The sequence below is a fragment of the Tiliqua scincoides genome, chromosome 5, assembly GCF_035046505.1.
Source record: "Tiliqua scincoides isolate rTilSci1 chromosome 5, rTilSci1.hap2, whole genome shotgun sequence".
In the NCBI taxonomy this organism is placed as follows: Eukaryota; Metazoa; Chordata; class Lepidosauria; order Squamata; family Scincidae; genus Tiliqua; species Tiliqua scincoides.
The window spans coordinates 108518749-108662927 of NC_089825.1; the positions used below are offsets into that span (position 1 = coordinate 108518749).

The 144179-nt window shown below is 44.4% G+C and overlaps 1 protein-coding gene across 1 annotated transcript; it reads left to right on the forward strand.

Moving 5' to 3' along the window:
- Positions 1-41107: 41107 nt before the first annotated feature.
- Positions 41108-115292, forward strand: LOC136653058 (vomeronasal type-2 receptor 26-like). The gene is made up of 2 exons (XM_066629982.1): positions 41108-41330; positions 114382-115292. The coding sequence occupies exons 1-2, from the start codon at positions 41108-41110 to the stop codon at positions 115290-115292; spliced, it is 1134 nt and encodes a 377-aa protein (XP_066486079.1).
- Positions 115293-144179: the final 28887 nt, after the last annotated feature.

Below are 144179 nucleotides of genomic sequence, written 5' to 3' on the forward strand. Positions count from 1 at the left end.
TTTTCAGTAGCCTTTGGTGAGGGACCGTGTCAAATGCCTTCTGAAAGTCCAGATATATAATGTCCACGGGTTCTCCCACATCCACATGCCTGTTGACCTTTTCAAAGAATTCTATAAGGTTTGTGAGGCAAGACTTACCCTTACAGAAGCCATGCTGACTCTCCCTCATAATTACTGTCATAATCTCCCCATAATTACTGTCATTGAGTAGAGAATGCTCCCTAGATAAGGAGAGAACATGGCTAGGCTCACCAGAGCACATCCACAAATACTCCATTCAGATCAATATGGGCCATTTAGGCTGGAGAGTTTTGCTGAAGACAGGCAGAGCTCTGCCTCGCAGGAATTCTAGAACGGCTTCCATGTATTTCTTAGGTTTTTAACACTTGCAAGATTGGAGGTTAATTTTTTATCTCCATTCAAAAATGTTGGTTGTGGTCATGGTACTGGCGAGTGTGTGCCTTACAGTGAAGGTGCCCCAGTGTGCCTGGAGCCAAGACTTTCTTGTCCTCAGACTGATTCCATCGCTGCTGCTCACTTTGCTGCTTCAGCTGCCTCTTGGGGTCGGCAAGAGCTGCACCCCCCAGTGGGGTTTGCGGTCATGTGCTGCGCATCCTGAAATGAGCTCTGCAGATGGGCTTCTCCTGGGCAAATTTGTCTCTCTCCACTACTTAGAGCTGAACGACTTTCCCTTTAATGAAATACCAAATTGGTCATTCAGAAATTTGTAAGTAGTTCTTTCAGCCACCATTTCCCTGATAATATCTTAATGTAAACAGTTTTCTATCATTATAATAATGTGTGTTGTATTTGTGACTTCTATGTGTTTGAAGGTGTGTGTCAGTGTGTGCACATATTTGCACTTTAGCTACAATCTCTTACCTTGCCTTTGTCACATTTCTCACATTGGTGGGAGTGAGAGACTAGATGGCCCAAAGGAATTCAGCTCCTGAACAAACTCAGCATCTTCCCAAGTTACCTCAGTGGCTGTATTATCTACTGTCTTATGGCCCCATCCTATGCTATCCAGGTGCTGGCATGACATGTGTTGTGGCAGCAGAGGCTGCTTTATGGTAAAGAAGTCTCTGCCAAAGGACACTGCTTGGCCACTGGCAGGGAGGCTGGAGAGACCTCCTGTGTGTTGGTGGATGACTGTAGAAATGTCAGAAGGTGAGGGGAAACGAGTGGAAGAGGGCAAGGGGAGGGTGAAATGAGGAGGGAGTGAGTGAAATGAGGACGGTGGAATGATCAGGCCTGGGAGGGGTCAGTTTCAGAAGTGGTGGCACATTCCAAATTCTGACATCTTTGCAGGCCTGATCCATCTTACTTAGTCAAGGTGGACTTGCACAAAAAATTGAGCCTGCACATGTCCTTGTTGGCCCATAGTGTCTGTTGGAGGTTGCCCTGGGGCAAGGGAAACCTTATCCTGAGGTGACCTCCAGTGGCCAAAAATCTCCTGCAGGATATAGCAGAAGGATGTTTTGTTTTTGTTTTTGTTTAGGATTGGGATGCTATTCCATGCGTACTTGGGTTGTACTACATCATACTGCAGGTTCTGAAGTCATAACTTCAGGGAAGGTTTCTGCAGAATTTGCATCCAGCAACACTACCTGTTTAACCAGGTGGTAGACAACGGTTTTTAAAGTTTTCGATTTACCATTCACGCAAAAGAAGTCTTCAAAAATTTCAGACATGTTGAACAAGTTAATCTCAGCTTGCAAAGAAATCAGGATGCCATTAAAAATCTTAATACATTTGGAAAACAGGATAATGCTAGCTGTCATCATTTTTAGAGAACAAATTGTATAATGATAGATATTTTAAGGGTTAACCTAACTTCTCTCAGATAAGGAAAACACCCAAAATTAGGAGCCAAGGTTTTGACTAGTTTTCTGTTAAAACCAGGATAGGAAAAGTCATTATGTTAAGATGACCTGCAGAGAAAAAAAAAATGTGCGTCATAACTTTCCTAAAAGGAACATTCCAGGGTCTTTTGTAATCAAAGTTGCAGGCCAGAACTTCTCCGTACATGGCTAACAGACTTCCCAGTTAGGGCTGGAACTATGCACCAGTATGCCAAATAAGGAGAGGGAAGTGACGTGCAATATCACATGGGTAAACTTTTTTGTGACAGAGTACAAGTAAAGGAATTTTGGGTGTGGTTCGAAGAGAAATCAACGATCCACTATGAGGTAACTTCGAACCTGTATCCATCCTAATCTATTCCTAATCTGTAAATAGCATGTAAATAAACTTTCTATATGCTTGTAAATGAGTCTGTGTCTGCTTAGCATTTGACCCAGAGACCAAGTCCCAGAAATCTCTCTATCAGTTGGCGACCCAGATGGGACTCTGTTGTTCTCTGCTAAGCAGTTAAAAAGAAAAAACAAAACAAAAATCAAGCAACTTAAATTGGAAAAGACGTGGGATACAGGTTCTGATGATTTCTCTCCTGATTGCACATGATGTCTACTGGTGTGAGTGGTGCAAGCAGGTAAGTAGTTGTCTAAGTGTCTAGTGTCTGTCTGGTCGACCAGAAGTTGCTGCCGTAGAGTTGCTGCAGTGGAGTTGCTGCATGAGAGTGTGGACCTCAAAGTAAGTACAGGGTACAGTAATACAAGGTACAGTAGTACAGTACTGTACAGGGTACAGTACAACAAAGTAAATACAGAGTACAGTAGAAGCAAGAGACTAGAAAACCTGCTAATCTAGTACCTTAGGTAAACCTTGTTAAATAAATAAGGGCCCTTGAAGACAATTGTGTGTATCCGCCGTGATTTTACTGTCTAAGTAAGGCAGGTTCCAGTTCTGGGTGGCCAGAACTGCGGTAAAACAAGTAAAAATATTGTCTAGACCCTTGTGTGTAGTAAACATACCTGTAGAGAAGTTAGTAAGTGAACTTGATAGTGCTCACTGTTTTTAAAGACAAAGAAAAAATAAAAAAGCTTCTAAATTTGTAAATTTCAAAAGCAAGTGATTCAATTAAAGCAAAAAAAACTTGCTGCTTTGTTACTCAAGTAGTTTCTGTAATGAAAAGTTCGCTCCTAAAAATAGTCAGTGAATCTGTTTCCTGTCTAAAGCTGTGTTGTTTAAGCCAGAGTGATTTAATAGTTATAACAGAGCTGTGTGCTTTTGTGTGCTAGCTAAAAAAAAATATAAAGCAAAGTAAGAATTTAAAAAAAGCAAATACGCAAAAAGTTAAGTTAAAAAAGACAATGTGCTTATTGTTAATCCAACAATGAGATCTAACAGAAGTTAGTACCTGAAGTAATAATGCTGTCGTGGCATCTGAAGAGAAAAAAAGTAAGATTGTATTGTGAGTGTGCTTGCAGTGTTAAAAACCTCAGAATAGAAAGAAGTCTAAAGTAAGTATAAAATGTTTAATTCTTTTGCATGTACATTAGAGCTGTAAATTATAAGCATGTGTAATGTAAAATATGCTATTTATAAATATAAATGTGTATAAAGTAAGTAATGTGTTTAGAGTGTTTAAAGTCCATAGACATGTCTGTGAAGTGTAAAAATAAGAGTAATAAAGTTAAAATAATACATGCTATAGTATTATAAAGTGCTCTCTGTCAAAGTTCTTCCCTCACAGAAATTGCTAATTGCTATGCAAACGTTAATAAGCAATGAACTTATTATTTTATGCTGCCTGTTTGTCGTTGTTCTAAATTGTCTATCTCATGTGCCTTCTAAATAAGTTATGTAAACTTCTCTAATTCCTCTTGTTGCAATTAGTGTTTCTAGTTAAATAGTAAAGTCAGCTAAGTTAACGGCAGTGAGTTTTTTTAAAACAGTGAGTAGAGTCACTCCAGTTTTCAGCCTGGCCAAGCGAGAGAAATCTGAGTTAATTTCCCTAGTTTATAAATTTATGTTTTTAAGACTTTAAAAAGTCCTAAGGTTTTTTTCAGTTTAATGTTAAAAAAGTTTTTCTTGCATGTGTTCTAAGCAAAAGTTAAGCTGAAACTGTCTGTCTAGGTGTTCACCAGTTGTTTAGCAATTTCCCAGACTGGTTGCATAGGCTCCCTGATGCAGCTATTTTAATAGGCTCCTATTTTGCAGCTATGATCTGCTCAGTTCGAGTAAAAATTTTTCCGTTCTGCGCAGTCATGTGTCTATGACTTACTCAGTGTTTAATCTTAAATGTGTGCCAGTGTGTGTATCATAAATAATTAATGCTGTCCAGCCATAACTTTGTACTGAAAAGAAAAGAAAAATTAAAAATTTTTTACTTGCAAATAAAATAATGCTTGAAATAATTTTTTAAAAGCTGCACCACTGTCCTAAGTCTTGTATGCTTAAAAGGTTATATTTGTGCTATATAGCACATATATAAGGTCAGCTTCTTTTGCAGATACTTCACAGACTACTAAGATAAGGCGACTCTGTACTCATTTTAAACTGTCCAATCAAAAACCCTTGAGGACAGAGTCTTCCCTCAGTGAAGCTAAAAGCAATTTGCAAGGCTATCCCCTTAGTTTCCCCTTCCCATTAGAAGTCTGCAGTTGCATTCCGCTCTAGTAAGTTCCTAGCAGTCTATGGAAGTGCCACCTTGTCACCTTCCGTGAGTTGTAAGTTCCTTGTAGCTAGGAATGCAGGCCCCTCTGTGTTGCTGAGTTACTTTGGTTCAGGCTTTGCAATGCTACTAAGTCTAAACCATACATATTCATGACACCCTCCTCTGCTGACTGAACCTGAATGAATCTCATAGTTGTTTGCAGTGCTGCAGTAAGATCTGTCTTGTCTTTACCCTGGAACACAGACTGTTGTAGCCCCTGCCTGCCTTGCAGGTAGCTGCATCTCTTCTGGCTTTCCTACAACCATAATCTTAAGTAGGAAGTGTCAGTGTTGATTAGCCATGTTGCTAAGTGAGTGATGGCACTAGTTTTCTCTCTTCCTGTGCTAGATGCAACTTTGTACCTAACCTATTTACTAATAAAATTTAGGGCCTGCAGTGCATGCCAGTGAGTCTGTGTTCTAGGAGAGCCTGATGTGCAATTGCACACCGCTCTGCAGTAAAAGGAAAAAAAAAAACGCTAGTCCCCTAAAGTTAGTTGGCTTAGCTAGCTCAGCTAATGTTCCTCAGTCCCAAACTCTGCCCTGTTATTTCTGTGCCTCGAGTCCCAAAACTGTCCCCTTACACCCCAATCCTCAAACCCAGACTTTTCTACAGTGTCACTGTCCTGGGCGCAGCAGCAGCCAGAGCTGTAGTAGCAAATTGCTAGTAAGTTCTTGTAGATAGCTTTGCTGTAAGAGATGAGACAGTAGCCCAGCTAGAGATGGCGAATCTAATGCAACATTGTGCAAGTAGGCTGTGCAATAGTATGCCTAAGTGTGCAGAAACTTGAAATAACATAAAAATCCAAATCCCAACAGGATCCCTCCAAAAAGCAGGATGGCTCCAAAAGTATCCCCCACCAAAAGAAAGTTAAAGAGTCCCACCAGTAAATTCTGGACTGTGACCAGCACCGCACACGCCTAGCAGTCCAGAGACCCTCGTAGCTCCAAAGCCCTTTCCTAACATAGAGAGGAAGTTAGGAAGTTAGCCATGCTGTGTAGCCTGCCTCCAAGTAGACCGCTTGGAGGCCAGGGTTTCTCAGTTGTTAAGGTCTGTTCCTAAGGCTTTCAGATTCCTCTTGCAATTTCTATCAAAAGTGACCTTTGTGTTGAAAGTGTACAACAGTATAAATATGTGTTATAACAGTCAGTGTCTGTGTAAGCTAACTAAAAGAAATTTTTTTTAAAGCACATTCAAATTGTAATATAAATTAGGAATGAATAAGCTTGATCAACTTATTCATTCTCAGTAAAGAAATTAAAATAATAATTAGAAAAGTAATGTTCTCTTAAAAAAAAAATCCCTTGCTATGCTATTTTATTGTCATCTTAGTTAAAGTTCACATAATAACCCTTTCCAGTTCCCTTCCAGTTCTCTTCTAGTACCTAAGTATCCTATTCTATTAGTGTGCCACTGTGCTGTTATGTTGTTTATAATGCTGCCATCAGAAAGACGCTTCTGCTGGCAGTATAAATTTAATTAAGTATTAAATAAAGTAATTAATTTTGTTGTGTTTTGCCATTTAACATATGTGTGTTTTCGTTTGTATTTTCTTTTATTTTCTACCAGTGTGTCAAAATAACATGTATTATCAGGTATATGCAAAAGAAAGTTAAGAAAAATCTGCAAATGCAGAAACAAAGTAATTTAAGTAAATAATTCTTAAAATAATAAAATAAAAAAGAACCTCAACGTTCCAATGTCAAACAAGCAGCATTATACACTCACAAAGTACAAAAGAAATAAGTGTAAGTTTGTTTTAATCTGTATGTTCAAATTTTTACTATTTCTTATAAGTTCATTTATATACTCGCAATAACAAAAGCTTGTATGTAAAACAAAGTTCAAATTCTAGCTGTGAATTGATTGCTAACACCTTGCAGCTATGACTTTAGCTAAACCAGGTGTAGATAAATATTAAATAAGTGACCAAAAAAAAGCACCAAAGAAGTAAGTTAGTGACATGCTTATCTTGTATTGTAACCCATCAGTTTCCACCCAAAAAAATTTGTAGCTTAAAAATTCATCAATGTGTGCTAATAATACAGCCAGCAAAGTTTTTATAATCTAAGTTCTGTGCTAAAGTTCTAAAAAATAAGCCAAAAGTTTCTAGAAAGTTAGCCAAGATCGCTCAGAGAAAAGAAAAAAAAAAAAAAGTTCCTTGCGTAAAATGAAGCCTGCAAGGCTATACTAAAAAAAAAATAAATAGTTTTCTGTCTTTTAATACCTTGTGAATTTGTATAAAGCTTATTATTTTCCAAGTATACCAAGTGCTTATATTTAAAGAAATAATCATAAAGCGTAAGAGCTATCAATTTAAAATAAACTACTACCTGCACACAGTAAAAATAAAATAAACTTTGTGACTTTGTGACTTTGTTTAAAGAAAAGAATTACTAAAACAGTTAATGTCCTATGGAGCATTACTTTAAACTTTTCCAACGAACTATTTTAAAACATAAACTTTTCCAAATAGTTTTTCAATAGACTCTTTCTTAATTGCAAATCTTTAATAATTACAACTGTGTTTGTATTTTGTTGTGATATAATATAATGTTCTGCGCTGTGTTTTCCACTGTTCTAACATTTTCACGTCTCATATTTCATAATTGTTCATTATGTTGATTTGTATTATGTTTGCAATATTGTTGTTTTCTTATTAATAAATAAATGTGTAAGAGTTAAGCTGTATATAGAATGCCTGAAGTATAACCAAATTGTTATTGTTTAATTCTAATCAATCAAAAGAGCAATAAAAAATAAGCTAAAAAACATAGACATAGTTAAGCTATTGCACCTAGTTAAAAGAAGTAATGCAATCCAAAGACACTGCAAGTGTAAGTAAATATAAGTAAAAAAGAAAGCTCTTAAGAAGTATTTCCCTATTTCCCCAAAAAAAGTGTTTTGCAAAACATTCCTTATTAGTTGAGTATAAGTAACTTCAATAGTTGTCTGATCCATCATACTTGTGCTACCTTACACAGCAGCTTCCTGTGTTTCACAGCATCCCACCAAGTGTCTCAAAAAGCATACTAAGTGGCAAGAGACCTCTCTTGAAGTAATTAAGGTCTAACCATAGTAAAACATAAATAGTATAAACTAGGTTTTAAAAAGTCAACCTATACAAAAGTATCAGTTTCTTTTCATAAAGTCCTATAAAGTTTTTTTCTAAGGTTAGCAAACACTTCTAAAGTATCTCTACATAAGAAAGCATTTTCATATAGCTTTAGTTGTGTACACTATTCACAACTATAAAGTAGTCTGTCCTTAGTATTATTTAAGGTTAAAAAAATAAATTTACAAAGTCTAAAGTACTTCTTTTACAGAATATTACTCTTTTAAAGAGTAATTATAGTGTGCATTTGAGCATTGTGTCGGCCATAAAATGAGCTAGCTTTTAACTAAAGCACTAATCTAAAAACAACTTATGTCTAAAGAGACTTAAGTTAGCTTAAATAACAAAGCCTTTAAAGTATAAGCAGCCATAGATGCACAGCATCAAGTGACACAGATGCTCGTTGCATAAGCAAAATCTGCATAGTGTAACAAATATAGAAGTACTAATAAATCAAGTAGTGAAATCAATACATATTGATTCATTAAAAATATTGCACTTTATGCAAGAAAACATATGTTTAAACATATTTCTCAGCTACTGCTAACAATAGCAGCTTTACATGTTACAAAGAGACTTCCTAAAATTGCATTGTATCCCTTAAGCTACATTATTAATATAGCAACTCTCTTTCTTGCTGTAGTTTCTGTCATCATGACAGGTTCTCTTTCATAGTTAATCTTCCAAGTACCAAAACTGTATCCTTCTAAGTTCCAAAAGCAAGACACTAGAGTTAGTAAAACTTCAATACTAAACTGCTAAAGTGCACTTAAAAAAGTGTAGTTAAACTGATTATTTTAGATAAATCTATACATACAGTTGCATAACATAAAGAAACAAATGCACCAACATAACAAAAGCCTAGCAAAAAAGTTCAAACAAACATGTATGTCCCCAAATCAGTAGCATAAAGGTGTGACCAAGATAAACACCAAGATGTTTATTTTGGTCAAGAAAAAAAAACAAAGGATTGATAGATATTTTAAGGGTTAACCTAACTTCTCTCAGATAAGGAAAACACCCAAAATTAGGAGCCAAGGTTTTGACTAGTTTTCTGTTAAAACCAGGATAGGAAAAGTCATTATGTCAAGATGACCTGCAGAGAAAAAAAACATGTGCGTCATAGCTTTCCCAAAAGGAACATTCCAGGGTCTTGTGTAATCAAAGTTGCAGGCCAGAACTTCTCCATACATGGCTAACAGACTTCCCAGTTAGGGCTGGAACCATGCACCAGTATGCCAAATAAGGAGAGGGAAGTGACATGCAATATCACATGGGTCACTTGTTTGTGACAGAGTACAAGTAAAGGAGTTTTGGGTGTGGTTCGGAGAGAAATCAATGATCCACTATGAGGTAACTTTGAACCTGTATCCATCCTAATCTATTCCTAATCTGTAAATAGCATGTAAATAAACTTTCTATATGCTTGTAAATGAGTCTGTGTCTGCTTAGCATTTGACCCAGAGACCAAGTCCCAGAAATCTCTCTATCAATAATGAAGATTAGAGCTTTGCTTTTACACATGAATGTCTCAACTTGAAATGGCAAAAGTAGCATCACTTAAATCATAATCAAGTTACACTATCATTGCAGCTTTTTGACTAGAAACTATCACCAGGTCCTTGCTTGTGAGTTTGCCATGAATGAGATCAGCAAGAAAGTACACCTTTTACCCCACAAGAAACTAGAATTCAAGATCTATGGAGACAGATTCAATACAGCAGGAATATGATATGGCACTATGAATCTCCTTTTCAGAAGCTGTCCCCTTAATTATCACTGTGGCCAGAAGAAGAAGCTAATGGCCATCATTGGAGGGCTCATCCCCCAAAACACAATCCATATGCCCAACATTCTATACGCCTACAAGATCCCACAGGTATGTTTGTTCATTCAATTTCAAATGCACAATGTACATTCACTAACAAAAGCAAAGGGAGTAGTCCAAGTGGTGTATGCACTTGTGTGTTTTCTCCCAAAATCAATTGAGTTAAATGACTCGGCGCTTCCCACCTGGCTCAGCCAGGTCCTTTTGAGGTATTACCTGGTACGTAAACCTGCATGTGTTAGAGAAGAGACACATTTTTTGTTAGAGAGTCTGCTATGAATGGAGAAATGATGTGTGTGTGCATGTTTGTGTGCACATATGAGAGTCTCTCTGTCTGGTTAACTCCTGAGAGGCGCTTTATCTCTTGCTAAACATTGGGAGGAAGTAACTGAGATTGAGAAAAAGAGGGAGATTTTTTGGTCAGATCTAAAAACATATCTGTCCTTTCTCCTTAGCTCAATTACAACTCTTTTGATCCTGCCTTGAATGACAAAACACAGTTCCCTTTGCTGTACCAGATGGTGCCACCTGTAAGCACTCAGCATGATGGGATTGTGCATCTTCTTAAGCACTTTGGATGGAAATGGGTTGGTGTCATTGTTTCAGATGATGACAGTGGTGAAACATTTCTGCGAATTTTTACATCTAAGCTTCTGGGGAACAACATCTGTGTTGAGTTTACAGAGAATATTCCAACTCTAAAGACATGCTGGAGACCAACAGAGCTCTTAGCTCATACAACAGAAAAAATACATTCTACTCTGTCATGGGCCAAAAGCAACGTGATTCTTGTCAACGGGGATCAACGAGCGATGGAGGCTTTAAGAAGAGTTCTAATGTACAATGAATATTCCCTAAAGAAACCAACAGTAAAGGTTTGGGTTATAACAGCTCAGTGGGATTTTGCAGCTGTAGTAGATCTGCATGCATTCACACCCAGATCCTTCAATGGCACCTTGTCCTTCACACTACACACAACCAATGTGCCTGGATATGCAGATTTCCTGGAGACAATTAATCCTCACCAATCATTGATTTACGAAATTCAGTCATTTTGGTCTACTGCATTTGAATGTTCATTCCCCCCATACTTGATTTCCAAGCAAAGTAGACAAAACTGCACTGGGAAGGAGAAGCTGGAGAGCCTCCCTGGATATATCTTTGAAATACAAATGTCTGGCCAGAGTTACGGTATCTACAATGCTGTGTATTCTGTTGCACATGCTCTCCATGCCATGTTTTCTTCCAAATTCAGGCGAAAAGCCCTGAGAGAAGGATCCACATCTAGCATTCTGAATATTCGGCCTTGGCAGGTAAAATGGATTTCTCCATCTGTTTCAGTCTCTAGTACAATATTAACATAAATGCATTCCCTTGGATTGCTGTGGGCTCATTGTTCCAGCTTAGCAGGAATTTGGATATATTTGGAGTCATAAATGAATTTCTGCTTTCGCTGGCCATAACCAAACAGTGCAATCCTAAGCATATTTACTCAGAAGTAAGTTTCACAGAATTCAGTGAAGCTTACTCCCAGGTAAGGGTTTGTAACTGTGCAGTCCAAATCTCTTGGCTTCCTGGTTGTTTCTGAGATTTCCTCACATCCAATTCCAATGAAATTAGATGGTATATCAAGCACATGATTGGTCACCCTGAGTGGCTTATTGATTGCGCTTACCCGGTAATCTACATGCTGTCCAGAACCCTTCTACCTTAAGCTGGTGATTTTCAACCTTTTTTTCATTTCACACCACACAGACGAAGTGCTAATATTGTTAAGACACACCATCAGGTTTTTTTTTTAAGTTTTTTTTTTTACAAGGCACACTGTACTGCTGGCACGAGGCTCTCATCTTCCAATGGCCCTACTAATATTTGATCCCACAAAACACCCACATCACATCTGTGGAGAATCCACAGCACACCAAGGCACCACAGCAGGGTGGTTGAAAATCGCTGCTCTAAATAGTGTGGAATAAAAAATCACAAGCTAAAATGTCAATTCATTCATTCTTTACATCACATCCTGAAAGATTCAACCAGCATAGAATGTGTACAATGAATATATGATTGTTCATGTTCCATTCAACTCATATACAGCAGTAGATGCAATCTGCATATCTTTGAGGGGTACATTCGTGCAATTCGTCTGGCTAGCCCTACTGTGTTGTCTATGACATTGTCGTCAAAAGAGAGGAACTTTGTGCTGCTTCCTTGGGATTCAACATTTCAGAATGGGACTTCTGGATTAGTAAACATTTACAGAGGATCTTGACAAAGAGGAAATGATGGAATAAAAGATGGGCTGACTCCAACCAAATGCACCTCCACTATTTTAGGATCAAGTGGAAAGACTTTCCTAATGGTTAAGCATTAGGAAAACCAGGTGAGTGGCATTGGCATGTATCTGGCTGATGGTTTCACCACAGACAGTTGTCAGTCACACTGAAACTGCAATATATATTTTAGGTTAATGCTTTCCCTGGTATGTGCAGGTCACAGAGCTCATAATGGCAAAGTGGAACACATGGCCTGAACCAGTGCTTTTTTTGTAAAAAAAATAAAATAAAAATAAGGTGCTGGAAATCACAACTTGTTAATCTTTGATTTATTTATTTATTTATTTATTCATTTATTTATTCATTTATTTATTTTTAAACCATTTTTTATTGGAGAAATAAGTAATAAGATACAACTAGACGTAGTCAATAACTACACACACAGAGAGAGACACAGACACACACACACAAACACACACACACACACATCCATCCCATGTGAGCTCCCTGATAGCAAAAGCACTCCTGCCACAGCTGGAGTGAAACACCCCATTTTTTTTAGGTGGGGATGTGCTCCATTGGGCTATAGGAAAGCCTATAGTTAAAGTGTTCAGAACTAATATATAAGGTCTTGAGCCCAGCTGGTGGCCATCAGCACCTCAATTATTAGTTCCAAACACTTTGAGCCTAAGAGCTCTTATGGCTCAATTGCTAAAGTGCTCATCTGTGGAGCCAGAGGCTAGGGGTTCAAATCCCTATGAGGAATATATATATTTTTTTTAGGTGGGGAGGTGCTCCATGGCTGCAAGATATAAAGGTTGGTTGCCAGTTGCGAAAAGGGGGGCCAGTTGAGGCTGCAAAACTCCTCAAAGTTCAGTCCCAGGTTGGGACTAGGGGTTCAAATCCCTATGAGGAATATATATATATTTCACCCTCAACTGCCCCCCCAGTTAAATAAATAATTATCCCCCCAGTACTTAAATAAAGTACTTATTTAAGTACTTTTGGGATTTCACAGAAGAACTGATTGACAACGTTAGAGCAGAAAGCAGTTGCAAAGGTGCCACTGGTATGCATAGAAGAGACCAGCAGACCACACACTAACAAGCATCTGAGTGCAGGCTCTTCTGTTCAAGATCCTTCCATATTTTAATGGATTACAAATAGCAACATAGCGATCATAGGCCATGACTGTGAGGAGGGAGGAGTCAGAGCCTACAAAAAAAGAAAGAAGAAAATTTGAGCAACGCATCCGGAATAGGAGATGTGCCTGCTATTGAAGAGGGAATTAGCCTTGCTTTTGGGCATAATGACTGAAATTGTCCCAAGGTCCTGCAGGGCTAAATTCTTCAAGAAGAACATGGGGGTGTGCAGGCGATGGTCAAAAGTTACCACAGAAATGATGAGAAGATTCCCTGTTACAGCTGCCAAGTACAATACCAAGAAAGCCAAGAACTGTACAATTTGCAGCTCCCGGAGCTTCGAGAATTCCTAGAGAAGGAATTCAGACACAGCTGTTTGATTCTCCATTGTTATTCATGGCCAAGTCGAATGATGCCTCTAGAAGGAAAGGCTGAGATTTTTAGTTCAACCAAGGCATAACTGCAACCCACATTACCACCTGTAACAGAAAATTCAGGCTCTAGACTTGACTAAGCTTAGAAAATACATACTGCCTGTAAAATATGGATGTGCAGTGGGGGGGGGGGCAGCAGGTGAGACAGAACTGCCCTACTGTAGCCCTAAGAAAAAAGCCACAGTCTCCTCTGTGACGGTGCACATGCTCCATCTGCCTCCTGGGTCAAGGCCTCTGAAGGGGGGTCCAGGGGATACCTCATACCAGGGTCCAGTGTCAAACACGGGGCCCAGAAGCCAAAGAAAAGTAAAAAGGCAGCCCGGGAATCAAATTCATGTCTGAAGGGAGAAGGGGAAGAGTCCATATGAAACTTTATACTACCTGATAATATTCCTCTTGGAGGCTCTGCACTGAGTTACCTGCCACCCCCCACAGCGCATGATCCTGCTATAAATGGCAACAAAGTTAATACTTTATTTGGGCAAATTATGCATGGAAAGGTACCTAGGAAAGGACTGATAAAGACCTATTGGCATTGGGAAGACAAGCAAGATTGTAACGGGAAATGTACTAACACCCACTGAGGTTTTGGGGAGGTTGCTATGAAACAGCCACATAAATTCTGTATCCTGCATTCTGTATTTGAATCCTCTTATATTACAGGAAAGACAAGCTACATATTTCAATATTATTGAAATAAATAAATATATATGTATGAGGGTCGCCCAGAGAGTAATGCACCACATTTTTTTTCTTTAACAATTATTTATTGAACACAATGAAACTTACACACAAGAAAGAATGATGTTTCTTCTACACTCCCTATTTTTCCATGTAATCTCCATCCAGTTCTATGGCCTTCCTCCAGCGAGACACAAGGGTATATATGCCCTGTGGGTACCACTCCTTGTTCTGGTCACGAAGCCATTTCTGCACTGTGCGAATCACCTCTTCGTCATCCTCCAAATGTCTTCCGCGAATGGCATCCTTTAATGGCCCAAACAAGTGGAAGTCTGAGGGAACTAGGTCAGGGCTGTAGGGTGGATGGGGTAACACAGTCCAACCCTGTTTAGTGATGTGTTCCGAAGTCCTCAAACTTGTGTGAGGCCGAGCATTATTATGTTGAATCAAACATTCACCTGGGTTGTTATGGCGCCGAAGTCGCTGGAAGCGCTTCTTGAGTTTGGTGAATGTCTTCACATAAGCTTCAGAATTAATAGTGCTGCCTCTTGGCATCACATCAATGAGTATGACGCCCTCACAGTCCCAAAACACAGTGATCATGACCTTACCTGCGGAAGCAGTTGCTTTGAATTTTTTCTTCTGTGGAGATTGAGGATGACGCCATTCCATCGACTGTCGTTTTGTTTCGGGCTCAAAATGGTGAACCCAGGTTTCATTACCTGTCACAATCCTGGAAAAGAACGCTTCCCCCTCATCTTCAAAACGTTTCAGCAACTCAGAAGAAATGTTTTTTCTGAGAGATTTGTGGTCCACTGTAAGACAGCGCAGAACCCATCGTGCACACACTTTTGAGTAATCAAGAGCACAAATGATTGCATCCACACTTCCTTTGCTGATTGACAGCTTCAGCGCCAACTGCCTAGTTGTTATGCGTTGGTCCTCGCGAATGAGCATATCAGCAAGCTGCGTCTTGTCAGGTGTGACAGCCGTGGATGGCCGCCCTGAACGCTGCAAATCTTGGAGCTCTGCCAAACCGCCTTCTAATGGCCTCACCCTCTGTGCCCAGCAACTAACCGTACTTCTGTCAACTGCAGATTCTCCATAAACTGTACACAAATGTTTGTGAATGTTCCCAACAGTTTCTTTCTCCGCAGTGAGAAATTCAATGACGACATGCTGCTTGTAACGTACATCACTTACAGACGCCATTTCGAAACACTGCTGCAGCTACGCTATCTGTCTGAAGAAATCAAAAATTTGTGTGCGCACTCCTGAGAATTCAAATAACGTATATCTAAAGTTTTGCATTCGTACCATTACTGTAGGCTGAGAAAAAAATGTGGTGTATGTATATACACCACATATATATACACTTATATATATATATGTGTACATATATAAACACTTTGTATATATATAATTTTAGTAATATAGGCCATCTGATATTCTGAAATTTTCTCTTCTTTCAGTTAGCTTCATTGAACGGACATAAGCAAAGATGACAAGAATTTTTTTGCAACGCCCATTGCTCAACAGAGCATATTTAAGCTTGGATTTAGTGTTATTCATATGGTCTTTTATTTTTTAATTGACTTGCATTTGCAATGCAGGGTTAAGGGACTTTAAGACTGCAATCTTACACACCCTTTCCTGGGAGTAAGCCCCACTGAACACAATGGGACTTACTTCTGAGTAGAGATGCATAGGTATGTGCTGTAAGTGAACAATGCATGATATTGTTTGGTTTTTAATTTGTTCCATTGGATACAAAAGTCATGCACTGGATATAAATATTCCCTTTCTCTTATGGGAGGAACTTCTGATGGAAGATGTCTGCCTCCAATGGAAAGAGCCTTTCTCCATTAGAGCAAAATGTTCTCAGGTGGAGAAAGTGTCTTTCATTACTAGAAGAGATCCTTTGGATCCAACCCAGTAAGGTGCACCCAGATATTTGTGACTGTCTATTTCAGCCATTTTCAACCACTGTGCCATGGCACACTGGTGTGCTGCGAGTGATCCACAGGTGTGCCACAGGTATTTGAGAGAAGGTCATTTATTAGTAGGGCCAATAGGGATATGAGTCTCCCACTGGCAGCATGGTGTGCCTTGTCAATGTTCAAAAACCTGATGCCTTGACAATTTTCGTGCCTTATCAGTGTGCCGTGAGATGAAAAAGTTGGAAAATCGCTGGTCTATTGGTTGCATCCAAGGAATTTGAAATCTGCCTGAACTTGATGGTGAAATTGATGGAACACTCATTTGTCATGATTAACCTTTATTTCAGCAGTGCTCAAGCAAGATTTGGTTTTTACTTGCATGTAGCATTGTAGGTGGAGAGACAAATTAATTAACATTCCATTATACTTTAGTAACCACAAAACCATATTCAAGAACAAAGCAAAGCTGCAGACATTTTTGGATTACAAATAATGGACATAATGGATTACAAATATTAGTGCAGCGATCATAGGCCATGACTGTGAGGAGGGAGAAGTCAGAGCCTACGAAGAAAAGAAAGAAGAAAATTTGAGCAATGCATCCGGAATAGGAGCTGTGCCTGGTATTGAAGAGGGAATTAGCCATGAATTTAGGGCATAAAGACGGAAACCGTCCCAATACGAGGTGTATGATTTATGGAAATAGGCTGCGAAGGGGTACAAAAAAAATGGGAACCACTGTTTCAGCATGGGAAGAAGAATCCCCTACCCTGCAATTTCCATAATTACTGTCATTGAGTAGAGAATGCTCCCTAGATAAGGAGAGAGCATGGCTGGGCTCACAACAGCACATCTACAAATACTCCATTCAGATCAATATGGGCCATTTAGGCTGGAGAGTTTTGCTGAAGACAGGCAGAGCTCTGCCTCGCAGGAATTCTAGAATGGCTTCCACGTATTTGTTAGGCTTTTAACACTTGCAAGATTGGAGGTTAATTTTTTAGCTCCTTTGAAAAAAGTTGGTTGTGGTCATGGCACTGGCGAGTGTGTGCCTCACAGTGAAGGTGCCCCAGTGTGCCTGGAGCCAAGGCTTTCTCATCCTCAGACTGATTCCATCGCTGCTGCTCACTTTGCTGCTGCAGCTGCCTCTTGGGGTCAGCAAGAGCTGCACCCCCCAGTGGGGTTTGCGGTCATGTGCTGCGCATCCTGAAATGAGCTCTGCAGATGGGCTTCTCCTGGGCGAATTTGTCTCTCTCCACTACTTAGAGCTGAACGACTTTCCCTTTAATGACAAACCAAATTGGTCATTCATTTCTTAGTAAGTAGTTCTTTCAGCCACTATTTCCTTGATAATATCTTCATGTAAACATAGTTCTTTCTCATTATACTTACGAGTGTTGTATTTGTGACTTTTATGTGTTTGAAGGTGTGTGTCAGTGTGTGCACATATTTGCAATTCAGCTACAATCTCTTACCTTGCCTTTGTCACATATCACACATTGGTGGGAGTGAGAGGCTAGATGGCCCAAAGGAATTCAGCTCCTGAACAAACTCAGCATCTTCCCAAGTTACCTCAGTGGCTGTAGTATCTACTGTATTATGGCCCTATCCTATGCTATCCAGGTGCCTGCATGCCATGTGTTGTGGCAGCAGAGGCTGCTTTATGGTAGTCGCAAAGAAGTCTCTGCCAATGGACACTGCTGGGCCACCGGCGGGGAGGCTGGAGAGACCTCCTGTGTGTTGGGGGATGACTGTAGAAATGTCAGAGGGTGAAAGGAAACAAGTGGGAGAGGGCAAGGGGAGGGTGAAATGAGGAGGGGGTGAGTGAAATGAGGAGGGTGGAATGGTCAGGCCTGGGAGGGGTCAGGTTCAGAAGTGGTGGTACATTCCAAATTCTGACTTCTTTGCAGGTCTGATCCATCATACTAAGTCAATGTGGACTTGCACAAAAAATTGAACCTGTGCATGTCCTTTTTGGCCCATAGTGGCTGCTGGGGGTTGCTCTGGGGCAAGGGAACCCTTATCCTGAGGTGACCTCCAAGGACCAAAAATCTCCAGCAGGATACAGTGAAAGGGATTTTTGTTTGTTTAGGATTAGGCTGTTATTCCATGTGTATTTGGGTTGTACCACATCATAATGTAGGTTCTGAAGTCATAACTTCAGGGAAGGTTCCTGCAGAACTCACATTCAGACACACTACCTATTTAACCAAGTGATAGACAATGGTTTTTAAAGTGTTCAACTTACTATTTACACAAAAAAGGTTTTGAAATATTTCAGACACATTGGACAAGTTAATCCCAGCTTCAGGATCCCAGAAATCAGGATGCCATTAAACATCTTAATACATTTGTAAACAGAATAAAGCTAGCTGTCATCATCTTTTAGAGAACAAAATTGTATAATGAAGGTTAGAGCTTTGCTTTTACACATGAATGTCTCAACTTGAAATGGCAAAAGAAGCAACACTTACGTCAAAATCAAGTGACACTATCATTGCAGCTTTTTGACTAGAAACTATCACCAGGTCCTTGCTTGTGAGTTTGCCATGAATGAGATCAACAAGCAAGTAAACCTTTTACCCAACAAGACACTAGAATTCAAGATCTATGGAGACAGATTCAATACAGCAGGAATATCATATGGCACTATGAATCTCCTTTTCAGAGGGTGTCCCCTTAATTATCACTGTGGCCAGAAGAAGAAGCTCATGGCCATCATTGGAGGGCTCATCCCCCAAAACACAATCCATATGCCCAACATTCTATACGCCTACAAGATCCCACAGGTATGTTTGTTCATTCAAAAGCAAATGCAGAATGTACATCCACTAACAAAAGCAAAGGGAGTAGTCCAAGTGGTGTATGCACCTGTGTGTTTTCTCCCAAAATCAATTGAGTTAAATGACTCGGCGCTTCCCACCTGGCTCAGCCAGGTCCTTTTGAGGTATTACCTGATACGTAAACCTGCATGTGTTAGAGAAGAGACACATATTTTTTGTTTACAGAATCTGCTATGAATGGAGAAATGATGTGTGTGTGCATGTTTGTGTGCACATGTGAGAGTCTCTCTGTGGATGCCTGTCTAGTTAACTCTTGAGACGCGCTTTATCTCTTGCTAAACATTGGGAGGAAGTAACTGAGATTGAGCAAAAGAGGGAGATTTTTTGGTCAGATCGAAAAACATATCTGTTCTTTGTCCTTAGCTCAATTACAACTCTTTTGATCCTGTCTTGAATGACAAAACACAGTTCCCTTTGGTCTACCAGATGGTGCCACCTGAAAGCACTCAGCATGATGGGATTGTGCATCTTCTTAAGCACTTTGGATGGTCATGGGTTGGTGTCATTGTTTCAGATGATGATGTTGGAGAAACATTTCTGCGAATTTTTACATCTAAACTCCTGGAGAACAATATCTGTGTTGAGTTTACAGAAATCATTCCAACTCTAAAGACATGCTGGAGACCAACAGAGCGCTTACTTCATACAATGAAAAGTATACATTCTGCTCTGTCACTGACCCAAAGCAATGTGATTCTTGTTAATGGGGATCAACGAGCGATGGAGGCTTTACGAAGAGTTCTAATCACCAATGAATATTTCCTAAAGAAACCAACAGAAAAGGTTTGGGTTATAACAACTCGGTGGGATTTTGCAACTGTGGTAGATCTGGATCCCTTCACACCCAAATCCTTCAATGGCACCTTATCCTTCACACTCCACACAAACAGTTTGCCTGGATATGCAGATTTCCTGGAGACAATCAATCCTTACCAATCACTGCTTTATGAACTGCAGTGGTTTTGGTCACGTGCATTTCAATGTCCAATTCCCCATGTGAATAGAAAGGGTTCAGCATACTGCAGTGGGAAGGAGAAGCTGGGGAGGCTCCCTGGATGTATCTTTGAAATGGAAATGACTGGCCAGAGCTACAGTATCTACAATGCTGTGTATTCTGTCGCACATGCTCTCCATGCCATGTTTTCTTCCAAATTCAGGCGAAAAGCCCTGAGAGAAGGATCCACATCTAGCATTCTGAATATTCAGCCTTGGCAGGTAAAATGGATTTCTCCATCTCTTACAATCTCTAGTACAATATTAACATAAACACATTCCCTTGGATTGCGGTGGGCTCATTGTTCCAGTGTAGCAGGAATTTGGATATATTTGGAGTCATAAATGAATTTCTGCTTTCGCTGGCCATAACCAAACAGTGGAATCCTAAGCAAATTTACTCAGAAGTAATTTTCACAGAATTCAGTGAGGCTTACTCCCAGGTAAGGGTGTGTAACTGTGCAGTCCAAATCTCTTGGCTTCCTGGTTGTTTCTGAGATATCCTCACATCCACTTCCAATGAAATTGGACGGTATATCAAACACATGATTGGTCACCCTGAGTGGCTTATGGATTGTGTTTACCTAGTAATCTACATGCTGTCCAGAACCCTTCTGCCTCTAAGTCAGTGATTTTCAACCTTTTTCATTTCACACCACACTGACAAGGTATTAAAAGCGTTAAGACACACCATCGGTTTTTTTTTTGACAAGTGACAAGGCACACTGTACTGCTAGCAGGGGGTTCACATCTCCCAATGGCCCTACCAATATTTGATCCCCCAAAACACCCACAACACATTTGTGGACCATCTGCAGCACACCAAGGTACTACAGCAGGGTGGTTGAAAATTGCTGCACTGAAAAGTGTGGAATAAAAGATCATAAGCTCAAATATCAATTAATTCCTGCTTTACACCACATCCTGAAAGATTCAAACTGCATAGAATGTGTACAATGAATACATGATTGTTCATGTTCCATTCAAATCATATACAGAAGTAGATGCAATTTGCATATCTTTGAGGGGTACATGCGTGCAATACAATGTCTGGATAGCCCTACTGTGTTGTCTATGACAATGTGATCATAAGAGAGGAACTTTGTGCTACTTCTCTGGGATTCAACATTTGAGAATGGGACTTCTAGATTAGTAAACATTTACAGAGGATCTTGACAAAGAGGAAATGATGGAACAAAAGATGGGCTGACTCCAACCAAATGCACCTCCACTATTTTAGGAACAAGTGGAAAGACTTTCCTAATGGTTAAACATTAGGAAAACCATGTGAGTGGCAATGGCATGCATCTGGCCGATGGTTTCACCACAGACAGATATCGGTCACACTGAAACTTCAATATGTATTTTAGGTTAAGGCTTTCCCTGGTATGTGAGCCAGGGGTCACAGAGCTCATAATGGCAAAGTGGAACACATGGCCTGAGCCATTTAGAATGGAGGTGTGAGTTGAATTCACCTCTTTCCTCCAGTTGTACCCATTTGTAAAAAGTCTGTCTGTCTGTCTGTCTGTCTGGGTTTGTTTTCAACCTAGATTCACTCTTTCCTGAGAAGTGTCTATTTCAACAATAGTGCTGGGGAAGAAGTTTTTTGGAGCAGCAATGGGAAACTGGCAGGTGGATATGATCTCATCAACACAGTCACATTCCCCAATTTGTCCTTCAGGAGGATCCATGTTGGAAGGATGGACCCCCAGGCTCCTGCAGGCCAAGAATTCACCTTGAATGGAAGTGCCATTGTGTGGAATCACAGGTTCAATCAGGTAGGGATGATGACAATGTTTTCTGAATGACCAGTTCCACAATTGCAAAAGAACAGGGAAGGGCTGTTGTCTTGGTACTTGCCAATCAATCCCTGAGATACTGCAGGGGAGGTTAGATCTTGCACCACTTCATCAAGTCCATTCCAGGTGGAACAGAGATCTTGATAAGTAGAGTTACCAGACATAATGCATTTCAAGTATCACTCAGGGTGACCAGATACAATCAGGGTGACCAGATATCATAACCAGAAAAGAGGACAAGGCACCCCAAAATTTAGGACACTCAAGAAAAATGTAGAATATGACAAAATAAAAGCTAAAAAAGCTTGTGAATTGATTTCATGTGGTTAATTTAAACACTGTATTATTTATTATTAAATTTAAAACTATATTGCATATAATTAATTTAATGTAGTTTACACGCAGGCTCTGCACTGCCTGCTCACCAAGAAAAGGAGGACATTGAAGTTATTTTTCAGTGCATGAAGCTAAAAAAAAAGGACATGTCCTGGAAACAGAGGACATTTGGTTACCCTGGATACAATGGAGGACACAGTACCTATATCTTTAACCATTGTGTAGAAGAGAGAATTTGGGCAGGTGCAGCTTTTGTTGAGCTGCCCAAATTCCCTCTTCTAACATTGGTTAAAGGTACAGACACTCTGTCCTCCATTGTATCTGGTCACCCTGATATCACTTCATCTAAAAGTTTCATAGTTGACCTAAACGTGACTACTGCCTCTGATAATATCAGCATGCCTTATGAGATGCTATTAAGATTTGCTGATGTTAATGATTTGTAATGCTTTGAATATTTTACAGGGTGCATATAGAAAGTGTTTCCAATCTCTTTTTGATTTGTTTTATTTCACACTGGCTCTTGGACTTCACTGGTCCTTTCACTGCATGTCCCACAGTTCCAGGCACAAGGAGTTTTGGGATTGACAATTTCTATGGCAAGTGATGTCCATGCTGGGTACTCTGGCAACTGGAGAAACTCCATGTCCAATAGTCCCTTATATCTAACTCCTTTCTTCTGTGGGAATACTGGAAGGGATGGAATGCTTGCAGGAGACCGGCTCTCACTTCAGTTCTCTCTTCAGCTGTTGACATATAATTTTGGGAAGATTTATTGTGTGGATATCCAGGCACAGAACAAATGCAACTATGGAAATCCTTCCATCACCACCACAGTGGTCTTAATAAGGGGGAAAAGAATGAAGGAGTAAACTGATGAGAACTTGACAGAAGGAATGAGAAGTGGAGAGTGGAAAGGGTGGGGTGAGAGAGAGAGAGAGAGAGAGAGAGAGAGAGAGAGAGAGAGAGAGAGAGAGAGAGAGAGAGAGAGTGACCAAATGTTAAAGGCTGACATTCAGGCACAGCCAGAGAAAGATGATGGAGAAGAAAAATATCAGTAAGACCAGACTATTTCCCCAGCACCCCCCAATAAAGACACAGGCAAGGGCATATGGTACAAAGGGACACTTTATTAACTATTTAAATACACTTAAGATTGCAACAGGGCCTAACAAATAAGCCATACGAGTTCTACATGGGATAAACGGTGCTGCCCGTCTACTTCCTGTAGCATTTTAGTGCTACTTGAGGAGCAGCCTGAGATGCTTCGTTGGTGTGGCAGAAAAGCCATGGCAAGAATTAGACAACAGACACAGGTTTCAGAGAGGTTGAAAGTGCTGGAAGCAGGAGCAAGAATGAAATCAAGGGAGAAGTCAAGTGCTCTGTCCCAGCTCCTGACCCAGCTTTTTATTAAGTCTTAAAACACATGATATAAGGTTACATAGTTGGGAAATTTACACAAGGATGCTACCTTTCATACCGGCTGCTTACTAGCTAGTTCTAGCTTCACCGCAAACACATTCCTAGATAAGATTCTCCTTCCTAGCATTCTGCTGCTCACAGGCACAGAGTTCAATGACCCAACATATTTTCAAGGGCAGTTGAGTGTGCCCAAACTGCGCAGGTGTGCCTGACTTGTCCGGGGTAGGCGAAAAAACCACCAAGCAGCGTGCCAATTAGGCTGATGGCAAAAATTTCCTACTCGGCCCCAGATGGCGACCAGCTAGTCTCAGACTGCCAAAGGGTGGGGGGTTGGGGGATCGCTGCCTAGTCCCGACTCAGCGGGCTCCCCTGTGCAGCCTGAACGTGGCCCCAATCCAATTAGCCCCCAGCCAATAGGCTGCAGGGCTGGCCCTTTTGTGCCTCATGCGGGGGTAGGGCAAACGCCAGTGGCGCATTAATTCACGTGGCACTGGAATGATACAGTCAATAGATCAAAGATTGATATACTCAGAGATCAAAGACTGGAGTGAAGCACATAAAGACATCTTCAGTGTTTCAGTCATTGTGCTGGCTCCCAAAATCAACTGAGAATGAGGAAAGGCTCCAACTGTATATATTCTAGCAAGAGTCCTGAGAATAACTCTCACTGGTCTTATCACTTTTAATGAGGGCAATGTGAATACGACAAGGAAAAGGTCTGAAAGAGGTGGTTACTTTGAGGGAACCTGGACACAGAGGACAAGTTCTACAAGTAAATGGACACACTTGAACATTAGAGCAATGGATAGAAATCAGTTGATCCCTGTCCTCATGCCCATTCCCTGTGATTATTCCTAGATGGTGCCCCAGTCCAGATGTGTTGAGCGTTGCCACCCTGGACAGAGCAGGCAAGTTCGTCAAGGGGAGCAGATTTGTTGCTATGATTGTGCTCCATGCTATGAAGACCTGATTTCAAACCAGATGGGTAAGTGAAAGTGTGCAAAGCTACATTGTTTTTAGATTGAATTTTGGCCAGAGTTCAGAATTATTTTGTCAAATATTGTGTGATTGATGCATCACCATCATCATCACCACCACCATCATCATCATCAATGTGTTTATGATCACATGGGGAAAGTATTCAAGATATTTGCACAAATGATCAGATTTGGAGAGGCAAGTGTTGTTCTTCCCTTGATCGCTGCAATATCAAGTATTGACTCTCATCTGTGAATGGGCCAGTGATGACCCAAAATTCTCCCACACATAAATTGGTCAATATTTTCACAGAAAGCAAAAATGAAGAGCAAGAACTTTCAAGTGGTTTTGGGGAACCATGTGGGTTTTGGGGAAACCATGTGGGTGCAGGGGTTTTCTTGGAGTGCTTCCATATTGCCTTGTCAACTGGAAGCACAGTTGCCAACATGGCCAAGGTTCATGGCAGTCGGTTCCTGCCAGCCTAAGGTATTCACAGCCCAATCCTAACCTGCACTGCACTGTATCCAACGCAGGTTAGGTGGCAGCTAGAGGTCTCCTTCAGTAAGGGGATATATTTCCCCTTACCCTGAGTAAAGCCCAAGCCTGCTCTTTGGGGCTTCTCATATCTGCACCAGCAATATAGCTGGCTCAAATCCAAGAAGCCTGGTGTAACACCAGGAGGGACAGAGTTAGGATATGACAGAGGAGGCTTCTGCCAAACCCACCCCCCTCCCAGACCTGATCCAACCCCTTTCCTCCCTTTCCACCCCTTTCCTCCTGCCCAGAATCATCCTCTCCCTGTCTCCTCACCACCCTCCCCACATCCTTGTGCCACCCAGCACAAGCGTACCTACACCGCCTGGTGCTGCTCCTGTTCCCAATTGGACCTCCCACCATAGCATGTAGCGCAGCCCATTTTGGCATGCAAAATATATAGGGATGGGATCTTAGTCCCTTAATTTATAGATGCATTCATTCATTCATTCATTCATTCATTCATTCATTCATTCATTTATATTTATACAGGTATTAATATTCCACCTTTCTTTGGTCAGGTGATTTCTCCTCAGACTTTAATCCAAGGCGGTTTACATAGGCAGGCTGTTCTAAACCCCTGTAGGGATTTTTACAATTGAATAGTTCTAGTCTTTCATAGAACTCCTCGTTCCAGCTGGATTCCTTCCCGGTCTGGCCTCTCTCTGGCCCTTCGCCTCCCACGCTCTACTTGACCACAACTCCTCTCTGCCACTGAGGGTCAGCTCATCAGTATATCAGCGTGTCGTCAGTTCTCGGGTACTTCCGGTTGTTTCAAACTGGCAGCCTCAGATCTTCAGGCATACAAGGTGGCAGCTCTACCAACTGAGCCAGACCTCCTGCCCATTCATTCTAAGATTCATTCATTCATTCATTTATTCATTTATTCATTCATTCTAAGATACACCCCACCAGTGCTTTTTTGTAAAAAAAAAAAAAAAAAAAAAGAAGGTGCAGGAACTCACAACTTTTTAATCTTTAATTCTATTTATTTATTTATTTATAAACCATTTTTTTATTGAAGAAATAAAATATTTTTATGTGCTTCCCCCCTAAAGATGAACTTACTTCTGAGTAGACATGCATAGGATTGGGCTGTCAATCTCCACATCCCCTTCCCCCTAGCTACTTTTTCTACACATGGGGAAAAATACTGTACAGGTGCACTTGTAGCATGTAGTATGTAGTGTGGCAATACTTCGAGGAGTGGAAGCAGTGAATGGATTCCAAAAAATGGCTTACATGAGTTCCATGTAGTAAAATTACTCTAAGTAACTGGGAGTAAGAACAAAAAAGGAATTTTTACATGAAAGGGGTCCTTAGGTGCACAAAGAAACAGCTACGTTTGCAAACAAGCGATTAAATATGGTTTAATTCAGGTATCAGAATACTCTGTGTCTTTGGGAAGGTGCTTGGCATGCAATTGTATGTTCTCTGCAGCCCTGAGCAGCTGCTGTGCATTGCTGGAGAGGAGCTGAAAACGCTGGCTGGCGGAGGGCATGCTTGTGGGGGAAGGATGAGGAGGATCTCTGGCAAGGCTGGACAGCATGTTGTACACACATAGAATCCCTTTTCACCTGCCCTTAGCATGTGAAAACGGGTGCAGATATTATCCTCTGCCAGGATTAAGAGCCCAATCCTTGGTATGTCTACTCTGAAGTAAGTCTTGTTCTAGTCAATGGAACTTACTCCCAGGAAAGTGCCTAGGATTGCAGCCTAAGAGCCCAATCCTATGCATGTCTACTCAGAAGTAAGTTCCATTATAGTGAATGGGGCTTACTGTGGATAGGATGGCAGCCTCAGGGCCCAATCCTGTGCCTGTCTACTCAGAAGTCTGTCCCATTAGAGTCAATGGTGCTTCCTCCCAGGAAAGTGTGGAGAGGAGTGCAGCCTCAGAGCCCTTCCTCTGCCTGTCTACTCAGGCTGCAAGGCTATGACACTTTCCAGGGAGTAAGCCCCATTGAACACAATGGAACTTACTTCTGAGTAGACATACATAGGCTTGGGCTCTCAGGCTGCAAGGCAATGCACCCTTTCCCAAGAGCAAGCCCCACTGATCACAATGAGACTTACTTCTGAGTAGACACATCTAGGCTTGTGCTGCAAATTGGCATGGGGGCTGCACCAGCCAGCTTCCTTCCACTCCTCCACTGCCAAGCCAGTACCTGGGCGTTCCGTGGGTGCCAAAGCCCATCTCCCTGGCTGGCTCGCTGGCTGGCTGTCCGTCCTCCTCCTTGGCATCAGCGCATATCCCCCACACCCTCCACTGGCTTGGAAGCTGCGCGGGGGGGGGGGGAGGTGAGGTGAGGTGAGGGAGGTGAGGTGGAAGAACGCGGGGGGGGAGGTGAGGTGGGCTAGAACTTGGGGATGGGGGCAGGAGGGGGTCATTGTGTGATCAGGAAGGGGCTAGGTGCCCGCCCACCCTTCACCCCCCAGCACCCACCCAGTGAATGCCTCTGTTTTGCTTCCCCCCCTCCTGGAATGCCTCTGAAGGGGAGGGGCCCCTGCAAAAAGGTGCCGGAACTCCGTCCCCCTGCATTCCAATAGAAAAATAGCCCTGCACCCCACTCAATTAAGGTGGTTTTCATGTTAATAGGATCACCTAAGATAACAATATTATTGCCATCAGTGAAGATCCAATTAAAATATTTTAAGCACTGAAATAAAGAAAGAAAACATACTGTCATGTTTTCTGACATTACAGCATTCTTGCTCAATCTGTGTTTCCTATATTGTTGACTAATTTCAATTATGGGCATCCTAATCCTACCTAAATCCCCCATTTCGGCCTATGCAGCCACACCATTGGAGTGTGTACTGCATCCTGAGGGGCAGGCAGTCCCAGAGCTTTCTGTTCCCTTCCCTGGCGGTGAGCCCTTGTTGCCCCACTGGATCTATTGGGACATTCACCAGTCATTTTTGGGAAGGCAGATTGATGGTGGGGATAGGATATCAGTGGCACTGCTGCTGCCAATATTGCCCCCTTCCTGGCCTCAATTGATCTTCCTCCCAGCCCTGATCCCTGGCCCATTCCTCCCTCTTCTTGCTCCATTTTTTCCACCCCTACTTCCCTCCTGCCCCAGGCACTGATTTACCAGTGCTGGGGGTCATGGGCAAACCACTGGTGTACTGCCACAGGCACTCAACTGCATGTGGTCAGTAGGTCCATAAAGGAATTTGTGCTGCTGGATGCTAGTTCTGGCAGTGCAAGCCCCCCATAGGATTGGGGCCAGAATGGCCTAAACAAGGCAAGAGGCCAGACTCAGCAGTGGCAGACCTCCCACTCATTCTATGGAGCCTCGCGCACTTTTAGGACCCATGGAAGCCTCTCTGAGGCTCCCGACGGGGTTGGAAACTGTGCTTCCGGTTTTCCAGAAGCACTGTTCAAAGCTTTGGGGAAGCCTCAAGAACCTTCCATGACGCAGCCTGGGGTCGCGTGAGGCTCCATAAGCTTCAGGTAAGTGGGGGGGGCAGATTTTCCTGCAGGGGGTAGCGTCATCCCACGGGAGGCACCATCATGAACCTTTCCGAGGACGCAGGGTTGGGGAGGTCTGCCACTGAGACTCAGACAGTCAATAAATTTTTCAGGCAAATAAGAAGAATGTGTGTGTTCCTGCCCACCAACACAAGGTGGAACCCCACTCTGAAGAAAACCTTAGTGGGTCAGACACATCTCATGAGCTGATATTGCTGACCATATTTTAAAACAACAGCAAATCAGAGTGAGGTGTACTGCTCTAGAAAACATGGAGATATTTCCATATGATATATTTTGATGATACTTCAGTGGAAGTTACTGATCTTTGCAAATTATTGAAACAGAAACTTCATGAATTTAGTTCAATGACTTTGTACTTCAAGTGCAAACATAACACTGTCCATTGAGAGATCTTCCTGGAATTGTCTTCAGTATGCAGAATTATGAGATGTTGTCACATCAGGTTAAAAGGTCTAATACACTCTAGAACTATTGAGAGTTTGCTTATTTCTTCCAGACGCTGAACACTGTGACCAGTGCCCAGATCATCAGTATCCCAACAGTAACAAGGATCTGTGCATCCCCAAATATTTAGTCTTTCTATCTTATGAAGAACCCATGGGAATCATTTTATCTGCCTTTGCTTTTTTCTTTGCCCTGCTGACAGTTCTGGTGATGTGGAGCTTTATTCAACACCGAAATACTCCTATAGTCAAGGCCAACAACTGGGGCATCACCTGTACTCATCTCTCTTCTCTGCTGCTTTGCTTTCTGTGTTCCTTCCTATTCCTTGGTCGGCCTGGGAAGGTGACCTGCCTTCTCCGCCAGACAGTATTTGGCATTGTCTTCTCTGTTGCTGTGTCTTGTGTGTTGGCCAAAACCATCACCGTTGTTTTGGCCTTCATGGCCACCAAGCCAGGAAACAGCATGAGGAAATGGGTGGGAAAGCGACTGGCAGTCTCAGTCATTGTTCTGTGTTCTCTCATTCAAGCTACCATCTGTGCAGTGTGGCTGGCAACCTCTCCCCCCTTCCCAGATTTTGACATGCAATCCCAGATTGACCAAATCATTGTGCAGTGCAATGAAGATTCAATCCTCATGTTCTATATTGTTCTGGGTTACATGGGATTTCAGGCCATTATCAGCTTCACTTTGGCTTTCTTAGCCAGGAAGCTACCAGATTCTTTTAATGAAGCCAAACTGATCACCTTCAGCATGTTGGTGTTCTGTAGTGTTTGGGTGTCCTTCATCCCAACCTACCTGAGCACCAAAGGGAAATACATGGTGGCCGTGGAGATCTTCTGCATCTTGACCTCCAGTGGTGGATTGTTGAGTTTCATCTTTCTTCCCAAATTCTATATTATTATTTTGAGACCTGAGTTGAACACTAGAGCCCAACTCGTACGGAAAAAGGCTAGTTGTCCATGACTGTTAGAATTAGTCTTCTCATACTTCCCCTCTCATCCACTTATGCTGGAACAGAGGCTTTCCGGCTTAGGGATGTAGAGCAATCCAGCTCCCTAACTGGTCCATATCACTTCTGTTTTATAGAAAAAATGGCTGTCCAGCCCACACTTGCACAGGGGCTCCAGTTTTGCTTGGGGAGGGTAGTGGGGAAAACCATTTTAATGGAAAAGAGAGTGGGAGTTACTGAACCTGAGTGCTGGCTTGACAAAGGATTCCTTTGACTCTTGACTTGAATGGTGTTGGTTTAACCTCACATCAGTATGGTTCAAATGCACAAATGAAGCTGCAAGGCAGGTAGACTAATGAGGGATGAAGACATGAATATCTAATGACACATTTTTTTCCCTATCTTTTTCTCCCAGAAGGCTCAGGGGGGCTTTTTATGGGGTGGACTTATCAAGGAACCATCTTCTCTGATTTCATGATCCTTGATAGCTTATCCACAGTTCTAAATGGGTCCTTCCAAAGGTTTCCCCCCCCCACCTTGCTGATGTGCAGTAGCTCAGGATACCAGTGGCTTCATTAGCATGGCTCCTTGATAATTTAGCCATGGAGTTGGTGAGGACAGCTAAAGCTGAGGGCCCTTCCTTTGTCTTGTTTCAACTTATTTTTTTCCATATCAGGAAGCTCCTGGGAGGTGGCTTGTGTTTCCAGACTCAGATGTGATGTGCAAGCAATGTGTTCTTCCCCATGCAATTTACCAGGAAGCAGACAAGGCTTTTTCCACACCAGCCACATTAATGGTCAATGGGATCATTGTGACGGTGCTGGCAATCAAAAGCGTGGCGTCCCTCTTGGTCTGTGGTTATGAGAACTCTTGGCTCAGCCCTGCTTCTGAAGTTACATTACAGGTCTGGGTTATGTCTCTTGGCAGACACTCAATGTCATGAACATGTATATATACCCATGTCTGCCTGCACTCACTAAAATAAAAGAAATCAAAGGCTTGTAAACAATACATTTTACTCTGAGTTCAAATGGATTAGGATTTCCCCACTGGCATCACTAGGGGGGTGCGGGGGTAGCAGGCCGCACTGGGTTACGCGCCAAGGGGGAGTGACGTTCCCTGGGGGGAGGATGCGCTAATTTCGCAGCTTCAGGAGCTACCCCATCATGCCATACAACGTTGGATGCAGAAAGTCCAGTGGAATGCAATGCAAAAAACAGAATTGAAATAACTCCTTCCCTTCAAAAGTGATGGTGAAAAAACCAGAAGGAAAAATGCAAGGAGCCCTGTGGAAAGTGAACGTGAGCCATATTGCACATTTACTCATGAATAGGCATACTTGCCATAGTCCATCAGAAAGGGCAAGCTGAGAGGAATCCAACAACACCAGAGTGGTCCGGATCCAATGAATGCAACCACCAAAAACACAAAAGGGAGAAGGTCCCTGCCTCCTTCCCAGCTGGGTCTATTGAGCCAGAAATGAAGCCACGTGGCTGTGTTTACTCATGAGTAGGCATACTTGCCATAGTCTGTTGGAAAGGGCAGGCAGAGAGGACTCCAACAACGTCAGAATGGTCCTGATCCAATGAATGCAACCCCCAAAACACCTGAGAAGGAAGTTGCTCCCGCCCTCCTGCAGTCAATTGAGCTCTATAGAAAGCAAACTCAGGCACATGGTTGTGTTTACTCATGAGTAGGGAGACGTGCCTTGCCTTTTGGTCAGGCCAGGCAAAGGGGAATGTGAGGCCACCAGAAGGCTCCTGATCCAATAGAGCTGGAGTTAGGGTTGCTCCAAATGCTCCAGAAGGCAGCCTCTTCCCCCCACTAAGAAGGACAAAGAAAAGAGGCTTCAACTGGTATGGGGAAAGTTTTCTATTTTGCACTTGCAAAGCCAGGTGGGTCTTTATCTTGATGTGCTTGAAATAGAAGAACTTTAAACTGGGCACTGGCTTTGGAGGGCTGGAAATCTCACTGATTCTTTTTGGGGGGGATTATTGCAGGCAGGCTACAGAGTAAGCTCCATTGACCACTATGGGACTTACTTCTGAGTAGACATGCATCGGATTGGGCTCACAGGCTGCAAGTCTACCCACACTTTCCTGAGAGTAAGCCCCATTTACCACTATGGGGCTTACTTCTGAGTAGACACACACTGGAGCGGGCTCACAGGCTGCAATTCTATCCACACTTTCCTGAGAGTAAGCCCCATTGACCACAGTAGGACTTATTTCAGAGTAGATTCACTTGTTGGAACAGGACTCACTCCCCCCTATTTAATTATTTCTTTTATTTTAATTTAATTATTTATAATTTATTTTTTAATTTGCTTGATTATGTCACTTCTGGCTATGACATCACTCCAGTGGGTCCTGGACAGATTGTCATTCTAAAACGTGGGTCCCAGTGCTAAAAGTTTGAGAACTGCTGCAATAAGGTGTTAGTAAGTTGACATGGGTGCGTGTGTGTGACTCTACAAATTGTCAAAATCATTAAAATCAAAGTTTGGAGGAATAAGACCATCATGTTATATATCAATCAATGCGTAATTTCATGCAGAATGCAATGAAACAAACCACATTGAAATATCTGTGTGCCATCAAAAGGTACAGCTAAAAAACCAGTGGGGGCGGGATGATGGTACATCACCATGCCCACCACCCAGGGTGTTGCCCCGCCCATTGCATGGGGTGACACGCAGGCCTCCCACACTGGGTGACGTGAATCCTAGTGATGCCACTGGATGTCCCCTTCTGCCAGTGTTCGTATTCTTCAAGAAACTAAATTTGAGCTGTATTTAAATACAGATGAAGCCTGTGAATCTTCACTTGTTAAATGTCTATATAGTTCTAGGCTTCACTTAACTTTGTTCCCTTAGAAAACCCTTCATTGTGTTGTTGTTTTAAACAGAAACAAATACCTGCAACTTTGAAACATCATGATATTCAGATATTGTTCATGAGCATTGGGGAATCAATGGGAACATGCTTCTTTGAAATGGATACATAACATAGCAGCAGCACCTGGTTGCAACTTCCTTTGCTTCCTTCTTTAACACTAAACATAGCTGATCACCTCAAAATGTCACAGGCCTTGGTGGGAGATGCAACAACACCATAAGAACATAAGAACAGCCCCACTGGATCAGGCCATAGGCCCATCTAGTCCAGCTTCCTGTATCTCACAGCGGCCCACCAAATGCCCCAGGGAGCACACCAGATAACAAGAGACCTCATCCTGGTGCCCTCCTTTGCATCTGGCATTCTGACATAACCCATTTCTAAAATCAGGAGGTTGCGCATACACATCATGGCTTGTACCCCATAATGAATTTTTCCTCCAGAAACTTGTCTAATCCCCTTTTAAAGGCGTCTAGGCTAGACGCCATCACCACATCCTGTGGCAAGGAGTTCCACAGACCGACCACACGCTGAGTAAAGAAATATTTTCTTTTGTCTGTCCTAACCCGCCCAACACTCAATTTGAGTGGATGTCCCCTGGTTCTGGTATTATGTGAGAGTGTAAAGAGCATCTCCCTATCCACTCTGTCCATCCCCTGCATAATTTTGTATGTCTCAATTATGTCCCCCCTCAGGCGTCTCTTTTCTAGGCTGAAGAGGCCCAAACGCCGTAGCCTTTCCTCATAAGGAAGGTGCCCCAGCCCCGTAATCATCTTAGTCGCTCTCTTTTGCACCTTTTCCATTTCCACTATGTCTTTTTTGAGATGCGGCAACCAGAACTGGACACAATACTCCAGGTGTGGCCTTACCATAGATTTGTACAACGGCATTATAATACTAGCCGTTTTGTTCTCAATACCCTTCCTAATGATCCCAAGCATAGAATTGGCCTTCTTCACTGCCGCCGCACATTGGGTCGACACTTTCATCGACCTGTCCACCACCACCCCAAGATCTCTCTCCTGATCTGTCACAGACAGCTCAGAACCCATCAGCCTATATCTAAAGTTTTGATTTTTTGCCCCAATGTGCATGACTTTACACTTACTGACATTGAAGCGCATCTGCCATTTTGCTGCCCATTCTGCCAGTCTGGAGAGATCCTTCTGGAGCTCCTCACAATCACTTCTGGTCTTCACCACTCGGAAAAGTTTGGTGTCGTCTGCAAACTTAGCCACTTCACTGCTCAACCCTGTCTCCAGGTCATTTATGAAGAGGTTGAAAAGCACCGGTCCCAGGAAAGATCCTTGGGGCACAACGCTTTTCACCTCTCTCCATTGTGAAAATTGCCCATTGACACCCACTCTCTGCTTCCTGGCCTCCAACCAGTTCTCAATCCACGAGAGGACCTGTCCTCTAATTCCCTGACTGTGGAGTTTTTTCAGTAGCCTTTGGTGAGGGACCGTGTCAAACGCCTTCTGAAAGTCCAGATATATAATGTCCATGGGTTCTCCCGCATCCACATGCCTGTTGACCTTTTCAAAGAATTCTATAAGTTTCGTGAGGCAAGACTTACCCTTACAGAAGCCATGCTGACTCTCCCTCAGCAAGGCCTGTTCGTCTATGTGTTTTGAGATCCTATCTTTGATGAGGCATTCCACCATCTTACCCGGTATGGATGTTAGGCTGACCGGCCTATAGTTTCCTGGGTCCCCCCTCTTTCCCTTTTTAAAAATAGGCGTGACATTTGCTATCCTCCAATCTTCTGGCACCATGGCCATTTTGAGGGACAAGTTGCATACCTTAGTCAAGAGGTCTGCAACTTCATTCTTCAATTCCTTAATAACTCTTGGGTGGATGCCATCAGGGCCCGGTGACTTATTGATCTTTAATTTATCAATGAGGTCTGAAACATCTTCTCTTTTAACCTCTATCTGACTTAACTCCTCGGTCAGGAGGGGCCGTTCGGGCAGCGGTATCTGCCCGAGGTCTTCTGCCGTGAAGACAGATGCAAAGAACTCATTTAATTTCTCTGCCATCTCTAAGTCTCCTTTTATCTCCCCTTTCCCTCCCTCACCATCCAGAGGGCCAACCGCTTCTCTGGCGGGTTTCCTGCTTCTAACATATTTGAAGAAGCTTTTATTATTCCCCTTAATGTTGCTGGCCATGCGTTCCTCATAGTCTCGCTTGGCCTCCAGTTATCACCTTCTTACATTTCTTTTGCCACAGTTTATGTTCCTTTTTATTCTCCTCATTAGGGCAAGACTTCCATTTACGGAAGGAAGCTTCCTTGCCCTCACAGCCTCTCTAACTTGGCTGGTTAGCCATGCGGGCACCCTCCTGGATTTAGTGGAACCCTTCTTTCTTTGCAGTATACACCTCTGCTGGGCCTCTATTACTGTTGTTTTAAGCAGCCTCCATGCACTCTGGAGAGATTGGACTCTTTTTACCCTCCCTTTCAACCTCCTTCTAACCAACCTCCTCATTTGAGGGAAGTCCGCCCTTCGGAAGTCAAGGGTTTTTGTTAGAGATTTGCCTGGTATTCTTCCCCCAATGTGCACGTCAAAACGGATCGCAGCATGATCACTGTTCCCCAATGGCTCAGTAACATTTACATCTCTAACCAGGTCCTGCGTACTGCACAATATTAAATCCAGAGTCACCTGTCCTCTGGTGGGCTCCGTGACTAGCTGATCTAAGCCACAGTCATTTAGCACGTCAAGAAATCCGGTTTCCTTATCGTGACCAGAACACAAATTGACCCAGTCAATATGAGGATAATTGAAGTCCCCCATTATTACAACCCTGTCCCTCCTTGTCACCTCCCTGATCTGTTTCCTCATTTCAAGGTCCCCATCCGATTTCTGGTCTGGAGGACGATAGCACGCCCCCAGTATTACATCGCTGCACAAGCCTGGTAATTTAACCCACAGAGATTCTACGGTGGAGTCGGACCCACCTTCAATCTCTGCTTTGCTGGATTCTATCCCTTCCTTAACATAAACGGCCACCCCACCTCCAACACGCCCCTACCTGTCCCTCCTGTAGAGTTTATAGCCTGGGATTGCGGTATCCCACTGATTCTCCGCATTCCACTAGGTTTCCGTTATGCCCACTATGTCAATATTTTCCCTTGTCATCAGACATTCCAGTTCTCCCACCTTTGCTCGTAGACTTCGGGCATTCGCGTAAAAGCATTTGTACATGGAATGCCCCAGGATGCGCTGCATCAGAGGGCTAATCAGAGGGCTAACCAGAGGGCTAACAGGCAGGTCGCATGGGACAAGAAGCTCTAGCTCTAGGGTTGCAACCCAATTCCTCCTCTTTCTGGAGCCAGTGAACAATATCGATTTGCAGTCTCTTTCCAGAAGGTCCAGATTTTTCACTCACAAAGAAGACCTCTCGACTGCCTTGGTAGGGGAACAGAAGATGTATATCTTCCACACAGAAAATGAAATTCCATTCATTGATTACGTTACTGATTACATTTTGTCCCATTCTTTCTAAAACTGCCCAAGATAGCCTGTCTTTTCTCCGATGTAAACGAATTTCTTCACAACAACCCTGTGAGATAGGATAACCTGAAATATGATGTATTGGCCCAAGGTATCCAACCTGATGGAGCTGGAATGTGAACCTGGTTCTCTTCAGTGTGCCATTGTAACCATTACATCACTCAGCCCTTCTTTTATCACACAAAGGGAAAACCAATCTGCACACCATTGCATTTGTATAGATATTTGGTGGGATATTTTCTTGAGTCTCCTTCCAGATTTTCTTAACCAGAGTATTTGCCTGTGCACCGCCCCCCACCCCCACAACAACCACACGAGACAGTTGCATATGGATGAAAGAGCCACTTTATTACAGCAAGACACTGAGGAGGGAAAGCCGGAGACCAATAGCAGTTAAGCTAAGGCAGGCAAAGGTGCAGAGGCACTGTCTGAAGGGGCATCAGAGAACAAACCAACTCCAGGTGGGTGAAACACGCTGACTCATGGCCACACCCCTTGATCAGGAGTGCAACCTCTCATGTCAACTCCCGCAGGGGTGGAGGCAGCGAACCCTGCAGGCTCACCCTAACCGGTTTAGCATTTGAGGCAGGCCAAGGACTGAGGCCAGGGGACTTCCCGCCAACCCCATGTGCTGGAGGGGCAACTGAGGATCAGTTGATGGGTAATGCCCTGCCTTAGATGACCTCCAAACGCACACTGAAAGCCCAGCTTCAAGCCTTTGTGCCCGCACCAGTCTGCAATACAAAGTGACCAAGTTAGCAGAAAATGACAAAACCCAACTGCAGTCTGGGGTAGGCAAAAAAAACTGCCCAGCAAGAACCAATCAGGCAGACAGAAAAATTCCTGCCCCAGCTCCAAAATGGCAACCAGCGAGGCCCACTGCAGAAGTGGGAGGGCGGGTATGAATCAGCATCCCACAGGGTTGGAGTCGGTAAAGGGAATGACCACTGGAGGAGGAGTCATCAGAGAGTAGCATTTTGATCAGCATGCATGATCAGTAGTCATCAGAGATGCATTTTGGTACTTTGGAGTGCTTCAGATGCTATTGAGTCCACTGGTCATTCTTTCAATTTCATGGGGGTCTTCCACAAAATCATTTGAAGGCAGTAATTCATCTGAATTGCCTCTCTGCACTCACAGCTGATAGTATTCAGAGCAGTACACACATCACCTGGTGGTTTAGATGATATGTGCCGCCCCATGTGATTAACCCATTTCTGCCCAGTGCACAGGTGTACACATTTGATCCCTGTTGTGTATATGCAATGTTGGGCAGAAATGGATTAACTGGAGAAAGTCCCAACGTTCTGTAGAAACTACATTTACCAGAGTTTCCAGATGGGAGGAGGAATGAGAGACAGGAACGGAAGGTGAGAGAGCAATACCTCATTGGTGTACTGCAAGTTAGTGTTTTTTCTTACCTTCCTGCCAAACTGTTGTCTTCTTTCCTGGGATTCAAGTAACATTGAGTTAACAGCAGAGGCTTCACAGCACTCATAAACTGCATCAAATGGCCGCTCCTATGGTTGTAGTGGCCAGGCAGTCACTGACTGAGTGTGGGCTTCGCTGAGCCAGAGCCGGACCGGCGGTGAGTATTGCGGGTGTGACTTATAGCAAATTTGCGTCACTCAGTGCTGGTACTCAGCCAGCATGGGCCAGATTGAATTGGGCCCTTAAAATCCCCATGCATCTGAAAACTCGGCAGAATATTGCTTAGATAGAAAGTACTTCGCTAATTTCTATTTTTCTTACCTTGTAAAATGCAGATTGCTAGGCATTATCTTAAGATATAAGAGTACAATAATGCCCATTTTGAGTATGTAATTGAGACACAACTCCAAAAGTAGTAACTGTCTGTATACTCACACAACTCAGCTAAAAAGCATTTAGAAGGGATGTGTGATTTGGTTCGAGCTTCAGTAGTCCCAGATCTTAAAATGTGACTGGATGTGTCTGTTGTGTCTTCATTCTCTTTCCTGAGAAGTGTCTATTTCAACAATAGTGCTGGGGACAAAATATTTTTTGATAGTAATGGGGAGATGGCAGGTGAATACAATCTTATCAACACAGTCACATTCCCCAATTCATCCTTCAGGAGGATCCGTGTTGGAAGGATGGATCCCCAGGCTCCTGCAGGCAAAGAATTCACCTTGAATGGAAGTGCCATTGTGTGGAATCACAGGTTCAAGCAGGTGGGAATGCTGATGCTGAAACTGTCAGCTCCACAATTTCAAAAGAATAGGGAAATCCTGTGTCTAGGTTTTTGCAAAGCAGTCACTGAGATACTCCAGGGGAAGTTTGATCTTGCACCACTTCATCAAATCCATTCCGAATAAAATAGTGAACTTGATGAGCAGTGTTGCCAAAGTCAAGTGTAGCTTCATTTAAAAACATCTTTGGGCATAATCCTAACTTGCTCTGGAAACAGGCAAGCCAGCAGTCCTGTGCTGTATCCAGCGCAAGTTTGGGGCTGTCTGAGGCTTGGCCCGAGGCAAGGGGAAACTTTTCCTCTTACCCCTGGGAGAGCCACAGCAACCCCAATGGGGCTACTCAGATCTGTGCCACCTGATGAGGTGGCACAAATCTGAGCAGCTCAGAACTGCCCCGGGCTGCATAACTGCTGGATCCTGGTCCCACTTACTGCCTTCTCATGGTCCCGTCCACCACCCACCCTCGCACTGCCCTGAAACACCTCCCTCCCACCTCCTCCCTGCCCTCCCCACATCCCCCCAGACCTCTGCACTGGCTGAGCTCAGCAAAACTCACCTTTCCCTGGGGCCATGTCAGCACAGGGATGCAGGTGTCCCCTTATGTCAGCACAAAAGTACTTTATGGCGTTTTCACAACAATGATGGACCTGCACAAGGGACTTGCTTCGGCCAAGCTACCACTCAGAATTGCGCCCTTATTATATTCATAAATGGCTATCGACTTTGATGATATCTATAGGCTTCTAGAATGTTTTCAGATTTACTGATAATGAATTTTTATGTGGTGGATATAGGAGAATGGATTCAGCTGTTTGAATCTTGCTGTATGACTTCCAAATGTTAGGAAATTACAGTCAAACACATGACCTTTAAATCTTGGTCTCCCTGGTGTCTGACACCCTGGTCAAAGACTCCCTGGTCTTTGATTTACTTTCATGCCTCCAAAGTGAAAGATGTCCAATTGTCCTAACTGTACAATGCACGAATTCTAAAAAATAGGATGCTTATGTTTACAGAACTCCAAAACTATGTCCAAAAAAGCCTTGATGTGTAAGAAAAATGGAGGAATGGGTTCTGTGATCTGTTTGTGTGATTTAAAAAAATGACTGTGGTGGGCTTAAGGAGAAAAGGACAGACTGAGGAGACAGATGAAAATGTAATTGAAGGAGAAGAAGGAAAAGAGAGAGGGGAAAGAGGGAGGGAGAAAGGGTTGGAGAGAGAGGGAAAGATGGAGCAGATGGGAGAGGATTGCATCAATGCATAGCTAGAGGATGATAGTGGAAAAGAAAAAGATTGGTATAGATCAGACTATGAGAATGACGATGGGATGGAAGAGCAGAAAGATTGTGTTATTGTTTCAACCATTGCACTGGCTCCCAAAATCAATTTAGAATGAAGAAAGGCTTCCATTACAATAGTGCTAGTGAGAGTCCTGAGACAAACTCTGTCTAATCATAACATCACTTCATATGATGTGATTTGTAAGTAGGTCTGAAAGAAGCTGGTCACTTTGAGGCAACATGGCTAGAAACAGAGAACTAGTTTTATCAGGAAGTGGACAGCTGTAAACACGACAGCAAATAATAGAAATTGGTTGATCCCACCATAACATCCATTCCTTGTGCTTATTCTTAGATGCTGCCTCAGTCCAGATGTGTTTTAAGCTATCATCCTGGACAGAGCAGACTAGTTCATCCAGGGGAGCAGATTTGTTCCTATGATTGTGTTCCATGCTCCATGCTCTGAAGACCTCATTTCAAACCAGGTGGGTAAGTGAATGGCCAAGCTGCATTCTTTGTAGACTGACATCTGCTCAGGGTTCAGAATCAGTTTGAAAACTATTGTGTGATACTTGTATTATTAGTATTAAGTAGTATAATTTTTCTCATTACATGGGGAAAGTATTCAAGATGTTTGTACAAATGATCAGACCTGGAGAGGCAAGTGTTGTTCTTCCCTTGATGATTATGACATCAAGCAATGATGTTCACTTGTGAAAGTGTTGAACCAAAATTTCCCTTACATATATTTGCTAATAGTTTGGTATGAAACAAAAAATGCAGAGTAGACACTTTCAAAATTGGTACTAATATACATTCTAAAAACATTGAGACTGCTTATTTCTTTCAGATGCAGAACAGTGTGGCAAATGCCCAGAACATCAGTACCCAAACAGCCGGAAGGATCAGTGCATCCCCAAAGATTTCATCTTTCTATCCTATGAAGAGATCTTGGGAATCATTTTGTCTTCCTTTGCCCTTTTCCTTGCCCTGCTGATAGTTGTGATGATGTGGAGCTTGATTCAACACCAGAATACTCCAACTGTCAGAGCCAACAACTGGGGCATCACCTGCACTCTTCTCTCTTCTCTGCTGCTCTGCTTTCTGTGTTCCTTCCTATTCCTTGGTCGGCCTGGGAAGGTGACCTGCCTTCTCCACCAGACAGTATTTGGCATCATCTTCTCTGTTGCTGTGTCTTGTGTGTTGGCCAAAACCATCACCGTAGTTTTGGCTTTCACGGCCACTAAGCCAGGAAACAACTTGAGAAAGTGGATGGGGAAGCGAATGGCAATTTCAGTCATCATTCTGCGTTCTCTTATTCAAACTGGCACCTGTGCAGTGTGGCTGGCAACTTCTCCCTCCTTCCCAGAGTTTGACGTGCATTCCCACATTGACCAAATCATTATGCAATGCAATGAAGGTTCAGTCCTCATGTTCTACATTGTCCTGGGCTACATGGGATTTCTGGCCATGATCAGCTTCACTGTGGTTTTCTTGACCAGACACCTGCCTGATACTTTTAATGAAGCCAAACTGATCACCTTCAGCATGTTGGTGTTCTGCAGTATTTGGTTATCCTTCATCCCAACCTACCTGAGCATCAAGGGGAAATACATGGTGGCCATGGAGATCTTCTGCATCTTGACCTCCAGTGGTGGGTTGTTGAGTTGCATCTTTCTTCCCAAACTGTACATTCTTTTATTGAGGCCTGAGCTCAACACTAGAGCATGGTTTGTATGGAAAAAGGCAATTAGTACATGACTGTTGGAATTGATCTCCTCATGCTTTCCCTTCTCTGTTTTATTGTAGAGGTGTATACACACACAGCCTGATGAACTCTGCATCCCTAAAACTAATGTTGATTTAATGTACTAACTGAGGACTTTGTGGCCAATATTGTCTTCAGGTGAGAAATGCACTTGTGGGTTCCTAGGCCACAATTTTTTAAAAAAAGAAAAATATGAATAATTACTGACTTTTTGCCCTGATTATGTGTGGTTTCTCAAGAATGATTTAACTACGCTATTCTAGAACTCAAAGCATAGTACTCTAATGCACGTAGCGCATTCTAATGCACATAGAGAAGTACCTGACCAGCTTAACAGTCTCAAAGATTACAGTTCTTGCCAATGTGTTATTCCAGGGCTACCGTCAATCTCAGTTCCAAAAGAGTACTTTGAAATATTAGAGTAATGATTATTAGTGCCTCAGCTGTTTGTTTCTTTGTTTCTTTATTTATTTAATTTGTAACCCACCATTCTCCTTGAAGGGCACGCAAGGTGACTAGCAACATTTAAAAATATATACAAGAGAAAATACATAAAAACTATAAAATACAAATAAAACTATAAAATAGGCAATAAAAGCCAAGCAACGACAATAAAAACCATCAATTAATTACTAAAATGATTAAAATTCCTAAAAACAAACAAACAGCCATCATACCCACTTACAGGGCACCAAAGCCTTTCCAGAATAAAAATGTCTCCAGGCCTCACCAGAAGTTTAGCAATGAAGGACCTCAGCTCAAAAGGGAGGGAATTCCACAGTACAGGCGCCACCACCAAGAAGGCCGTATTTATGGCCGCCATCCCCCTGATGGCAAACAGCCACACCAGCTGCCACACTCTGCAATAGCTGCAACTTCCAAACCATTTTCAAGGGCATCCCCACGTAGAGTTTGTTACAATTATCTAATCTTGATGTCACCATGACATGGACCACCGTGGCCAGTACTGACTGAGGCAAGTATGGCTGTAACTGGCATACCTGTGGAAGCTGGGCAAAGGCATTCCTGACCATAGCCAACAACACCTGAGCATCCAGGAGCAGCTGTGAGTAGCCCACAAGCTGCGAACAGGCTCTTTCAGGGAGAGTGCAGCCCCATTTAGAGCAGGACAATAGTTCAGAACTCTCATTGTGGATTTCTGAACCAGGAGCACTTCTGTCTTGTCTGGATTTAATTTCAGCTTGTTAGCCTTCACTCAGATTCCAGCTGCTCCAAGCAATGCTCCAGGACCACAGCAGCCACCCTGGTATCTGGAGGGAATAGAGACGAGTGTCATCAGCGTACTGATGGCACCACACTCCAAGTCTCTGGATGACCACTCTCAGCAGTTTAATATCGATGAGGGACTCTGTAGACATGAGGGACTCTGTAGAACCTTGTGGCACCCCACAGGGCCAAGATGCCAAGCACAAATTCCGAGTGGGATTCCTATTTCCCATTTCCTGTTTTGGGGTGAAAACTGGAAGTGATGTTTAAAGGCTCTCCAGAGGACTTGGAGGGTGTTTAGAGGGTCAGAGCTGTTGTGTGCAACCAATCTGACCCTCCCAAGGCCTTCTAAGGCCTCTAAACAGCACTTCCAGTCTTCAGGCGAAATCTGAAAGTGACATTTTGGGCCCCTAGACGGCCTTTGGAGGATTGGGGAGGCCCTGCCCTGACCTCCAAAGACTTTCTAAGGGCCAAAAACATCACTTCCAGTTTCCCACCTGACAACTGGAAGTGTTGTTTAGAGGCCTTCTGGAGGCCTTGGTAAGCCTGTGGAGGGCTGCAGAGGCTGCGCACAGCCTCCCAGACCCTCCGCACTGGGCCAAAGCAGTGTGTAGGGGCAGTCTGCTGGGTGGGTGGCGCCACCACTCTGCCCCCTCTAGCATGCCAGCTGGGGCATTTGCATTCCCTGCGCTCCCCAAATACGCCCCTGTACTTGGAGTTCCCCTGTACTGGCCCCATACTCCAACTGGGACCGATTGGCCATGTGTTGCAGTACATGAACTGAATCTGCCATTTGCTCGAGAACGAAAGCCATTTGAAAAGACGTTTAAGGACCCAATCCTATCCCACTTTCCAGCACTTGCACAGCTACAGTGTAGTTCCAAGGCAAGGGAACAAACGTTCCCTTACCTTGTGGAGTCCTCCATAACTAGCCTCCCACTGCAGAATGCAGCACATGCTCCATTGGTACAGCTACACCAGGTTGGAAAGTTGGATAGGATTTGGCCCTAAGTCTGATAATTAAAGGTAGAATACAAATGTAATCCCATCCACACTTCATTTACTTCAATGATTAACAGAATGCTAGGGAAATAATTCCACTGTATGAGGACAGGTAAAGTCAGAGGGAGAGACACAGAGAGAGACCTTGTGATCCAAGAACAGTGTTCACACTTACAAAAACACTCTACATAATCATGTCCACTTGATTGCTGCTCTGTCCTTTGCTTCGGCTTATTGAACCTGAAGTAGGAAGACTCTTGAATTTGGTAACTGCAGTTATCTTAACTCCCTATGTTGGTGTTTTTGCTTACGGCAGGACAACGAACAGGTCCCCTGAGACACAGCTAATAGATCAATTGAAATCAGGGAAAGCTGCCGGACCGGATCTAATACCTCCTGAACTTTTAAAATGTGACCCTGAGTGGTGGGCTCACTTGCTTGCACCCCTCTTCACAACGATCGATAGGACTGGCTTAGTTCCCAAAGATTGGGTCTCGGCAACAATCATCCCAGTTTTTAAAAAGAGTGACCCTAATCTCCCTGCGAATTACCGGCCTATCAGCTTGCTCTCTGTAATAGGCAAAATTTATGCAAAATACCTAAATAATAAGCTTTTTACCTGGACCAACTCTAAGGATATCCTAGGTCCTGAGCAATCAGGATTTTGTCGGGGCAAATCAACAATGGATAACTGTTTAATTTTATCTCACCTAGTCTATAAACAGATTAAGAAAGCCAAGGCAAGACTCTATGTGGCTTTCCTTGATCTAAGAGCTGCGTTTGATTCCATTGAGAGAGATCTTCTTTGGTCTAAATTAGCCAGCATGGGGATTGATAAAAGACTATTGATGTTAATTAAGATCTTATATTCTAACACATCATGTAAAGTTAGATATACCAGGAGTGGTAGCCTCACACACCCCATTGCTATAAACAAAGGGGTTAAGCAGGGATGCATTTTGGCTCCCATGCTATTTAACCTGTTCCTGAATGATTTAGCCCCAGCCCTGAAGACAGTGGATAGTCACTGCCCGATACTTGGGTCCCATCCAGTGCCGCTATTACTGTATGCGGATGATGCGGCTCTTATTTCTCGAACAAGAATTGGCTTAAAACGTCTACTTAATCAATCTATAGAGTATTTTACATCCAACAAGTTACAGATTAACTACTCTAAATCTAAAATCATGGTGTTTGCCAACAATTGGAAACCATTTAAATGGTCATTTATGGGCAACAAAATGGAACAGGTAAAGACATTCAGATATTTAGGCATTAATTTCCACTATAAGCATTCGTGGGTTTCTCACCGTAATGCAGTCCTAAATGCATCAAAAATCTCATCCCTTGCAATTTCCCGGTTTTTTTTAGCCAAGGTAACAGATATGTCCCGGCTGCTTTAGAGGTATTCAAGGCTAAGGTACTTTCGCAAGTTCTTTATGGCTGTCCAATCTGGCATAAGGCCTTGAATCATTCAACTGAGAGCATACAGGCATCCTTCCTGCGGAGGATCTTGGGTTTTCCCAGATGTGTCCCATACTCTGCTATGTGTCTTGAAGTGGGTCTTATTAGACTTAAAACATTGGCTTGGTTGAGATCAGTAAAATTTTGGCTTGCAATCCTCTTCAGTGCTGCCCCATATGGGCTAATGTACCAGCTTCTGGCTGATCCAGTACTGCCTGTGGAGGTTGCGGATTTACTCACCAAGCTTAAATCGATAGGACTAGACACAGCAAGCCTGGGTATGATTGGTTTAAGCGAAGCCTACAGGACTATCAAGGAAAGATTGCTCGATACTGAGCGTCAAGAGCTACTCTGTGCAGCTAACACCATTTGCTCCCCTCTCCATCTGCACATCCCAGTCAGCTTTGGGAAGCCAGCTTCTTTCCTTTATCATCTGCAGTGCCCACAGGCTCGCAGAGCATTCTCCCTTGCGAGATGCAATGCCTTTCCATCAGCTCTGCTAGCGGGCAGGTTTAGTGGCATTCCCTACTCAGAAAAAGGATGTACCTGTGACAGGAATTGTGTGGAGACATTACATCATATATTTTTTTACTGCCCACTCCATGATACCCTTCGTAAGATCTATCTGGCTCCACTGCTGAACAAAATGCAGGGCTGGGAGGATTCATTTAAATTACAAACTCTTTTTTCCATAGAGGAAACTGACTCTCTTGACAAGGTTGCCAACTTTGTTTCTGGGATTCTGGCAGGACGGAATTCTGGGTCTTCCGCTATATTATGGTGAATGGGGGGAGGGGGTATTGGATGATTATGAGTGCTTTATTTTATTGTGTGTTCTGAATGTTTAATGTTTGGTGGTTGTTTCGTATTTCCATTATCTATGCCAATAAAGGTCTTATGTATGTATGTATGTATGTACTCCAGGGGAAGTTTGATCTTGCACCACTTCATCAAATCCATTCCGAATAAAATAGGGGGATTTTAGCTTGGGGGGGGATTCATGACGACTTTGGTGACCCAGATGGGATTTGGTCCAGGTTGCTGGGATTATTCCCAGTCTTCTTGACCTACTATGTTAAGTGCCGGGAAGTTTGAGTGGGAAGAGGAATTGATTATGGAAGGTCAGGAGTAAGAGGTGGATCTCAGTGGCAGCAATGCACACTATGTGTCTCTCTCCCTTTCCCAGCCTGGACATGTCCCTGAGGCTTCTTATGCCAGTGTTCTAATGCCAGTGTTGATCTGAGGAAACTCATTGGTGCCCAGGTGGCTAATGGAGAGGTAAGAAAAAAATGACGTAAAAGTGAGTAAGTTGAAGGAAAAAATATATGTAAATTATATCTACCTCTCCTGAGCCATCTAGTAACCCCACGCACCATAAGATGCAGTGCACCCTCCATCACATAGGCAGGTGGGAGATAGGATAAGGCTGCAAGTTAATTCCCTGGTGCACAGAAGTTTTCAACCATGGATCACTCAAACAAGTTTTCTTTAGCACGAGAGATATTTCAGTCCTCTCAGAAAAACAATTCTCCACCCTGCAATTATCACAAATTGCTGCCATTAAGTTGTGAAAACTCCATGGATCAGCAGAGGCCCCTGGCCAAGTTCACAACACGCACACACCACGTGTGTTAAATGAAAAGAGCTGGTGAAACACATCCTGCTCTCAAAGTACTCCACTCCAAACAACACTGGGCAGTGCTCCTTGTAGCATCTCATTTCAGACGGGCAGATCTCTCTCAAAAAGATGCTTTATCGCGTGGGTAGAGATCTGTATACTAGGAAAAGTGTTTTAACTGTTGAAAGATTTGAGGGTAATTTTTACCTCCTTTCACAAATATTGGCTTTGGGAGGAAATGTGACTGACATGGTGAAGGTGCCCCAGTGTGTCAGGGGCCAAGGCTTCCTCGCTCTGAGGCTGGTTCTATTTCTGCTCACTTTCCTGCTGCAGCTGCCTTCTACTGTGAACGTGATTTGCAAACCCCCAAAGAATTTGTGGTTGTGTGCTGATGACCCCGAAATTAGCTCTGCAAATGGTCTCCTCCTGGGTGGATTTGTCTCTCTGCAGCACATAATATTGAATGAGCTTCCCTTCAATGAGACACCAAATTTGCCACTTGTCGCCTAGTAAGTAATTCTTTGAGTTCTCATTTGCTTGATAATAATATCTTGGGGGAAAAATTAGTTCTCTCTCATTATAGTTACTAAAGTGTATTTGATAGATTTCTGAGTTTAAAGCTCTCTCTCTCTCTCTCTCTCTCTCTCTCTGTGTGTGTGTGTGTGTGTGTGTGAGAGAGAGAGAGAGAGAGAGAGAGAGAATTCACTTTAGCTGTAATTATTATCTTGTCTTTGGAATAAAGTTTTTACTGAAGATTACACCAAAGAAAGCTTGGCTCAAGTGATGATTTGGGGTAAGCATTCTTTTTGGTAAGTAGATACAGGCTTCAATATTCTAGATCTTTTTCTGAGTCAAAATCTGCAAAAAAAAAAAAAAAAAAAGGCAAACATTCAATAACTCGTCAAGCTACATAATTTTGTTCAGCAACATTTCTGTCATTTCCCTTTTACCAATGTTTTTAAATGGGATTGCGACAGCACAAACCACAGTATTCTGAGATTATTCCTATGCAAGTGAAAAAAATGCACACATTGTACTTATATGTTCAATTGAATGCATGCAGTTTCAGAAAGTGTCTTGAATCCCCACTTCTTGGCTCTGTAGATGTTTCTCAGGCTGACACGTGAGCATCATCACTTATGGTGGATGTGAAGCTGAACCTCCCATGTCTCATCCTAATACCAAATCTCTACAGTACTCTGGTTTTCCATCACACTTCTCACATTTTATCAGGGCCTCTGAGAGGAATTTTATCTGGGGATACAATGCTTCTTTAGGGCCTCTTTTGGGGTACAAAGTTTCTTTTGGCCCCCTTCCCAACACCATTTCATATGATCATTAGACATAATTTCTACAAGTTATCATATATAAAACTATGCAGGCTCACACAGGATATGAATGCAACACAATGCATGCAAACATTTATTGAGAACCCAGGAAATTTACAACTCCCTTCCTCTGCTTTCAGGGCATGCTTTTGGACACCAAGCCCTGGTCTGATCTACTCCCTGCACCCCCCCTTTCCAGGATCATGGTGAGACTGGAAAATGAAAGATCCATTGTTTGGAGTTTTCGTTATTTGATATTTTATTCGATTTTGAAATTTGCAATACATTATTTGCACAAGTCACATTGCAGCAATTTCAAATAAATGTGACCAGTTAATCCCAGCCCTCAAAGTAAGGAGGAAGAAAAAGCAGACATACATTTGTAAAGCCAGTTTTCTGATCCTTATTCTCATTAATAACATAATCTTTAGAGGATAAAGTTTTCTAATGAAATTGCAATTGTTGTAGTTACACAGAATGTTGTAGTTCTGTGTAGTTACACAGAATGTATAACTATGTTGTATATGTAGTTATCTACATTGTATATGTAGAATGTATAACTGTACACAGAATGTGCACCTTTTAATGGCCAAATAAGCCATCACATGCATCATAATCAAGTGAAACTGTCATTGCAGCACATTCCCTAGAAACTACCATCCGGTCCTTGCTTTGGTGTTTGCCATGAAGGAGATTAACAAAAATGCCTACATGTTACCAAACAAGACACTGGGATTCCAGATTTTTGAAGAGAGTGCGAATGCAGCAGGGTCGTCTTATGGAACTTTGCAACTCCTTTCCAGAAGGTGTCCCTATAATTTTCACTGTGGCCAGAAGAAGAAGCTCATGGCCATCATTGGAGGGCTCATCCCCCTAAACACCATCCACATGCCCAACATCTTACATGCCTACAAGATTCCACAGGTATGTTTGTTCATTCAAATGCAGGTGTACATCCACTAACACAAGCCAATGGAGGAGCCCAACTGGTACTCTTACCTGTATGTCTTCTTCCGAAATCAGCTGAGCTACCTGGTACTTGAACTTACACTCATTTTTTTGTTTGTTTGCTTAGAAAAGCTGCAATGAATAGAGAAGTGTGTCTGTATGTAGGTTGAGGGAATTCTCTTCCTGTAGCTCCTACAGAAGCTTCTACATCCAATCCAAATTCCTTCCTACCAAATTCCCTTTTTACAGGCAATGTTTTTAAGGCCACTTCTCCATGCTTTGTACTTAGCCCTTCAATGATCCTGCCAAGAGCACAGCACCAGATAACAATCAGCTTCCACAATATTTGGTGGTGTATCAGAAACCACGAGGGGCACATTCTGTCCTGCTAAAGATTGAGAGAAGGAAACTGAAATTCAGAAAGAGAGGGAGATTTTTGTTGACTCTAAAAATATCTTGCCTTTCCTCCTTAGCTGAATTACAAGTCCTTTGAAAGTGTATTGAGGGACAAAATGCAGTTTCCTCTGCTCTACCAGATGGTTCCAAATGAAGTCGCTCAGCACGCTGGGGTTGTTCATCTCCTTAAGCACTTTGGATGGACATGGGTTGGTGTCATTGTTTCAGATGATAACAGTGGAGAAGTCTTCCTGCGAACCATTCCATCTAGGCTCCTGGAGAACAATATTTGTATTGAGTTTACAGAAGTTGTTCCAAAACTAAGATCATTCAGGAGTGGAACAAAGTTCCTTAGTTATACAACAGAAAAAATACATTCTATTCTGTCAAGGACCGAAAGCAATGTGATTCTTGTTAGTGGGGATCAAAGATCAATGGAAGCTTTAAGAATAGTTTTAGTCACCAATGAAAATATCAGAAAACCAATAGAAAAGGTTTGGATAGTAACAGCTCGGTGGGATTTTGCAACTGTATTTCATCAGTCTTTCTTCAAACCCAAATCCTTCAATGGCACCTTGTCCTTCACACTCCACACAAAAACGTTGCCTGGATATGCAGATTTCCTGGAGACAATCAATCCTCACCAATCAAGGATTCACAAAATTCACTCATTTTGGTCTACTGCATTTGAATGTTCATTCCCCCCATATTTGGTTTCTGAGCAAAGTAGACAAAACTGCACTGGGAAGGAGAAGCTGGGGAGTCTCCCTGGATATATGTTTGAAATGCAAATGTCTGGCCAGGGCTACAGTATGTACAATGCTGTGTATTCTGTTGCACATGCTCTACATGCCATGTTTTCATCCGGATTCAAGCAAAAAGCCCTCAGAGTAGGAGCCACATTGAATGTCCACACCTGGCAGGTAGAATCTCCATCTCTTTCTTGCTCTTTCTTAATCTTTAATAGAACATTGACACAGCCCTTCAGGGATGGACAAGTCAGGCATGGATTGACTCAAGTTGAATCACTAGTCTCCGTCCCATGCCTCAAAAACGAGTCAATCTGAGGGCACTTTCTGAGACATCTGGTGCTTTTTTTGCGACTCAAAAAGACTCGAGTCACGAGTCTTTTTGCTACACGTGTTAGATGCAAAAAATAAGTGTAGCTTCAGCCGGACTGTGTGTGCATGTGAATTCTCTTCAAACACTCCCCTGCTGTCCCCATCCCATCTGTAAGTAGAGTGGGAAGTGGTGGGATGGACTGTGTGAGAGTGGGGGCAGAAACAGCAGGAGGGTGTAGGGTCATGCTCAGTAGCTGTGAGGCTTACCAAGATGACCCAATCCTTTGCAGCTGTACTCAGAAGTAATCACATTTGCACCAGTTGTTCCATGAGAGCTCCCAAGTAACAACAGAGTTCACAGGAGCCATGAGTTTTGAAAGAATGATTGCTATGATCCACGCCCCACCTTCCCCCCTCCTTTTTCCCTGGGCTTCTCCAGCCAAGTCTATGGCAAGAACCCTTTTGGGCTCCTACTGCTGCCCTCCCACATCCAAAAAAACAAATCAGATTGCCAATCCTTTATCCAATCATCCTCAATTTCTTCACAGATGGGCAAGAGACCCGCTCCTGTCGTCTTCCTCTCCCCCTTGCAAAAGCAAAACATTAACCTTTCCATGCCTCCTGGCTAGAACTTCCCTGCTGCTTTCCCCATCTGAATTATGGCCCCACCAGTTCTTTCATGCCACAGAAAAAGTAAGCAAGTACACCCAGACACAGATAAACTTGTGTCTTCATGCATGGAAACCGAGTGCTGAGTCAGTGACCTCAGACTCGTGTCAATTCCCAATTCATCAGTGCAGCTGGCTCAGATCTCCAGAAGTCAGCAAAAACTCATAATTTCACAACTTGGCCTTGAGTCACCTGACTCAAATTCCCATCCCTCCAAACCTCTTCTGCTGGCTGGTTTCACAGTCCAATCCTATCCACCCTCCCTGCTGCCGAATAAGCATTGCAGTAGCGGGCTGTGCTTTTGGGTCATTGCAAACAGCATTCCAAAAAGTGCACTGAACTAAGTGCTTCCAAAATGCTGGTGGCAAGTAGCCCCACCTGCGTCAGCTGCATGGAGTCCCACTGTCAAAGGTAGGATCAAGCAGAGGCCAGAGGGAGACAGGGAGGGCATGTGACGGGAAGGCAACTGGGGTGGGAAGGAAGTGTCTGAGAAGGTGGCACGAGTGACATCAGTGGTGCCTGGGAAATTCTCACTCTCTTACCAGACCTGATCCAGCTTCATAATCCCTGTAAACTAGTTCCAGCGATATCACTTGCAGAGGTCCAAGATGACCCATTGGGGTAGTGGAGGCTTACCCCCGTGGGAGGGAACAAATTTTCCTTTTCCCTGAGGAGGCTACTGGAGGCCAAAACTCCCATGCAAGATGCAGCAGATGCCACATTGGCACAGCTGCATTACCACACAGAGATTAAGGAAAGTTTAGAATTGGGCAGACCAATCATAAACTACCCTTGTGCCCAGAGGAGCCATGGCATCGAAATGGCCACTGTGGTATCCCATGGTTGCCTGAGCAGCTGCAGGTGTCTCCTCAGAGTAAGGGAACATGTTATCTTATCCCAAGTAATCTGGTTGCAGCCGCAATGGGTTTTCTCAGAGCTGCGCCAACTCTTTAGCTGGCACAGAACTGAGAAGGCCCATGTCGCGCTTCCCAGCCTCGGAGAGGGCACAGGATAGGATGTCAGGTTTTGCTGTCTCCACCCCCTTTTGGGTCCAATCCTCACCTCCCCCAACCCTGTTCTGTTCTCCTTGTGCCCCAAAAAGCCTTGCCGCCAACCACAGGCTATATTTACCAACCAACACTCCTCCAACACGTCTTCTGGCACTGAGACCCAGAGCAAGGGCTATGGGTGTAGCACTGACACACTTATGGCACTTTTGTGACCATCGGTCTGTGTGGTAAGGATGTGCTGCTGATGCCAGAGCCCAAAACGCCTGGGCCTTCAGTCACCTATTCCAGTGCAGAAGGCATTTAGACTTTTTGGAGCTATAAAACGAGGTCTGCATTAGCTGGCCATAAACAAACACCGCAATCCTAAGCACATTTTCTCAGAAGAACTTTTCATTGTCTTCAGTGGCGCTTACACCCTTGTAAATGTATTTAGGCTTGCAGGCTAAATCACTTGGTTTGCTGTTTGCATTTGAGCCATTCCCAAAACAAAATAGAAGGATTGGTCGGTCACCATAAATGGCTCATGGCTCATGTTGACCATTATGTATTAAAAGATGTCCAGAACTCTTCTCCATCTAGACAGTTTGGCATCACTTGATCTCGGGCAAAACAACAATTCATGCTTCTCGTGGTGAGTTTCAGATTATACTTAGTTCACTGTTCACTCTTCCACTTTGTGGAGGGTTTCCCACAAAATCACTTGAAGGTGGTAATTCATCGGAATGTCCCCTCTACAAGCATGCTGACAGTATTAACAGCAGCACATACAGAGCAGTGCTTCAGATGATATGCACCCCCCACCCCGGTGTAATTATCTAGTAAAACCCCAACTTGAGGTGGAAACTGCATTAGCCAGAGTTGAGAGAGCAAGACCTTGGTGGTGCAATGCAAAGTGTTATGTCCTGATAAACTGTTGCCTTCTTTCCTGGGATTCATGTTTGCTGAATGGGACTTAGGGTTAGTAAACCAGAGGATCTTGACCATTGGGATCTGAGATGATGAGCAAATGAGTTCTTTAGGGCCTTATAACCCAAACCTCTTTTCATTCCACTTCCTTTTTTGTGCCCTTACCTCACAGAGATCCAGTGGCGATCCTCCCCGACCACGCACCCCAGGCAAATGTCTGCGATGGTGCCCCCTCCCGCAGGATGTTGCCACCCACCCATGTACAAATCCACCACCCCCCTCCCACTTATCTGAAGGTTACAGAGCCTCGTGTGACCCCAGGCAGTGTCAAGGAAGCTTCCTGAGGCTTCCTCGATGCTTTAAACCGAAAGCAGAGTTTCTGACTACGTCAAGAGACTCAGAGAGTTTTCTGCGTGATCCTAAAGGCATACAAAGCTCTGCACCTGGGGCATTTGTCCCATTCTGATGATGGGAGGTCTGCCATTGGGGAGATCTCCAACAGTCTCTCATCCTACAGTGGAGGCCAATCTGGTATTACTCCACTTGAGAATGTTACGATTGGGCAGTAAATTGACCCTAAGAATGAGGCACTGAAGCAAATTTAAGATTCTGTTGGTCATACCTGGAATCCAGAGTCCTGAGACAATGTCACAGTTCACCTTGTAGCTGTTGGAGAAAAGGACCTGCTAACCAGTGGCATACCTAGATGGAGTCTACGGGGTCAAGTGACCCTGGGCAGCACATCTGGGGAGTGCCGCTGCCCCCAGTCATGCCACCCCAAATGCCCATGCCCACTGCTGATGAATGCCTCATCAAAGATAGGATCTCAAAACACATAGACGAACAGGCCTTGCTGAGGGAGAGTCAGCATGGCTTCTGTAAGGGTAAGTCTTGCCTCACAAACCTTATAGAATTCTTTGAAAAGGTCAACAGGCATGTGGATGCTGGAGAACCCGTGGACATTATATATCTGGACTTTCAGAAGGCGTTTGACACGGTCCCTCACCAAAGGCTACTGAAAAAACTCCACAGTCAGGGAATTAGAGGACAGGTCCTCTCGTGGATTGAGAACTGGTTGGAGGCCAGGAAGCAGAGAGTGGGTGTCAATGGGCAATTTTCACAATGGAGAGAGGTGAAAAGCGGTGTGCCCCAAGGATCTGTCCTGGGACCGGTGCTTTTCAACCTCTTCATAAATGACCTGGAGACAGGGTTGAGCAGTGAAGTGGCAAAGTTTGCAGACGACACCAAACTTTTCCGAGTGGTAAAGACCAGAAGTGATTGTGAGGAGCTCCAGAAGGATCTCTCCAGACTGACAGAATGGGCAGCAAAATGGCAGATGCGCTTCAATGTCAGTAAGTGTAAAGTCATGCACATTGGGGCAAAAAATCAAAACTTCACATATAGGCTGATGGGTTCTGAGCTGTCTGTGACAGATCAGGAGAGAGATCTTGGGGTGGTGGTGGACAGGTCGATGAAAGTGTCGACCCAATGTGCGGCGGCAGTGAAGAAGGCCAATTCTATGCTTGGGATCATTAGGAAGGGTATTGAGAACAAAACGGTTAGTATTATAATGCCGTTGTACAAATCGATGGTAAGGCAACACCTGGAGTATTGTGTCCAGTTCTGGTCGCCGCATCTCAAAAAAGACATAGTGGAAATGGAAAAGGTGTAAAAGAGAGCGACTAAGATGATTACGGGGCTGGGGCACCTTCCTTATGAGGAAAGGCTACGGCGTTTGGGCCTCTTCAGCCTAGAAAAGAGACGCTTGAGGGGGGACATGATTGAGACATACAAAATTATGCAGGGGATGGACAGAGTGGATAGGGAGATGCTCTTTACACTCTCACATAATACCAGAACCAGGGGACATCCACTCAAATTGAGTGTTGGGCGGGTTAGGACAGACAAAAGAAAATATTTCTTTACTCAGCGCGTGGTCGGTCTGTGGAACTCCTTGCCACAGGATGTGGTGCTGGCGTCTAGCCTAGACGCCTTTAAAAGGGGATTGGACGAGTTTCTGGAGGAAAAATCCATTATGGGGTACAAGCCATGATGTGTATGCGCAACCTCCTGATTTTAGGAATGGGTTAAGTCAGAATGCCAGATGTAGGGGAGAGCACCAGGATGAGGTCTCTTGTTATCTGGTGTGCTCCCTGGGGCATTTGGTGGGCCGCTGTGAGATACAGGAAGCTGGACTAGATGGGCCTATGGCCTGATCCAGTGGGGCTGTTCTTATGTTCTTATGTTCTTATGCTGCCCTCGCCAGAGGCTTTCTGAGGGCTGAAGAGACTGAGCATGAACAGGTAAGATAGTGAGAGGAATGGGGAGAGGGCAAAACTGGGTAATCCTCTGGTTCCTGGAAGAAAGAACCTGCTGACTCCAACCAACGGCACATCAGCTAATTCAAGATCAGGGGGACAGATTTGACCAATGGGAAGGCATAAGGAAACTCAGTGAGTGGCAGTGCTTTTTGAGGGAGGAGGGTTACCAGGTCAGAAGCTGCATTGGGTGGGCAGGCCACCCAACTGACTGGAATGCCTCTTGTCTAGTTCTGCATTAAAATCCAATAAATCTGAAAACTCCTCAGTGTAGCTCAGATAGAAAGTGCTTCACTAATTTCTATTTTCCTTCTATTATAGAATGCAGACCGTAGAGCATCATTTCAGGATCTAGGAGGAAAATAGTGCCCATTCTGAGTTTGTATTTGAGTAGGTATCTCCAAAAATGGAAGCTGTATATCAACTCACACAAGCCAGCTGAAAAGCAATTTGAAGGGCTGTGCGACTTGGTCTCACCTGTTTTCTTCCACCTGTTGTCTCAGTTCTTACAAAGAGTCTGTGTGTCTGTTTTGTCTTCATCCCAGCTTCACTCTTTCCTGAGAAATGTCCATTTCAACAATAGTGCTGGAGAAGAAATATTTTTTGACAACAACGGGGAGCTGACAGGTGGATACGATCTCATCAACACAGTCACTTTTCCGAATTCCTCCTTCAAGAGAATCCGTGTTGGGTGGATGGACCCCCAGGCTCCTGCTGGCCAAGAATTCACCTTGAATGGAAGTGCCATTGTGTGGAATCCCAGGTTCAAGCAGGTGGGAATGCTGATGCTGTTTCCAGAACTGTTGGCTCCACATTTACAAAAGAACAAGGAAATGCTGTTGTCTAAAGGCCCAATCTTATACAGTGCGTGCCGGCACTGCCCCAGTGGCAAATGTGCCATAAGACAGGTTTGCAGGGCTTAGTGCAGCTGAGCAACAGCTCTTTGGAGAAAGAGTGAATGGAAATAATATAACTTAAAAGTGATGTCAGCTGCATATAACCCCAGTTGGCCAAATTTCTTTCACTTGTAAATCTGGCCTGACCTCAGTGGGATTAACAGCCCAATCCTAAGGGGCAGCCGAATCCTGTGCTGCCAGGGCACCTTGGGAGTAGGGGATGTTCATCCCTTTCCCCCGTGTAAGGGAGACAGCCCCGTAATGGGGCTACTCCCTTTAGCGGAGCCCTTTGGGCCCCGCTAAAGTAAAGGCGCTCGTGTAAGGCACGTGGCCTTTACGAGCGCCTAGGAACCTTTGGAATGGAGCTCCACGGATTCTCCTCCTTTCCTCCCGTGGGCATGTCTCTGGCACCCCCCTCCCCGTGTCATGCCGGCCTTCCCGCCCCCTCCCCGCATCACACTAGCCTCCTCCTTTCCCGGAATGCCTCCATCCCCACCCCATTCCCCGTTCTGCAGCCCAGCAGTCGCAGGCACCGCTGAGCCACAGAACACGGTTGCCAGCCGGGTGGTGAGCCCGGAGGCGTGGTGTGGATGGGGATGTGGTGTGGACCACAGGATTGGGCTCTAAGGGCTTTGTGAATTGTAGTATTCTGTTACAGGGTGTTTCTGCACCAGCCTTCCTTATTACAGTTAATTTTTGCACCTCATTTCATAATGCCACCAGTATTAGTCTTCCTTATTACAGCCTTCCTTATTACAGATAATGTTTGCACCTCATTTCATAAAGCCATCAGTATTAGTCTTCCTATATTTTCCTATATTAGCACCTAAATTTTCTTTATTTTTAATTTCCAAAAAGAAATATAAACAAACACACATAACAAATAACACAGAAAACATAACAGACTTCACTACACACAAAAAATGGGTGCAGGATATCATATATCATTATCATATATCACTAAAACTAAGAAATCATTACATAGCTTAATCAATTTCCTCTTCTAAATTTACCTCTTAATATCATTTTTCATTCATCCTTCGTTTATTATATCATATCATATTATATATGTAATACAATCATCTAAATGCCCTATCAAATATTTCTGAAACTTCATTTTCAACCAAGCATCAAATGGTTCCCATTACTCAATTTATGTCGGTTTTTGTTGTTGATCCAAATTTTCTGAAAACCTGTCCATTTCCACCACATTCATTATTTTCTCTATTAATTCATCTTTCATTGGTATTTTAAAATCCTTCCAATATCTAACATATAAAATCCTCGCTACAATTAAAATCATAATAACTATATATACATCATTTCTTTATGTATAACATCTAAAATAATATTAAACAAAATAATTCAAGTTTCAACGGTATAATCAATTAAAAAATCTCTTGTATTAGATTTCTTACCATTCTCCAATAAATTTGCATTTTTAAAAAAATATCCACCACATATAATAAAATGTTCCTTCCACACATTTTATTATTATTATTATTATTATTATTATTATTATTATTATTATTATTATTATTATTATTATTATTATTATTAACAGTAAATTATTATTTACCCTTCCAACAACTATTTGATATATTCTGTTTCATTTTTGCCAGTTTTTTTGGTATCATATACCATCTATACAATATTTTATATACATTTTCTTTAAAATTTGTTCTCTAATAAGTTTTATATTATGCTTTCAGATCTGTTCCCATTGATCTATTATGATATTATGGCCTATATTTTGTGCCCATTTTATCATACATTGTTTTACTGTTTCTTCTTACATCTCAAAATCCAATAAAAACATATATTTTTGAAGTATATTTTTCTTTTGTTTTCTAGCAATCGTCTATCAAACGGTGTCTGTTCCATATAGAAACCTTCTTATTTGTCTCTCCCAAATCTTGAATCTACTTATAGATGCATCAACCAGCCCATCTCTACATCGTGCCTTGACAAATCTTTTTTCTCTTCTTCCTCACTCTGCATGGAACATGTCTTAAAATTCTAGTTCTATTATCATCCACTGTCCATTTCTTTTCCTGTGGAGCCTTCAGTAATTTATCTCTGTAAAAGATTCTGATGGATTTCACATGACTTTCTCTTGGTAATTTGTGTTTTCTCAAATAAAAAGTGCTCACTCTTCTCACTGAATCCAATTCTTTAGGTATCTTCTCCATCGGTGTATCAATCCATTCTGATATTTATCTGAGAGTCTGTTGTGACGTATCTTCTCCTTTCTCTTCTGGTATATTTTGTATCCTCACCAGTCAGGCTGCACTATCCATCTGGATTTCCATTAACGTTGTCTCTGCGTCTTGCTGATTTTCTTCTATCTCCAATATTTTAACTTGGCCTTATCTTATCTTTTTTCTTAATCTGTCAATCTCTTGTTAGCCTTCTTCTGATGTAATTTTCACATTCATCAAGTGTCCACTGAGTTCATCTAATCGTTTAGTTAAATCATCCACGCTGTGTTGGGTCTGTGCAGATTGCTTTATTTGTTGCTGTACCATTGCCAACAGTTTTTCCATGTTGTCTTGCATAGTCTGTTTCCAGTCTTTCCCTTTTGCTTCCTTTTGTACAATTTTCCTTCCTTCTTTTCTTACTTCCTTCATCCTTTCCTTGCTTCTTCCTTCCTTTCCTTCCTTCAGTCTTTCCTTCCTTCGCTTAATTTTCAAAATCCAGTCTCCAACGCTGGTAAATTTCAGACTTTCTTGCCCTAAAAAAAAGTTGGTTACTTTGAGGGATCTTGACTTGAAACAGAGGACGAGTATTACCGGCACATGGACTGACCTGGACATTAGAGTAACCCCCACATCCCTTCCGTGTGATTAATTTCAGCTGCTGCCCCAGTCCAGATGTGTTGCAAGTTGCCACCCAGGACAGAGCAGGCGAGTTCGTCCAAGGGAGCAGATCTGTTGTTACGATTGTGTTCCATGCTCTGAGGACCTGATGTCAATCCAGATGGGTAAGTGAATGAGTGCAAAGCGACATTCTTTCCAGAATGAAATCTGGCCAGAATTGCAAATCGGTTTGTGAACTATTTTGTGATAGTTAATTAGTATTAGTAGTAGAATTTTGAACATTACCAGGGGAAGGTATTCAATATGCTTGTACAAATGATCAGAGCTGGAGAGGCAAGTTTTGTTCTTCCCTTAATGATTACAACATTACACAATAACTCTCACAGGTGAAAGGTCAAGTGATGACCCAAAACGTACAATGCATAAATTTTTCAATATCTTCTTAGAATGAAGTGGACAAGGAACTTTCAAAGTAGAGACTACACCAGTGGTTCTCAAACTTTTCCAGCTCGCGCCTCCCCTGATCCTTGTGGCCATTGGCCATGGCTCCCCATTACAGCACCTCACCTCAGTTACCCCCAAAATGGGGATGAAGGTGTTATAATTATACCCTAGAAACAAGGCTGCCAGCACTCTGAGGCTGCAATCCTAACCAGACTTACCTGAAAGTAAGCCCCATTTTACAAAATAGGAATTACTTCTGCGTAGACATGGTTAGCATTGTGCCCTGAGATTTTTTAGCAGCACACCTGGAGGGTTTTGGAAAGGGAGGGGGGAAGAAGTGATGAATTTGCTGGGGGAGGGGAAGACTGCAATTAGCAAATGCACACAAAACAAACTGATGTAAACTGAGACCTACAGACTATTTGGCTGGAATCCTAACCCCACTTTCCTGGGATTAAGGCCCACTGAACACAATAGGACTTACTTCTGAGTAGACCCAGCTAGGATTGTGCCTTTTGTCTTACAATACCAGCTGACAGAATACGCCCCCCCCCCAAAAAAAAGGAGGCAGGAGGAAAAAGGGGAATGGCTAAAAGGAATGGGGATTTTTATTTTTAATCAATTTTTGGAGACAAAGCCATCAAGAGTGTCTTTTTTTTCTTTTTTGAAGGGGGAGGAAAAAGAGAAAGGTGAGGATCCTGGGTTAAGCTGACACAGAGCCCAAGCCTATGTAGGTCTACTCAGAAGTAAGTCCCATTTAAGTCAATGGGGCTTACTCCCAGGAAAGTGTGGATAGGATTACAGCCACATACAGCAAGATTACAATCACCCCAAAGTAGATGAGGGCTGCTCACACACACACACCCAGCATGCAGATGCCAGCCCTGTTCCCCCCAGGCAAGGAGCAGGCTGGCTCCTTCCTTTCCAAGCAGCCTTGACCAATGCCAGGATGTCCAGGGTGAGGGGCACACTGGGAAATGTAGTCCTTGGGGCAAGGTTGCACATGGAGAGAGTTCCATGATGTGATGCAGCACCTCTGCCTGCCTGCCTGCCCAGCCAGCCTTCTCTCCCACCTCTCCCACCATGTTTCACATGCCCTCCCAGCCTCAAGCTGCCTCACCCACCTCGTTCACAGCTGCAGAAAAGCAGCAAGTCAGCAGGCAGCACGTGCAGCAGAGCAGAGCAGCCCAGCCCCTCTCCCCGAGATGCCTGTCGATGCCCCTGGAGGCTAGGGAGGCGGGACGCACGGATTGAGTACCTCAGGACTAGACTCATATCCACTCTAGAAACATTGAGACTTCTTATTTCTTTCAGATGCAGAACAATGTGACAAATGCCCAGAAAATCAGTACCCAAACAGTCGCAAGGATCGGTGCATCTTCAAAGTTTTAATCTTTCTATCCTACAAAGAGAACTTAGGAATCCTTTTCTCTTCCTTAGCTCTTCTCCTTGACCTGCTGACAGTTGTGGTGATGTGGAGCTTCATTCAACACCGGAATACTCCCATTGTCAAGGCCAACAGCTGGGGCATCACCTGTACTCTTCTCTTCTCTCTGCTGCTCTGCTTTCTGTGTTCCTTCCTATTCCTTGGTCGGCCTGGGAAGGTGACCTGCCTTCTCCGCCAGGCAGTATTTGGCATCGTCTTCTCTGTTGCTGTGTCTTGTGTGTTGGCCAAAACCATCACTGTAGTTTTGGCCTTCATGGCCACCAAGCCAGGAAATAGGATGAGGAAGTGGGTGGGGAAGAGGCTGGCAGTCTCAGTCATCATTCTGTGTTCTGTCATTCAAGCTGCTATCTGTGCAGTGTGGCTGGCAACATCTCCCCCCTTCCCAGAGTTTGACATGCACTCCCAGATTGACCAAATCATTGTACAATGTAATGAAGGTTCAGTCCTCATGTTCTACATTGTCCTGGGCTACATGGGATTTCTGGCCACAGTCAGTTTCACTGTGGCTTTCTTGGCCAGGAAGTTGCCTGATACTTTTAATGAAGCCAAACTGATCACTTTCAGCATGTTGGTGTTCTGCAGTGTTTGGGTGTCCTTTATCCCCAGCTATCTGAGCACCAGGGGGAAATACATGGTGGCCGTGGAGATCTTCTCCATCTTGTCCTCTAGTGCAGGGTTGCTGAGTTGCATCTTTCTTCCCAAATTGTACATTCTTTTATTGAGGCCTGAGCTCAACACTAGAGCCCAGCTCGTACGGAAAAAGGTAATTAGCACATGACTGATCTCATATTTTCCTTTCCCTTCCCTTTCCTATTGTGCACGCATGCACCCAAAATAGAAACACACACACACACACACACACACACACACACACACACACACACACACACACACAGGATGAGAACCTCCACCCAGCAGGGTCCTTTGGGGGGGGGGGGTTGGCAGCCCTTTGTCTTTATTTTGAGGAACAAAAAGGTGGGAAACACGGCCAGTTGCTCAGAGCGTGCTTTAATCCAGACGTACCCTGGAAGTAACCTGCAATTTCTTCCGGGTCAGGGATGGGGAGTGACATTGCAATTCATGTTCCTTGGGGATCAGAGGGCCCAGCTGTGCCAGTGAGCTACAGAGAACGCAGACTTGGCTGTGGTCTCGCATCTTAACTGGAATCCTTGTCCATTCCTGCTTCTTCTCACTCTTTCCCTGAACTTTCACTTCTCCCTTTCTTTTCCTGCTACGAAACAAGCCCCTGTACTTTAGCCTCTATTCCCCTGTACAATCTCCCTGATGTCTCTGTGATTAGAGGTGTTTGTTTCTGGTGAGTATGATAGGATTACAGTCTCCCAGCCCAGTCCTGAACAACTTTCCAGCTCAGGCGCAGCCGTGCCAATGGGGCATTCACTGCATTCTGTGGTGGTGGGGCAATCACAGAGGCCTCCTCAAGGTAAGGGACCATTCCTTCCCCTACCTTGGGGCTGAACTGCAGCTGCATCAACACTGAAAGGTTGGTTCGGATTGGGGTCTCAGTCTTACTGAACAAAATGGGTTTACTTCTGAGTAAAATAAGTAACACCATGTTCCAGTGGTTCTCGAATTCCAATGGAGTTCAAGTCCTGCAGTAAATCCTTGTCGGGGCCAGGGGCAGCAGCAACCAATCCCCAGGATTGCATTGCTAAGGGGGCTGCAGGGGCTTTGCTGGACTTAGCAGAGCCTTCTGCAGCTGCCTGGGGGTGCAGGGAACCCTGCATGAGCATCTGCAGGGCTCACCAGGAGCACGATTGCTGCGCTTTCACTTTTGAAGATAAGGGCAGCTCTGCAGATATTCATGCAGGTCTCGTGCAGGAGGCTGCAGAGGCTCTGGTAAGTCCAGCCTAGGCCCTTCAGCCCCCTTAGCAAAGCGATCCTGGGGATCATGTCACTGCCCCCCACCTCCTCGCTATCCCCGCCCCTTAAGGGGGCAGAAGCCAGGGCCCTCAGGCTGGGGTGTCGTGATGCCTCAGTTTGAAAGGCCCTCCCATATTCCAAACTATGATGGTTAAATATCCTGTTCCTATTCCTTTCTCCTGTCCTCCATTTTTTGTAATGAAACTGCCCTTTTGCGGCTCAGATTTCCCCTTCTCTTGGTCAGGGTTTTCTCCTTGTCTTTGCTCCTGCCTACAAACTGCTGATGCTGAGGGCCTGGCTGTGTGAGGGATTCCTTCTGTACGTTGCATTATATGCTTGATTACCTTTCACCATTACTGTCGTCGTATTCCTACAATAAAAGTTGGACCCTGGCTATCCAAGTGATGGACCTCTGAGTTATGAATATCAGGCAGTATTGGCACTTTCATGCAGGCACAGTCCATCCTTTGTAGTCCTTTTGCACAATTGTGATAGTGCTGGTCAGCAAGAGCTGGCTATTCAAAGTTCTGTACATTTCAATATGCAGACAAACTTTTGGAGTGGAACCGGTATGTAACTTGGGGCCTTAGTACAGATTGTTTCATCTAACCTCCTGCCTTCCTTCTCATTTACTGCTATTCCATTGAGTTTTTCCATGAGCCAATACTCTTGATCCATGCACTTACTGCAGACCTCCCCCACACCATCCTGGCCCATATATCACGAAACCACATCCTATGGGTTGCCAGTGCCGAAATGGCATTGCGGTATCTTTTGGTGCCACAGCAGCTGCTGGAATCTCCGTGGTTTAAAGGAACATCAGTTCCCTTACCCCTGCAGAACTCTGCTGGTCCCAATGAGTCTCCTTGGATCTGGGCTCATTGAGCTGGCACAGAACTGAGGAGGCCAGTGTAGTGTTCCATGGCTTGGAGGAAGGGAGGGGGACATAGGATTCACCAGCAGCCTCTGCTGCTGTCCCTGCCCCCATCCCAGACAAAACAAACAAAAACCCAGCAGGGCATCTCAGAAGGCTCTGGCAGGTCCTCTGAGGCATGAGAAGGCCATGCGTGGTCTCCACATGCTTCAGAATACCTCCAGATGTGACTGGAAGGCACTTCTGGTAATGTCTGGCCCCGGCTTGTCAGCCCCAACCTCTGGTGCAGGGCCTAGGAGAGGGGGTAAAGGGGGTGATTTGTATGCAGGCCCACGGTCAAAAGGGAGGCCCATGAGCCAAAGGAGGGGACCCAGAAATTTCATGGAATCTGACATTTTCCTGTTTACTCAGATCTGTTGCCTGAATGGGATGCATACTGGAGTCCAACAGAGCTGTCAGTTCATACAGTAGCAAGCATACATTATATTCTGTCCAGGTCTAAAAGCAACATGATTCTTGTTAATGGGGATCAACAACTGATGGAGGCTTTACGAATAGTACTAATCCGCAATGAGCAAAAGGTTTGGATTATAACAGCTTGGTGGGATTTTGCAAACGTAATTAATCGGATTCAAATCACACCAAAAACTTACAATGGCACCTTGTCCTTCACACTCCACACAAATGATTTGCCAGGATATGAAGATTTCCTCGAGACAATCAATCCTCACCAATCATGGATTTACGAAATTCAGTCATTTTGGTCTACTGTAATTGGATGTTCATTCCCCCTATACTGGATTTCCAAGCAAAGTAGACAAAACTGCACTGGGAAGGAGAAGCTGGAGAGCCTCCCTGGATATAGCCTTGAAATGCAAATGTCTGGCCAGAGCTACAGTATCTACAATGCTGTACATTCTGTCGCACATGCTCTACATGCCATGGTTCTGTCTAGACTCAAGCGAAAAGCCCTCAGAGATGAATCCACATTTAACACTCTGAATATTCAATCTTGGCAGGTAGAATTGTCCAATCCATCCCTCTTTTCATCTGTAAAATAATATTGACACCAACCCATTTCACTGGCTGGATTTAATCTCCTTGTTCTGATGCAGCAGGCACTTGTATTTTCTTGGGGCTATATATTAATGTTTGCGTTATATGATCATGAACCAGCAGTGCAATCCTAAACATATTTATCTGAGCTCATTTTCACCACATTCAATGTGGCTTAATACCAGTTAAGTGATTTACTGCACATTCCTGTGGAGTGTGCATATTGGAGCAGCATATGCTGACATAGCTTTCCTCATGAAAACCTCCAACAGCTGAAATTCCCCCACAGGATTCAGTGTGGCCCATGCCAGAGGCACTGCACCACTGTGCTGGAATTTGTGCTGGACTGGACAGTTGGCAGTTACACTTGCAGTCTAAATCGCTTGGCTATCTGCTTGCATCCCCACACCCACTTCCATTCAAAACAGAAGGTCTGTAAAGCCCATGACTGGTCCCCATGAATGGCTAATGCATCATGTTGAGCTTAACGTTTTACAGGAGGTCAAGAACTCTTACATCTAAACAATGTGGCCTCACATGATCTCAGGCTAAAATTCATGCTTTAGCCCAGGGGTGTCCAAAGTTTTTGGCAGGAGGGCCATATCTTCTCTCTGACAGTGTGTCGGGGGCCAGGGGAAAAATAATTAATTTACATTTAAAATTTGAATAAATTTACATAAGTTTACATGAACGAGTATGTTAAAGATGAACTTATATGAATGAATGAAGGTCTTGCAATAGCTCAAGGCCTATAAAAGGCCTTGCACAAAGCAAGGCTGACCTTTCATTTGCTGCTGCTGCTGCATCACAGACGTGAAACAACAAGTAGTGGAGGGAGCCCTCATCCCACAGCTCACGCAAGAGGTCAAACAGTCGCCCTCACACTGAGAGCAGTTGCGTCGGGCCAGTGTGGACTCCAACAAATTTCTGGAGGGCCAGAGGCTCATTGGAGACTGGGGGCTCCCTGAGGGCCACATTGAGAGGCCTTGAGGGCTGCAAGTGGCCCCAGGGCCAAGGTTTGGGCACCCCTGCTTTAGCCCAAATCCTGAACACATCTTCCATGCATCTTAGATACAGCAGTGGATGTGATTTGTCCTTCTTTGAGGGCTACATGCATGCAATGAAATGTATTGATAGCCCTACTGTGATGTTTGTGACAATCGTGTCATCAGAAAGGCACTTCAGTGTGATCAGATGATACCTTGTCCACTGGTCTGTCTTCCAGTTTGTTGGGGGTTTCCCACAAATTTACTTGAAGGTGGCAATTCATCTAAATCGCCCCTCTACACACACAGCTGATAGTATTAATTGCAGCACATACAGAGAGGCGGTTCAGAAGATATCCCCCCCCCCATGCGATTAACTGGAAAAAGCCCCAACATGTTGTGGAAGCTTCATTTATCAGAGTTCCCAGCAGGGATGAAGAATGAGAGACAGGAATGGGAAGAGACAGCGAGAGAGTGAGACCTCAGGGACGTGGTTCAAGAAAGTGTTATTTATTCTTCCTTCTCAACTGTTGTCTTCTTTCCTGGAGTCAGGTTTGCTGAATGGAACTTAGGGCTTAGTAAACCAGAGGATCTTGCCCATAGGAAAGGGAGACGATGGATCGTAAAATGAGTTCTTTAGTGCCTCATAACCCAACCTTCTTTTCATTGCACTTCCTTTTAGTTATAGGAAAGCAATGCCTCGGATAAAGTCAGTGACCATGATATGGAAACAACCTGGTTATTCTAAGATCTAGTGGCAACTGTTTCCAATTCTCCTAAGAAATATTTTAAGACGAACATCAATTTTACACAGAAAATTGTAGGAATAGTAGCCTGGGTGGGCTGTATACGAACGAACCCAAGGGATAGTCTGTAATTGCAAAGTAAAACTGAATGTATTTATAGCAGAGTCTGCATGGCATTCAAAGTAAAATGCAAGAAATGGCCCACTCCTTTGGATTCTCATGTTACGGCAGCACAGCTTACTTTAATGGCACATGCAAAAGTCAACCCACCATTCCGTGCAGTTGGGCCTCCACTACAAGTGGCAAGCAGCCACAGCCATGTACCCATCTATCAGTTCACCGTTGTGCACAGCCACAGCTATGTGCCAACAGCCTGCAAAGAAGTCCCAGCACTGATAAGTTGGAACAAGGGCAGGTGGTGTGTGGTGGATGGGCAGAATGGGGCAGAGACCAGGGGAGGAAGGGGGTATCTCAAAGCTGGGAAGGGGGGTATCTGCTGCCAATATCCGATCCCTTTTCCTGGTCTCAATGCACCTTCCTGGATTCACTCAGACTTGCTCCAGCAAAATCACTGGCGCAGGTTCAAGTACACCCATCAAGGCTGCAGAGGCTTACCTCCAGGCAAGGAAACAAGTGTCTTCTTATCTGGAATAGGCCTCTGAAACCGCCCCCACCCCCAATGCTGCAGCTGACTGCATCTGGTGCAGCAGCTTCATCAGCGGGTGGGGAGTATAGGATTAGGGTGCCCAGTATTAAAAAAATATGGTTAACAGGGAAGGAGGACCAGACACATCCACTATGCACCAATCATTCTCAAACGAGTGTTGCGAACCACCAGCTTCTGTAAAACTTCCCCCATTCCTTTAAGGGGTGAAGGAAGGGGGGAGGCAGCAATGTGATCCCCAGGATCGTGTCATTCAGGGCAGTGAACGGGGGTGCTTTTACTCACGGTTTCCAGGATGTGCTTTTCAATCACTCCGTTGGAATGTTCTAAGCATCAGGGAACCTGATAGAGGGCTGTGTGGGGCTCCCCGCACCTCCTGGACCTTATGCTGGCCATCTTTCAGTAAAAGCAAGCCCCCATCATCGCCCTTAGTGATCCTGGGGATCACATCTCTGCCCTCGCCCCTCCCGCCACAGACTTACTTAGGGAGTAAATCTTCCTAAAGGTTTGAGAATTACTGCCATACACCAAACCTCCCCAAAACACTCTTACAACAGTCCAATCCTATGGGCTCTGCCTGGAAGTGAAATGCATGCTTGGCTGCCAGAGACTGCTGATCAGTAGTCATGAAGTGCCTCCTGCAGCAAACGGAGTAGCAGGCTGCCAGGACACTGGCAGGAAGGCTGGAGCCCTCTTGCCCATTTTGTCAGCTCTCCTGTCACACGCTGGCATAGGAAAGACATCAGAAAAAGTGAGCAGACAGAGGAGAGGGCAAAACCAGGTAGGGAGGTGGGCATGGTGGAGGTGGAGAGACTGCAGGAAGGGGTGGCAGTAAGTGCCAGATCCTCTCCCCAATTTTCACTGCCTCCCCACCACACACCTGCCTTCTCATCCCCTGAATTGTGGCTACACCATGAAGTTGGATATGATTGGGCCGCAATCTGACCCTGAGTATGAGGCACTGAAGCAGGTTTGAGATTCTCTTGTTCATATCAGAGGCTTGAGACAGCTTCACAGATCAGCCTGTAGCTTATGGGCATAAAGGACTTGCTGATTCCAACCAACAGCACCTCAACTAATTCATGAGCAGATGGGCAGACTTGGCCAAAGGACAGGCACAAGGAAGCTCCCTGGATAGCAGTGACAGAGCTTTCTTGTTAGCGTGCCGAAGCAGCGGAGCAGAAGCAGGCATCCAGGTAAGACTGCACAACTGACTGGAATACCTCTTGTCTAGTTCTGTTTTAAAGTCCCCGTAGATCTGGACACTTCTTGAAATATTGCTTAGATAGAAAGTGCCTCACTAATTTCAGTTCTTCTTACCTTGTAAAATGCAATTGCTAGGCATTATCTCAAAGGTGTAGGAGAATAATAATGCCCTTTACGTGTATGTATTTGAGACACAACTCCAAAAATGGTGGTTGCATGCGCACGCACACAACCCAGCTGAAAATCGTTTAGAAGGGACGTATGATTTGGTTCTCCCCTGGGGGATGGGGGATAAGAATAGGCCCTCAGTTTGGCTGTACTTGTCGTAAGAGGCGACTAAACAGCCACCGGGTAGATGGGACTCGTTAGCCTGGGAAGGCAGCTCATCTGAGAGAAGGAAAACTCTGATCCCAAACCTCCACTGCCTTGTGGCTACATCCAGTTATGGAAAAGGCTTCAGGAGTCAACCTCGAGGCAAAATCTGGAGCCGGAATCCCCGAGGCATGTGTTCATGGCTGAACACAGTCACGTTCTGGCAACTCCTGCGACGCTGCTGGAACCAACCGTATTGGCTTCTGCCTTTCCATTGGACCATTTCAGCGACGTGAAGAGGGGGGATTTGCTGCATGGGAAACAGTCTATCCTCCATATCTACTTTACCCAGGCTTCACGCACTGGAGAGGACACTCTGTTCCAGAACCACTATTCAGAGCGCAATACCATAGTCTTCCAAGACTGAAGGATGCCAACATGGATGATTTGGTTCCACCTGTTTTCCTCCAGTTGTCCCATTCCATACAATGTGCATTGGTGTGTCTGTTTTGTCTTTAACCTAGACTCACTCTTTCCTGAGAAATGTCTATTTCAACAATAGTGCCGGGGAAGAAATTTTTTTTGATCACAACAGGAAACTGGCAGGTGGATATGATATCATCAACACAGTCACATTCCCCAATTCCTCCTTCAGGAGGATCCGTGTTGGAAGGATGGATCCCCAGGCTCGAGCCGTCAAAGAATTCACCTTGAATGGAAGTGACATCGTGTGGAATCACAGGTTCAAGCAGGTGAGGATGGTGATAATGTCTCCTGAACTGTCAGTTCCACAGTTTTGAATGAACAAGGAAATACTGTTGCCTAGGTTCTTGCAAATCAGTCACAGAAATACTCCAGGGGAGGTTAGATCCTGCACCACTTCATCAAATCCATTCCAAATGAAACAGTGAACAGCATCTCTCTCGCAATTGGGATATTCTGAGCCTCTGGGGAAAAAAGCCTCTGAAGGCAAGGGGAGCAAAGCTTCGGAGGCTTGGGGGGTTGCAACCTCCTGACCAGCAGTGGCCATCGCATATGTAATCAGTTGCTGACTGGAAGGTTGTTAAGGGGTGCACAAATGTTCTCCAGAGTGGCAGGTGGCCAATTGTCCTAATTGTGCAGTGCAGGAATTCGAAAAATCAGATACTTGGGTTTCTAGAACTCCAAAATTATGTCCAGAAAAGTCTCAGAGTGTAAGGAAAATGGAAGGTGGGGTTCTGTATTTTGTTGCTTGGTTGGTTTCACACTGCCTCTTTGACTTCATTGGCCCATTGATTACATGCTCCACAGTTTCAGGCACAAGGAGCACAGAGACATGTAATTTTGGGGTTAGCTGCCCTAGCCCCTCCACCGCAAGAACGTACAGAGGGAGTAATGCTCCCTCCAAGTTTGAGAAACCCTGCTTCTCCCCCACACAAAGGTGATCTGAATATATGTCTCACAGGAGAAAGATCTGAAAAAAGCTGGTCATGTTGAGGGAACATGGCTAGAAACAGAGAACTAGTTTTACCAGTAAGTGGACAGACTTGAAGAGAAGCGAAATTGGTTGATCCCACCCTCACATCCATTCCTTGTGATTATTCTTAGATACTGCCCCAATCCAGATGTGTTCCGAGTTGCCACCCTGGAGAGAGCAGGCTAGTTCATCAGGGAGAACAGATGTGTTGCTACAATTGCTCTCCATGCTCTGAAGACCTGATTTCAGCCCAGATGGGTACGTGAGACAGTGCAAAGCTATATTCTTTTCAGACTGGAATCTGGCCTGAACTGAGAATTAGATTGTCAACTATTGTGTGATAGTTGCATTATTAGTATGAGTTGTAGAATTTTTATCAGTGCATGGGGAAGTTTTCCAGATGTTTCCACAAAACATCAGAGATGGAGCAGTACATGTTGTTCTTCCCTTGATGATTATGACATCAAACAATGAATGCTACTTATAAGAGTGAGGAACAAAAATTTCCCTTTACATAAATGTGTCAATGTTTTTATAGGAAAAAAAAATGCAGAGTTGGCACTTTCAAAACGGGGACTAATATACAGTCTAAAGAAATTGAGACTGCTTATTTCTTTCAGGTGCAGAACAGTGTGACAAATGCCCAGAACATCAGTGCCCAAACAGTCACAAGGATTGGTGCATCTCCAAAGATTTCATCTTTCTATCCTATGAAGGGATCATGGGAATCATTTTGTCTTCCTTTGCTCTTTTCCTTGCCCTGCTGACAGTTGTGGTGATGTGGAGCTTCATTCAACACTGGAATACTCCAATTGTCAAGGTCAACAACTGGGGCATCACCTGTACTCTTCACTCTTCTCTGCTGCTCTGCTTTCTCTGTTCCTTCCTATACCTTGGTCTGCCTGGGAAGGTGACCTGCCTTCTCCGCCAGACAGTATTTGGCATTGCCTTCTCTGTTGCTGTGTCTTGTGTGTTGGCCAAAACCATCACCGTTGTTTTGGCCTTCATGGCCACCAAGCCAGGAAACAGAATGAGGAAATGGGTGGGAAAGCGGCTGGCAGTCTCAGTCATTGTTCTGTGTTCTCTCATTCAAGCTACCATCTGTGCAGTGTGGCTGGCAACCACCCCCCCTTCCCAGATTTTGACATGCAATCCCAGATTGACCAAATCATTGTGCAGTGCAATGAAGGTTCAATCCTCATGTTCTATATTGTCCTGGGTTACATGGGATTTCAGGACATTATCAACTTCACTGTGGCTTTCTTAGCCAGGAAGCTACCAGGTACTTTTAATGAAACCAAATTGATCACCTTCAGCATGTTGGTGTTCTGCAGTGTTTGGATGTCCTTTATCCCAAGCTACTTAAGCACCAAGGGGAAATACATGGTGGCCGCGGAGATCTTCTGCATCTTGACCTCCAGTGGTGGGTTGTTGAGTTGCATCTTTCTTCCCAAATTCTACATTATTATTCTGAGGCCTGAGTTGAACACTAGAGCCCAGCTTATACGGAAAAAGGCTAGTTGTCCATGACTGTTGGAATTGATCTTCTCATACTTCCCCTCTTATCCTTTTATGCTGGAACAGATACTTTCTGGGTTAGGGATGTAGAGCAATCCAGCTCCCTAGCCAGTCCATATCACTTCTGTTTGATAGAAAGAATGGCTGTCCAGCCCACACTGGCACAGGGGCTCCAGTTTTGCTTGGGGAGGGTAGTGGGGAAAACCATTTTAATGGAAAAGAGAGTGGGAGTTGCTGAACCTGAGGGCGGGCTTGACAGAGGAGTCCTTTGACTCCTGAATTGAATGGTGTTGGTTTAAACTTGTATCAGTATGGTTCAAATGCACAAATGAAGCTGCAAGGCAGGTAGACTAATGAGGGGTGAAAGACATGAATATCTACTAACACAGACATTTTCTTTCTTTTTCTCCTAGAAGTCTCAGAGGGGATTTTTATGGGGTGAACTCAAGGAACCATCTTCTCTGACTTCATGATCCTTGATAGCTTATCCTCACTCCCAAATGGGTCCTTCCAAAGGTTTTTTTTTTTTTTTTCCCCTCCACCTTGCTGAGGTGCAGTAGCTCAAGATACCAGTGGCTTCATTAGCATGACTCCTTGATAATTTAGCCATGGAGTTGTTGAGGACAGCTAGAGCTGAGGATCCTTCCTTTGTTTTGTTACAACTTATTTTTTCCCTGGTATATATTTTTTTAAATCAGGAAGCTCTTCGGGGGTGGCTTTTATTCCCAGACTCAAATGTGCAGTGCAAACAATGTGTGTTTCCCAATGGATTTTTCCAGGAAGCAGGCAAGGCTTTTTCCACACCAGTGACATCAATTGGGGTGGGGGGAGGGAAGTGTGACAGCGCTGGCCATCAAATGTGTGGCCTCCCTTTTGGTTTGTGGATATGAGGACTCTTGGCTCAGTCCTGCTTCTGAAGATACGTTGCTGGCCTGGGTTATGTTCGCTTGACTGACACTCAGTCTCATGAACATGTATATAGATCCATGTCTGCCTGCACACATTAAAATAAAACAAATAAAAGACTTGTAAACAATAAATTATACTCTGAGGTCAAGTGTGAGGTTCTGAGCTGTCTGTGACAGATCAGGAGAGATATCTTGGGATGGTGGTGGACAAGTCGATGAAAGTGTCGACCCAATGTGCGGTGGCAGTAAAGAAGGCCAATTCTATGCTTGGGATCATTAGAAAAGGTATTGAGAACAAAACAGTTAATATTATAATGCCGTTGTACAAATCGATGGTAAGGCCACACCTGGGGTATTGTGTCCAGTTCTGGTCACCGCATCTCAAAAAGGATATAGTGGAAATGGAAAAGGTGCAAAAGAGGGCAACTAAGATGATTGCTGAGCTGGGGCACCTTACTTATGAGGAAAGGCTACGGCATTTAGGCCTCTTCAGCCTAGAAAGGAGATGCCTGAGGGGGACATGATTGAGACAAACAAAATTATGCAGTGGATAGAGAGATGCTCTTTACACTCTCACATAACATCAGAACTAGGGGACAACCACTAAAATTGAGTGTTGGGAGAGGTAGGACATGCAAAAGAAAATATTTCTTTACTCAGCGTGTGGCTGTTTTGTGGAACTCCTTGCCACAGGGTGTGGTGACAGCATCTGGCCTGGATGCTTTAAAAGGGAATTGGAGAAGTTTCTGTAGGAAAAATCCATTACAGGTTACAAGCCATGATACGTATGTGCAAACTCCTGATTTTAGAAGTGGACGATGTCAGATGCAAGGGAGGGCACCAGGATGCAAGTCTCTTGTTATCAGGTGTGCTCCCTGGGGCATTTAGTGGGCCACTGTGAGATACAGGAAGCTGGACTAGATGGGCCTATGGCCTGATCCAGTGGGGCTGTTCTTATGTTCTTATGATTGTGAGCCCAGTTCTCTTCAGTGCACCACTGTGACCATTACATCACACTGCCCTTCCTTTATCAAAGACCACAAAGGGAAAACCAAGGTACACACCACTGCATTTGTAAGACAGTCGGTGGAATGTGCCTAGCTTCTCCCCCACCTTGTTCACCATTCACAATAATGACATGCTAGGGGAACAGAAGATATATATGGCTTCCACCTAGAAAATGAAATTCCATTAAGTTACTGGTTACATTTTTTCACATTTGTTGTACAAAGTGCCCAAGATAGCATTCCTTTCCCCTCTCCCGTAAACAAATATCCTCACAACAAACCTGTGAGGTAGTTTACCCTGAAATATGGTGACTGGCCCATGGTAACCAACCTGATGGAGCTGGATGGAGCTGGAGCAACCTGAAGAGCCGGTGCTCTTCAACCACTTCATAAATGACCTGGAGACAGGGTTGAGCATTGAGGTGGCTAAGTTTGCAGATGACACCAGACTTTTCCGAGTGGTGAAGACCAGAAGTGATTGTGAGGAGCTCCAGAAGGATCTCTCCAAACTGGCAGAATGGGCAGCAAAATGGCAGATGCGTTTCAATGTCAGTAAGTGTAAAGTCATGCACATTGGAGCAAAAATTCAAAACTTCACATATAGGCTAATGGGTTCTGCACTGTCTGTGACAGATCAGGAGAGAGATCTTGGGGTGGTGGTGCACAAGTCGATGAAAGTGTCGATCCAGTGTGCGGCGGCAGTAAAGAAGGCCAATTCTATGCATGGGAAAATTAGAAAAGAATTGAGAACAAAACAGCTCATATTATAATGCCGTTGTACAAATCTATAGTAAGGCCACACCTGGAGTATCGTGTCCAGTTCTGGTCGCCGCATCTCAAAAAGGATATAGTGGAAATGGAAAATGTGCAAAAGAGGGCAACTAAGATGATTGCTGGGCTCGGGCACCTTCCTTATGAGGAAAGGCTATGGCATTTGGGCCTCTTCAGCCTAGAAATGTGACACCTGAGGGGGGACATGATTGAGACATACAAAATTATGCATGGGAAGGATAAAGTGGATAGAGAGATGCTCTTTACACTCTCACGTAACACCAGAACCAGGGGACATCCACTAAAATTGATTGTTGGGAGAGTTAGGAAAGACAAAAGAAAATATTTATTTTCCTCAGCGTGTGGTTGGTCCATGGAACTCCTTGCCACAGGATGTGGTGATGGCATCTGGTCTGGATGCCTTTAAAAGGGGATTGGACAAGTTTCTGGAGGAAAAATCCATTATGGGTTACAAGCCAAGATGTGTTTGTGCAACCTCTTGATTTTAGAAATGGACTATGTCAGATGAAAGGGAGGGCACCAGGATGCAGGTCTCTTGTTATCAGGTGTGCTCCCTGGGGCATTTGTTGGGGCTGCTGTGAGATACAGGAAGCTGGACTAGATGGACCTATGGCCCGATCCAGTGGGGCTGTTCTTATGTTCTTATGATTGTGAGCCCAGTTCTCTTCAGTGCACCACTGTGACCATTACATCACACTGCCCTTCCTTTATCAAAGACCACAAAGGGAAAACCAAGGTACACACCACTGCATTTGTAAGACAGTCGGTGGAATGTGCCTAGCTTCTCCCCCCCCCCACCTTGTTCACCAATCACAATAATGATTTCAGAATAGGGCTATAGAAAAATCTGGAAATGTCTAGTTTGTGTTGAGTTATTCTGCTTAGCTTAATATTCTCTCGAGTCTCCTTCCAGATTTTCTTAACCAGAGCATTTGCCTGTGAACCCACCAACAACCACACAAGATGGTTGCATATAGGTGAAAGGACCACATTATTACAGCAAGACACAGAGGTGGGACCAGCAGCAGTTAAGGATGCAGAGCACTAACTGAAGGGGCATTAGACAACAGAGCAACCCAGCCTGGTAAAACACTCTCACTCAAGCACACACACCCTGTCCAATCCCCTCTTAATGGCATCTAGGCAAGTTGTCATCACTACTTCTTGTGGCAAATAGTTCCACAGACTAACTACATGCTGGGTAAAGAAATATTGGCAGGGAGGGGTGGCTGCAAGACCTTGCCACTGCTCATTTCCTCAAACAAGAAAATTTTTTTTTTTAAAAAGCCCCATCCACAGAAGTGGGTTCTAAGGCTGCAATCCCAGCCGCTCTCTCTTAGGAGTAAGCCTCATTGACTCTAATGGGGCTTACTTCTGAGTAGACACACACGGGAGCGGCCCCAAGGCTGCAATCCCAGTCACTCTTTCCTGGGAGTAAGCCTCATTGACTCTAATGGTGTTTACTTCAGAGTAGACATGCACAGGAGTGTGTTCTAAGGCTGCAATCCCAGCCACTCCTGGGAGTAAGTCTCATCAACTCTAATGGGGCTTACTTCTGAGTTGACACGCAGGTCTCAACCTCTGCTGTGGAGGAAAACCTCTCCTGGCGCTCAATGGGGAGCTGTTCTCAGGAAAGGCGGGCTGCAAATGCTCTGAGGTTTTTTCTCAAAATGGTTGAGGAGGCGAGGCTGCAGGAGAGCACTTTCAATTGGCTGGTGGTCAGCCAGTGAACTGCCCTGAGCCTCTGGTCAAGTTTGTCTACTGCCTCACATGGCAAGAGGGGTCAGCCAGATACGAACCCTTCACTAGGTGCAGAGGTTCAGCAACATCAGTACAAAAGAAACAGTTCCATTTCCATATGTAGATGGGTTTTAAATTGTGCTCAAATGCATACTAATTCCTGTTCATGGAGACATAGTGAAGACTGCAGCTCCCTGTCTTTCTCCATGAAGTGGTAGGCAAGTAAGTTTACACTGATACAGCAATTAGTGAAGAAAAGCAGGGTATGCATTCTTACAAAGCAACCTCAGAAAAAACAGTTTTGACAGGGCAGTTTTGAGTTCCTTGTTTCTCATGTTATAGATGTCTTGCCACAACTCCTCCCCACTGGGTATCGTGTCCACTTAAGGCTGGTTAGTTTCCTTGTTTAACTCACCAGTGCAGAAAGCAAAAGTCAGAGTCCAGTTCCAGTCTATAGATTCCAAATAAGCCAGTCAAATCAGTCAGAGTATCCAAGTCAAAGTCCAAAGTCAGTATGCCGGGTCACAGTCCAGGGTCAGATTCCAGGTAAGCCAGTTAGTCAATCAGTTAGTCTCATCTCGTCTCCTTCAAACATTCACTCCTCCTACAACCCACACTCTTTCCTGCCTCAGATGCTAATTGCCTCTAGTGGCTGCAGCTGTGCAGCACACCCTTTACTGAAAGCCCAGGCCTTGACTCTTAAAGGGGCCACTGCAAACACCACATTCTACCTCCTCGCCAGATCTTCTGCAATTCCAATACACTCCACCCCTTGGTGTCACAGTGGTCCCCTTGATCGATTGTCTGCTGTTTCCTTTTTTTTGGTAGGGTATAGGAGTCCTTATTCCCTACGCTTAAGCTTTCCTATATCTAAACAGACAGGGGAGTCTGCTCCTGCTATTAGCACCCAATATGTGGCCCCTGGCCCTGGCTGATAATTTCCCCAGTCCTGTTTGGCTGGTGGGGATATATGATCCAGACCTTTTGCCCATCACACAACTCCTGGTCTGTGGAGCCAAATCCCTTGTCTCCTCTGACTGTGGGCTTCCCTGGTCCATCCACCCCTCGGATGGCGGGCATGCTGCATTTTTCGCAGATTAACTGTGCGATCCACTGTCCGGCCTGACAGGTGAAGTCATGCTTCCCTCCATTATGGAGGATAACTTTTAATTCCCCCTGGTAGTACAGCCACCCCTCCTAGCACCTGTACTCCTTTAAGTGCCAGTCCTGATTGGGGGGCAATCCTCCCATAGGTTCTGATGGGCACGGCGATCCCAACCCCTAAGGGGATAGTAACCTCCAGCAGGTACCACTACCTCCCCGGGTGTAGCTAGGTCCACCCCAACGCTATCAGGGGTGGCACGTATGGGTAGAATGCCACCAGTGCTTGTCTTCCAAATCTTCAAACTTTGTATGGGGGTGGGAACCACCAAACCCACCATGCGCTGCAGGGGTGTTTGCCCTCCTACGATGGGCCTGCTATTTAGCTCAAACTCTGCTTGGTCCAAGACTGTACTCCACTTTTTCATAGTATGGTCGGGTGTCAACTGTCTGATCTTTTGTTTGAGCAACCCATTCATCCTTTCTATGAGGCCAGCCACCTGGGGATGGTGAGGATGTGGAAAACCCATTGGATTTCCCATTCGTTCGTCCAGTCCTGCATGGCAGCCCCTGCAAAGGGGCTGCCATTATCACTCTGCACCTGCGCCAGCACCCCTTATCGCCTTATTAGTGATTCCATCCCTCTAATTGTCATCTGTTGAGTAGCTCTAGCCCCTGGGTGTACTAATAGGTACCCCGAATATGTGTAAACCATGGTCAGCAGGTACTGCCATCTCCCTGACTGGGACAGCGGGCCTATGTAGTCCACCTGCCAGACTTGCCCTGGTCCCTTTCCTCAGTGAAGGTGGCCTCTGGGAATTTTAGTGAGAGGGATGTCCTTAATTCTTGCACATATATCACATGCTGCTGCCACTGTGTGGGCAGCGTCAGCTGAGCAGGGAATACCCCGCTGCAGTGCCCATTCTCTAGTGCCCTTTGCCCCCAGGTGTCCTGACATTTCATGGGCCCATCGAGCTATGACTAGTAGCTCATCATCCTGATTTTGGGCCGGTGTGGTAGTTCGAACACGGGTCAGCCAATCAACTGCTTGATTGTACTCTGCCTCTTTAGTCCCAGTAGAGTGCCCATCTACATGTCGAGCACGTACAAACAAATGCTGTAGACACTGATCAATTCGTAACCACAATTCCTGCCCCCACAATGGGCGCCGATAGAGAGTGAAGTCATCCCTTTTCCACCTGGGGAACCACACTGTCAGACCTTTATATACAGCCCAGGAGTCTGTATATATGTATGCTGTTACATCCCGTTGCTCTATAGCATGCTCCATCTCCATTAGGACTGCCAATAGCTCGGCATACTGGCTGTACTTTCCTGTCCCAGCCTGTGTTAGTGTGGTCTGTTGCCTGGGATTGAGTGCTGCAGCCTGCCAAACTCGATTCCCCCCACTATATCTTGCCGAGTAATCTGTGGACCATGTGGTATCCTGCTCCACCTGGTCATAAGGTGAGGCCTCTTTTACAGGGGACTCCCCCAGTGGCTCTGCCTTCACCATCTCTACCTCCTCTCCCACTGGGGTCAGGGCCAACACCTGCTCCTGGAGGGTGCCCGCCCCCTGGGGGCCTGTACGTGCCCTTTCTGAGATGTACCATTTCCATTTGACTTTGGATGATTGTTGGGCTCTGCCTACTTGTGAGCTAGCTGAGTCATCCATAATCCAGTGCATAATAGGGATGCTGGGCCGCATCACCACTGGGTCTCCTCCTGTAAGTCTCTCCGTCTCGACTAGAGCCCAATAACATGCCAACAGTTGGCGCTCAAACAGGGAGTAGTTCTCGGCTGCCCCGGGTAATTTTCTAGACCAGAAGCCCAGTGACACCTTTTTCCCCTCCTGCCCCTTTTGCCATAGGCTCCACATAGCTACCTCCTGGTTGGCGGAAACCTGTAGCTCGAATGGGACCCCTTTCATAAATGGGCCCAATGGCATAGTGGCTGCCACAGCAGCCTTAGCTGCAGCCAGGGCGGCCCACTGCTGTTCCCCCCACTCAAATTGTACCTTTTTCTGGGTAACCTGGTAAATTGGCCTCAATATTTGGGCTAGATGGGGAATATGCTGCCTCCAAAACCCCATTAGCCCTATTATTCTCTGGGCCTCTTCCTTTGAGGAAGGGGGAGGCAAGGCTGCTATTACATTCAGCACTCTTTCAGGGATATGCTTTACAGGCCCAGACCATACCACCCCTAGGAACTGGACCTATTGTGCTGGACCCAGTATCTTGGCTGGGTTTACTTCCCACTCCCGAGCCTTCATGTGGGTAACTAGGGCCACCAGTCCCTCCTGTACATCCTGTTCTGTGGGGTCTGAAATCATGATATCATCTATGAAGTGGGCCAGGAATAAGGCAGGACTTAAAGTTAACCGCCCCAGGTCCCGTGCCACCAGTTCATGGCACAGAGTGGGGCTGTGTAGGTACCCTTGGGGCAGGACCTGAAAGGTATACTGTGTCCCCTCCCAGCTGAATGTGAATTGGTCCTGCGACTCCTCGCTAATTGGGATGCTGAAAAATGCATTGGCAAGATCAATTACTGCATGCCAAGCTCCTGCATTTTTTTCTATGCTCTCCAGTAATGTTACCATGTCAGGCATAGCTGCTGCCAGCAGTGGTGCTTGCTTGTTTAGTTGGTGGTAATCAACCGTCATCCGCCAACTTCCATCTGGTTTCCTGACTGGCCATACTGGGGAGTTAAAGGGTGAGACTGCCAGTCTAATTACCCCTACTTCCAATAACCCCTTTACTGTCTCCGTTATCTCTTCATGACCGCCGAGCAGGTGGTACTGCCTTACATACACTGGTCTGTCTGGCGGAGGGATATGTAAAGGAGTCCACTTAGCTTTCCCCACCAGCACTGCCCGGAGTCCAAAGGCATACTGCCCTTGGGGGAGGTTGGAACTCTTTGCCCTGCAATAGATCTATACCTATAATATACTCGGAGACCTGCGAAATGAGGACCGTAGCCATAAAGGGTGCAGACTTTACTATGGCTAAATGCAACTGCGTTTCAATGGTCCTCTCTTCTCCATCGCCATATACATTAACGTATCTGATGGTGCCTGCATGTTTTTGTTGGTCCCCATGTAATAAGGTCGCTTCAGATCCTGTGTCCATTAAAGCCAGGACCATTTGAATGTTTCCTTTTGCCCAATAAATCATTAAAGGGATGTGAGGATGTGGATCTCCAGGGATGGCCGTCTTCATTGGTCTCACCACTGGAGCCCTGCCTCCCCCCTATTCCTGTGGCTGGGACACACCTCATCCCAATTTGATAAGGTCCTCCTCAGATATAGCAGGGGATATTCTACTTGCTTCAGGTGGTTCTGCTGAGGAACCGGTAGCTATTGTCTGTCTCACTTTGGTTGGGGTTCCTTGAGCGGCCTGTTCCTTCTCCCAGAGTTTATATAGTTCGGATGTGGGCAGGCCATCTATTTTGTCCTTAGGGACCACCCGGGTCAGTAAGTCAGGCCACATCTTCCATCGGGGAACCTCCAATTTATCCTGGGGTGAGGCTTTCCCTTTTTGATATTTCCCTGTGGGAATCCTCCATTTGGATTTGGGAGGGGTCGGTTCCTCGGACACCTGCTGGGTTTTAGGCCTGGGGGCACCCTCATCAGGCATGTCTGTAGCTGTTCTAATAGGAGCACAACCTCCCCCACGTCATGACCTTGCGCTGGCCCTTGTAGGGCCACTATGGCACCTTTTAGGTGTGGCGGGGCCCCCCTTACTAGTCGGGCCCTCATCCCAGGTGAGAAGGGCAGAGAATCAGGCCCTGCAAAGCCAGGCACATACAGGCCTATTTGCATGGCCATTGTACGCAGCTGCCCCATTGCCTCTTCTATAGTGCGCCAACCTGGCAGGTTCTCCTCCCAATCCAAGGGTGAGGGATATCTCGCCTGTATTGCCAACCCTACCCAGGCGATCAAAGAGGTAGGTGGACCAAGAGCCCCGTGTAGATTTCCATTAATCATAATATCCCGTGAAAGGGCCCCTAATGTTTTTAATTCTTCTGGGCTTACGTGAATAGTACCCACTCCTTGGTCATATAAGCGGAGTAACCAGCTACTCAGCTGCTCAGTGGGGCGTTGCCTCATATCCCAAGCTATCTCCACTAGTTCTTGTGAAGTATAATCCCGTACGGTCCTTATGGTTTGTGCAGGAGCGCCTACAGGACCCTTTGCCTTGTCGGTAACTAAGGGGCGTGCCTGTAGCATAGGTTGTGCTACTCTCCTAGGTTCCTCCATACCCAGGCCTACTGAGGACCTGGGCATCTCTCTCTCTGAGGAGGGAACCACAGGGCCCTCACTGCCTTCCCATTCTTTCGCCCCTGGCTGTGGTTTAGCACTTAGTGCAAGCAAGCATTTGGTTAATACTTCCTCAAGGCTTTCTGCTACCTTAGCAGCTTGGTGGGCTTGAGCTAAGGCCTCTCCATAGGCTGAATTCTTTTCTCTCTCCATTAGGATCATCTTTTTCAATCTGCTATTTTCTGCTCTTAGGGAGCGTATCTCCGCATTTTCAGTAGATGATAAGCTCAATCTCCTTACAGCAAGAATGCCACGTTTGACTGCTCCTCCCATATACCAAACCATCTTGACTAGAGTCCATCCTATACTGAAGACCATCCATGCCTTTCAGAAGGCATCAGGGACACTCATTTCTATCACCATAAGGTCCATTGTATTCCACACCCACCAGGTATCCATGCTGCCTGTTTCCCTGGTTTTACACTACGCGTGCTGCAGGAAACTATGTGCCATGGGTTTGAACTCCACTCCTGGTACCAATTTGTCTTGCCACAACTCCTCCCCACTGGGTATCGTGCCTGCTTAAGGCTGGTTAGTTTCCCTGTTTAACTCACCAGTGCAGGAAGCAAAAGTCAGAGTCCAGTTCCAGTCTACAGATTCCAAATAAGTCAGTCAAATCAGTCAGAGTAACCAAGTCAAAGTCCAAAATCAGTATGCCTGGTCACAGTCCAGGGTCAGATTCCAGGTAAGCCAGTTAGTCAATGCAAGGTGTCAAATCAGAGTCCAGAAACAATAAGCCAGGTCACAGTTCAAGGTCAGATTCCAGGTAAGCCAGTTAGTCTCGTCTCGTCTCGTCTCGTCTCGTCTCGTCTCGTCTCTTTCAAACATTCACTCCTCCTACAACCCACACTCTTTCCTGCCTCAGATGCTTCATATATCCCTTGGTACCTAATTGCTTCTAGTGGCTGCAGCTGCGCAGCACACCCTTTACTGAAAGCCCAGGCCTTGACTCTTAAAGGGGCCACTGCAGATACCACATTCTACCTCCTCGCCAGATCTTCCGCAATTCCAATACAATAGATGACTGGATTAAGCATGGATGGAAGAAGGGAATATACAATAGTAAATGTCAAATCCAGGTGTAATGGTGTGCTGGAGGAGGGCCTGAGATATGCAAAGCAGATGGTAAATAAGAATGTGGAGAAGACAATGAGGTGGGGAAGGCATGTCGAGAAGGCCTTTTGCTTCGCTTTCGCAGAATTCTCAGCACTCGGATTCTCAGCACTGTGACAATGATGTGCATGTTACAGGTAATGATGAAGATAAAGCAGCCTGAAGCAATGATCACACTCAACACAATAGCTCCCAATTCAATTAGGTAGAGATCAGAGCAGGCAAGCTGAAGTAATTTTGGGATTTCACAGAACTGATGGACAACGTTAGAGCAGAAAGAGATTGCAAAGGTGCCACTGGTATGCATAGAAGAGACCAGCAGACCACACACTAACAAGCATCTGAGTGCAGGCTCTTCTGTTCAAGATCGTTCCATATTTTAAAGGATTACAAATAGCAACGTAGTGATCATAGGCCATGACTATGAGGAGGGAGGAGTCAGATCCTATGAAGAAAAGAAAGAAGAAAATTTGAGCAATGCATCCGGAATAGGAGATGTGCCTGGTATTGAAGAGGGAATTAGCCTTGGATTTGGGCATAATGACGGAAACCGTCCCAATACAAGGTGTATGATTTATGGAAATGGGCTGTGAAGGGGTACAAAAAAAATGGGAACCACTACTCTAGCCTAATAAGTATTTAATTGCTCTGAGAAGAACAATCCCCTGTCCTGCAATTGCCATAATTACTGTCATTGAGTAAAGACTGCTCCCTAGATAAGGAGAGAACATGGCTAGGCTCACAACAGCACAACTACAAATACTCCATTCAGATCAATATGGGCCATTTAGGCTAGAGAGTTTTGCTGAAGACAGGCAGAGCTCTGCCTCGAAGGAATTCTAGAACGGCTTCCACATATTTGTTAGGCTTTTAACACTTGCAAGATTGGAGGTTAATTTTTTAGCTCCTTTCCAAAATGTTGGTTGTGGTCATGGCACTGGCGAGTGTGTGCCTCACAGTGCAGGTGCCCCAGTGTGCCTGGAGCCAAGGCTTTCTCGTCCTCAGACTGATTCCATCGCTGCCGCTCACTTTGCTGCTGCAGTTGCCTCTTGGGGTCAGCAAGAGCTGCAACCCCTTGTGGGGTTTGCGAGCATGCGCTGCACATCCTGATATGAGCTCTGCAGATGGGCTTCTCGTGGGAGCATTTGTCTCTTTAAAATTCATAGAGCTGAAAGACTTTCCCTTTAATGACAGACCAAATTGGACATTAACTTCTTAGTAAGTAGTTCTTTCAGCCACCATTTCCTTGATAATATCTTAATGTAAACATAGTTCTTTCTCATTATAGCTACGAGTGTTATATTTGTGACTTTTATGTGTTTGAAGCTGTGTGTCAGTGTGTGCACATGTTTGCACTTTAGCTACAATCACTTAACTTGCCTTTGTTACATTTCTCACATTAGTGGGAGTGAGAGACTAGATGGCCCAAAGGAATTCAGCTCCTGAACAAACTCAGCATCTTCCCAAGTTACCTCAGTGACTGTAGTATCTACTGTCTTATGGCCCCATCCTATGCTATCCTGGTGCCGGCATGCCAAGTGTTGTGGCAACAGAGGCTGCTTTATGGTAGTCGCAAAGAAGTCTCTGCCAATGGTCACTGCTGGGCCACTGGCAGGGAGGATGGAGAGACCTCCTGTGTGTTGGTGGATGACTGTAGAAATGCCTGAGGGTGAGGGGAAACGAGTGGGAGAGGGCAAGGGGAGGGTGAAAAGAGGAAGGGGTGAGTGAAATGAGGAGGGTGGAATGATCAGGCCTGGGAGGGGGCAGGTTCAGAAGTGGTGGCACACTCCAAATTCTGACTTCTTTGCAGGCCTGATCCTTCTTACTAAGTCAATGTAGACTTGCACAAAAAATTGAGACTGCACATGTCCTTGTTGGCCCATAGTGGCTGCTGGGGGTTGCTCTGAGGCAAGGGAACCCTTATCCTGAGGTGACCTCCAGTGGCCAAATATCTCCTGTAGGATACAGCAGAAGGGATTGTTTTTGTTTAGTATTGGGTTGCTATTCCATGCGTATTCGGTTTGTACCACATCATACTACAAGATCTAAAGTCATAACTTCAGGGAAGGTTCCTGTAGAATTCGCATTCAGTCACACTACCTGTTTAACCAGGTGGTAGACAATGATTTTTAAAGTGTTCAAATTACTATTCACACAAAAAATTTTCAAAAATTTCAGACACGTTGGACAAGTTAATCGCAGCTTACAAAGAAATCAGGATGCCAATAAAAATCTAAATATATTTGTAACAGAATAATGCTAGCTGTCATCATCTTTTAGAGAACAAAATTGTATAATGAAGATTATAGAGCTTTGCTTTTACACAAGAATGTCTCAACTTGTAATGGCAAAAGAAGCAACACTTACATCATAATCAAGTGACAATATCATTGCAGCTATGTGACTAGAAACTATCACCAGGTCCTTGCTTATGAGTTTGCCATGAATGAGATCAACAAGAAAGTACACCTTTTACCCAACAAGACACTAGAATTCAGGATCCAGGGAGACAGTTTAAATACAGCAGGAATATCTTTTGGCACTGTGAAGCTCCTTTTCAGAGGGTGTCCCCTTAATTACCATTGTGGCCAGAAGAAGAAGCTAATGGCCATCATTGGAGGGCTCATCCCCCAAAACACAATCCATATGCCCAACATTCTATACGCCTACAAGATCCCACAGGTATGTTTGTTCATACAAAAGCAAATGTACAATGTACATCCACTAACAAAAGCAAAGGGAGTAGTCCAAGTGGTGTATGAACTTGTGTGTTTTCTCCCAAGATCAATTGAGTTTAATGCCTCGACGCTTCCCACCTGGCTCAGCCAGGTCCTTTTGAGGTATTACCTGGTCCTTAAACCTGCATGTGTTAGAGAAGAGACACATATTTTTTGTTTAGAGAATCTGCTATGAATGGAGAAATGCTGCGTGTGTGCATGTTTGTGTGCACATGTGAGAGTCTCTCTGTGGATGTCGTTCTGGTTCAGTCTTGAGACATGCTTTATCTCTTGCTAAACATTGGGAGGAAGTAACTGCAATTGAAGAAGAAAGGGTGATTTTTGGGTCAGATGTAAAAACATAACTGTCCTTTGTCCTTAGCTCAATTACAACTCTTTTGATCCTGCCTTGAATGACAAAACACAGTTCCCTTTGGTCTACCAGATGGTGCCGCCTTGAAACACTCAGTATGATGGGACTGTGCATCTTCTTAAGCACTTTGGATGGACATGGGTTGGTGTCATTATTCCAACTGTAAAGGCATTCTGGATACCAACAGAGCGCTTAGTTCATACAATAAGAAGAATACATTATACTCTGTCATTGACCAAAAGCACTAACAAAAGCAAAGGGAGTAGTCCAAGTGGTGTATGCACTTGTGTATTTTCTCCCAAAATCAATTGAGTTAAATGACTCAGCGCTTCCCACCTGGCTCAGCCAGGTCCTTTTGAGGTATTACCTGGAACTTAAACCTACATGTGTTAGAGAAGAGACACATTTTTTGTTTAGAGAATCAGCTATGAATGGAGAAATGCTGCGTGTGTGCATGTTTGTGTGCACATGTGAGAGTCTCTCTGTGGATGTCGTTCTGGTTCAGTCTTGAGACATGCTTTATCTCTTGCTAAACATTGGGAGGAAGTAACTGCAATTGAAGAAGAAAGGGTGATTTTTGGGTCAGATGTAAAAACATAACTGTCCTTTGTCCTTAGCTCAATTACAACTCTTTTGATCCTGCCTTGAATGACAAAACACAGTTCCCTTTGGTCTACCAGATGGTGCCGCCTTGAAACACTCAGTATGATGGGACTGTGCATCTTCTTAAGCACTTTGGATGGACATGGGTTGGTGTCATTATTCCAACTGTAAAGGCATTCTGGATACCAACAGAGCGCTTAGTTCATACAATAAGAAGAATACATTATACTCTGTCATTGACCAAAAGCAATGTGATTCTTGTTAATGGGGATCAACGAGCAATGGAGGCTTTACGAACTGTTCTAATCAACAATGAATATTCCCTAAAGAAACCAATAGAAAAGGTTTGGGTTATAACAGCTCAGTGGGATTTTGCAACTGTGGTAGATCTGGATGCCTTCACACCCAAATCCTTCAATGGCATCCTTCACACTCCACACAAGCAATTCGCCTGGATATGAAGATTTCCTGGAGACAATCAATCCTTACCAATCACTGCTTTATAAAGTGCAGTGGTTTTGGTCACTTACATTTAAATGTCCATTTCCCCATGTTGAAGTGTATGCAAACAGTTCAGCAAACTGTAGTGGGAAGGAGAAGTTGGAATGCCTGCCTGGATCTGTGTTTGAAATGCAAATGTCTGGCCAGAGCTACAGTATCTACAATGCTGTGTATTCTGTTGCACATGCTCTCCATGCCATGTTTTCTTCCAAATTCAGGCAAAAAGCCCTGAGAGAAGGATCCACATTTAGCATTCTGAATATTCAGCCTTGGCAGGTAAAATGGATTTCTCCATCTCTTTCAATCTCTAGTACAATATTAACATAAATATAATGGATGGCTGCGGTCCCATGGTTCCAGCGTAGCAGGAATTTCAATATATTTGCAGTCATAAATGCATTTCTGCTTTCGCTGGCCATAACCAAACAGTGCAATCCTAAGCAAATTTACTCAGAAGAAAATGCCACAGAATTCTGTGAGGCTTTCTCCCAGGTAAGGGTGTGCAATCCAAATCTCTTGGCTTCCTGGTTGTTTCTGAGATTTCCTCACATCCACTTCCAATGAAATTAGATGGTATATCAAGCACATGATTGGTCACCCTGAGTGGCTTATGGATTGTGTTTACCTTGTAATCTGCATGCTGTCCAGAACCTACTACCTTTCTGCCAGTGATTTTCAACCTTTTTCATTTCACACCACACTGACAAGGAGCTAAAATTGTTAAGACACACCATCAGTTGTTTGTTTTTTGACAAGGCACACTGGACTTGTGACAGGGGGCTCACATCTCCCAATGGCCCTACTATCCCACCAAACACACACAGCACATCTGTGGACATCTGTGCAGCACACCAAGGGACCACAGCAGGGTGCTTGAAAATTGCTGCTCTAGATAGTGTGAAATAAAAGATCACATACTAAAATATCAATTAATTCCTGCTTTACACCACATCCTGAAAGATTCAACCTGCATAGAATGTGTACAATGAACACATGATTGTTCATGTTCCATTCAACTTGTATACAGCAGTAGATGCAATCTGCACATCTTTGAGGTGTACATGCATGCAATACAATGTCTGGCTAGCCCTACTGTGTTGTCTATGACATTGTGGTGCTTCCCTGGGTTTCAACATTTCAGAATGGGACTTCTGGATTAGTAAACATTTACAGAGGATCTTGATGAAGAAGAAATGATGGAACTAAAGATAGGCTGACTCCAACCAAATGCACCTCCACTATTTTAGGATCAAGTGGAAAGACTTTCCTAATGGTTAAGCATTAGGAAAACCAGGTGAGTGGCAATGGCATGTATCCAGCCAATGGTTTCACCACAGGCAGTTATCAGTCACACCGAAACTGCAATATGTATTTTAGGTTAAGGCTTTCCCTGGTATGTGCAGGTCACAGAGCTCCTAATGGCAAAGTTGAAGAAATGGCCTGAACCATTTCGAAAGGAGGTGTGAGTTGAATTCACCTCTTTCCTCCAGTTGTACCCATTCGTGAAATGTCTGTCTGTTTGTGTTTGTTTTCAACCTAGATTCACTCTTTCCTGAGAAGTGTCTATTTCAACAACAGTGCCGGGGAAGAGGTTTTTTGGAGCAGCAATGGGAAACTGGCAGGTGGATATGATCTCATCAACACAGTCACATTCCCCAATTCGTCCTTCAGGAGGATTCGTGTTGGAAGGATGGACCCCCAGGCTCCTGCAGGCAAAGAATTCACTTTGAATGGAAGTGCCATTGTGTGGAATCACAGGTTCAATCGGGTAGAGATGGTGACAGTGTTTTCTGAAGGATCCACAATTGCAAAAAAACAGGGAAGTGTTGTTTTCTTGGTACTTGCAAATCAATCCCTGAGATACTCCAGGGGAGGTTAGATCTTGCACCACTTCATCAAGTCCATTCCAAGTGGAACAGAGATCTTGATAAGTAGAGTTACCAGACAAGCTAAAAAAACTTGTGAATTGATTTCATGTGGTTAATATAAACACTGTATTATTTATTATTAAATCAAAAACTATATTGCATATAATTAATTAAATGTAATTTACACGCAGGCTCTGCACTGCCTGCTCACATGGAAAAGGAGGACATTAAAGTTATTTTCCAGTACATGAGGCTATAAAAGAAAATATGTCCTGGAAACAGAGGACGTTTAGTTACCCTGGATACAATGGAGGGCACAGCACCTATATCTTTAATCATTGTGTGGAAGAGAGAATTTCGGCAGGTGCAGCTTTTGTTGAGCTGTACAGACAGCTCTGTTCTCCATTGTATCTGGTCACCCTAATATCACCCTGTTGTTTTCACCCTGATCACTCTGATATCACCCTATCACCCTGGTCACTTTTCGATATCACTTCATCTAAAAGTTTCATAGCGGACCTTAACATGACTACTGCCTCTGATAATATCAGCTTGCCTTATGAGATTCTCTTAAGATTTGCTGATGTTAATAATTTGTAATGCTTTGAATATTTTACAGGGTGCATATAGAAAATGTTCCCAATCGCTTTTTGTTTTGTTTTATTTCACACTGGCTCTTTGACTTCACTGAGCCATTCACTGCATGTCCCACAGTTCCAGGCACAAGGAGTTTTGGGATTTACAATTTCTATGGCACGTGATGTCCATGCTATTTACTCTGGCAACTGGAGAAACTCCATGTCCAATGGTCCCTTATATCTAACTCATTTAGTCTGTGGGAATACTGGAAGGGATGGAATGCTTGCAGGAAACCGACTCTCACGTCAGCTCTCTCTTCAGCTGTTGACATACAATTTTGGGAAGAAATTTATTGTGTGGATATCCAGGCACAGAACAAGTGCAAATATGGGAATCCATCCATCACCACCACAGTGGTCTTAATAAGGGGGAAAGGAATGAAGGAGTAAACTGATGAGAACTTGACAGAAGGAATAAGAAGTAGAGAGTGGAAAGGGTGGGGTGAGAGAGAGAGAGAGAGAGAGAGAGAGAGAGAGAGAGAGAGAGAGAGAGAGAGAGACCAAATGGAAAAGGCTGACATTCATGCATAGCCAGAGAAGGATGATGGAGAAGAAAAATATCAGTAAAGACCAGACTATTTCCCCAGCACTCCCCAATAAAGACACAGGCAAGGGCATATGGTACAAAGGGTCACTTTATAAACCATTTAAATACACTTAAGATTGTAACAGGGTCTAACAAATAAGCCACGCGTGTTCTACATGGGATAAAAGGTGCTACCCGTCTACTTCCCCCTATAATGATTTGGGCAACCACACCCAATTCTCGGCAGCTTCAGTACAAGCCTGCCACCCCCTTCATTGTCACCCCGAAGCACAAAGGAGGCAGGCTAGCTCAGGCCACCCGAGCAAACCCACAATGTGCCTTTGCCACCAGGCTGAAGTTCATCCAGCCTGTGTCACCCAGCCGGGAATGCCAGCATGACCAAGCGTGGAGTTCACCTGGCCCTTGCCACCATGCAGTGTACACTGAAATGACGTTACCTACCCAAAATCCGCACAACATCTGCCTAAAGTGACTCCGCCCCTAACTCCACAGTCCAAGGTAGGCGAAAAAACCACCAACCAACGTGCCAATTAGGCTGATGGCAAAAAACTCCTACTTGGCTCCGGATGGCGAACAGCTAGTCTCAGACTGCCAAAGGGTGGGGAGTTGGAGGATCACTGCCTGGTCCCGACTGAGTGGGCTCCCCCATGCAGCCTGAACATGGCCCCAATCCAATTATCCCCCAGCCAATAGGCTGAGGGGCTGGCCCCTCCTGTGCCTCATGTGGGAGTAGGGCAAACACCAGTGGCGCATTAATTCACGTTCCACCGGAATGATATAGTCAATAGATCAAAGATTGATATAGTCAGAGATTAAACATCCGAGTTAAGCACATAAAGACATCTTCAGTGTTTCACTCATTGTGCTGGTTCCCAAAATCAATTGAGAATGAGAAAATGCTGCAATTGTATAAATTCTAGCAAGAGTCCTGAGAATAACTCTTCCTGGTCTTATCACTTTAAATGAGGGCGATGTGAATACGACAAGGAAAAGGTCTGAAAGAGCTGGTTACTTTGAGGGAATGTGGACACAGAGGACAAGTTTTACAAGTAAATGGACACACTTGAACATTAGAGTGAAAAGAATGTATGAATACAATAAATAGAAACCAGTTGATCCCTGTCCTCATGCCCATTCCCTGTGATTATTCCTAGATGGTGCCCCAGTCCAGATGTGTTGAGCGTTGCCATCCTGGACAGAGAAGGCTAGTTCGTGAGCAGGAGCAGATTTGTTGCTATGATTGTGCTCCATGCTCTGAAGACCTGATTTCAATCCAGATGGGTAAGTGAAATTGTGCAAAACTACATTGTTTTTAGATTGAATTTTGGCCAGAGTTCAGATCTATTTTGTCAAGTATTGTATGATTGATGCATCATCATCATCATCATCATCATCATCATCATCAACAACAATAACAACTTGTTTATGATCACTTGGGGAAAGTATTCAAGATGTTTGCACAAAAGATCCAAATTGGAGAAGCTAGTGATGTTCTTCCCTTGGTGGCTGCAATATCAAGTACTGACTGTCACCTATGAATGGGCCAGTGATGACCCAAAATTTTCTCACACATTAGTTGGTCAATATTTTCATAGAAAACAAAAATGCTGAGCAAGAACTTTCAAAGTGGTTTTGGGGAACCATGTGGGTGCAGGGGTTTTCTTGGAGTGCTTCCATTTTGCCTAATCAACTGGCAGAAGAAGCACAGTTTCAAACATTGCCACTGTTCATGGCAGTCGGTTCCTGCCAGCCTAAGGTATTCACAGCGCAAGCCTAACCTGCGCCAGCACAGCACAGCCTGTGTGGCCTGCACTGTTTCCAACGCAGGTTAGGTGGCAGCTGGAGGTCTCCTTGGGGTAAGGGGATATATTTCCCCTTACCCCGAGTAAAGCCCAAGCCTGCTCTTTGGGGCTTCTTGTATCTGCATCAGTGATATAACTGGCACAAATCCAAGAAGCCTGGTGTGACACTGAGAGGGACAGAGTTAGGATATGACAGAGGATGCTTCTGCCAAACTCACCCCCCTCCCAGACCTGGTCCAACCCCTTTCCTCCTTTTCCACCCCTTTCCTCCTGCCCAGAATCTTCCCCTCCCTGTCTCCTCACAACCCTCCCCACATCCATGTGCCACCCGGCACAAGCCTACCTACACCGCCTGGTGCTGCTCCTGTTCCCAGTTGTACCTCCCACCATAGCGTGCAGTGCAGCCCATTTTGGTGTGGGAAATATATAGGGATGGGACCTTAATCCATTAATTTATAGATGCATTCATTCATTCATTCATTCATTCTAAGATACACACCACTCAATTAAGGTGGTTTTCATGTCAACAGGATCACCTATAAGAACAATATTATTGCCATCAGTGAAGATCCAATTAAAATATTTTAAGCTCTGAAATTAAGAAAGAGAACAGACTGTCATGTTTTCTGACATTACAGCATTCTTGCTCAGTCTGTCTTTCCTATATTGTTGATTAATTGCAATTATGGTCATCCTAAACTGACCTAAATCCCCCCTCCTCCAATACAGCCACACCACTGTGCACTGATTCCTGTGGGGGTGTGGTCCCAGAGCTTTCTGTTCCCTTGCCTGGGGTGAACCCTTACAGCCCCACTGTATCTACTTGGCCATGCACCATCCATTTTTTTAGGATGGCTGATTGAGGGTGGGGATAGGATACACTCTAGAATTATTGAGAGTTTGATTATTTCTTCCAGACGCTGAACACTGTGACAAGTGCCCAGATCATCAGTATCCAAACAGTCACAAGGATCTGTGTATCCCCAAATATTTAGTCTTTCTATCTTATGAAGAGCCCATGGGAATCATTTTATCTTCCTTGGCTCTTCTCCTTGCCCTGCTGACACTTCTTGTGATGTGGAGCTTCATTCAACACTGGAATACTCCCATTGTCAAGGCCAACAACTGGGGCATCACCTGTACTCATCTCTTCTCTGCTGCTCTGCTTTCTGTGTTCCTTCCTATTCCTTGGTCGGCCTGGGAAGGTGACCTGCCTTCTTCGCCAAACAGTATTTGGCATTGTCTTCTCTGTTGCTGTGTCTTGCGTGTTGGTCAAAACCATCACCGTTGTTTTGGCCTTCATGGCCACCAAGCCAGGAAACAGAATGAGGAAATGGGTGGGAAAGCGGCTGGCAGTCTCAGTCATTGTTCTGTGTTCTCTCATTCAAGCTACCATCTGTGCAGTGTGGCTGGCCACCTCTCCCCCCTTCCCAGATTTAGACATGCATTCCCAGATTGACCAAATCATTGTGCAGTGCAATGAAGGTTCAATCCTCATGTTCTATATTGTTCTGGGTTACATGGGATTTCTGGCCATTATCAGCTTCGCTGTGGCTTTCTTAGCCAGGAAGCTACCAGATACTTTTAATGAAGCCAAACTGATCACTTTCAGCTTGTTGGTGTTCTGCAGTGTTTGGGTGTCCTTCATCCCAACCTACCTGAGCACCAAAGGGAAATACATGGTGGCCGTGGAGATCATCTGCATCTTGACCTCCAGTGGTGGATTGTTGAGTTGCATTTTTCTTCCCAAATTCTACATTATTATTCTGAGGCCTGAGTTGAACACTAGAGCCCAGCTCGTACGGAAAAAGGCTAATTGTCCATGACTGTTGGAATTGATCTTCTCATACTTCCCCTCTCATCCTATTATGCTGTAACAGAGACTTTCTGGCTTAGGGATGTAGAGCAATCCAGCTCCCTAGTTGGTCCATATCACTTCTGTTTGATAGAAAGAATGACTGTCCAGCCCACACTGGCACAGGGGCTCCAGTTTTGCTTGGGGGCGGGGTTGTGGAGAAAACCATTTTAATGGAAAAGAGAGTGGGAGTTGCTGAACCTGAAGGCCGGCTTGCCAGAAGAGTCTTTTGACTCTTGACTTGAATGGTGTTGGTTTAAACTTATATAAGTATGGTTCAAATGCACAAATGAAGCTGCAAGGCAGGTAGACTAATGAGGGGTGAAAGACGTGAATATCTACTAACACAGATGTTTTCTATCTTTTTCTCCTAGAAGGCTCAGGAGGGATTTTTATGGGGTGAACTCAAGTAACCATCTTCTCTGACTTCATGATCCTTGATAGCTTATCCCCACACCCAAATGTGTCCTTCCAAAGGTTCCCCCCCCACCATGCTGAGGTGGAGTAGCTCAGGATACCAGTGGCTTCATTGGCATGGCTCCTTGATCATTTAGCCATGGAGTTGTTGAGGGCAGCTAGATCTGAGGGTCCTTCCTTTGTCTTGTTACAACTTATTTTTTTCTTGGGATATTTTTTTAAATCAGGAAGCTCTTCGGGGGTGGCTTTTATTCCCAGACTCAAATGTGCAGTGCTAGCAGTGTGTGCTTCCCCATGGAATTTTCGAGGAAGCAGGCAAGGCTTTTTCCACACCAGCCACATTATTTGGGGTGGGGGGAGGGAAGTGTGACAGCGCTGGCCATCAAAAGTGTGGCCTCCCTTTTGGTTTGTGGATATGAGGACTCTTGGCTCAGTCCTGCTTCTGAAGATACATTGCTGGCCTGGGCTATGTTCACTTGGCAGATACTCCGCGTCGTGAACATGTATATAGATCCGTGTCTGCCTGCACACATTAAAATAAAACAAATAAAAGACTTGTAAACAATAAATTATACACTGAGGTCAAGTGTGATCAGGATGCCCACTTCTGCCACTCTTCATGAAACTAGTTTTGAACTGTATTTTAATACAGATGAAGTCACGTCTGTGAATCTTCAGTTGTTCAATGTCTATATAGTTCTAGGCTTCACTTAACTTTGCTCCCTTAGAGGACCCTTCATTGTAATGTTTTTGTTTTAAACAGAAACAAATACCTGCAACTTTGAAACAGCATGATATATAGTCAGGTATTGTTCATGTGCACTGGGGAATCAACTGGAACATGAAAATGTGAACACAGAGGAAATAATCCTACATAGGAAAACAGTAGACACAGATGCTTCTTTGAAATGGATACATAACATAGCAGCACCACCTGGCTGCAACTTCCTCTGCTTCCTTCTATAAATCTTAACATAGCCGATCACCTCTAAATGTCACACCTTGGTGGGAGATGCAACAACACCAGAGCGCTTTTGGGCTGCTCACATAGGACAAAGAGCTCTATTTATAGGGTTGCAACCAAACTCCTCCTCTTTCCGGAACATGTGAGTAATATCGATCAACTAATTGCAGTCTATTTCCAGAAGGCCCAGATTTTTCAGTCATAAAGAAGATCTCTCGCCTGACATGCTAGGGGAACAGAAGATATATGGCTTCTATCTAGAAAATGAAATTCTATTCATTATGTTACTGGTTACATTTTTTCACTTTCTTTGTACAAAGTGCTCAAAATAGCATGCCTTTCCCCCTCCCATAAAAAAATTCCCTCACAACAACCCTGTGATGTATTTTACCCTGAAATATGATGACTGGCCCAAGGTAACCAACCTGATGGAGCTGGAAGGAGCTGGAGCAAGCTGAAGAGCCGGTGCTCTTCAACCTCTTCATAAATGACCTGGAGACAGGGTTGAGCAGTGAGGTTGCTATGTTTGCAGACAACACCAAACTTTTCCAAATGGTGACCAGAAGTGATTGTGAGGAGCTCCAGAAGGATCTCTCCAAACTGGCAGAATGGGCAGCAAAATGGCAGATGCATTTCAAAGTACGTAAGTGTAAAGTCATGCACATTGGGGGAAAAAAATCAAAACTTCACATATAGGCTAATGGGTTCTGAGCTGTCTGTGACAGATCAGGAGAGAGATCTTGTGGTGGTGGTGGACAGGTCGATGAAAGTGTCGGCAGTGAAGAAGGCCAATTCCTTACTTTGGATCATTAGAAAAGGTATTGAGAACAAAACAGCTAATATTATAATGTTGTTGTACACATCTATGGTAAGGTCACACTTGGAGTACTGTGTCCAGTTCTGGTCACCGCTTCTCAAAAAGGATATAGTGGAAATGGAAAATGTGCAAAAGAGGGCAACTAAGATGATTGCTGGGCTGGGGCACCTTCCTTATGAGGAAAGGCTATGGTGTTTGGGCCTCTTCAGCCTAGAAAAGAGACGCCTGAGGGGGGACATGATTGAGACATACAAAATTATGCATGGGAAGGATAAAGTGGATAGAGAGATGCTCTTTACACTCTCACATAACACCAGAACCAGGAGACATCCACTAAAATTGAGTGTTGGGAGAGTTAGAACAGACAAAAGAAAATATTTATTTTCCTCAGCGTGTGGTTGGTTCGTGGAACTCCTTGCCACAGTATGTGGTGACGGCCTCTGGCCTGGACGCTTTTAAAAGGGGATTGGACAAGTTTCTGGAGGAAAAATCCATTACAGGTTACAAGCCTGTACGTGCAACGTACGTGCAACGTGCAATTCCAGCCACGTACGATGCGTACGTGCAACGTGCTGATTTTAGAAATGGGCTATGTCAGATGAAAGGGAGGGCACCAGGATGCAGGTCTCTTGTCATCAGGTGTGCTCCCTGGGGCATTTGGTGGGGCCGCTGTGAGATACAGGAAGCTGGACTAGATGGGCCTATGGCCTGATCCAGTGGGGCTGTTCTTATGTTCTTATGATTGTGAGCCCAGTTCTCTTCAGTGTGCCACTGTGACCATTACATCACACTGCCCTTCCTTTATCAAAGACCACAAAGGGAAAACCAATGTACACACCATTGCATTTGTAAGACAGTCAGTGGAACGGGCCTAGCTCCTCCCCCCACCTTGTTCACCAATCACAATAATGATTTCAGAATTGGGCTATAGAAAAATCTGGAAATGTCTAGTCTGTGTTGAGTTATTCTACTGTGCTTAATATTCTCTCCTGCCAGATTTTCTTAACCAGAGCATTTACCTGTGAACCCACCAACAACCACACAAGACAGTTGCATATGGATGAAAGGGCCACTTTATTACTGCAAGACACAGAGGAGGGAAAGCCGGAGACCAGCAGCAGTTAAGCTAAGGCAGGCAAGGGTGCAGAGCAGTAACTGAAGGGGCATTAGACAACAGAGCAACCCAGGTTGGTAAAACACTCTGACGCAAGCGCACACCCCTTGCTCTGGAGAGCAATCTCTCATGGTCAACCCCTGCAGCGGTGGAGGAAGCGTACCCCGCAGGCCTTCTCCAATTGGTTTAGCACGGTGATGGCGAAACTTTTAGAGACCGAGTGCCCAAACTGCAACCCAAAACCCGTTTATTTATCACAAAGTGCCAACACAGCAATTTAACCTGAATACTGAGGTTTTAGTTTAGAAAAAGCAACTCATACGTATATTAACATTTTTTACCTGCTATTGCTTGTAACCTGTACTGAACTTTTCCTACAAATTTGTCCAATCCCATCTTAATGGCATCTAGGCAAGTTGTCATCACTGCTTCCTGTGGCAAAGAGTTCCACAGACTAATTACATGCTGGGTAAAGAAATATTAGCAGGGAGGGGGTAGCTGGCACTGCTCATTTCCTCAAACAAGAAAATATATTTTTTTTAAAAGCCCCACCCACAGAAGTGGGTTTTAAGGCTGCAATCCCAGCCACTCTTTCCTAGGAATAAGCCTCATTAATTCTAATGGGACTTACTTTTGAGTAGACATGCACAGGAGTGGGCTCTAAGGCTGCAATCCCAGCCAGACTTTCCTGGGAGTAAGCCTCATTGACTCTAATGGGGCTTACTTCTGAGTAGACATACAGGGCTTGTCTCAGCCTCTGCTGTGGAGGAAAGCCTCTCCCAGCACTCAATGGGGAGCTGTTCTGAGGAAAGCTGGCTGCAAAGGCTCTGAGGTTTTTCTCAAAATGGTTGAGGAGGCTAAGCTGCAGGAGAGCACTTACGATTGGCTGGTGGTCAGCCAGTGAACTGCCCTGAGCCATTCGGGAGAAAAACACTGACCTTAGCCGAGCAGAGCGGGCAAAATTCAAAAGGAAAAGAAAATGTGGAGCAGGTGGGGCATCAATGGAGCAACAGGAGAGGTGGGCAGTGAGCTCAGGGGGTGGAGGGAAGCAGCCTGCCCTCCCCAACACACAGAGGCTGGGAAAAAGCCTCTGTTTTATTTAAAGTGACACGCATGGGGGGGAGAACCACAGCTTTAGTGCCTCTCTGCCTGGCTCAACACCTGAGGCTTTTGCCCCATCTGCCAGTGGGCGCGCATGCCCACAGAAAGGGCTTTGAGTGCCCCCTCTGGCATGCGTGCCATAGGTTCGCCACCACTGGTTTAGCATCTGAGTCTGGCTAAGGATTGAGGTCAGGGGACTCCCCGCCAACCCCATGTGCTGGAGGGGCAACTGAGGAGCAGTAGATGAGTAATGCCCTCCTTAGATGACCTCCGGATGTGTATTGAAAGCCCAGCTTCAAGCCTTTGTGCCCACACCAGGATGCAATACAAAGTGACCAAGTTAGTAGAAAATGGCAAAACGCAAACCCAACTGCAGTCTGGGGTGGGCAAAAAAACTGCCTGCCAAGAGCTAATCATGTGGACGGGAAATTTCCTACCTGGCACCAAAATGGCAACCAGCAAGGCCCAGACTGCAGAAATGGGGGTGGGTGGGTACGGCTCAGCATCCCACTGGGTTGGAGTCAATAAAAGGAATGGCCACTGGAGGAGGAGTGACGTGCCAGGCAAGTTTGGAGCACCGCTCCCCCTGTAGGCCACTGGTCAGGTTAGTCTACTGCCTCACATGGTAAGAGGGGCCAGCCAGATACGAACCCTTCACTAGGTGCAGAGCTTCAGCCACATCAGTACAAAACAAACAGTTCCATTTCCATATGTAGATGGGTTTTCAATTGTGCTCAGACTCATACTGATTCCTGTTCATGGAGACATGTTAGTGAAGACTGCAGCTCCCTGTCTTTCTCCATGAAGCGGTAGGCAAGTAAGTTTACACTGATACCGCAATTAGTGAAGAAAAGCAGAGAATGCATTCTTACAAAGCAACCCCAAAAAGAACCGTTTAGACAGGGCACTTTTCAGTTCCTTGTTTCTCATGCTATAAATCACTGAGTTCAGCAGGGATGGAAGAAGGGAATATACAATAGTAAATGTCAAATCCAGGTGTGATGGGGTGCTGGAGGAGGGCCTGAGATATGCAAAGCAGATGGTAAATAAGAATGTAGAGAAGACAATGAGGTGCGGAAGGCATGTCAAGAAGGCCTTTTGCCTCCCTTTCGCAGAACAAATTGTCAGCACTGTGGCAACGATGCACACATAAGAGGTAATGATGCAGATAAAGCAGCCTGAAGCAATGATCACACTCAACACAGTAGCTCCCAATTCAGTTAGGTAGAGATCAGAGGGGACAAGCTGAAGTACTTTTGGGATTTCACAGAAGAACTGATTGACAACCTTGGAGCAGAAAGGGGTTGCAAAGGTGCCACTGGTATGCATAGAAGAGACCAGCAGACCACACACTAACAAGCATCTGAGTGCAGGCTCTTCTGTTCAAGATCGTTCCATATTTTAAAGGATTACAAATAGCAATGTAGTGATCATAGGCCATGACTGTGAGGAGGGAGAAGTCAGAGCCTACGAAGAAAAGAAAGAAGAAAATTTGAGCAACGCATCCAGAATAGGAGATGTGCCTGCTATTGAAGAGGGAATTAGCCTTGCTTTTGGGCATAATGTCGGAAATCATCCCAAGGTCCTGTAGGGCTAAATTCTTCAAGAAGAACATGGCGGTGTGCAGGCGATGGTCAGAAGCTACCTCAGAGATGATGAGATGATTCTCTGTTACAGCTGCCAAGTACAATACCAAGAATGCCAAGAACTGTAAAATTTGCAGCTCCCGGAGCTTTGAGAATTCCAAGAGAAGAAATTCAGACACAGCTGTTTGATTCTCCATTGTTATTCATGGCCAAGTCGAATGATGCCTCTAGAAGGAAAGGCCGAGATTTTTAGTTCAACCAAGGCATGACTGCAACCCACATTGCCAGCTGTAACAGAAAAGTTAGGCCCTAGACTTGGCTAAGCTTAGAAAATTCATACTGCCTGTAAATAACGGATGTGCGGTGGGGGGGCAGCAGGCGAGACAGAACTGCCCTACTGTAGTCCTAAGAAAAAAGCCACAGTCTCCTCTGTGACTGTGCACATGCTCCCTCCACCTCCTGGGTCAAGGCCTCTGAAGGGGGGTCCAGGGGATATAGCATACCAGGGTCCAGCGTCAAAAATGGGGCCCGGAAGCCAAATAAAAGTAAAAAGGCAGCCCGGGAATCAAATTCACGTCTGAAGGGAGAAGGGAAAGAGTCCATATGAAACTTTATACTACCTGATAATATTCCTCTCGGTGACTCTGCCATGAGTTACTTGCCACCCCCCACAGCGCATGATCCTGCTATAAATGGCAACAAAGCTAATACTTTATTTGGGCAAATGGTGGCATGGAACGGTACCAAAGAAAGGACTGATAAAGACCTATTGGCACTGGGAAGACAAGCAAGGTGGTAACGGGAAATGTACTAATACTCACTGAGGTTTTTGGGAGGTTGCTATGAAACAGCCACTTAACTTCTGTATCCTGCATTCTGTATTGGAATCCTGTTATACTACAGGAAAGACAAGCTACATATTTCAATATTATTTATATATATATATATATATATATATATATATATATATATATATATATATATATATATATATATATATACACACACACACAGGGCTTTTTTGTAATAGAACACACCGAAACTGCGTTCCTGCACCTTTTTTATGCAGTCCCCTGCAGGAAAAAATGAATGGAGCTCTATGGAAAGTGAAAGTGAGCCGTAGTGCATGTTTACTCATGAGTAGGCATACTTGCCATAGTCCTTCGGAAAGGGCAGGCTGAGAGGAATCCAATGACACCAGAATGGCACCAATCCAATGTATGCAGTCTCCCAAAAACACCCGAGAATGTCCCATCCCTCCCATCTGCGAGCCTGAGCCAGAAAGAAGCCACATGGCTGCATTTACTCGCTAGTAGTCCATCGGAAAGGGCAGCTGAGAGGACTCCAAGGACGTCAGAATGGTCCTGATCCAATGAATGCAGCCCCCAAAAACACAAAAAGGAGAAGGGGGTCCCTGCCTCTCTCCCAGCTGCAGTCTATTGAGCCCTATGGAAAGCAAGCAGCCTCACGTTGCGTTTACTTGTGAGTAGGTAGACGTGCCTTGGCTGTTGGTCAGGCCAGGCAAAGGGGAATGTGAGGACACCAAAATGGTCCAGATCCCATGGAGCTGGAGATACTCCAGAAGGCAGCCTCCCCCCCCCCCCACTAAAAAGGACAAAAAAAGAGGCTTCAGGAAGTAAGGGGAAAGTGTTCTATTTTGCACTTACAAAGCCAGGTGGGTCTTTATCTTGATCTGCCTGGAATAGAAGAACTTTAAACTGGGCACTGGGGAGGACTGGAAATCTCACTGATTCTTTTTTTGAGGGGGAGTTATTGCAGGCAGGCTACAGAGTAAGCTCCATTGACCACTATGGGACTTACTTCAGAGTAGACATAGATAGGATTGGGCTCACAGGCTGCAATCCTACCCACACTTTTCTGAGAGTAAGCCCCATTGACCACAATAGGACTTACTTCAGAGTAGATTCACTTGGTGGAACAGGAGTGGCTCCCCCTTATTTAGTTATTTCTTTTAATTTAATTATTTATAATTATTTATTTTAATTTGCTTGATGATGTCACTTCTGGCCATGACATCACTTCCAGTGGGTCCTGGACAGATTGTCATTCTAAAAAGTGGGTTCTGGTGTGTATTGGAATCTTGGTAGATCTGGAAAGGAGGTAGGCTGTGGTGTCAGCAGTGGCCCCTTTAAGGGTAAGGCCTGGGCTTCCAAGGAGTGTGCTGCACAGCTGCAGCCACTTGAAGGCAATAGGGCCCTCAGGGATATAAGGAGCACCTGAGGGGAGAAGGGTTTGTGGGCAGTAGAAGGAGGAAAGCTTGAAGTAGGGGGCTAATGGACTGCTGGTGAATGGACTTTGGAGACTGCTGGCACAGACTGCTGGAGACACTGGAGTTTGGTGTGTGGCTGCTGTGCCCAAGACCTGCTGAGGACCAAGGGTCTGCTGTAGTGGTGGGAGGCTGCTGGCAGGAGAAAGGACCTCTGCAGGTTGAGCAGTCGAGCTGCCTTGGAGGTAGGGTCCAGCAGGACTGCAGGGCAGAACCAGGGTCATTTGTTGGGGGAAAGAAGGAGAGCTAATTTGCTTAAAGTGGGCATAATTCTTCAGGCAGAGCTTGGCCTTGGAATCTGGCAAAACAGTGCTAAAAGTTTGAGAACTGCTGCCATAAGTTGTTAGTAAGTTGACACAGGGGTGTGTGTGACTCTACAAGTTTTCAAAATCACTAAAATCAGAATTTGGAGGAACAATACTATCATGTTTTATATCAATCTATGTGTAACTTCATGCAGAATGCAATGAAACAAACCACATTGAAATATCTGTGTTCTAACAAAAGGTACAGCCAATAAACCAGTGGGGACAGGGTGATGGTACATCACCACGCCCACCACCTGGGGCATTGCCCTGCCCACTGCATGGGGTGATGCCCAGGCCTCCTGCACTGGGTGACATGAATCCTAGTGATGCCACTGGGGTGCTGATTCCAAAAATGGCATCGGTTTTCCCCTATCATTTCTAGTTTTGGAAATATGGCATAGTCTTGACAGTGAATGGTTCAAGGAGCTTCCTCATGAGGAAGCCTATGCTATGGCAACCCAAATTCATAAAAAAAGCACCATAAATTTTGATAAAAAGTTTTTCTGACCCTCAGTTTTGCAAGTCTTTGATATAGATTAAAGATTGTCCTGAACTATTTTTTGCCAATGGCAAAGAGTGGTTAACTTGCTAACTGTAGGCACAGTGTATTTTAGTGCATTTTACATTAGAACAGTGTTTCTCAAACTGTGGGTCGGGACCCACTAGACGCTGTGCCAGAACCACCATTCAGAGCGCGATACCATAGTCTTTTGAGACTGAAGGTTGCCAACTAAGGGTCGGGACCCACTAGGCGGGTCATGAGCCAATTTCAGGTAGGTCCCCATTCATTTCAATGTTTTATTTTTAATATATCTGTATTCAATAGTGTTGAATGCCTTTTTGCTTTCCCCTCTGTACATGTTAATCACGTGTTGTCTAGTTGTATCTTATTACCTATTTCTCCAATAAAAAACGGTTTAAAAATAAATAAATAAAAGATTAACAAGTTGTGAGTTCCTGCACCTTTATTTATTTATTTATAAATATGCCCATTGCTCAGCAGAGCATATTTAAGCTTGGATTTAGTGTTATTCATAAGTTCTCTTACTTTTTAATTGACTTGTATTTGCAATGCATGGTTAAGGGGCTTTAAGACTGCAATCTTACACACCCTTTCCTGGGAGTAAGCCCCACTGAACACAATGGGACTTACTTTTGAGTAGAGATACATAGGTATGTGCTGTAAGAGAACAATGCATGATATTGTTTGGTTTTTAATTTGGTCCATTGAAAACAAAAGCCATGCACTGGATATAAATATTTCCTTTCTCTTATGGGAGGAACTTCTGATGGAAGATGTCTGCCTCCAGTGGAAAGAGCCTTTCTCCATTAGAGCAACATTTTCTCAGGTGGAGAAAGTTTCTTTCATTACTAGAAGAGATCCTTTGGATCCAACCCAGTAAGGTGCACCCAGATATTTGTGACTGTCTAGTGCAGCCATTTTCAACCACTGTGCCATGGCACACTGGTGTGCCGCGAGTGATCCACAGGTGTGCCACAGGAATTTGAGGGAAGGTCATTTATTAGTAGGGCCAATAGGGATATGAGTCTCCCACAGGCAGCATGGTGTGCCTTGTCAATGGTCAAAAACCTGATGCCGTGACAATTTTAGTGCCTCATCAGTGTGCTGTGAGATGAAAAAGTTGGAAAATTGCTGGTCTATTGGTTGCATCCAAGGAAATTGAATTCTGCCTGAACTTGATGGTGAAATTGATGGAACACTCATTTGTCATGATGAACCTTAATTTCAGCAGTGCTTAAGCAAGATTCAGATTTTACTTGCACGTAACATTGTAGGTGGAGAGACAAATTAATGAACATTCCATAATACTTTAGTAACCATAAAACCATATTCAGGAATTAAGCAAAGCTGCAGACATTTTTGGATTACAAATAATAGACATAATGGATTACAAATAGCAACATAGAGATCACAGGCCACGACTGTGAGGAGGGAGAAGTCAGAGCCTACGAAGAAAAGAGAGAAGAAAATTTGAGCAACGCATCCGGAATAGATGTGCCTGGTATTGAATAGGGAATTAGCCATGGCTTGGGGCATAATGATGGAAAGCGTCCCAATACGAGGTGTATGATTTATGGAAGTGGGCTGCGATGGGGTACAAAAAAAAATGGGAACCACTGCTTTAGCGTAATAAGTATTGAAGGGCTCTGGGAAGAACAAACCCTTAGCCTGCAATTGTCGAAATTACTGTCATTGAGTAAAGACTGCTCCCTAGATAAGGAGAGAACATGGCTAGGCTCAGAACAGCACATCCACAAATACTCCATTCAGATCAATATGGGCCATTTAGGCTGGAGAGTTTTGCTGAAGACAAGCAGAGCTCTGCCTCGCAGGAATTCTAGAACGGCTTCCATGTATTTGTTAGGCTTTTAACACTTGCAAGATTGGAGGTTAATTTTTAGCTCCTTTCAAAAACGTTGGTTGTGGTCATGGCACTGGCGAGTGTGAGCCTCACAGTGAAGGTGCCCCAGTGTGCCTGGAGCCAAGGCTTTCTCGTCCTCAGACTGATTCCATCGCTGCTGCTCACTTTGCTGCTGCAGCTGCCTCTTGGAGTCAGCAAGAGCTGCAACCCCCAGCGGGGGTTTCGGTCATGTGCTGTGCATCCTGAAATGAGCTCTGCAGATGGGCTTCTCCTGGGCAAATTTGTCTCTCTCCACTACTTAGAGCTGAACGACTTTCCCTTTAATGACAAACCAAATTGGTCATTCATTTCTTAGTAAGTAGTTCTTTCAGCCATAATTTCCTTGATAATATCTTAATGTAAACATAGTTCTTTCTCATTATAATTACGAGTGTTGTATTTGTGACTTTTATGAGTTTGAAGGTGTGTGTCAGTGTGTGCACATATTTGCGATTCGACTACAATCTCTTGCCTTTGTCACATTTCTCACATTGGTGGGAGTGAGAGACTAGATGGCCCAAAGGAATTCAGCTCCTGAACAAACTCAGCATCTTCCCAAGTTACCTCAGTGGCTGTAGTATCTACTGTCTTATGGCCCCATCCTATGCTATCTAGGTGCCAGCATGCCATGTGTTGTGGCAGCAGAGGCTGCTTTATGGTAAAGAAGTCTCTGCCAAAGGACACTGCTGGGCCACTGGCGGGGAGGCTGGAGAGACCTCCTGTGTGTTGGGGGATGACTGTAGAAATGTCAGAGGGTGAGGGGAAATGAGTGGGAGAGGGCAAGGGGAGGGTGAAATGAGGAGGGGGTGAGTGAAATGAGGAGGGTGGAATGATCAGGCCTGGGAGGGGGCAGGTTCAGAAGTGGTGGCACATTCCAAATTCTGAACTCTTCGCAGGACCTAGGTCAATGTGGTCTTGCACAAAAAATTGAACCCAAGTCTGTCATTGTTGGCCCATAGTGGCTGCTGGGGGTTGCCCTTGGGCAAGGGAACCCTTATCCTGAGGCCAAAAATCTCCTGCAGGATACAACAGGAAGGATGTTGTTGTTTTTTCTTTAGGATTGGGCTGCCATTCCATGTGTATTTGGGTTGTACCACATCATACTGCAGGTTCTGAAGTCATAACTTCAGGGAAGATTCCTGCAGAACTCACATTCAGTCACACTACCTGTTTAACCAGGTGATAGAAAAAGGTTTTTTAAAGTGTTCAGTTTACTATTCACACAAAATTTTTTTTTCAAAAATTGCAGACACGTTGGACAAGTTAATCCCAGCTTGCAAAGAAATCAGGATGCCATTAAACATCTTAATACTTTTGCAAAACAGAATAATGCTAGCTGTCATCATCTTTTAGAGAACAAAATTGTGTAATGAAGATTAGAGCTTTGCTTTTACACATGAATGTCTCAACTTGTAATGACAAAAGAAGCAACACTTAAATCATAATCAAGTGACACTATCATTGCAGCTTTTTGACTAGAAACTATCACCGGGTCCTTGCTTGTGAGTTTGCCATGAATGAGATCAACAAGAAAGTACAACTTTTACCCAACAAGACACTAGAATTCAAGATCCAAGGAGACAGATTCAATGCAGCAGGAATAGCATATGGCACTATGAATCTCCTTTTCAGAAGCTGTCCCCTTAATTATCAATGTGGCCAGAAGAAGAAGCTCATGGCCATCATTGGAGGGCTCATCCCCCAAAACACAATCCATATGCCCAACATTCTATACGCCTACAAGATCCCACAGGTATGTTTGTTCATACAAAAGCAAATGTACAATGTACATCCACTAACAAAAGCAAAGGGAGTAGTCCAAGTGGTGTATGAACTTGTGTGTTTTCTCCCAAGATCAATTGAGTTTAATGCCTCGACGCTTCCCACCTGGCTCAGCCAGGTCCTTTTGAGGTATTACCTGGTCCTTAAACCTGCATGTGTTAGAGAAGAGACACATATTTTTTGTTTAGAGAATCTGCTATGAATGGAGAAATGATGCGTGTGCATGTTTGTGTGCACATCTGAGAGTCTCTCTGTGAATGTCTGGTTAACTCTTGAGATGCACTTTATCTCTTGCTAAACTTTGGGAGGAAGTAGCTGAGATTGAGAAAAAGAGGGAGATTTTTTGGTCAGATCTAGAGACATATCTGTTCTTTGTCCTTAGCTGAATTACAACTCTTTTGATCCTGTGTTGAATGACAAAAAACAGTTCCCTTTGGTCTACCAGATGGTGCCACCTGAAAGCACTCAGCATGATGGGATTGTGCATCTTCTTAAGCACTTTGGATGGACATGGGTTGGTGTCATTGTTTCAGATGATGATGATGGAGAAACATTTCTGCGAATTTTTACATCTAAACTCCTGGAGAACAATATCTGTGTTGAGTTTAGAGAAACTATTCCAACTCTAAAGACAAGCTGGAGAGCAACAGAGCTCTTACTTCATACAATGAAAAGAATACATTCTACTCTGTCATGGGCCAAAAGCAATGTGATTCTTGTTAATGGGGATCAACGAGCGATGGAGGCTTTACGAAGAGTTCTAATGTACAATGAATATTCCCTAAAGAAACCAACAGAAAAGGTTTGGATTATAACAGGTCGGTGGGATTTTGCAGCTGTTTTAGAACTGGATGACTTCACACCCAAATCCTTCAATGGCACCTTATCCTTTACACTCCACACAAACAATTTGCCTGGATATGCAGATTTCCTGGAGACAATCAATCCTCACCAATCATTGATTTACGAAATTCAGTCATTTTGGTCTAATGCATTTGAATGTTCATTCCCCCTATACTTGATTTCCAAGCAAGATATGCAAAACTGCACTGGGAAGGAGCAGCTGGGGAGCCTCCCTGGATGGATCTTTGAAATGCAAATGTCTGGCCGGAGCTACAGTATCTACAATGCTGTGTATTCTGTTGCACATGCTCTCCATGCCATGTTTTCTTCCAAATTCAGACGAAAAGCCTGGAGAGAAGGATCCTCATTTAGCATTCTGAATATTCAGCCTTGGCAGGTAAAATGGATTTCTCCATCTCTTTCAGTCTCTAGTACAATATTAACATTTTAAGTGAGGCTTACTCCCAGGTAAGGGTGTGTAACTGTGCAGTCCAAATCTCTTGGCTTCCTGGTTGTTTCTGAGATTTCCTCACATCCACTTCCAATGAAATTAGATGGTATATCAAGCACATGATTGGTCACTCTGAGTGGCTTATGGATTGTGTTTACCTGGTAATCTACTTGCTGTCCAGAACCCTTCTGCCTCTAAGCCAGTGATTTTCAAACTTTTTCATTTCACACCACACTGACAAGGTGTTAAAACTGTTAAGACACACCATCAGTTTTTTTTTGACAACAGGCAAGGCACACTGTACTGCTGGCAGGGGGTTCATATCTCCCAATGGCCCTACTAATATTTGGTCCCCCAAAACACCCACATCACATTTGTGGACCATCTGCAGCACACCAAGGTACTACAGCAGGTTGGTTGAAAATTGCTGCTCTGAACAGTGTGGAATAAAATATCACAAGCTCAAATATGAGTCAATTCCTGCTTTACACCACATCCTGGAAGATTCAACCTGCATAGAATGTGTACAATGAAGTCATGATGGTTCATGTTCCATTCAACTCGTATACAGCAGTAGATGCAATCTGCATATCTTTGAGGGGTACATGCATGCAGTACAATGTCTGGCTAGCGCTACTATGTTGTCTATGACATTGTGGTCATAAGAGAGGAACTTTGTGCTGCTTCCCTGGGATTCAACATTTGAGAATGGGACTTCTGGATTAGTAAACATTTACAGAGGATCTTGACAAAGAGGAAACAATGGAACAAAAGATGGGCTGACTCCAACCAAATGCACCTCCACTATTTTAGGATCAAGTGGAAAGACTTTCCTAATGGTTAAGCATTAGGAAAAGCAGGTGAGTGGCAATGGCATGTATCCGGCCTATGGTTTCACCACAGACAGTTATCAGTCACACCAAAACTGCAATATGTATTTTAGGTTAAGGCTTTCCCTGGTATGTGCAGGTCACAGAACTCCTAATGGCAAAGTTGAAGAAATGGCCTGAACCATTTCGAAAGGAGGTGTGAGTTGAATTCACCTCTTTCCTCCAGTTGTACCCATTCGTAAAATGTCTGTCTGTCTGTCTGTCTGTCTGTCTGTCTGTCTGTCTGTTTGGGTTTGTTTTCAACCTAGATTCACTCTTTCCTGAGAAGTGTCTATTTCAACAATAGTGCCGGGGAAGAAGTTTTTTGGAGCAGCAATGGGAAACTGGCAGGTGGATATGATCTCATCAACACAGTCACATTCCCCAATTTGTCCTTCAGGAGGATCCATGTTGGAAGGATGGACCCCCAGGCTCCTGCTGGTCAAGAATTCGCCTTGAATGGAAATGCCATTGTGTGGAATCACAGGTTCAATCAGGTAGGGTTGGTGACAATGTTTTCTGAAGGATCAGTTCCACAATTGCAAAGGAACAGGGAAGTGCTGTTGTCTTGGTACTTGCAAATCTATCACTGAGATACTCCAGGGGAGGTTAGATCTTGCACCACTTCATCAAGTCCGTTCCAGGTGGAACAGAGATCTTGATAAGTAGAGTTACCAGACATACTGCATTTCAAGGATCACTCACGGTGACCAGATACAATCAGGGTGACCAGATGTCATAACCAGAAAGGCAGACAAGGCACCCCTAAATTTAGGACACTCAAGAAAAATGCAGAACATGACAGAATAAAAGCTAAAAAAACTTGTGAATTGATTTATTGTGGTTATTTTAAACACTGTATTACTTATTATTAAATTTAAAACTATATTGCATATAATTAATTAAATGTAGTTTACACGCAGGCTCTGCACTGCCTGCTCACCAAGAAAAGGAGGACATTAAAGTTATTTTCCAGTACATGAGGCTAAAAAAGAGGGCATGTTCTGGAAACAGAGGATGTTTGGTTACCCTGGGTACAATGGAGGACACAGTACCTATATCTTTAACCATTGCTTAGAAGAGAGAATTTGGGCAGATGCAGCTTTTGTTGAGCTGCACCTGCCCAAATTCCCCCTTCTACACATTGGTTAAAGGTACAGACACTCTGTCCTCCATTGTATCTGGTCACCCTGATATCACTTCATCTAAAAGTTTCATAGTTGACCTTAACATGACTACTGCCTCTGATAATATCAGCATGCCTTATGAGATTCTCTTAAGATTTGCTGAAGTTGATAATTTGTAATGCTTTGAATATTTTACAGAGTTCATATAGAAAGTTTTTCCAATCTATTTTTGATTTGTTTTATTTCATACTGGCTCTTTGACTTCACTGGGCCATTCACTGCATGTCCCACAGTTCCAGGCACAAGGAGTTTTGGGATTTTCAAAATCTATGGCACGTGATGTCCATGCTAGGTACTCTGGCAACTGGAGAAACTCCATGTCCAATGGTCCCTGATATCTAACTCCTTTATTCTGTGGGAATACTGGAAGGGATGGAATGCTTGCAGGAGCCCCGCTCTAACTTCAGCTCTCTCTTCAGCTGTTGACATACAATTTTGGGAAGAAATTTATTGTGTGGATATCCAGGCACAGAACAAGTGCAAATATGGAAATCCATCCATCACCACCATAGTAGTCTTAATAAGGGGGAAAGGAATGAAGGAGTAAACTGATGAGAACTTGACAGGAGGAATGAGAAGTGGAGAGTGGAAAGGGTGGGGTGTGTGTGTGTGTGTGTGTGAGAGAGAGAGAGAGAGAGAGAGAGACCAAATGGAAAGAAACCGACATTCATGCATAGCCAGAGAAGGATGATGGAGAAGAAAAATATCAGTAAAGACCAGACTATTTGCCCAGCACTCCCCAATAAAGACACAGGCAAGGGCATATGGTACAAAGGGCCACTTTATTAACTATTTAAATACACTTAAGATTGCAACAGGGCCTAACAAATAAGCCATACGAGTTCTACATGGGAGAAACGGTGCTGCCTGTCTACTTCCCCCTATAACAATTTGGGCGACTACACCCAACTCTAGGCAGCTTCAGTACAAGCCTGCCGCCCCCTTCCTTGTCACCCAGAAGGGCCAGGGTGGCAGGCTAGCTCAGGCCACCCGAGTGAATCCACGATGCGACTTTGCCACCAGGCTGAAGTTCATCCAGCCTGTGTCACCCAGCCAGGAATGCCAGCATGACCAAGCGTGGAGTCCACCTGGCCCTTGCCACCATGCGGTGTACACTGAGATGACCTTACATACCCAAAACCGGCATGGCACCTGCCTAAAGTTAACCCTTGCTAATTGGGTAAGAGGCACTTTTTCACGTGGGTGCTCCTTTTTTAGCAGGGGGAGAGTAACTGGCCCATCCCACCCCAGCAGTGTCTGTTCTGGTGGCTGTGTGTTGGTATTCATTCGCATCTTTAGATTGTGAGCCCTTTTGTGACGGGGAGCCATTAAGTTACTTGATTTTTCTCTGTAAACCGCTTTGTGTACTTTTAGTTGAAAATAGGTATACAAATACTGTTAATAATAATAATACTAATAAGTGACCAACAAGACCTATGGAAACCCCAACTCCGCCCCTAACGCCACAGTCCAGGGTAGGCAAAAAAACCACCAACCAACGTGCCAATTAGGCTGATGGCAAAAAATTCCTACTCGGCCCCAGATGGCGACCAGCTAGTCTCAGACTGCCAAAGTGTACGGGGTTGGGGGATCGCTGCCTGGTCCCGACTTAGCGGGCTCCCCCGTGCAACATGAACATGGCCCCAACCCAACTAGCCCCCAGCCAATAGGCTTTAGGGCTGGGCCCTTCTGTGCCTTGTGCGGGGGGTAGGGCAAACGCCAGTGGCACATTAATTCACGTGCCACCGGAATGATATAGTCAATAGATCAAAGATTGATATAGTCAAAGATCAAAGACCGGAGTGAAGCACTTAAAGACATCTTCAGTGTTTCAGTCATTGTGCTGGCTCCCAAAATCAATTGAGAATGAGGAAAGGCTCCAATTGTATAAATTCTAGCAAGAGTTCTGAGAATAATTCTCACTGGTCTTATCACTTTAAATGAGGGCGATGTGAATACGAAAAGGAAAAGGTCTGAAAGAGCTGGTTACTTTCAGGGAACGTGGACACAGAGGACAAGTTCTACAAGTAAAAGGACACATTTGAACATTAGATCAATGGATAGAAATCAGTTGATCTCTGTCCTCATGCCCATTCCCTGTGATTATTCCTAGATGGTGCCCCAGTCCAGATGTGTTGAGCGTTGCCACCCTGGACAGAGCAGGCAAGTTCGTCAGGGGGAGCAGATTTGTTGCTATGATTGTGCTCCATGCTCTGAAGACCTGATTTCAATCCAGATGGGTAAGTGAGAGTGTGCAAAACTGCATTGTTTTTAGATTTAATTTTGGCCAGAGTTCAGAACTATTTTGTCAAATATTGTATGACCATCATCATCATCATCGTCATCATCATAATCAATGCGTGTATGATCACATGGGGAAAGTATTCAAGATGTTTGCACAAATGATCAGATTTGGAGAGGCAAGTGTTGTTCTTCCCTTGGTGGCTGCAATATCAAGTATTGACTCTCATCTGTCAAAATTCTCCCACACATAAATTGGTCAATATTTTCACAGAAAACAAAAATGCTGAGCAAGAAATTTCAACATGGTTTTGGGGAACCATGTGGGTGCAGGGGTTTTCTTGGAGTGCTTCCATTTTGCCTTGTCAACTGGCAGAAGAAGCACAGTTGCAAACATTGCCAAGGTTCATGGCAGTCGGTTCCTGCCAGCCTAAGCTATTCACAGCCCAATCCTAACCTGCGCCAGCACAGCACAGCCTGTGTGGCCTGCACTGTTTCCAGCGCAGGTTAGGCGGCAGCTGAAGGTCTCCTTGGGGTAAGGGGATATATTTCACCTTACCCCGAGTAAAGCCCATGCCTGCTCTTTGGGGCTTCTTGTCTCTGCACCAGCGATATAGCTGGCACAAATCCAAGAAGCCTGGTGTAACACTGGGAGGGACAGAGTTAGGATATGACAGAGGAGGCTTCTGCCAAACCTACCCCCCTCCCAGACCTGATCCAACCCCTTTCCTCCCTTTCCACCCCTTTCCTCCTGCCCAGAACCATCCTCTCCCTGTCTCCTCACCATCCTCCCCACATCCTTGTGCCACCCGGCACAAGCCTACCTACACCGCCTGGTGCTGCTCCTGTTCCCAATTGGACCTGCCACCTTAGTGTGTAGTGCAGCCCATTTCGGCGTGGAAAATATATAGGGATGGGACCTTAATCCCTTAATGTATAGATTCATTCATTCATTCTAAGATACACACCATTCAATTAAGGTGGTTTTCATGTCAATAGGATCACCTATAAGAACAATATTATTGCCATCAGTGAAGATCCAATTAAAATATTTTAAGCACTGAAATTAAGAAAGTAAACATACTGTCATGTTTTCTGACCTTACAGCATTCTTGCTCAGTCTGTCTTTCCAATATTGTTAATTAATTCCAATTGTGGGCATCCTAATCCTACCAAAATTCCCCCCTACTCCAATGCAACCACACCACTGTGCACTGATTCCTGTGAGGAGGGGGGCAGAGGTTTCTGTTCCCTTGCCTGGGGGTGAACCCTTACAGCCCTACTGTATCTACTTGCAGCACCCATTTTTTAGGAAGGCCAATTGAGGGTGGGGATAGGATATCAGTGGCACTGCTGCTGCCAATTCTGCCCCCTTCCTGGCCTCAATTGATCTTCCACCCAGCACTGATCCCTGCCCCATTCCTCCCCCTTCTTGCTCTATTCTTAACAACCTCCTCCTACCTCCTGCCCCAGGCACTGATTTACCAGTGCTAGGGGTCATTGAGAAACCACTGGAGGACTGCCACAGGCACTCAACTGCATGTGGTGGTAGTCCGGCTGCAAAAAACGGCAAGTCAGCAGGTCCATAAAGGAACTTGTGCTGCTGGATGCTAGTTCTGGCAGTGCAAGGTCCCCATAGGCTTGGGCAAGAGGCCAGATCAGCAGTGGCAGACGTCCCACTCATTCTGTGTGGCAAATGCCCTGGGCGCGGAGCCTTGCACGCTTTGAGGACCCTGTGGAAGCCTCTCTGAGGCTCTCGATTGGGTTGGAAACTGTGCTTCCCTTTTTCCAGAAGCACTGTTCAAAGCTTTGGGGAAGCCTCAAGAACCTTCCATGACGCAGCCTGGGGTTGCATGAGGCTCCATAAGCTTCAGGTGAGTGGGGGGGGGCAGATTTTCCTGCAGGGGGTGGTGACATCCCACGGGAGGCACCATCATGAACCTTTCCGAGGACGCAGGGTTGGGGAGGTCTGCCACTGAGACTCAGACAGTCAATAATTTTTCAGTCAAATAGGAAGAATGTGTGTGTTCCTACCCACCAACACAATGTGGAACCCCACTCTGGAGAAAACCTTAGTGGGTCAGACAAATCTCATGAACTTATATTGCTGACCATAGTTTAAAACAACTGCAAATCAGAGTGAGGTGTACTGCTCTAGAAAACATGGAGATATTTCCATATGATATATTTTGATGATACTTCAGTGGAAGTTACTGATCTTTGCAAATTATTGAAACGGAAACTTCATGAATTCAGTTCAATGACTTTGTACTTCAAATGAAAATGTAGCACTGTCCTTTGAGAGGTCTTCCTGGAATTGTCTTCAGTATGCAAAATTATGAGATGTTGTCACATCAGGTTAAAAGGTCTAATACACTCTAGAACTATTGAGAGTTTGCTTATTTCTTCCAGACGCTGAACACTGTGACAAGTGCCCAGATCATCAGTATCCAAACAGTCACAAGGATCGGTGCATTAACAAAGATTTAGTATTTCTATCCTACAAAGAGCCCTTGGGAATCATTTTATTTTCCCTTGCTTTTTTCCTTGCCCTGCTGACAGTTCTGGTGATGTGGAGCTTCATTCAGCACCAGAACACTCCTATAGTCAAGGCCAACAACTGGGGCATCACCTGTACTCTTCTCTCTTCTCTGCTGCTCTGCTTTCTGTGTTCCTTTCTATTCCTTGGTCGGCCTGGGAAGGCAACCTGCCTTCTCCGTCAAGCAACATTTGGCATCATCTTCTCTCTTGCTGTGTCTTGTGTGTTGGCCAAAACCATCACCGTTGTTTTGGCCTTCATGGCCACCAAGCCAGGAAACAGCATGAGGAAATGGGTGGGAAAGCGGCTGGCAGTCTCAGTCATTGTTCTGTGTTCTCTCATTCAAGCTACCATCTGTGCAGTGTGGCTGGCCACCTCTCCGCCCTTCCCAGATTTTGACATGCTATCCCAGATTGACCAAATCATTGTGCAGTGCAATGAAGGTTCAATCCTCATGTTCTATATTGTTCTGGGTTACATGGGATTTCAGGCCATTATCAGCTTCACTGTGGCTTTCTTAGCCAGGAGGCTACCAGATACTTTTAATGAAGCCAAACTGATCACTTTCAGCATGTTGGTGTTCTGCAGTGTTTGGGTGTCCTTCATCCCAACCTACCTGAGCACCAAAGGGAAATACATGGTGGCCGTGGAGATCTTCTGCATCTTGACCTCCAGTGGTGGATTGTTGAGTTGCATCTTTCTTCCCAAATTCTACATTATTATTCTGAGGCCTGAGTTGAACACTAGAGCCCAGCTCGTACGGAAAAAGGCTAGTTGTCCATGACTGTTGGAATTGGTCTTCTCATACTTCCCCTCTCATCCTATTATTCTGGAACACATGTTTTCTTGCTTAGGGATGTAGAGCAATCCAGCTCCCTAGCTGGTCTATATCACTTCTGTTTGATAGAAAGAATGGCTGTCCAGCCCACACTGGCACGGGGGCTCCAGTTTTGCTTGGGGTGGGTAGTGGGGAAAACCATTTTAATGGAAAAGAGAGTGGGAGTTGCTGAACCTGAGGGCGGGCTTGCCAGAGGAGTCCTTTGACTCTTGAGTTGAATTGTGTTGGTTTAAACTTGTATCAGTATGGTTCAAATGCACAAATGAAGCTGCACGGCAGGTAGACTAGTGAGGGGTGAATGACGTGAATAGACGTGATAGATGTTTTCTATCTTTTTCTCCTAGAAGGCTCAGGAGAGATTTTTATGGGATGAACTTAAGGAACCATCTTCTCTGACTTCATGATCCTTGATAACTTATCCCCAAACCCAAATGGGTCCTTCTGAAGGTTCCCCCCCCCACCTTGCTGAGGTGGACTTGCTTAGGATACCAGTGGCTTCATTAGCATGGCTCCTTGATCATTTAGCCATGGAGTTGTTGAGGGCGGCTAGAGTTTAGGGTCCTTCCTTTTTCTTGTTATAACTTATTTTTTTCCCTAGGATATATTATTTTAAATCAGGAAGCTCTTGGGAGGTGGCTTTTATTCCCAGACTCAAATGTGCAGTGCAAGCATGTGTGCTTCCCCATGGATTTTTCTAGGAAGCAGGCAAGGCTTTTTCCACACCAGCGACATCAATTGGGGTGGGGGGAGGGAAGTGTGACAGCGCTGGCCATCAAAAGTGTGGCCTCCCTTTTGGTTTGTGGATATGAGGACTCTTGGCTCAGTCCTGCTTCTGAAGATACGTTGCTGGCCTGGGTTATGTTAGCTTGGCAAATACTATGTGTCATGAACATGTATATAGATCCATGTCTGCCTGCATACATTAAAATAAAACAAATAAAAGACTTTTAAACAATAAATTATACTCTGAGGTCAAGTGTGATCCGGATGTCCACTTCTGCCACCCTTCATGAAACTAGTTTTGAACTGTATTTTAATACAGATGAAGTCATGTCTGTGAATCTTCAGTTGTTAAATGTCTGTATAGTTCTAGGCTTGAACATGTGTCATGAACATGTATATATACCCATGTCTGCCTTAGAGAACCCTTTGCTCCCTTAGAGAACCCTTCATTGTAATGTATTGTTGTTGTTTTAATCAGAAACAAATACCTGCAACTTTGAAACAACATGATAGTCAGGTATTGTTCATGCGCATTGGGAAATCAATTGGAACATGAAAATGTGAACACAGAGGAAATTATCCCACATAGGAAAACAGAAGACACAGATGCTTCTTCGAAATGGGTACATAACATAGCAGCAGCACCTGGCTGCAACTTCCTCGGCTTCCTTCTATAACTCTAAACATAGCCGATCACGTCATAATGTCACAGGTCTTGGTGGGAGATGCAACACCAGAGTGCTAATGGGCGGGTCTAATGGGACAAGGAGCTCTAGCTCTAGGGTTGCAACCCAACTCCTCCTCTTTGCAACCCAACTCCTCCAACTCCAGCCCAACATGAGACAGTTGCATATGGATGAAAGAGCCACTTTATTACAGCAAGACACTGAGGAGGGAAAGCCAGGGACCAGCAACAGTTAAGCTAAGGCAAGCAAAGGTGCAGAGGCACTGTCTGAAGGGGCATCAGAGAACAAACCAACTCCAGGTGGGTGAAACACCCTGACTCATGGCCACACCCCTTGATCAGGAGTGCAACCTCTCATGTCAACTCCCGCAGGGGTGGAGGCAGCGAACCCTGCAGGCTCACCCTGACTGGTTTAGCTTCTGAGGCAGACCAAGGACTGACGCCAGGCGACTCCCCGCCAACCCCATGTGCTGGAGGGGCAACTGAGGATCAGTTGATGGGTAATGCCCTGCCTTAGATGACCTCCAGATGCACACTGAAAGCCCAGCTTCAAGCCTTTGTGCCCGCACCAGTCTGCAATACAAAGTGACCAAGTTAGTAGAAAATGACAAAACCCAACTGCAGTCTCGGCTGGGCAAAAAAACTGCCCAGCAAGAACCAATCAGGCGGACAGACAAATTCCTGCCCCAGCTCCAAAATGGCAACCAGCGAGGTCCAGATTGCAGAAGTTGGAGGGCGGGTATGAATCAGCATCCCACAGGGTTGGAGTCGGTAAAGGGAATGGCCACTGGAGCAGGAGTGCTGTGCCAGGGAAGCTCTGGGCACCGCCCCCCTCTTGCAGTCCACTAGTCAGGCTAGTCTTCTGCCTTGCATGGTAGGAGTTGCCAGCCGAATACAAACCCCTCACTAGGTGCAGAGGTTCAGCAACATCAGTACAGAACAGACAGTTCCATTTCCAGATGGTGATGGGTATTAAATTGTGCTCACACTCATACTGATTCCTGCTCATGGAGACATGATAGTGAACACTGCAGCCCCGTCTTTCTCCATGAAGCAGTAGGCAAGTAAGGGCCCAATACTATGCCACTTTCCCACACCGGTGCAATTGTAATGCTGCCCTGTGGTAAGGAAAGAAATGTTTCCATACCTAGAGGAGGCCTCTGGGACTGCATCCCCAACACAGGATGCAGTGCACACCCCATTGGCACAGCTGCACCGGCACCCTAAGGTTACAGTGACACCAGAATTAGTGAAGAAAAGCAGAGAATGCATTCTTACAAGGCAACCTCAAAAAGAACCATTTAGACAGGGCAATTTTGGGTTCCTTGTTTCTCATGCTATAGATCATTGGATTCTACAGGGATGGAAGAAGGGAATATACAATAGGAAATGTCAAATCCAGGTGTGATTTGACATTTTGGAGGAGGTGGGCCTGAGATATGCAAAGCAGATGGTAAATAAGAATGTGGAGAAGACAATGAGGTGGGGAAGGCATGTCGAGATGGCCTTTTGCCTCCCTTTCGCAGAACGGATTCTCAGCAGTGTGGCAATGATGTGCACATAAGAGGTAATGATGAAGATAAAGCAGACTGAAGCAATGATCGCACTCAACACAATAGCTCCCAATTCAATTAGGTAGAGATCAGAGGGGACAAGCTGAAGTACTTTTGGGATTTCACAGAAGAACTATTGACAACGTTAGAGCAGAAAGGGGTTGCAAAGGTGCCACTGGTATGCATAGAAGAGACCAGCAGACCACACACTAACAAGCATCTGAGTGCAGGCTCTTCTGTTCAAGATCGTTCTGTATTTTAATGGATTACAAATAGCAACGTAGCGATCATAGGCCATGACTGTGAGGAGGGAGAAGTCAGAGCCTACGAAGAAAAGAAAGAAGAAAATTTGAGCAACGCATCCGGAATAGGAGATGTGCCTGGTACTGAAGCGGGAATTAGCCATGGATTTGGGCTTAATGACGGAAACTGTCCAAATACGAGGTGTATGATTTATGGAAGTGGGCTGCGATGGGGTACAAAAAAAAATGGGAACCACTGCTTTAGCCTAATAAGTATTGAAGGGCTCTGGGAAGAACAAACCCTTAGCCTGCAATTGTCGAAATTACTGTCATTGAGTAAAGACTGCTCCCTACATAAGGAGAGAACATGGCTAGGCTCACCGCAGCACATCTACAAATACTCCATTCAGATCAATATGGGCCGTTTAAGCTGGAGAGTTTTGCTGAAGACAGGCAGAGCTCTGCCTCGCAGGAATTCTAGAACGGCTTCCATGTATTTGTTAGGTTTTTAACACTTGCAAGATTGGAGGTTAATTTTTTAGTGCCTTTCATAAGAACATAAGAACATATTTTCCCTTTAATGAAATACCAAACTGGTCATTCAGAAATTTGTAAGTAGTTCTTTCAGACACAATTTCCTTGATAATATCTTAATGTAAACATAGTTCTTTCTCATTATACTTACGAGTGTTGTATTTGTGACTTTTATGTGTTTGAAGGTGTGTGTCAGTGTGTGCACATATTTGCGATTCAGCTACAATCTCTTACCTTGCCTTTGTCACATTTCTCACATTTGTGGGAGTGAGAGGCTAGATGGCCCAAAGGAATTCAGCTCCTGAACAAACTCAGCATCTTCCCAAGTTACCTCAGTGGCTGTAGTATCTACTGTCTTATGGCCCCATCCTATGCTATCTAGGTGCCAGCATGCCATGTGTTGTGGCAGCAGAGGCTGCTTTATGGTAAAGAAGTCTCTGCCAAAGGACACTGCTGGGCCACTGGCGGGGAGGCTGGAGAGACCTCCTGTGTGTTGGTGGATGACTGTAGAAATGTCAGAGGGTGAGGGGAAACGAGTGGAAGAGGGCAAGGGGAGGGTGAAATGAGGAGGGTGGAATGATCAGGCCTGGGAGGGGTCAGTTTCAGAAGTGGTGGCACATTCCAAATTCTGAATTCTTTGCAGGCCTGATCCATCTTACTTAGTCAACGTGGACTTGCACAAAAAATTGAGCCTGCACATGTCCTTGTTGGCCCATAGTGTCTGTTGGAGGTTGCCCTGGGCAAGGGAAACCTTATCCTGAGGTGACCTCCAGTGGCCAAAAATCTCCTGCAGGATACAGCAGAAGGGATGTTTTTTTTGTTTAGGATTGGGATGCTATTCCATGCGTATTTGGGTTGTACTACATCATACTGCAGGTTCTGAAGTCAAAACTTCAGGGAAGGTTCCTGCAGAATTTTCATTCAGCAACACTACCTGTTTAACCAGGTAGTAGACAATGGTTTTTAAAGTTTTCGATTTACCATTCACGCAAAAGAAGTCTTCAAAAATTTCAGACATGTTGGACAAGTTAATCTCAGCTTGCAAAGAAATCAGAATGCCATTAAAAATCTTAATACATTAGTAAAACAGGATAATGCTAGCTGTCATCATTTTTTAGAGAACAAATTGTATAATGAAGATTAGAGCTTTGCTTTTACACATGAATGTCCAACTTGAAATGGCAAAAGTAGCAGCACTTAAATCATAATCAATTTACACTATCATTGCAGCTTTTTGACTAGAAACTATCACCAGGTCCTTGCTTGTGAGTTTGCCATGAATGAGATCAACAAGAAAGTAAACCTTTTACCCAACAAGACACTAGAATTCAAGATCTATGGAGACAGACTCAATACAGCAGGAATATCATATGGCACTATGAATCTCCTTTTCAGAGGGTGTCCACTTAATTATCACTGTGGCCAGAAGAAGAAGCTCATGGCCATCATTGGAGGGCTCATCCCCCAAAACACAATCCATATGTTCATATGTTCAGTCCCAGGTTGGGACTAGGGGTTCAAAAACCTATGAGGAATATATATATATATATATATATATATATATATATATATATATATATATATATATATATATATATATATATATATATATATATATATATTTAGGTGCGGAGGTGCTCCATGGCTGCAAAATATAAAGGTTGGTTGCCTGAACTTTGAGGAGTTTTGCACTCTCAACTGGCCCCCCCTTTTGGCAACTGGCAACCAACCTTTATATCTTGCAGCCATGGAGCACCTCCCCACCAAAAAACAAAATATTCCTCATAGGGATTTGAACCCCTAGCCTCTGGCTCCACAGACAAGCACTTTAGCATTTGAGCCATAAGAGCTCTTAGGCTCAAAGTGTTTGGAACTAATAATTGAGGTGCTGATGGCCACCAGCTGGGCTCAAGACCTTATATATTAGTTCTGAACACTTTAACTATAGGCTTTCCTATATCCCAATAGAGAGAGTGCTGGGCTGTGGAGCACAATGTTGGAGGTTCGAATCCCTCCCTAGCCAGTGGGGCGGGGCGGGGCGGAGGGGAAAAAAGGTGCCGGTGCGTTCCATTACAGGAAAAGCCCTGGCCTCAACCATTTAGAAAGGAGGTGTGAGTTGAATTCACCTGTTTCCTGCAGTTGTTCCCATTTGTAAAGCATCTGTCTGTGTGTTTTGGTTTGTTTTTAACCAAGATTCACTCTTTCCTGAGAAGTGTCTATTTCAACAATAGTGCTGGGGAAGAAATTTGGGGGGGCAGAAACGGGAAACTGGCAGGTGGATACGATCTCATCAACACAGTCACATTCCCCAATCTGTCCTTCAAGAGGATCCATGTTGGCAGGAAGGACCCCCAGGCTCCCGCAGGCAAAGAATTCACCTTGAATGGAAGTGCCATTGTGTGGAATCACAGGTTCAATCAGGTAAGGTTGGTGACAATGTTTTCTGAACTATCAGTTCCACAATTGCAAAAGAACAGGGAAGTGCTGTTGTCTTGGTACTTGCAAATCAATCACTGAGACACTCCAGGGGAGGTTAGATCTTGCACCACTTCATCAAGTCCATTCCAGGTGGAACAAAGATATTGATAAGTAGAGTTACCAGACATAATGCATTTCAAGGATCACTCAGGGTGACCAGATACAATCAGGGTGACCAGATGTCATAACCAGAAAGGCAGACAAGGCACCCCTAAATTTAGGACACTCAAGAAAAATGCAGAACATGACAGAATAAAAGCTAAAAAAACTTGTGAATTGATTTATTGTGGTTATTTTAAACACTGTATTACTTATTATTAACTTTAATACTATATTGCTTATAATATATTAATTGTAATTTATTAATTACAAGAAGTTTATGCGCTGCCTGCTCACAGGGAAAAGGAGGATATTGAAGTTATTTTCCAATTCTGGAAAAAGAGGATGTCTGGTCACCCTGGATACAATGGAGGACACAGCACCTCTATCTTTCACCACTGTGTAGAAGAGGGAATTTGGGCAGGTGCAGCTTTTGTTGAGCTGCACTTTCCTTGTTGAGCTGCACCTGCCCAAATTCCCTCTTCTACACAGTGGTTAAAGGTACAGGCATTCTGTCCTCCATTGTATCTGGTCACCCTGATATCACTTCATCTAAAAGCGTCATAGTTGCCTCTGCTAATATCAGTATGCCTTATGAGCTTCTTTTAAGATTTGCTGATGTTAATAATTTGTAGTGCTTTGAATATTTTACAGGGTGCATATAGGAGAACATGTTTCCAATCTCTTTTTGTTTTGTTTTATTTCACACTGGCTCTTTGACTTCACTGATCCATTGACTCCATGCCCCACAGGTCCAGGCACAAGGAGCTTTGAGATTTCCAATTTCTAGGGCATGTGATGTCCATTCTAGATACTCTGGTAACTGGAGAAACTCCATGTCCACTGGTCCCTTATATCTAACTCCCTTATTCCATGGGAATACTGGAAGAGATGGAATGCTTGCAGAAGATCCTCTTTCACTTCAGCTGTTGACATATAATTTTGGGAAGAAATTTATTGTGTGGATATCCAGGCAGAGAACAAGTGCAAAAATGGAAACCCATCCACCCCCACCACCCCTGACATGGTGGACTTTGTGTGCACCTGAGCAACAACTGTGGTGGTCTTAATAAGGGGGACAGGAATGAAGGAGTAAACCAATGGGAACATGATAGAAGGAATGAGAGAAGTGGAGAGTGGAAAGGGTGGGGTGAGAGAGAGAGAGAGAGAGAGAGAGAGAAAGAGCAAATGGAAAAGGTGGACATCCATGCTTAGCCAGAGAAGGATGATGGAGAAGAAAAATATAAAGACCAGACTATGAGATCAAAGATTGGAGTGAAGCACATATAGACACCTTCAGTGTTTCAGTCATAGCACTCCCAACATCAATTGAGAATGAGGAAGAATAAGAGTAAGACTAGTAAGAGTCAGTCTTGAGAACAATTCATCTTGATCTTACCACTTCATATGAGGGTGATGTGAACATGACAAGGGAAAGGTCTGAACGAGCTGGTTACTTTGAGGGAACATGGACATAGAGGACAAGTTTTACAAGTAAATGGACACACTTGAACATTAGAGCAATGAATAGAAACCAGTTGATCCCTGTCCTCATGCCCATTCCCTGTGATTATCATAGATGGTGCCCCAGTCCAGATGTGTTGAGCGTTGCCACCCTGGACAGAGCAGGCAAGTTCTTCAGGGGGAGCAGATTTGTTGCTATGATTGTGCTCCATGCTCTGAAGACCTGATTTCAATCCAGATGGATAAGTGAAAGAGTGCAAAGCTGCATTGTTTTTAGATTGAATTCTGAACAGTATTCTGAACTATTTTGTCAAGTATTGTGTGATTGATGCATCACCATCATCATCAACAACATCATCAATGTGTTTATGATCACTTGGGGAAAGTATTCAAGATGTTGGCACAAATGATCAGATTTGGAGAGGCAAGTGTTGTTCTTTCCTTGGTGGCTACAGTATCGAGTACTGACTCCCATCTGTGAATGGGCCAGTGATGACCCAAAATTCTCCCACGCATAAATTGGTCAATATTTTCATAGAAAACAAAAATGCAGAGCAAGAACTTTCAACGTGGTTTTGGGGAACCATGTGGGTGCAGGGGTTTTCTTGGAGTGCTTCCATTTTGCCTTGTCAACTGGCTGAAGAAGCACAGTTGCAAACATTGCCAAGGTTCATGGCAGTCGGTTCCTGCCAGCCTAAGCTATTCACAGCCCAATCCTAACCTGCGCCAGCACAGCCCAGCCTGTGTGGCCTGCACTGTTACCAATACAGGTTAGGAGCCAACTGGAGGTCTCCTTGGGGTAAGGAGATATATTTCCCCTTACCCCGAGTAAAGCCCCAGCCTGCTCTTTGGGGCTTCTTGTCTCTGCACCAGCGATATAGCTGGCACAAATCCAAGAAGCCTGGTGTAACACTGGGAGGGACAGAGTTAGGATATGACAGAGGAGGCTTCAGCCAAACCCACCCCTCTCCCAGACCTGATCCAACCACTTTCCGTCCTTTTAACCCCTTTCCTCCTGCCAAGAATGACTCCCTCTCTGTCTGCCCACCACCCTTCTCACATCCTTTTGCCACCTGGCACAAGCCTACCTATTCTGCCTGGTGCTGCTCCTGTTCTCAATTGGATCTCCCACCATAGCGTGTAGTGCAGCCCATTTTGGCGTGGGAAATATATAGGGATATATAGGGATGGGACCTTAATCCATTAATTTATGGATGCATTCATTCATTCATTTTAAGATACATCCCACTAAATGAAGATGGTTTTCATGTTAATAGGATCAACTAAGAACAATATTATTGCCATCGGTGAAGATGTCCCCCATGCTATTTAATATCTACATAAAATCACTGGGAGAGGTAATCTGGGGGTTTGGAGTGGGGTGTCATCAATATGCTGATGACACCCAGCTTTATCTCTCCTTTCCTCCAGACCTGGCCATGGTGATCCATGCTATGGTGACATCGAGGTTAGATTATTTTAACACGCTTTACGTGGGGCTGCCCCTGAAGACGGTTCGGAAACTGCAATTAGTGCAGAATGCGGCGGCCCGTGTGGTCACTGGAGCTAGGCGGTTTGACTCGGTTAGTCCGCTTCTGCGGGGGCTACATTGGCTGCCCATTCATTTCCAGGCCCAATTCAAGGTGCTGGTTTTGACCTTTAAAGCCCTATACTGCTCTGGGCCAGGGTATCTTAGAGATCGCCTACTCCCGTACAATCCGGCTCGTCCTCTCAGGTCATCAGAGAAGGCCTTTTTACGAGTGCCGCCGCCTAAGGAGGTACGTGGGGCGGTGGCAAGAAACAGGGCCTTCTCAGTAGTGGCACCAACGTTATGGAACTCCCTTCCCCTTGTCTTGAGAAACAACACAGCAAAATACACAAAATTAAAACCAACATCCCTTTACACATATATAAAATAATAAAATCATCAGTTTATACTCTCAATTTTCTTTCTTATCAACTGTGCAGCATGGCAGAAATGGGCCACCCTGAGCGATATATCAGGATTTACATCAGACAGCAGAAAAGCAAGCTGCTCCTCCAACTGCATCCCCGTTGCAGTGCCAAAAATCGGGGAAATCAATTTTGATCACAAATCATCATAGTTTGAACATTGCAGAATAATGTGGGCAGTTGTCTCCACCACATTATTATGGCAGGGGCACAGTCTCTCTGAATAAGGATGCCTTGCGTAACGTCCCAAAAGAACTGCTGATAGAAGTGCATTGCACCTCGCTTTAGTAAAGTCAATCCTGAATTTTGGAATAACGATGTTATAAAAATATCTGGCAGGAGAAAGCATAAGAGCTTGATCCCCAAGAAAAACATATGTAGAAAGTCTGGCTCTCGCAGATCTCATTTCAAGATCCACCAACCTCTGATGCAAAATTTCTTTTGCGTCTCCCAGGCTCATCATCGTTAAAGGCTCAGAGGAAAGATAGCAAAAATTAAAGTAGTCCAGGCACCTCTTTTCCCAGGAGCCTATAAAGGGATCCAAAAAGATCAAATGAGTAAAATTACCCTGTCTCGAGAGAATCTTCAAGAAATAATGCAAGGCATTTAGCCACATCGACATTTCTATACTTGGGATGCCAGATTCCAGCCTAACCACAGTATTCGGCACACATCGGGGGACATACATCAGTTGACGCAAAAATTTGGTCTGGATCACCTCTAAAGACCTGGTGTTTAAATATGGGGCGATCTCAGAACCATAAAGCAATTGAGCCCTAGTTTTAGCATTATGCAGCCTTAGAGCCGCAGGGAGAAATTTGGCGCCTTTGGATGAATAAAAATGATAAATGGCACCAGATGTTTTCTGTGCTGATTGACTGACATAGTTTTTATGGGCCAAACGGCCACCTTGATAGTGAAAAATCACCCCCAGGTATTTTATTAATTTAATCTCCGCGATGGGTTTCCCATTTAGGAGCCATCGATGGGCCTTATAGCGTCTGGCAAAAACCAACACCTTTGTTTTATCAGAATTAATGATCAATTTCTCCTGTGAGCTAACCAGGGCTAAATGGCAAAGGGCCCTCCTCATGCCGACCTATGTTCTCGATAATATAAGTACATCGTCAGCATATGCCAGAACAGGGACGTAACGATCAGCAAGCTTTGGAGGATGTAAGGCCAGATCATCAAAGGAGGTAATCAGTGAATTTATATAAAAATTAAATAAAAGGGGGCAAGAACACAGCCCTGTCTGATCCCTTTATTAACTAAAATTGGTTTCGTTAAATGACCACTAGATGAACACCTAATCCTTATGCCAGAGTTGCTGTATAAGCTGACCATAAGCAACAATAATCGACGATCAATAGATGAAGCTGCAAACTTATCCCATAGCCTTGATCTAGGGATTAGGTCAAAAGCAGCCTTGAAATCAACAAAGGCTGCAAAAAGTCTAGAGCCCCTAGTGGCCAGATGTTTCTCGACAAGGAATTGCAGCACCAAAGTCTGATCAAGGGGTGATCTTCCAGGGCAAAAGACTGCCTGAATATCAGCTATAATGTCTTGAGATTCCATCCAGGCTAAAAGCTTATCTCTTAGATGTAAAGCATAGAGTTTGCTAATAACATTTAGCAGGCTAATAGGCCTGTAATTTGAGGGAATTTCATGACCTCCTTTCTTATAAATGGGAACTATAATCGCCCAACCCCAATTTGAAGGCATATTAGCAGTTTCATCGATATACGAAAATAAAGCAGCCAAAGTTGGAGCCCACCAATCCTGGTGTTCTTTAAGCAAATCACTCCTAATAAAATCTTCCCCTGGAGCTTTTCCACTTTTTACTCTCCTGATAAGAGAGACAACCTCCTCACTAGTAACACGTTCCCACGATGGAAGATCTTCAGCTAATAATTTTGATCTTAAATCTGGACAGGGGGGTTCCTCCGATGCATAAATCCCCTGAAAGTGTTCCACCCATTCTGATGCTGTAATATGATTAGAGGCTCCCGAGGGAGACACTTTCAGTAGTGGATTAATTGTATGCCAGAAAAGAGAAGTATTTTTCTGAATGGCCGCACTAATTAAGTCTTCCCAATTTTTCTTTATGAAGGTTTCCTTCTTAAGTTTGATGGTTTCCTTCAACTGCTTTTTTAAGTTTTTTAGATGCACATAATGAGCCTCCAATTGAGATTCTCTCGCCATAATCAGAGCAGCAGTAACCTGCTTCTTCAGGATCCTACATTCAAAATCGTACCAATCATAAGATCTACATCTCAGACTGATATTGTTGCGCGTGTAATTACTTAAAAAAGGTTTTAAGGCAGCAACAACATTATTATAATGCGATAAAGGGTCACCCTCCTTGGCTATAATCGCATCCCTAAAGCCTATTACCCGCTCACAACTCAAAAGCCCCTGAGTTTTAACACTGACATGACTGGTCCATTTCACACATCTTGTCACAGGACCTGGATGATCAGTAGGGTGATGAATCTCTTTAGACTTAAACTGCCCAGCTGTTGAAAGTTTGAGCGATAAAGGGAGGTGATCTCTCTCTGATCTACTAAGTACCCTGAAGTCCAGCAAATCTGGGAGCAATGACCTAGAAATAGCCACATAATCTAGAAGTGAGAGTTTAGCCCCCCTCCAAAAGGAGCACATAGCCGGGTGATCCTCAGGCCATGAGCCATTAAGAATTATTAGATCTTGCTTTATGCAGCATTGGGCCAAAAATAAGCCCTGATTACACCTACAGTCATTTGATACCCGTTTGCACAATGGAGAAGGGTCAGAAAAAGGTGGAGGAAAAGCTCCAAATTTTGTAAAGAGTTCAAAATCATTTCTGCCAATTTTTGCATTAAAATCCCCCAAAATGATCACCTGAGCAGAAGGATGTGCCTCTTGAATCTCCCCAAGATGCTTCTCAAAATTGGTCCATATTTGCCTTAAAGTGACTAAACCCACAAGTGGCGGGAAGTACACATTAACCAAAATTAGGGGACTTGGCTGTAAATTAAGTTTTACCACCAGAGTATAACGGTCAAAAGCGGGCAGGGATTCCACTGCAATATACAAATTTGTAGAGATCAGTGAGAGTAATCCCCCCTTAAGTCTACCCCTTCCCAAACCAGGGACCGCCGGAGTTAAAAAGGCTCTAAAGCCATCTACTTGGGGGGGAGAGGAGAGCCAGACTTCCTGAAAACATAAAACATCCCATTTCTTGACAAAATCCAAACAATCAGACTGCCCTAATTTCCCCGCCCACCCCGCCACATTCCATGAAACAAGATGAAATACATTAGCTGCACTCGGGTCAAATACCCACTGAAGGGGCCTGACTATTTGCAAAAGGAGAGATGGTAAAACTTATATCAGCTGCCACACAGGGATTCAGTACAGGGGACTCAGCCCCCACATTTCTGTATGGAACCCCCTTGGAGACTCTTTGAATCCCAACTGGACTTGAGCCCAACTTCACAGCTGGATACAAATTTGTAGTATTTGGAGAAGAATGAGTACACTGCGCTGGGCAATCCAAAATTGTCTGGTCATTACCAGATGAAGATTCAACAGCCTCCATAATGGTCAGTTCACTAGAAAGATAACTTTGTTGTGAAACATCAGTTACTGTTATTCCAAGGGTTTGACATCCACTATGTGCAGACAAGAGCGCCCAGCCATGGGCAACAGAAGCAGACTTTACTTCTTCCAAAGTACTCTTTCCAACCTGAGAAGGAAGCAGCAGAGAGGTTGAAGAAAGAGAAGGTGCCACTGACTGTTCTTTAAAGTCCATTAGACACTGTAGATCTGGATGAATGATCTTAGAAGCAGGTGTTTGTTTCACAGCTACATCCATTTCCATCAAATCTTCTGGAGGGGCAGCCTGCTTCTGGAGTAGAGTAGAAACTGATGTATCTTGTATGTTTTCAAAGTCTTGCACCAGTTCCTTCAAAGCTGAGATCAAATGCTCCTGTTCTAACAGAGCTAGCTCTGAAAATGACTCTTTCAGCTGAAGTTCAAATGTGGGGTCCAAAAGTTGAGAGTCCATATGCTCAGAGGTTCTAGGCCTGGTAAGGGAAACCTCTGCCCTAACTATATCGGGATGTCCAACTCCCCGAGATTGGGTAAAAGCAATAATGGGAGGTTCATAATAGACTTTCTTAGGTCGTATTCCAAAACAATATAGAAGAGAAGATAACTTAAAAAGCATTTGAGGTATTATATCCTGGCGAAAAGACAGCAGAATATTTTGCCAATTGGGAGAAGAACTTAACTTAGTCACATTCAGCAGGTCCACTTCGTGCAAATCGCAGCGTAAAAGACTGCTTAGAGGATTTTGCTCTGAATTTTGTATGCCACCTGCCATAATTTAACTGGCTTTGAAAAATGGAGAGGGAGATCTTGCAAGGTTGCAGTCTTCTTCTCATCCTCACTTCAGATGTTGAGGAAACAGCAGGAATGTCACCCCCACAGGGAAACCTGTCCCTCACTGTGAGTGCTTTCATCTGCCTACACAAAGCCTCTAACTTGCAGCCCATAGACTGCTGGCCTCTAAAGATAGTATGCAGAGTTTGTGAAAAGAGAGCACATTGTTTACCAAACAAGGCTTTCAGTTCCTTGAGACCTATCAGTTCCAAATTGTCTGTATTAGTAGCTACATTGCAAGCTGAATTGGGTTTCACTGCCCCCTTAAGTACACAGGGGGATAATGGCGTCTCACTCCTTTCTCCAGGATGACTCGATGTTTGACTCCCTTCTTCTATCTCCTCGACCCCCTCTGAAGTTAATTCCACCGTCTTACTCACTTTTACATGATTAAGTGGGCATTCAGATAGCAGCAGCTGTTTAGATACCTTGAGGCTGCGTTTCTTTTTCAGGGCGGTTTCCCCGGAGGCAGCTGGGCTGGTTCTCTGTCGCTTGCTTCATTTCTTCATATCAACAGATAAACACTGATTTCTTATCCCCACCAAGGACATTTGCAAACCAAAACACTTGGCTTGCAGACCTACATTCAGAGGTGCCACAGAACAGGATAAGTTATAATAAGGCACACATAAACAGGAGAAAAGAAGTTTTTAGACGGAGCTCAGGTGAAATATGTCCTCCCTCCAATTTGTTTTTATATGTTGTAAGCCGTCCCTTTAGGGAGAAGGGCGGGATAGAAATAAAGTTTATTATTATTATTATTATTATTATTATTATTATTATATCCAATTAAAATATTTTAAGCACTGAAATTAAGAAAGAAAACATACTGTCATGTTTTCTGACATTACAGCATTCTCGCTCAATCTGTCTTTCCTATATTGTTGACTAATTTCAATTATGGGCATCCTAATCCTACCTAAATCCCCCATTTTGGCCTACGCAGTCACACCACTGGAGTGTGTACTGCATCCTGAGGGGCAGGCAGTCCCAGAGGTTTCTGTTCCCTTCCCTGGTGGTGAGCCCTTGCTGCCCCACTGGATCTATTGCGACATGCACCAGTCATTTTTGGGAAGGCAGATTGATGGTGGGGATAGGATATCAGTGGCACTGCTGCTGCTAATTTTGCCCCCTTTCTGGCCTCAATTGATCTTCCTCCCAGCCTTGATCCCTGGCCCAGTCCTCCCTCTTCTTGATCCATTCTTACCACCCCCACCTCCCTCCTGCCCCAGGCACTGATGTACCAGGGTTGGGGGTCATGGGCAAACCACTGGTGTACTGCCACAGGCACTCAACCGCATGTGGTCACCAGGTCCATAAAGGAATTTGTGCTGCTGGATGCTAGTTCTGGCAGTGCAAGTCCTCCATAGGATTGGGGCCAGAATGGCCTAAACAAGGCAAGAGGCCAGACTCAGCAGTGACAGACCTCTCACTCATTCTATGGAGCCTCGTGCACTTTTAGGACCCTGTGGAAGCCTCTCTGAGGCTCCGACGGGGTTGGAAACTGTGCTTCCGGTTTTCCAGAAGCACATGTTAAAGCTTTGGGGAGACCTCAGGAAGCTTCCTTGATGTAGCCTGGGGTCGCAGGAGGCTCCCCCAGTCTGCATCATGTAGGTGGGGGGGGGTGGATTTGTGCACAGGATGGTGACATCCTATGGGGGGCACCATCACAGACCTTTGCCTCAGTGTGCAGGGCTGGGGAGGTCTACCACTGAAACTCAGTGTGCAATCCTAACCAGGTCTACTCAGAAGTAAGTCCTATTTTGTTCAATGGGGCTTACTCTCAGGAAAGTGTGGTTAGGATTGCAGCTTAAGACAGTCAATAATTTTTCAGTCAAATAGGAAGAATGTGTGTGTTCCTGCCCACCAACACAAGGTGGAACTGTGCTCTGGAGAAAACCTTCGTGGGTCAGACACATCTCATGAACTTATATTGCTGACCATATTTAACATATATTTAAAAACAGCAGCAAATCAGAGTGAGGTGTACTGCTCTAGAAAACATGGATATTTCCACATGATATATTTTGATGATACTTAGTGAAAGTTACTGTTCTTTGCAAATTACTGAAACTTCATGAATCCTGTTCAATGACTTTGTACTTCAAATGAAAACATAACACTGTCCTTCTAGAGATCTTCCTAGAATTGTCTTCAATATGCAGAATTAGGAGATGCTGTCATATCAGGCTAAAAGGTCTAATATACTTTCTAGAACTATTGAGAGTTTGCTTATTTCTTCCAGATGCTGAACACTGTGACAAGTGCCCAGATCATCAGTATCCAAACAGTCACAAGGATCAGTGCATCCTCAAATATTTAGTCTTTCTATCCTATGAAGAGCCCATGGGAATAATGCTGTCCTCTGCTGTTCTTTTCCTTGCCCTGCTGACAGTTCTCGTGATGTGGAGCTTCATTCAACACCAGAATACTCCCATTGTCAAGGCCAACAACTGGGGCATCACCTGTACTCTTCTCTCTTCTCTGCTGCTCTGCCTTCCTATTCCTTGGTCAGCCTGGGAAGGTAACCTGCCTTCTCCGTCAAGCAACATTTGGCATCGTCTTCTCTGTTGCTGTGTCTTGTGTGTTGGCCAAAACCATCACCGTAGTTCTGGCCTTCATGGCCACCAAACCAGGAAACAGAATGAGGAAATGGGTGGGAAAGCGGCTGGCAGTCTCAGTCATTGTTCTGTGTTCTCTCATTCAAGCTACCATCTGTGCAGTGTGGCTGGCATCCTCTCCCCCCTTCCCAGATTTTGACATGCAATCCCAGATTGACCAAATCATTGTGCAGTGCAATGAAGGTTAAATCCTCATGTTCTATATTGTCCTGGGTTACATGGGATTTCAGGCCATTATCAGCTTCACTGTGGCTTTCTTAGCCAGGAAGCTACCAGATTCTTTTAATGAAGCCAAACTGATCACTTTCAGCATGTTGGTGTTCTGCAGTGTTTGGGTGTCCTTTATCCCAAGCTACTTGAGCACCAAGGGGAAATACATGGTGGCCGTGGAGATCTTCTGCATCTTGACCTCCAGTGGTGTATTGTTGAGTTGCATCTTTCTTCCCAAATTCTACATTATTATTCTGAGGCCTGAGTTGAACACTAGAGCCCAGCTCGTACGGAAAAAGGCTATTAGTCCATGACTGTTGGAATTGATCTTCTCATACTTCCTATCATGCCGGAACAGAGGCTTTCTGGCTTACGGATGTAGAGCAATTCAGCTCCCTAGCTGGTCCATATCACTTCTGTTTGATAGAAAGAATGGCAATCTAGCCGACACTGGCACAGGGGCTCTGGTTTTGCTTGGGGAGGATAGTGGGGAAAACCATTTTAATGGAAAAGGGAGTGGGAGTTACTGAACCTGAGGGCAGGCTTGACAGAGGAGTCCTTTGACCCTTGACTTGAATGGTGTTGGTTTAAACTTGTATCAGTATGGTTCAAATGCACAAATGAAGCTGCACGGCAGGTAGACTAATGAGGGGTGAAAGACATGAATATCTATTCCATCATACTTTAGTAACCATAAAACCATATTCAGGAACTAAGCAAAGCTGCAGACATTTTTTGTACGTATTGTGATCTCCTGGGGCAAAGTGTAGATTCAGAGTGAATGTCCCTTCCGCTCTGAAATTTATTCCATATAATATCTGAAATATCTGACAGTAGCTAGAACACTGAATGGCTTCAATGAATAGAAACTGGCAGTCATAGTGAGATTTGTTTATGCATTTTTTTGATATAGCACATATGACTTTTTCAGTAAAAAAAGAGTATTGCAAAAACATTCACCCCTTTCCCAACATTTACAAATTAGGGATTTGATTTTAAAATTCCAAAGAAGTTTCCAAACAAGAAGGAGTTGGATTGAACTTGAGCAACTAAGGGTGCAATCCTAACCCCTTATGTCAGTGCTTTCCAGCAATAGCATAGTGGTGCCAGTGGTACATGTGCTGCATCCTGCAGGTGGGGGTCACTCACAGAGGCCTCCTCAAAGTAAGGTGTATTGGAATTGCGGAAGATATTCCGAGGAGATAGAGTGTGGTGTCCACAGTGCCCCTTGCTCTAAGTGAATGCAGGATTAAGGCCCAGGTGGTAGCTGGAGGTGTGCTGCACAGCTGCAGCCACTAGAGGCTAAAGGAGATCCCTCAGGATATAAGGAGCACCTGAGATAGAAAGGATGGTGGGTTATAGGAGGAGTGAATGTGGTGGGTGATAGGAGTGCAGGTTGGAGGTAGGAGAGGAGACTGACTGGGTTTACGGAATTGGGAATCGGATTGTGACTGGACTTTGGCTTTGAACTTTGATTTGGATACCCTGATTGATTGGACTGACCTACCTGGAACCTGACGGATTGGACAGTGACTTGGCTTATTGGCAACTCTGATTGATTGGACTGGCTTGCAAGGCCCAGTGGATTGGGATTTGGCAAAACATAAGGGAATGTTTGTTCCCTTACCTAGGAGCTGCATTGCCCTTATGTCAGTGCTTTCCAGCACTGGCATGGCGGTGCCAATGGGACATGTGCTTCATCCTGCAGTTGAGTGTCACTCACGGAGGCCTCCTCAAAGTAAGGGAAGGTTTGTTCCCTTACCTCAGGGCTGTGTTGCCCTTATGTCAGTGCTGGAAAGCACTGACATAAGGGTTAGAATTGTGCCCTAAGTTCAATTTGGAATTAATATAAATAACCTTTCAAAAATGCATAGTAAGAGGAAATGGGAAGAGGATTTGTGAATGAATATTTCAAAAGAGTAATGGAATTACTCTTAGTAACAGCTCACTCTCATCTACACTTTCAGCAAAGTTTTCCATTTTAAAACACTTGCTAATGAAATGCAACTAGTAAATTTTGTTTGAATGTAGATTTCACACCAAGACAATGCTTACCCCATGCTCAGTGCTTGGTAATCCTCCAGTCACATTCAGAAAGGAAAGTGACAACACTTTGCTGGTGGGTGCACTCTTCACTATTGCATATTGTCATCCCACACAGATGCACACTCCATACTCATGTCTTGCTCTCTCTCTTCATGACCAAATTGAGTACATGTGATGAGACTGAATGTGAGAAAATCACTTAGTGTTATGCCACAATTTGCTTTAATCCACTGTACAATCTGAAAGCAACTGAAACTATCAAAATGTTTCATGTAGGAAAGTAAAATATATTAATATTTATGATAATTTAATATGGGAAAGTGCAAAATAACTTACTATTTTACTTCATAGAATTCCTTCACCTTCTGAAGAACACCTTCACTTGTTCCCATTATCCGGTATTTCTCCTAACATAGATGCTTTCCTATTCTTTGAAAGGCTGTGAAAAATCAGATAATTATTAGTACTAATATTGTGTTTGTGTCCCAAGGGACCTATTATCACAAGAACCACACGGGCCAACAGCACAACAGTACAGAAAAAGAGTTAAGTCTCTCAGCTATAGTTTTACAGTTTTACTACTTAGCTAGTTTTGCAACTAGCAGACACCACTTATGTAAGTGGTGAAAAGTGGTGTGCCCCAAGGATCTGTCCTGGGACCAGTGCTTTTCAACCTCTTCATAAATGACCTGGAGACAGGGTTGAGCAGTGAGGATGCAAAGTTTGCGGACGACACCAAACTTTTCCGAGTGGTAAAGACCAGAAGTGATTGTGAGGAGCTCCAGAAGGATCTCTCCAGACTGGCAGAATGGGCAGCAAAATGGCAGATGCGCTTCAATGTCAGTAAGTGTAAAGTCATGCACATTGGGGCAAAAAATCAAAACTTCACATATAGGCTGATGGGTTCTGAGCTGTCTGTGACAGATCAGGAAAGAGATCTTGGGGTGGTGGTGGACAGGTCGATGAAAGTGACGACCCAATGTGCGGCGGCAGTGAAGAAGGCCAATTCTATGCTTGGGATCATTAGGAAGGGTATTGAGAACAAAACAGCTAATATTATAATGCCATTGTACAAATCTATGGTAAGGCCACACCTGGAGTATTGTGTCCAGTTCTGGTTGCCGCATCTCAAAAAAGACATAGTGGAAATAGAAAAGGTGCTAAAAAGAGCGACGGGGCTGGGGCACCTTCCTTATGAGGAAAGGCTACGGCGTTTGGGCCTCTTCAGCCTAGAAAAGAGACGCCTGAGGGGGGACATGATTGAGACATACAAAATTATGCAGGGGATGGACAGAGTGGATAGGGAGATGCTTTTTACACTCTCACATAATACCAGAACCAGGGGGCATCCACTAAAATTGAGTGTTGGGCGGGTTAGGACAGACAAAAGAAAATATTTCTTTACTCAGCGTGTGGTCAGTCTGTGGAACTCCTTGCCACAGGATGTGGTGCTGGCGTCTAGCCTAGACGCCTTTAAAAGGGGATTGGACAATTTCTGGAGGAAAAATCCATTAAGGGGTACAAGCCATGATGTGTATGTGCAACCTCCTGATTTTAGAAATGGGTTATGTCAGAATGCCAGATGCAAGGGAGGGCACCAGGATGAGGTTATCTGGTGTGCTCCCTGGGGCGTTTGGTGGGCCGCTGTGAGATACAGGAAGCTGGACTAGATGGACCTATGGCCTGATCCAGTGGGGCTGTTCTTATGTTCTTATGTTCTTATGTATAAGTAGGGTTACCAGATACAAAGGGGCACAGAGTGCCTATACCTTTAACCATTGTACAGAAGAGGTAATTTTGGCAGGTGCAGCTTTTTAAACTTTCCATGTTGAGCTGCACCTGCCAAAATTCCCTCTTCTATACAATGGTTAAAGATGGTTAAAGATGGTTAAAGATGGAGAACTATGACTAGTACAGACTCGAAGTGCTTGTACCCATCATTGGATACATCAGATGAACCCATCAGGTAGATGTTTCTCAATACAGGTCAACATATGAACAACGCTTTCTACCTCAAGAATGGCTACACAGATCTGTGCCAATAAACTGCTCAGGCTGAACAGACCTCCCTCTATTCTGTATCTGCACTGCTGATTAAGAAGAACCACATTGTGGGAGACAATAACCCACCGACTCAAATGACTTAAATGATTTCATGGTCTGCAAAGGTGCTCATTCCTTGCCTGTACCAAACACAAACCTGGCCTGGTTCCGCCCGGAGGCACAGGATTGTAAAATACTGTGTGCCTCCATCCGAAAACAGCACTTCCAGTTTTCACGGAAAACCAGAAGTGCCATTTTTGGGCATTTGAAGGCCTCGGAAGGTCTTCTAGATACTGGAGAGGATGTGGGCAGCCTCCCCGGCCCTTAAAGGCCTTCGAAGGCCTTGAAAATTGTCCTGAAAAAGGCCCAACAAAATAAAAAAAATGGCAGTGGGGAAAGGGTTACGCCACCACACTCTGTAGGATGCTGCCTGAGGTATTTGCCCCCCCCCAACCTTCCTGTACATCAGTGGCCTGTACCCTGAGAACTGCAGCTCAGCCCTACTCTTTTGTTGTGGTTGTTAACTTGATATTTTCTTGATTACCCATGCACCTCCAATAAGGCACATGAGACAAAGTCTTGGGTTTAAAGGCCTCTTTATTAATTCAACATACCTGCAACAGGGAGTCTACTAAAACTCCATGCCCACCCATGGGCATCTAACAGTGGAGAGAGACCATATCTTCCCCAGATTCAAGCCCCCAGTGTATGGGCAACTAAATAAGGGCAGATGTTAAAGACTGTATATTCCCCAAATAATGGGCAGAACCACCCAGACGCAAAGCTGCAATCTGTCAAAAGATGGCTTAAGTCAGCGGTGTTCAGACTCTTTGGGAGTTTGAAAGCCACTCTAAGTCCTTGTAGGGGTGGGGGGCAGGCAGTGGGGGCTTGGGGAAGACAGCGGCACAATCTCCAGGATCACACTGCTCAGCGGGCTGCAGGGGCTTGGGTGCACTTACCTGAGCCTCCTGCAGCCTCCCGGGGGTGCCAGGAACCCTGCGCTACCTTCTGCAGGGCTCCCTGCAGCTTCGAAAGTGAAAGTGGAGCAATCGTCAGTTCACCCACTGACCTTGCATACCTCAGAGCGCACGCCAGCCAACCAACTTCTAAGTCCCATGCCCAAATGCCTAAAGTGAGCACCAACAAGAAAAAGAAATTAAACTGCCTAAATATCTCCACATAAGACCACCAAGCCCAAAGCCCATCTGGGGTAGGGGGGAAAAAAAACTGCCAGTCAGGGCCAATCAGGTAAGCAGCCAAAAAAAATTCCCTACCCAGCTGCACAAAGGCAGCCAGCTAATCTCAGACTGAGCAGAGGAAAGGGTGGTTGAGGGTTCACTAGATGGAGCGAGTCTGAGTTAAGCAGCCAAAAAAAATTCAAACTGGCGCAAGGCTCCACCCCCTAGATCAGTGGTTCCCAACCTGGGGTACGGGTACCCCCAGGGGTTCTTGCCATGATCTTTAGGGGTATTGGAAAAAGAATTGAATAATGGTGGAAAAGGCAGGTCTGCATTAGAATGCCTTGCAGGGCTAATATGAGGGGTCAGTTTATGGAAATGGGCTGTCAAGGGGTACGCAAGCGAAAAGAAAGTTGGGAACCACTGCCCTAGATGCCAAGTCAGATGCCTTATTTTTCCCGCCTTTGCCTCACATGGCTGGTGGGGGCCTGGCAGGATCAGACAGCTCAACACAAGCTCATGCCACCCAGATTCTCTCTATTCTCTCCCCCAGGACATTTCTACTCTCCCCTCCCATTCTACCTCCTAGTCTCCCAATAATCTACGTCCTCTCCTTTCTCACGGGTACCATTACATGCCTCCTTTCCCTTGTAAGGATTCCTACTTTTCCTTCCCTCTTGCCTAGAAAATACTTACATTTAAACTTTAGCTGTGTATGTTATTGCTAAATAGATCGCATTGCATTTTATTATAGATTCCCTCTACCTGTTAATGTATTGTTATCCCCACAATAAGTGTTATGTATTGCTATACCTTACCTTCCTTAAGATCTTAGGGAATGGGCAGGTTCCTATGAAGAAAGATACCTTAGACTCAAGCCACTTGGTGTTTTAAAAGACATAACTAGCACTCTGAATCTCACCCAGAAATGCAGCCTTAGACTTAAAGCCCAGTTCTATCCTTTCCCCCTCTATAGCATATAGTTGCACTGCATTCTATGGTGGTGGTGGTGGTGGTGGTGGTGGGGGTAATTAAAAGAAATATTTTCCCTTACCCCTCCATAATCACCCCTCTCAATCACCAATGGATCTCTTAGAATCTGTGTCTTCTCTTTAGCTGGTGCAAATCCAAGGAAAAAAAGAGGGTCATGTCAGGAAGTTCTGGCAGGAAAGCATCTAGTACATTCATGCTGGATGAAACCCCCTCCCATCTCCAACATGATCTTGACCTTTCCTGATGTCCCCACCCCATTGACTTGCCCATGTTGGCGGGACTTCTTGCCACTGCCATGTGTGGGGTCCTCCACCATCCATGAATGTGACCTGAAAGCTATACACACTCCTAGAACAGGGTCTCTGATGCTGTGAAGTATTCTCCACCAACCTGTCTTCACTGTTCACTTCCACTCCTCCTTAGTAGTGGAAGGAATGGGAGAGAGATTGGATAACATCAGAAGAAAAGGCAACAAGGAGTAAAGACATTATGACCGTAAGTATATATCTAGCAAGTTAATACGGGAACAAATGATGACTGTGAGATATGTCATTCACTTTGGTAAACCAAGGGTTCTCAAACTTGTGGGTCATGATATACCAGCCTGAGAAGCTCAGTCTCTAGTCCCTTAAGGGGCAGGGAAGAGGGGAAGGCAGCAATATGATCCCCAGGATTGCACTGCTGCCAGGGACAAAGGGAGTTTCACTTAACAACAACCTTTAGGAGCCTGCGAACCACTCAGACAAAAACTGGAATCGTTGTGGACCACATGCAACCCCCTCAATGCCACTTCCATGCGTACAAAACGTATTATTAAATTTGTAATAAATTGGAGATTTATTAGAGATATATTAGATTTAGTATTTTTAGGAGAGATTTTTGGGTTGCTGCTTTTGTTGCTGGCCACAGCTGCAGGCAATCTATTCTCCACCATTGGGAAGCGTTTCCCAACCAAGCACTCCACCACGGACTACCAGAGAGGGCAGAGAACGGACTATCCAAAGCTGCAGCTGATGCTTCAGTGCTAGCTGCGGCTGTGGGTGGTCCATTCTCCACCCTCTCTGGTAGTCCATGGGGGAGTGCTTGCTCAACAAGACACCGGAAGTGATCAAAGTCTTTTTTTCTGAAACCTCATGCACCACTGCTCAGGGTCTTGTGGACCACCTGTGGTCCACCAACCATGGGTTGGGAACTGGCTTTGTAGAGCAAAAGTAGATTAAATAAGCTGTCAGCAAAAAAATGAAAATGAAAATAAATAAAAATAAAGCAGTGAAAGGCAACAAACGGGGAAAAAATTTAAAGAGCAAAGCGGGGGGGAGATAGAACAGTGCTTAGAAAATGGCTAAAGGACACCAAGGTAGGAGGAGGGGGGAGGTGAAAACACCTTCAAAAGGCAGCTAATGAGCAAGAAAATTCCTTAAAGAGCCAACCAGTGCACAGATGTTCACCTCACAACTCCTGAAGAAAAGGAAGCCAAACACTTGAAAGGAAAACCCTGCAGCAACGAAAAAGTGAAGGTACCTAATCAGCAGGCTCAGTAGCTCACAGGTTACCCAGCAGAGCTGAACTGAGGGCAGGCAGCATGCTACCCCACAGCACACAGCCTGCCCACCCCCAAAGTCAGGTTTTTCCCACCTCTGCCAAGCATGCAGGAGGGGTCAGGGCAAAAAGCTGTGAAATGTGATCACACATTACAGGTGTTCTAGAACAACAGAACACAGTTCCACTGTCTGAAACCCCTCCATGTGCCTGCCCGATTGTGTTCACCCCCCACACACAATACGATGCAGTGCAAGATCCATCAGTCCTGTTGCATCATGTAGGCTGGTGGGAGATAAGACTAGGCCATAAGTTAATTCCCCAATGCAGAGACATTTCTTAAACATGTATCATTCAAATAAGTTTACTTTTAAATGATAGATAGGGGATGATAGATAAATAACTCTCCTCAGAAGGGCAATTCTTTACCATGCAATTATCACAAATCACTGCCACTAAGTCATGAAAACTCAATGGAAAAGTTCAGGCACCTTGCAAAATTCACAAAAACAACACCTCCTGTGAAATGTAGACAGCTGGTGAAGCACATTCTCTCTCTAGAAGTACCCCACTCAAGACAATAAGGGGCAGTGTGAGTTGGAGCATATCATTTAAGACAGGCAGATTTCTATTCAATACTTGTGGGTTAGTAAAAGTTTTAACTGCTGCAAGATTTGAAGTTAATTTGTAGCTTTTTTCACAAATATTGTCTTTGGTAATATCCATGTGGAGTGTGACTGACATGGTGAAGGCGCCCCAGTGTGTCAGGGGCCAAGGCTTCCTCGCTCTCAGGCTGATTCAATTTCTGCTCACTTTCCTGCTGCAGTTGCCTTCTGGTGTTGGCAAGATTTGCAAACCTCGACAGGTTTTGTGGACATGTGCTGATGACACTGAAATTAGCTCTGCAAATGGTCTCCATCTGGGTGAATTTGCCTCTCTGCAGTATTTAGTATTGAGAGAGATTCCCTTCAGTGACAGACCAAATTGGTCATTTGATTATTAGTAAGTAGTTGGTCTAGGAGCCCTCATTTCTTTGATAATTGTACTCAGGGGAAAAATTTAGTTCTCTCTCATTATAGTTACTAGTGATGTACTATCTGTCTGTCTGTGCATGAAAGTGATGTCATTAGGGAGGAAGTGGTGTCATTAAACTGGTCATAACCAGAAATAAGCACTTTTTCTCACTTAGGAACTCATTAGCTGCAAATGACAGAACAGAAAATACACAAATCTTAATCATATTTCAAGATATGGTAGAGCCCAATTATCATGCGAGCCACCCTTTCAACAGTGACACCTCAGCATTGCTCAGCTGCTGAGAGCCCAAGGGCCAGGTAAAAAGCTTTTGTGGGCCACATTTGGCCCCCAGGCCTAATGTTTGACACCCCTATGCTAGATCTTATTTTAGACTGTGGGTCTTTAGTACTGTGGGTCTTATCTTATAGTACTCTGGGTGATTGTACAGGTGAGAAAATCTGAAAAAGGGCAAACATAGTCAAGCTGCATCCTTTTGTTCAGTAACATTTCTACCCTTTAACATTTCTACCCATTTCTACCTTTTACCATAAAGTTCATAAATGGGATCGGGGCAACACAAACCACCACATTCTGAGATTATTCATATGAAAGTGAAAAAAATGCACACATTTCATTTATTTGTTCCATGTATAAAGTTGAATGCAAGCAGTTTTAGAAAGTGTTTTGAATACTTACAATTTGGCTCTTTAGAACCCAGGCAAGATGCTCTGAGCCCAATACTATACTTACAGGTGCGCCATTTCTGCTGGCAATGACTGCCATGAAACATTAAGTATCAGTTGTAAAAGGCACTCTAGCAACATGCCATCCAGCACCCTGCTGGGCACATTGGCAGGAAGGGGGACACCTGCGTTGTTGGCTCTCCTGATGCCCACCAGAGCAGATAAGTCAGCAGGAGAGGCAGAAGGGGTAGGAGAGGATGGAATGGTGCTGGGAGGAGCAAAACCCGGTAGGGCGGAAGGCAGGGGATGGGTGAATTTGGTCCAGGAAGGGGGCATGTTCGGCAACATCAGCCACCAAATCCTAACCCCTTCCTGGACCTGATCCTACTGCACAGGTCCACTTGTCCCTGCACCATCTATTCAGCTTGTGCTGATCCCAGTAGAGTCCCCTGCAACTTGGAAGCTTAACCACAAGTAAGGGAATGATTGTTCCCTTGACCTTTCCCCATCACATGATGCGGGAAGGAGCAGGATTGGACTGTCAGGCTATCTAGTGAGCATCGTCACTTGTGGCAGATGTGAATTTAAACATCCCATGTCTCATCCCAATCACAAATCTCTGCAGTACGCTGGATTCCATCACACTTCTCACATTTTGTCAATGAGAGGCTAGGTGGCCACAAAGAAATCTGGCTCCTGCACAACCTCTTGTTCTTACAAAGCGACCTGGGTTGAATTGAAAAGTAGCCATAGTTTTGACTGTGTATGATATTTTATTAGTTTTTAAAGTTTGCAAAGTATTACTTGCACAATTACTTGAAATTTCAAAGAAATTTGACCAGTAAATTCCAAGTCTAAAAAAAAGAGCATGTTAAAACAAAAGCTTACATAAATTTATAAAACAAAATAGTTTAACTCATCCTCCTCTTCCTCCTCAACTTTTGAGGATAAAATTTTATAATGAAGATGAGATCTTTGATATTACACAGAATGCCTCCAACACCTTATAATGGCAAAATAAGGGAGATTTTTATCATCTCTAAAAATATGTTGCCTTTCCTCCTTAGATCAATTACAACTCTTTTGATCCTGTATTGAGTGAAAAAACACAGTTCCCTTTGCTCTACCGGATGGTCCCAAATGAAGTCGCTCAGCATGCTAGGATTGTTCACCTCCTTAAACACTTTGGATGGACATGGATTGGTGTCATTGTTTCAGATGATGACAGTGGAGAAGTCTTCCTGCAGACCCTTCCATCTAGGCTCCTGGAGAACAACATTTGTGTTGAGATTACAGAAATTATTCCAACATTAAAGACATACAGGAGTCCAACAAAATGTGTACTTCATGCAATCGAAACAATACATTCTACTCTATCAAGGGCCAAAAGCAATGTGATTCTTGTTAGCAGGGATCAACAACCAATGGAGGCTTTGCACAAAGTTCTAATCCTCAGTGAATATGCCATGAAGAAACCAATAGAAAAGGTTTGGATAGTAACAGCTCGGTGGGATTTTGCAACTGTAGATCATCAGGCTCACTTCACACCCAAATCCTTCAATGGCACCTTGTCCTTCATACTCCACACAAAGAAGTTGCCAGGATATGCAGATTTCCTGAAGACAATCAATCCTCACCAGTCACAGTTTTATGGAATTCAGTCGTTTTGGTCTAATGCATTTGAATGTGCATTTCCTCAGTACATGTTTCCTAAGGAAATTAATAAAAATTGCACTGGGAAAGAAAAGTTGTGGAGTCTCCCTGGATATGTCTTTGAAATGCAAATGTCTGGCCAGAGCTACAGAATCTACAATGCTATGCATTCTGTTGCACATGCTCTACATGCCATTTTTTTCATCTAAGCAGAAAACCCTCAGAGAAGAAGCTACATTTAATATTCAAAATGTTCACCCTTGGCAGGTAGAATTGTCCAATCTGTCTCTGTTTTAATATGTAATATTAAATAGGATAGGATAGGTCCAAGAATCCAGCCAGCAGAATATGTTTGTGTCAATATTATTTTAATATGTAATATAACATTGACACAAACATATTCTGCTGGCTGGATTCTTGGACCAATCCTATCCACCCTCTCTGCTACCAGGACTCTCATTCCAGTGGTGGAGTGTGCTTTCTGGTCATCACATAGAGCCTTCCAAAAGCACCCCCAACAAAGTGCTTCCAAAATGCTGGCAGTGAGGCCAGAGCAGACCCACACATAACACTGGCTCCTTGGAGTCCAGCTGATGAAGATAGGTTCATGCAGGGGTCAGGTGGGAAGCAGGTAGGGGGTGGAATGGGGAGGTGACTGGGATGATGATGAGGGCATATCATGCTCAGGAAG

Bases quoted from the DNA above. Each gene is read 5' to 3' on its own strand.
- LOC136653058 (XM_066629982.1), top strand. From the start codon at position 41,108: ATGTTCTACATTGTCCTGGGCTACATGGGATTTCTGGCCATGATCAGC. The intron at 41,331-114,381 runs GTGGGTTGTTGA...TATTTCTTCCAG, and splicing joins CTGCATCTTGACCTCCAGTG to ACGCTGAACACTGTGACAAG.